The 121,896-nt window shown below is 44.0% G+C and overlaps 10 protein-coding genes and 3 non-coding genes across 13 annotated transcripts; 2 read left to right on the forward strand and 11 right to left on the reverse strand.

Moving 5' to 3' along the window:
* Nucleotides 1-3,000: 3,000 nt before the first annotated feature.
* On the reverse strand, nt 3,001-4,351 carry LOC133928284 (esterase PIR7B-like). The gene is made up of 3 exons (XM_062374546.1): nt 3,838-4,351; nt 3,498-3,644; nt 3,001-3,384 (listed from the first exon to the last, which is right to left on the reverse strand). Exons 1-3 carry the CDS (start codon nt 4,201-4,203, stop codon nt 3,118-3,120), a joined length of 780 nt encoding a protein of 259 aa, XP_062230530.1. The 5' UTR covers nt 4,204-4,351; the 3' UTR covers nt 3,001-3,117.
* A 136-nt stretch (nt 4,352-4,487) lies between these two features.
* On the reverse strand, nt 4,488-6,165 carry LOC133928274 (probable esterase PIR7A). Its single transcript, XM_062374534.1, has 4 exons — nt 6,033-6,165; nt 5,584-5,957; nt 5,282-5,419; nt 4,488-4,988 (listed from the first exon to the last, which is right to left on the reverse strand). Exons 2-4 carry the CDS (start codon nt 5,953-5,955, stop codon nt 4,701-4,703), a joined length of 798 nt encoding a protein of 265 aa, XP_062230518.1. The 5' UTR covers nt 5,956-5,957; nt 6,033-6,165; the 3' UTR covers nt 4,488-4,700.
* Nucleotides 6,166-15,277: 9,112 nt separating this feature from the next.
* On the reverse strand, nt 15,278-16,693 carry LOC133928302 (esterase PIR7B-like). The gene is made up of 3 exons (XM_062374570.1): nt 16,138-16,693; nt 15,798-15,944; nt 15,278-15,684 (listed from the first exon to the last, which is right to left on the reverse strand). Exons 1-3 carry the CDS (start codon nt 16,501-16,503, stop codon nt 15,397-15,399), a joined length of 801 nt encoding a protein of 266 aa, XP_062230554.1. The 5' UTR covers nt 16,504-16,693; the 3' UTR covers nt 15,278-15,396.
* Nucleotides 16,694-16,844: 151 nt separating this feature from the next.
* LOC133928312 (probable esterase PIR7A) lies at nt 16,845-18,513 on the reverse strand. The gene is made up of 3 exons (XM_062374582.1): nt 17,863-18,513; nt 17,561-17,698; nt 16,845-17,291 (listed from the first exon to the last, which is right to left on the reverse strand). Exons 1-3 carry the CDS (start codon nt 18,232-18,234, stop codon nt 17,004-17,006), a joined length of 798 nt encoding a protein of 265 aa, XP_062230566.1. The 5' UTR covers nt 18,235-18,513; the 3' UTR covers nt 16,845-17,003.
* A 459-nt stretch (nt 18,514-18,972) lies between these two features.
* Nucleotides 18,973-19,080, reverse strand: LOC133891515 (small nucleolar RNA snoR100). Its single transcript, XR_009904236.1, has one exon. It is a non-coding gene; the product is annotated as a small nucleolar RNA snoR100 (small nucleolar RNA).
* A 212-nt stretch (nt 19,081-19,292) lies between these two features.
* On the reverse strand, nt 19,293-19,380 carry LOC133891294 (small nucleolar RNA R41). The gene has a single exon (XR_009904173.1). It is a non-coding gene; the product is annotated as a small nucleolar RNA R41 (small nucleolar RNA).
* Nucleotides 19,339-23,315, reverse strand: LOC133928293 (protein indeterminate-domain 12-like). Its single transcript, XM_062374558.1, has 3 exons — nt 22,795-23,315; nt 21,519-21,927; nt 19,339-20,468 (listed from the first exon to the last, which is right to left on the reverse strand). Exons 1-3 carry the CDS (start codon nt 23,072-23,074, stop codon nt 19,700-19,702), a joined length of 1,458 nt encoding a protein of 485 aa, XP_062230542.1. The 5' UTR covers nt 23,075-23,315; the 3' UTR covers nt 19,339-19,699.
* Nucleotides 23,316-66,077: 42,762 nt separating this feature from the next.
* LOC133928324 (nuclear transcription factor Y subunit B-4-like) lies at nt 66,078-66,584 on the reverse strand. The gene has a single exon (XM_062374603.1). It carries the CDS (start codon nt 66,582-66,584, stop codon nt 66,078-66,080), a length of 507 nt encoding a protein of 168 aa, XP_062230587.1.
* Nucleotides 66,585-75,184: 8,600 nt separating this feature from the next.
* LOC133891323 (small nucleolar RNA Z247) lies at nt 75,185-75,323 on the reverse strand. Its single transcript, XR_009904179.1, has one exon. It is a non-coding gene; the product is annotated as a small nucleolar RNA Z247 (small nucleolar RNA).
* A 1,392-nt stretch (nt 75,324-76,715) lies between these two features.
* LOC133928319 (nuclear transcription factor Y subunit B-1-like) lies at nt 76,716-78,100 on the reverse strand. Its single transcript, XM_062374595.1, has 2 exons — nt 77,373-78,100; nt 76,716-77,284 (listed from the first exon to the last, which is right to left on the reverse strand). Exon 1 carries the CDS (start codon nt 77,921-77,923, stop codon nt 77,414-77,416), a length of 510 nt encoding a protein of 169 aa, XP_062230579.1. The 5' UTR covers nt 77,924-78,100; the 3' UTR covers nt 76,716-77,284; nt 77,373-77,413.
* Nucleotides 78,101-92,459: 14,359 nt separating this feature from the next.
* On the forward strand, nt 92,460-98,232 carry LOC133928336 (cullin-1-like). Its single transcript, XM_062374628.1, has 9 exons — nt 92,460-92,660; nt 94,013-94,158; nt 94,256-94,349; nt 95,689-95,874; nt 95,981-96,025; nt 96,101-96,286; nt 96,369-96,452; nt 97,455-97,541; nt 97,625-98,232. Exons 2-9 carry the CDS (start codon nt 94,031-94,033, stop codon nt 97,700-97,702), a joined length of 888 nt encoding a protein of 295 aa, XP_062230612.1. The 5' UTR covers nt 92,460-92,660; nt 94,013-94,030; the 3' UTR covers nt 97,703-98,232.
* Nucleotides 98,233-100,455: 2,223 nt separating this feature from the next.
* Nucleotides 100,456-106,355, forward strand: LOC133928332 (probable potassium transporter 2). Its single transcript, XM_062374615.1, has 10 exons — nt 100,456-100,614; nt 101,906-102,143; nt 102,400-102,648; nt 102,743-102,793; nt 103,130-103,390; nt 103,643-103,695; nt 104,216-104,330; nt 104,401-104,655; nt 104,780-105,919; nt 106,108-106,355. Exons 1-9 carry the CDS (start codon nt 100,573-100,575, stop codon nt 105,865-105,867), a joined length of 2,352 nt encoding a protein of 783 aa, XP_062230599.1. The 5' UTR covers nt 100,456-100,572; the 3' UTR covers nt 105,868-105,919; nt 106,108-106,355.
* Nucleotides 106,356-111,134: 4,779 nt separating this feature from the next.
* On the reverse strand, nt 111,135-121,337 carry LOC133928343 (villin-2-like). The gene is made up of 24 exons (XM_062374640.1): nt 121,074-121,337; nt 118,716-118,868; nt 118,484-118,583; nt 118,320-118,388; nt 118,001-118,237; nt 117,745-117,922; nt 117,525-117,657; nt 116,634-116,793; nt 116,383-116,539; nt 116,205-116,308; nt 115,939-116,097; nt 115,513-115,581; nt 115,365-115,433; nt 115,130-115,267; nt 114,737-114,865; nt 114,425-114,575; nt 114,245-114,255; nt 114,019-114,159; nt 113,797-113,922; nt 113,469-113,525; nt 113,105-113,203; nt 112,745-112,985; nt 112,004-112,251; nt 111,135-111,614 (listed from the first exon to the last, which is right to left on the reverse strand). The coding sequence occupies exons 2-24, from the start codon at nt 118,766-118,768 to the stop codon at nt 111,501-111,503; spliced, it is 2,943 nt and encodes a 980-aa protein (XP_062230624.1). The 5' UTR covers nt 118,769-118,868; nt 121,074-121,337; the 3' UTR covers nt 111,135-111,500.
* Between the last annotated feature and the right edge of the window lie 559 nt (nt 121,338-121,896).

Raw genomic sequence — 121,896 nt, forward strand, 5'->3', positions numbered from 1 at the left:
CTCTCCTTACCCCGCGGGAAAGACCTCGCGGGATGGCGATACGTGGCGGATGGCTGGCCTAGCCTTGGGACTCAGGGACCCCCGGTTCCTGATACACCGACAGTTGCCTCTACATAGATGTATAAAATCTTATAAAAGCATTATTTATGAAAGCTGTTGATTTTCAATACGTGTAGAAGTAACATCTATCCCTTTGATCTTAATCCAAAGTCAAAACTTACTTTAAACATTCATCCTAAACAAGCAATCTTTGTATGTAAACGGTTCATACAATCACTTGGTTGATGCTACAGCTGCAATTAATGTCCCAAATAGTTCACAAATTATTCGTAACATAGTACGTTAATATAAGACACTAACTATATACCTATCGAACTAAACTAATAAAATAGAAAGATAAATAAAATAAATAGTCATGTCTGGCATTTGCATAGTTCATGGTGCACAGATATTGAATACCTAGATCATCTCAAGATAGCGGAGGAAATGACGACACAAATTAGCGAAAGAATGACAGATGTGCCAGTCAATGCTATCTGGGTAGGATGGTTGTCGTCTCTGAGGTCGTAACGAAAAGTTGTAAGGATGGATACTAGCAAATCCGCCATCATTTTTTAGGTCATCAATGTCCTCCGGAGATGGAGGCCTTGGAGTAAGGGTCGTTATGGCATGAAATCGTCATCGTCGTCATCTTGAGCTATCACGGTAGTAGCACGTCCTATTTCTTTGTCGGTTGTATGCCAACTCGGTATGGTGTGTGAACGTCCTCTTGTAGTGTTGCTTGAACCTACTTCTATTTTGCTGCTGGAATATTGAGGTATTGGGGACATGAAATCATCATTCTCATCGTTCTCATCATTTTCTAGATGAGTAGTAGAAGACGTCCCTATACCCTTTAAGTTCATTGATCGTCGTCGTTTTCTATGCGAACCTGGCATGATACCCTCGTCGAAGAGTATATACATTACCAAGAAGTTTATGATATCTTTGTTGATCAAATGTGCGTCTTCCGAGAACACCTAACGCAAAAGAGTAGTATTGGAATCAATAGAAAAAAGATCAGTAGGGTGACCACATAGAAAATTATAAACCTCAATATGATATGCATACTGGTCGGGTAACATCATTATTGTTCTTTGCCTCCTAGATAAACCTAGAACAGAAGGATAGTCGATCAGTTCGCACATCCTAAGATATGTTTGACGCTACTCGTGCAAGAGGGCCCTAAGGTCCTCAGTGGTTACATACTGGAGCGGAGCGTTTAACGTAGAACAAAAATGTCTTGCATGTAATTCGGCCACGACTTAGATTAGGTTATTCCTTCTCATCTTGAATAATGTATGAATAATGACCAATCTGTTTGGAACAAGCCGTTGCCACACACCCTCCAAGACAACAGTATGTGATTTTTGGTTTACACGTAAAAAACCCATAACATGTGATTTCAGACCATCTAAGTCATTAGGTACCTCAATCAAACTATCTACGTATTGACAGTTCTGAATTGTTACGAGGCTCCCGTGCAAAACTACGGAAGGTTCTTCATAATAAATATGAAAAATCATACCGAATGTACTAAATAAAGTTACATATAATAAAATAACTACTTAGATATAGTATATATGATACACAACTAATTAGGCCCCTTAATAAATAATAAATAAATTAACAATATAAATTAAATGATACAATACTTAACAATGCTAAATATTTAAGTAATTAACCATGCTAATTAAATCATCAATATTGAATTCAAATAAAATAATTAATATTTAAGATTGAATTAAAATATTAATTAAACAGGCTTACACCTCTATCCATCTATTATTCACATTACATCTCATCCCTGACCACCTTTTTGGCCATACAGCTGTTCGGTACATACCACTATTTTAATGAATTAAATTAAAATACTAATTAAATATGCGCACACCACTATTAATTAAAAAATCAATTTAACAATTTTTCGATGCATTATGATTTTTAATCAAATCTTTCTGTTCAACTCAAATTTTTTAGATCTTCTTAAAAATTATTTCTTTCTTTTTTCTTACTGTTTCTCTCTTTTCTCTCGTTACACCTACCCGCTACTTACACCTCGGTGCCGGGGCTCCTCGAGGCCATCGGCCGCTGGAACTCGGCCGACTACGCCGCGTCGTCCTAGGCGAGGACGCACACGCGCCTCACCGCGCCGTACCTCTCCGCTGTCAGGACTCTACCCTTCATCGCCGCATCATTCAGGAACCGTCGTGACAGCATCACCAGCGTCAGATCCTGCATTGCACCATCAGAGGAAGCAGGAAGAGTGTGACTAGACCATTTGTGTTTCAGGAACTGATGGGCATTGTTACCTACCTCAGGAGGGCTGAGCTGATCAATCTCTGTGCCAAGTACTCTGGCCATTGTTACAAGCAGACCTGCTAGCTCTGCTTGTTCTGCACATATCTGCATGCACAAGTTCTTCTCGAGCTCAATTTCTCCCTCTACAGACCGTATTACACTCTGAATTCTTGAAGGATGTCTCTTCGATCTCCGTTTCTTCTCCATGAATTTTAGCTCGTCCGTGCTACCAGCAAAACTGCAGTTGCTGATTTTCCAGGGTGGTCTTCATTTCATTTACCGACCACCCGGCAGCGATTTCCCCTTTTAATTTCTCTCTCTAGAGATCGAATCAAAGTCCGAAACTTTGCATGATGATTCTTAGATCCATCCCCCTTCTCTGTGAATTTCCGCTCGAATTTAGCTCCTCCGTGCCGCCGTCAATTGGGGATTATCAGGTATTATTGGGGTGGTCGTTATTTCGTTTACCGATCACCCCAGGTAGAAATTGGGTACAGAGTGTCGCTCTCCAGCGCTCCCCCCCCCCCCCCCCGCCTTGACTTGGCGTGGAAGAACGCCGGCGAGGTATGGAAGCTTCGCAGATTGATCGTCAACCTCCAGCTTCTGCTGAGCCACTAAACTACGATAAAAGCCGAGCAAGAACTGAGAAACAAGCTGCAATTCGAACGAAACTTGAGTATTTTATTTCCACACCAATGCTCAGCGTGCGAGCTTGTATAGTTCACGACATACATATCTATATATATACTACAAGCACCAGTATTTATTTCTCCGATTCTAGTCGTATTTGTCGGCTATCTTGACCAGGACATCGCAGAGTTCCCTGGGCTTGGAGCTCATGACGGCGTGGTCGGCTCCGGCGATCTCCTCGACTTCAGTGCCGGGGCTCATCGCGACCATCCAGCGCTGCATCTCCTCGGTGCTGGAGCCGTCGGCCTTGGCGATCACGTACACCTTCTTCACCGACCCGTAGTTGCCATCCGTGAGCAGCGTCTCGTCCTTCATCAGTGGATCGCCCATGAACTGGTTGCCAGGCTTCAAATCCTGCAATGCATCGCAGAAGTATTATTGATCATGCCGATGTGACGCGCGTACGTGTCAATCTTGTCCAGTAGCGACTAGGACAAGTATCAGGGAATCGAGAGGATGTTGCGTGCCTCAGCTGGACTTTGCTGGTAATACTTTTCTGCCATGAACCTTGGACCCATCCGGATTGCTACTCCTAGTCCTACACCTTGGCTGTTGTTGTTAATGGCGACCATTTCGCAGTCCATGAGTCCTTCTGAAGCAGTTCTTCTCATGAACTGCGTCATAAGAAAATAGCCAGAGAGAGAAAACATTTGTTGAGGTTGTAATACTCCAAGCATAGCATCTACAGTTAACCTTTTTACTCGAGGATAAAACTGAGCTGTAAGCGAATTTTAAAAACGATACGTTAACATGTATGTAGGGGTTACTTGTGACGTGTCAGTTTGGAATGATAGAGCACGTCCGTACCTCCTCGGTCGTGACGCCCATGTGCTTGCCAACGCACGGCAACGCCGCGGCCACGAACACGGCCGCGGCGATCTTGCGCGGGAACCTTTCCATGGCGAGCGCGAGGCTGAGCCCGCCGTGGCTGTGGCCCACGAGGACCAGCCTCTCGCCGTCCGGCGCGGCGGCGACAGCGTCGAGCAGCGGGCGCGAGTACTCCTCGAAGGAGCACACCTCGTCGAGGCGCGCCGGGTGGGCGCCCGACGCGGCGAGGTCGAGCGCGGTGACGCGGTGCCCCGCGGCCTGGAGCGAGGCGACCACCTTGTACCAGCACCACGCGCCGTGGCAGAGGCCGTGCACCAGGAGGAAATGCTTGCCGCCGCCTTCCATTGCTGTGTGTTTGGATCCGAGTTTTGCGATCGATTGCTGCCTCTGCTTCGAATTCACGGTGTTGTAGCGCAGCAGGTCTTGAGATTTATAGAGAGCTGAGATGTAAGAAATTGTCAGTGTGTTTCTTTTCCTTCAAGTTGATCATCATCTTATGGCCATGTTTCCCGCCGTCCCGTCCGCCAAATGACAATGAATATTTTTTTTTTTAAAAGGTAGATTTTTTTTAAGGAACATCGGGAACTTATGGCGCAAGAAGAAACGAACAGTCAAATGCAACTAAGAAAACGTGCCTTTGTTTGGGCCTGACTTGGATACAAGATACATCGCACCAGTGAAAATAACATCAAATGGATCAAGAACTTATTTTAGAACTCGGGTTACAAACTTGCATCGTACTTGGACAGTGCAAATAGAAGCCTGAAACGGACTATTGATAATTTCAGATTTCCCAAACGAAAAAAAAGGAATACGAGCCTTGTAGCTCAACCATCTCCAACTCAGTCGTACTTGTTGGCAATCTTGACCAGAACATGATACAGTTCCCCCGGTTTGGAAAGCATGGCCATATGATCGGCTCCAGCGATCTCCTCGACTTCCGCGCCGGGGCTTAAATCGACCGTCCGGCGCTGCATCTCCTCGGTGTTGCTAGTATCAGCCTTGGCGATCACAAACACCCTCTTCACCGATCCGTAGTTGCCATCCGTGAGCAGCGTCTCATCCTTCATCAGTGGGTCGTCCATGAACTGGCAACCAGGTCTCACCAACAACTTCGCCAGTTCCAGATCCTGCCAGGAACAATTCTCATGAGCACCACGTTTCATGCCTGCCAGTTTTGGAGCTTTATTCATTGGTACATTTTTCCCCACATATATTGGAAATCACATTAGTAGATTTGCCATAAAAAAAGTATTTTTCACAACTTTCATCATCACATGGAGTAATTAGTAAAGATAATAATCAGTACATGAGAATATTGGAGACCGCCGATGTCCTTAACGACATCTATTTGTGATCGGAACAAGTGCGGTAGAATTTCATAGCCTGGGCCCTGAATTTGGAGCAAAAGTAGTTTTGTTACCTCGGCTGGGCTTTGATCATACAATTTCGTCGCCAATAAGTTGGGGCCAAGTAGAACTGCAGTTCTTGCTCCTTGTTCGGTGTTGAGAACCATCGTTTTGCTATCCATGAAGAAATCTGGTGTGATCGTCCTCATGAACTAGCATGAACAAAAGAAAATTAGATGAATGATTAAGGTGATGCACATTAATCTAGCATTCAGAAATCAAAGAAGGCGAAGATGAAATCGACTGAGTAATTGAATCAAGGCAGCGGTGATGTTAGCAATCTCGAATTGACCGAGAACCGTTTCAGGCAGCTAACCTCCTCGATGGTGATGCCCATGTGCCTGCCGACGCGCGGCATGCACGCGGCGAGGAGCACGGCCGCCGCGACCTTCCGCGGGAACCTCTCCATGGCGAGGGCGACGTTGAGCCCGCCGAGGCTGTGCCCCACCAGGACCAGCCTCTCGCCGTCCGGGGCCGCGGCCACCGCGTCCAGCAGCGGCCGCGAGTAGTCCTCGAACGACGCCACCTCGTCGATGCGGGCCGGGTGGACGCCCGACGCGGCCATGTCGAGCGCGGTCACCCGGTGCCCCGCGGCGCGCAGCCTCGCCACCACCCTGTACCAGCACCACGCGCCGTGCGACAGGCCGTGCACGAGGATGAAGTGCTTGTCGCTGCTGCTCCTTTCCATTGCTGCCACTTCAGCAGGTAAACACTGTGAGTCACCGTGCAAGTTGATGGCTTCGCCGGAGCTGAGAGCTGCCACACCTCCGACGGCCGCCCAGGCGAGGCCAACAAACACCCTCTGCCAGCTGATCAGCGATGCCGCTTGCCGGCCTTTGCCGAGATGGAGGGGCGCTACTGCAGTTTTCGGAGTTTCCTTGTGACGACAGTCCCACTGTGGTTTTGAAGGTGAAGCCCATCCACGTCTAAGCTTTTCTTGCTTGCAAGCTTTTCGCTTTATCTGGTCCAACAGAAAATCCTTGCCAGTTGATTGCTACTATTTCCCAGAATTGCAATCATTGTGCCTCGTACCGCAAAGCAAGACCCTTACCACGGCTCCAGAGACATGCATCATGTTTTAGGGTGTTCATTTCAGAACTGCGTGCTTTACATACCATTAGCAAACAACTAGTTCTCCCTTTGCTAGTTTAGCATATGACTCACGTTGCGGTGATTGAGTTAGATGCTATCGTTTCTTTTATGTCAAGGGCTGCTGAGGGGAATTGAGAACTATTTCTGGTTTGTGTTACTGTGATGGATCCAAACTCCAAATTTAACATTTATATTTATATTAATGGAAGTGTACTCGAGACCGCGAGCGGTGCCTCCCTGAACACCCAAGTATCCCAAGAACCCACTAAAAGAAATTCCAGGAGAGAGTGCTCGGGACTGCGTGCAGCAGCACTCGATCCCCTGAGGATCCGTACAAGCGTGCACGGGAAAGAGTGCTCGAGCACTCGTTCACCTCCCGAGCACTCAGTTCCCCGAGGACCAAGAAAGGGTATTCCCGGGAGGGAGTGCTCGGAGAGTTGAACAGTACTCCCGAGCACTCGGTTCCCTGACGACTCAAAAAGCCCCCTGACAGTGGTCTCGACAGGGGTCCGCTGATGAGGTGTTGGCCAGTCAGAGGGCTGAGGCCGTATTTAAAAGCGCGTATGACATGTCACCTCCAACTACTCCCGCCACGTCCGGCGTCAGTTCCTGCCATATTTTTTGCAGGGGGCGTGGGGTCATTAAATGCATGGGTCCCATCCCGTGCCATCCGGTCCGTCTCGGGATAACATCGTGAGCGCCGAGGCGTTTCGTCTGCCGCGCTACTGTAACAGGAGAACAAGACAGGGCGAGCACGCCGGGTCGCTCTGTGGCTGCCCGGTGGGCCCTCTCCACAACGCTCGTTGCTAAGGCATTTATGGTGACGGACGACGAGGCGTGGGTCGCGTTTTTTCATCCCCGGTCACTTCGCACAAAGGCTATGATGATGCTCTTTCCATTTATGGTGTTGCGGAACTCATGCCCCACCCCTCCCGTTCGGGGCACGCTACTGCCGGCGGGTATTTAAGGCCGCCAGCAGGAGAAAGAAGGAAGAAGAGAAGAAGAGAAGAAGGAAGAAGAGAGAAGAGAGTGAGCTCTAGGGCAAAGTTACTCCTGGTGAAGCATTGAAGCCTCTGAGCAAGCTTGACAAGTTAGATGATCCTTGAGAAGTTTCGGAGGTAGCAAAGAGAAGAGCAGACCGAGGAACAAGGAGCCCCAGACTCTAAGATAAGACAGACATTCTTGTAGCCATCCGCATCCTTAAGGGGCATCCTCAAGGCATCTATAGTATCCATACAGGAGTAGTGTGTTACGCCTCTGCGCGGCCCAGACCTGTCTAAACGCCGGCACATTTACTCCGTTCTGCATTAGATCATTCTGCCTCACCGGCCAACGCACTCATACCTGTTTATTTCTCCGGCGAACATATTCAGGATCATCGCCCCAGCTGAATCTCTAAAAAGGTCCTGCGACAGGAGTTAACCCTCCGACAGCTGGCGCGCCAGGTAGTGGAAAAGCATCCCTGAATTTGTTTGTTTGTTTTCTTCTGCAGAAATGGAGCCCCTCGCACAAGAGGTCCCAGTTGCTGCTACGTTCCAACAGCAGCCGCGATCTGCACGCACGGCGTGTCCCTCCCAAGGGGACCAGGGCGCTGGGCCCAGCAGGGCCGCCGCCGCCGCCGTTGCCGGTGCACCATCCAACCCCTAGCGGGTGGACGAAACTCTTGCCGCCAGGTCCGCGTCTGGACAGCGTCAGACGCCTCTCCGGCGTAGGCTCGCCTTCAGCGAGGCCAGCCCCGGGAGCGCGCTGCTTCCGGCATCCGCCTGTCCAGGCGGCGAGGGAAACCTCGGAGGGCCGCTGGCTCCAGGAAGTCGCCGCCCTGGTCGGCACGGCCCGCCGCCAGGTGCTAGCCAAAAGTTCCCGCGGCACCATCCAGCGCGGCGCCGCCAGAACCGGCCCATCGTCGGGTAACGTTCGCTCTGGCCGGGGGCCCCCAGGCGGAGCACCACCCCCCTGGTCACTTCCGGAACCCAGGATCTCCGCTTACACCTCAACGAGCAGAGGGGCATCGAAGACGCCCGCGTCACTCTCGAGCGCCAGCGGGAGACCCGGCAGGAGGCTGAAGTCGAGGACCAGGCCTCCTCCTTGCCGGCCCTTGTTCGCCGGGGCTCCCCAGCTTGCTGGCGTTCACCGCCCAAGGGCGCCGCCCGCGCCGTAGGGTACGGCACCGGTTGCCGTACTTTCACCAGTGACCTCCGCCGGGTCAAATGGCCCACCAAGTTCCGCCCTGAGCTGCCGGAGAAGTACGACGGGTCCATCGATCCCATCGAGTTCCTCCAGATATACACCACCGCTGTCCAGGCGGTTGGTGGCAGCGAAAAGGTAATGGCTAACTACTTTCATGTTGCCTCGAGGGGCTCCGCCCGCTCTTGGCTTATGAACTTACCCCCATGGTCTATCAACTCCTAGGATGATCTTTGCCACCAGTTCGTGGCTAATTTTCAGGGCACATTTACACGCCTCGGCCTGGAGTGCAACCTCCACGCTGTCAAGCAGCAGGAGGGGGGGACGTTGTGGCGCTTTATACAACGCTTCAGCCAGATCCGCAACACCATCCCGCGGATAACCTCCCATACTGTCATTATCGCTTTCCGGTAGGGCGTCCGCGACGAGCGGATGCTCGAGAAGCTAGGCACGCACGAGGTTGAAACCACCGTGGAACTTTTCGTGCTGGACGACAAGTGCGCTAAGGCGGCGGAAGCTCGGGCTTGGCACGTTCCGCGCCCTGAGCACCACGTCGCCAATCAACCAGGTCCTTCCCGCTCCGACAGGCAGGGAAAGAAAAAGAGAAGGAGGCGCGAGGCTGCAAAAGATGGGCAGTCGCTCCCCAACCCGTGGAACATCGATCACCTGCGCAAGTTCTTCCCGTAGATGGCCATGTTTGCAGGCTCAGGTTAACCAGGCTGGGGGCTTCCCCTCCCCCCCCCCCCCCCCGGCCCAAATTGACCGGGGGCTACCACTAACCGGGTAAGTCACCCAGTCTTATAAAAATTGTCAATACAACATGTATATCGATGTGGTTTCCTTATGTCAAATTTCTCTTTCTGGATCTCGTATGTTTAATCTGTCTGGTGAGATGCTCGATTGTGTAAGAAAAGTTTGCTCTCTCATTTTCCCTGTTGATAAAAGAATCCCGATCGGTATGCATGCGGGCAGTTGCCGCTGACTTACGTCTGTTATGGTAGGCTGTGGTATTCGGTATCGTGGCAGGCTCCCGGGCACTACCGAGTTCCTGGGGTTCTTGGATAATCCTATCGCTCGAGCCGCTCGAGTAGTCCGGAGCTCAGGCTCCAGGGGCGGGCTGTCAGTGCTCAGTCTGGTCTGTCATACCCGGACGCCACCGAACCATAGGACCTCTGGGTTATGCCTCTGTCTACTTTCGTTCGTCGGTGTGGGTATTCGAGAGTTCTCGGGTCGAAAACGAGAGGATTCTATAATGAGTACCGCACTAACAGAGCGCACCAAGCAAAAAATCTTTCTATCTTTCTTAAGCCACAGATCGACAATCGAAAGTAAGAGCAGCTCGACCGCGAGGGCCTCAGTGCCCAGGTCGCTGCTCGGCCTTGGGAGTCCTCGGGTGGCCCTACTGCTCGGGCATGAGTGGTCGGGATCGCCTGATCTTGGGCTCCCCATGCGCCCCCTGCTGCTCGGGCGCCCCAGTCGTGGGAATCAAGTTCCCAGGCACCCCGAGCTCAGAGCGCATGCCTCTCATGCATCGGTTGGCCGAAAGGCTGACAGCTGTCCGGTGAGTAGTTAAATTCATACAATTTTAAATTCAGCAATATATTGTTCCCGAGTGGTCCTCGGGGGCCCTCGTACTCTAATCTGTTCGGCGAGATGGTCTCCTCGCACGCAAAACCCTGCCACGTGTCCCCTTTTTCCCGGAACGACAGAACGGTCAGTAGAATGGTGTACCATATGTACGGCAGTGCCTGACCGAAGTCTTTCGTGGTGGCCGTGGTGTTCGGCCCGCTTAAAAGGCCCCGGGCACTACCGAGCCTCTAGGATTCTCGAGTTATCTCACGGCTCGAGCTGCTCGAGCGGTCGAGAGCCTAGACACTGGGGGTGGGCTGTAGGTGCTTGGTCCGGTCCGTCCTAACCTGGGCACCACCAAACCGTGAGGACTCTTGGTCGCATTCCCGCCTGCACGTGTCTCCAGTCTACTTGCTGAGTGGTCGCGTAGTGGGGAAGTGTTCACTGGTCTTGGCGTGCTCCGTGCTGGATCGATCCATCTACCGAGCAAGGAAGTTCATGCCTTTGTCTTTTGACTTAGCCGCTGTGGACTCGCAAGGGCCCGGGGGTTGAACGCGCTGAGAAGGCCTCACTGCTCGGGCAACAAGTGGTCGGGATGACTTCATTCTCGGGGAAAGAAAGGTCAGGTTCGGTCCGACTGAGTACTCCTCGGAGCATCAAGTAAAAACAGCAGAAACTTCATCAAGCACTCAGAAGAACACTCAGAGGCCCGGACCGGAGGGGCCACCATCTAAAAGCTTGCCGCGTTGCGTCAGTACTGGCTTCGGCCTCGATTGACGACGAATGGCCCATCCACAGTCTCTGGGCCATCGCCTGCCAATGGGCCTGGGAGCTGCTGTCGGTGAATCAGGAACCGGGGGTCCCCGAATCCCGAGGCCGGGTTAGCAATCCGCCACGTGGCGCCATCCCGCGGAGTTTCCCCCGTAAGGTAAAAAAGATTAAGTCCTGGGAGAGGGCGCTCGGGACCACAGTCAGTGGCCCTCGAGCACCAAAGTTCCCCGATGATCTGCGAAGTCCAAGTGCCGGGAAGAAAGTGCTCGGGAAGGTGTACGATGGCCCCCTAACACCCGAGTCCCCCGACGATCAGGAAAGCCAAGTACCGGGAGAAGCGTGCCCGGGGCCGCGAGCGGTGGCTCCCTAGGCACCATAATATCCCGAGGACCCACTGAAGGAAGTTCGGGGAGAGAGTACTCGGGGCTGCGTGCAGCAGCTCCCGAGCACTCGGTCCCCCGAGGATCCATACAAGCGTGCACGGGAGGGAGTGCTCGGGGAGGTAAATAGTACTCCCGAGCACTCGGTTCCCCAAGGACCAAGAAAGGGCATTCTCGGGAGGGAGTGCTTGGGGAGTTGAACAGTACCCCCGGTCACTTCATACGGAGGCTATGATGACGCCCTTTCTATTTATGGTATTTCGAAACTCATGCCCCACCCCTCCCGTTCGGGGCATGCTACTGCCGGCGGGTATTTAAGGCCGCCGGCAAGAAAAATAAGGAAGAAGAGAAGAAGGAAGAAGAGAGAAGAGAGTGAGCTCTAGGGCAAAGTTACTCCTGGTGAAGCATTGAAGCCTCTGAGCAAGCTCGATAAGTTAGACGATCCCTGAAAAGTTTCGGAGGTAGCAAAGAGAAGAGCAGACCGAAAAACAGGGAGCCCCAGGCTCTAAGATAAGACAGACATTCTTGTAGCTAGCCACATTCTTGAGAGACACCTGTCGGTGTATCAGGAACCGGGGGTCCCTGAGTCCTGAGGCCAGGCCAGCTATCCGCCACGTGTCACCATCCCGCGGGGTTCCCCCCACGAGGTGAGGAAAGTCTAAGTTCCGGGAGAAGGTGCCCGGGGCCACAGTCCTTGGTCCCCGAGCACCCCAGTCCCCCGATGACCCGCAAAGTCTAAGTACCGGGAAGAAAGTGCTCGGGGAGGCGCCCGGTCGCCCCCGAGCACCCTAGTCCCCCGACGATTAGAAGAGCTAGGTCCCGGGAGAGAGTGCTCGGGGGCTGCGCGCAGCAGTCCCTGGGCGCACGGTTTCCCGAGGGTCAGTATAAAAGTGCTCAGGAGAGAGTGCTTGGGGTTGCGCGTGGCAGCCCCCGGGCCCTCGGTTCCCCGAAAGATCTATAAAAAAGTGCTCGGGAGAGAGTGCTCGGGGTTGCGTGTGGCAGCCCCCGGGCTCTCGGTTCCCCGAAGGTTCGTACAAGAGTGCTCGGAAGAAAGTGCTCGGGGAGGTAAACGGTACCCCCGAGTACCCGGTGCCCCGAGGACGAGGATAAGTATTCTCGGGAGAGAGTGCTCAGGGAGGTCAACGGTACCCCCGAGCACTCGGTTCCCCGACGACCCAGAGAGGCTCCCAAGGGGCCCACCGATAAGGTGTTTGCCCGTCAGATGTCCAAGGCCGCATTGAATGAGCACGCGTGGCCTAACATATCCAACTGCTCCCGCCGCAGCGTCAGTTCCTACCATGCTTTGGCAAAGGAGCGTGGGGCTATTAATTGCATGGGTCGCGTCCCGTATCACCCGGTGTGTCTCGAGATAACATTGCCAGGATCAAGGCGTTCCGCCTGCCGCCCTGCCGTGGCAGAGGAACAAGACAGGGTGGGCACACCGGGTGCCTCTGTGGCTGCCCGGTGGGCCCTCTCAGCGGCGCCCGTTGCTAGGGCGTCCACAGTGACGAGTGACTGGACGCGCGCCGCGTTTTTCCACCGCCCCAGTCATTTCGTCCAGAGGAAATAATGACGCCTTTTTCAGTCGTGACGTCATGGAACTTGTACCCCTTCCTTCCCGTTTGGGGTATGTCGCAGCCGGCGAGTGCATAAAAGAGTCAGCACACTGGAGGACGGGTGGACTGAAAAAGAAGACGAACCCCACAACGAACCGAGCCAACAAACGAAGACATTGTGAGCAAGCCTGAGCAGAGCTCCTGCCGAGAAACAAGGAGCCTCAAGCTCTTAGTTAGACACAATATTCTTGTAACCAGATACATCCTCGGGGGACCTCCCTCAAGACAGTTATTTCATCCATACAGGAGTAGGGTATTACGTCCTCGTGCGGCCCGAACCTATCTAAACTCCGGTGCATTTATTTCTCTTTGCACTAGGTCGATCATCCCCCACCACCGGCCGTTGCATTTACATTCACTTCCATTTATTTCTCCGATGAACTTATTCAGGATCATCCCCCGGCCGAATCTCTAAAAAGGGGTCTCTCGGGATCCCTGCGATAGGAGTTAATCCTCCGAAAGTATCCTTTAGGTATTTATAGTATCCATACAGGAGTAGGGTATTACGCATCCGTGTAGTCTGAATTTGTCTAAACACCGGCGTATTTACTCCGTTCCGCATTAGATCATTCCACCCCATCGGCCAACGCACTCATACACGTTTATTTCTCCGACGAACCTAATCAAGATCACCCCCGGTCGAATCTCTAAAAAAAATATCCCGTAGAATCTCTGCGACAGGAGTTAACTCTCCAACAGCTATCACACATCCAACGGCCGCCCAGGCCAGGCCAACAAACACCCTCTGCCAGCTGATCAGCGATGCCACTTGCCGGCCTTTGCCGAGATGGAGGGGTGCTACTGCAGTTTCGAAGTTTCCTTGTGACGACAATCTCACTGTGGTTTCGAAGGTGAAGCCCATCCACGTCTAAGCTTTTCTTCCTTGCAAGCTTTTCGCTTTATCTGGTCCAACAGAAAATCCTTGCCAGTTGATTGCTACTATTTTACAGAATTGAAATATTGGCCAGTTGATTGCTACTATTTCCCAGAATTGCAATCATTGTGCCTCGTACCGCAAAGCAAGACCCTTACCACGGCTCCAGAGACATGCACTAAACAAAATTACATGCAATAAAATACCTACTTAGACCATAACTAATAAATAAATTAAATAATACAATACTTAACGATGCTGAATATTTAAATAATTAATAATGCTGATTAAATCATCAATATTGAATTCAAATAAAATAATTAATATTTAAAATTGAATTAAAATATTAATTAAAAAGGCTTACACCAATCCATCCATTATTCACGTTACATCTCATTCATAACCACCTCTTTGGTCATACAGCTGTTTGATACATACCGCTATTTTAATTAATTAAATTAAAATACTAATTAAATAGGCACACACCACTATTAATTAAAAAATAAATTTAACAAATTTTCGATGTATTATAATTTTAACCGAATCTTTCTGTTGAACTCAATGTTTGTAAATCTTCTTGATTGTTTTTTTCTTTTTCCTTACTGTTTCTCTCTTTTCTCTCGTTACACCTACCCGCTACTTACACCTCGGTGCCGGGGCTTCTCGAGGCCATCGGCCGCTGGAACTCGGCCGACTACGCCGCGTCGTCCTCGGCGAGGACGCACACACGCCTCACCGCGCCGTACCCTTCATCGCCGCATCATTCAGGAACCGTCGTGACAGCATCACCAGCGTCAGATCCTGCATTGCACCATCAGAGGAAGCAGGAAGAGTGTGACTAGACCATTTGTGTTTCAGGAACTGATGGGCATTGTTACCTACCTCAGGAGGGCTGAGCTGATCAATCTCTGTGCCAAGTACTCTGGCCATTGTTACAAGCAGACCTGCTAGCTCTGCTTGTTCTGCACATATCTGCATGAACAAGTTCTTCTCGAGCTCAATTTCTCCCTCTACAGACCGTATTACACTCTGAATTCTTGCAGGATGTCTCTTCGATCTCCATTTCTTCTCCATGAGTTTTAGCTCGTCCGTGCTACCAGCAAAACTGCAGTTGCTGATTTTCCAGGGTGGTCTTCATTTCATTTACCGACCACCCGGCAGCGATTTCCCCTTTTAATTTCTCTCTCTAGAGATCGAATCAAAGTCCGAAACTTTGCATGATGATTCTTAGATCCATCCCCCTTCTCTGTGAATTTCCGCTCGAATTTAGCTCCTCCGTGCCGCCGTCAATTGGGGATTATCAGGTATTATTGGGGTGGTCGTTATTTCGTTTACCGATCACCCCAGGTAGAAATTGGGTACAGAGTGTCGCTCTCCAGCGCTCCCCCCCCCCCCCCCGCCTAGACTTGGCGTGGAAGAACGCCGGCGAGGTATGGAAGCTTCGCAGATTGATCGTCAACCTCCAGCTTCTGCTGAGCCACTAAACTACGATAAAAGCCGAGCAAGAACTGAGAAACAAGCTGCAATTCGAACGAAACTTGAGTATTTTATTTCCACACCAATGCTCAGCGTGCGAGCTTGTATAGTTCACGACATACATATCTATATATATACTACAAGCACCAGTATTTATTTCTCCGATTCTAGTCGTATTTGTCGGCTATCTTGACCAGGACATCGCAGAGTTCCCTGGGCTTGGAGCTCATGACGGCGTGGTCGGCTTCGGCGATCTCCTCGACTTCAGTGCCGGGGCTCATCGCGACCATCCAGCGCTGCATCTCCTCGGTGCTGGAGCCGTCGGCCTTGGCGATCACGTACACCTTCTTCACCGACCCGTAGTTGCCATCCGTGAGCAGCGTCTCGTCCTTCATCAGTGGATCGCCCATGAACTGGTTGCCAGGCTTCACCAGCATTCCCGCCAGGGTCAAATCCTGCAATGCATCGCAGCAGTATTATTGATCATGTCGATGTGACGCGCGTACGTGTCAATCTTGTCCAGTAGCGACTAGGACAAGTATCAGGGAATCGAGAGGATGTTGCGTGCCTCAGCTGGACTTTGCTGGTAATACTTTTCTGCCATGAACCTTGGACCCATCCGGATTGCTACTCCTTGTCCTACACCTTGGCTGTTGTTGTTAATGGCGACCATTTCGCAGTCCATGAGTCCTTCTGAAGCAGTTCTTCTCATGAACTGCGTCATAAGAAAATAGCCAGAGAGAGAAAACATTTGTTGAGGTTGTAATACTCCAAGCATAGCATCTACAGTTAACCTTTTTACTCGAGGATAAAACTGAGCTGTAAGCGAATTTTAAAAACGATACGTTAACATGTATGTAGGGGTTACTTGTGACGTGTCAGTTTGGAATGATAGAGCACGTCCGTACCTCCTCGGTCGTGACGCCCATGTGCTTGCCAACGCACGGCAACGCCGCGGCCACGAACACGGCCGCGGCGATCTTGCGCGGGAACCTTTCCATGGCGAGCGCGAGGCTGAGCCCGCCGTGGCTGTGGCCCACGAGGACCAGCCTCTCGCCGTCCGGTGCGGCGGCGACAGCGTCGAGCAGCGGGCGCGAGTACTCCTCGAAGGAGCACACCTCGTCGAGGCGCGCCGGGTGGGCGCCCGACGCGGCGAGGTCGAGCGCGGTGACGCGGTGCCCCGCGGCCTGGAGCGAGGCGACCACCTTGTACCAGCACCACGCGCCGTGGCAGAGGCCGTGCACCAGGAGGAAATGCTTGCCGCCGCCTTCCATTGCTGTGTGTTTGGATCCGAGTTTTGCGATCGATTGCTGCGTCTGCTTCGAATTCACGGTGTTGTAGCGCAGCAGGTCTTGAGATTTATAGAGAGCTGAGATGTAAGAAATTGTCAGTGTGTTTCTTTTCCTTCAAGTTGATCATCATCTTATGGCCATGTTTCCCGCCGTCCCGTCCGCCAAATGACAGTGAATATTTTTTTTTTAAAAAAAAGGTAGATTTTTTTAAAGGAACATCGGGAACTTATGGCGCAAGAAGAAACGAACAGTCAAATGCAACTAAGAAAACGTGCCTTTGTTTGGGCCTGACTTGGATACAAGATACATCGCACCAGTGAAAATAACATCAAATGGATCAAGAACTTATTTTAGAACTCGGGTTACAAACTTGCATCGTACTTAGACAGTGCAAATAGAAGCCTGAAACGGACTATTGATAATTTCAGATTTCCCAAACGAAAAAAAAGGAATACGAGCCTTGTAGCTCAACCATCTCCAACTCAGTCGTACTTGTTGGCAATCTTGACCAGAACATGATACAGTTCCCCCGGTTTGGAAAGCATGGCCATATGATCGGCTCCAGCGATCTCCTCGACTTCCGCGCCGGGGCTTAAATCGACCATCCGGCGCTGCATCTCCTCGGTGTTGCTAGTATCAGCCTTGGCGATCACAAACACCCTCTTCACCGATCCGTAGTTGCCATACGTGAGCAGCGTCTCATCCTTCATCAGTGGGTCCTCCATGAACTGGCAGCCAGGTCTCACCAACAACTTCGCCAGTTCCAGATCCTGCCAGGAACAATTCTCATGAGCACCACGTTTCATGCCAGTTTTGGAGCTTTATTCATTGGTACATTTCCCCACACATATATTGGAAATCACATTAGTAGATTTGCCATAAAAAGGTATTTTTCACAACTTTCATCATCACATTTGTCCAGTACATGAGAATATTGGAGACCGCCGATGTCCTTAACGACACCTATTTGTGATCGGAACAAGTGCGGTAGAATTTCATAGCCTGGCCCCTGAATTTGGAGCAAAAGTAGTTTTGTTACCTCGGCTGGGCTTTGATCATACAATTTCGTCGCCAAAAAGTTGGGGCCAAGTAGAATTGCAGTTCTTGCTCCTTGTTCGGTGTTGAGAACCATCGTTTTGCTATCCATGAAGAAATCTGGTGTGATCGTCCTCATGAACTAGCATGAACAAAAGAAAATTAGATGAATGATTAAGGTGATGCACATTAATCTAGCATTCAGAAATCAAAGAAGGCGAAGATGAAATCGACTGAGTAATTGAATCAAGGCAGCGGTGATGTTAGCAATCTCGAATTGACCGAGAACCGTTTCAGGCAGCTAACCTCCTCGATGGTGATGCCCATGTGCCTGCCGACGCGCGGCATGCACGCGGCGAGGAGCACGGCCGCCGCGACCTTCCGCGGGAACCTCTCCATGGCGAGGGCGACGTTGTGCCCGCCGAGACTGTGCCCCACCAGGACCAGCCTCTCGCCGTCCGGGGCCGCGGCCACCGCGTCCAGCAGCGGCCGCGAGTAGTCCTCGAACGACGCCACCTCGTCGATGCGGGCCGGGTGGACGCCCGACGCTGCCATGTCGAGCGCGGTCACCCGGTGCCCCGCGGCGCGCAGCCTCGCCACCACCCTGTACCAGCACCACGCGCCGTGCGACAGGCCGTGCACGAGGATGAAGTGCTTGTCGCTGCTGCTCCTCTCCATTGCTGCCACTTCAGCAGGTAAACACTGTGAGTCACCGTGCAAGTTGATGGCTTCGCCGGAGCTGAGAGCTGCCACACCTCCGACGGCCGCCCAGGCGAGGCCAACAAACACCCTCTGCCAGCTGATCAGCGATGCCGCTTGCCGGCCTTTGCCGAGATGGAGGGGCGCTACTGCAGTTTTCGGAGTTTCCTTGTGACGACAGTCCCACTGTGGTTTTGAAGGTGAAGCCCATCCACGTCTAAGCTTTTCTTGCTTGCAAGCTTTTCGCTTTATCTGGTCCAACAGAAAATCCTTGCCAGTTGATTGCTACTATTTTACAGAATTGAAATATTGGCCAGTTGATTGCTGCTATTTTCCAGAATTGCAATCATTGTGCCTCGTACCGCAAAGCAAGACCCTTACCACGGCTCCAGAGACATGCATCATGTTTTAGGGTGTTCATTTCAGAACTGCGTGCTTTACATACCATTAGCAAACAACTAGTTCTCCCTTCGCTAGTTTAGCATATGACTCACGTTGCGGTGATTGAGTTAGATGCTATCGTTTCTTTTATATCAAGGGTTGCTGAGGGGAATTGAGAACTATTTCTGGCTTGTGTTACTGTGATGGATCCAAACTCCAAATTTAACATTTATATTTATATTAATGGAAGTGACCGGATAATTGTAGCCTTAACTTGTTGGTGAAAACAGAAAAAAAAAATCAATTTTTTAAATCGTAGTATTTGAGATCTGTTAGGAGTTTCGGTCAAATCCAGGCCCGCGAGATCAAAGCCCGCAGGCATCACAGCGAGCAGACATGCAGACCGTGTTCATCTCCGTACACACTACCATGCTTCCTTCCTACATTATCATCCAGAGCATCGGCTTATTGTGCACAGACCGCAGCATCTGTTCAGGGTGAAAAGAAATCAAGATGGAGAACAAGAAATTTTGGAGTTGATCAAATAATTGTAGTCAGAATTTTTGGTCAACAATTAGAAACGTAATTTCTATGGCAAAAGATCCAAAGCAAATCGTTTCTAAACCAACACAATAGACAAGAAATAGCGTACATCTTGGCAGGCTCAGAAGGATTCATTCATTGGTTTCACTCAATCAGGAGTCAGAAAATAGGTAGGTATTTTTTGGTCATCACCGCCGCCAATCGGGATCCAAAAATCAAACAGAAAATACAAAAGAGGAACCCAACCAAGATCCAAAAAACAAATAGAAAACACAAAGAGGAAACACAGAAGAACCTAGGATTTTCGGATCATGAAGCACCAATGCCACCGATTTATGATGAGACCTGAGTATTACAAGGCGAGAGGGAGGCAAGGCGGCGTCTCGTATATAAAGGGGTGACTGGTGGGTTAGGGTTTCCGGGGAACCGAGTGGTCTACATTTACTAGAATGCCCTCATCTCCTACTGGGCCGGCCCAGTTATTCTGGATTGCAATCTCCCACTGGGCTGGTACAGCCATCTAGGTCCATGGACCCATGTGAGGCCCAAATGGGCCTACGCCATTGAAGCCTCTTTGGTCGCTGACGCCCATGTAATCCACCACGCGCACGTCGTCCGGCCGCCGGTGCTCCATCTGTTGCCCGCCGTGCATCAGCGACCCGACGCCGTGCTCGCCGCCACTGTAGAGCTGGCCCGGCAAGAGCCCGCCTGCGTCGAACCCAAACAGCTGCGTCTGGCCCAAAGGCAGCCCATCACACGGCCCGAAAGGGCTCAAGGTGGAAAGATGATCGGATCCGCCCAGCATGGGTCCGAAGCCGACAGTGGAGAAGCTCGTGCCATAGCCGCTCGTGGTTGCCCCCATTTCCGCCGCCTTCTGCAGCAGCGCCGTGGCGGACATGCTCGCCGAGCCGACCGGCGGGAAGCCCGTGTTAGGATGACTAGGCCCGTCAAGGCCCATCGGACCTAGCTTGCTGCCGCTGAAGAACGAAGGCGAGGGCGCTCTTGTCGCGCCGAGGCTAGAAAGGAGCATGCAGCCGGCCATGCTGAGCGGCAGGAGCGGGTTCGCGTCGGCGGTGTCGTCGTCAGAGGTGGCGGGGAGCATCCTGAGCTGCGGGCTTTTGGTGTCCAGGCCGAAGTCGTCGTCGTCGGCCTGGGATGGCAGCGCGAGGTGGTGTGCCTGACCCTGGAGGGCCGAGGCCACCGTGGCCATGTTCATGGGCTGCGCCAGCTTGTTGTTCTCCTGGGCCAGGGCGTCGCAGAAAGCCCTGTGCGTCACGAAGCTGTCTCGCCTGCGAACCAAGGGCATTAGAAACCAAGCGAGCTAAGTGAGAATAGATGCATCAGTAACTTCTATGCACGGCGACACTGGAACGTGGCCATGCACGAGTGGTCAAATCAGTTCTCACGCCCAGTACACACCGTGTACGATGCCTACTACCGACCTAGTGTTGCCTTTTTTTTTTTGTATATAAAGACAGGAGCAGTACTGGCTGGTCATGTAACCAAGAGCAGTAGAAACCAAGCGAGCTGAGTGGGAGAATAGATGCATCAGTCTATGCACGGCGACACACTACTAGGAGCCATGAACGGATGCCTACATGAAAACATAACGCTTCCATGTACTATGTACGTCGAACCCCACGCACGTAAAATGCACATCACATGATGCTGTGGAAATTTCCCCCCTATTTACTAGTAGAAGACAAGTATTCAGATCCCAATACATTCTTGTCTCAAAGGTTAGTTTCCTCATCGAGTGTGTGTCACCGCATGTCAAGCTCTTTCACCGGTGTACGACGTGCATTGTTCTGTACGCATTGTGAGTGGTAGTTTCCCCAAGCGTGTGATGGCGATGGAGTACAGTTTGGTCGTAAAAGAGTGCGTCCGGGCACGCACGGACTTTGAGGTGAGCGCGTGGCCAAAAAATAAATCGAGCTCGGTCTTATTCCCCAGGAATTAATTTAGTAGATAGTCATTCAGTGGAATATAAGTGTTGTTTTTGTTTTAAACTTTAACTATAAATTATTTTTTATATATTTACTTTGTATGCTTGAAAATATCATAGATAAATTTGTCTCGAAAAACACTTTTATAATACTATCTTTTGCTATATTTTATCAATATATACAGCAAAAAGTAGCCGTTAAAGTTTTATTTTGGAGACCACGATGATATTCAAAATGATACTTATTTTAGACTGGAATGAGTATGATTCAACCATTCACGATCGATTTCCACTAATTTCAGCTCAATAATGAAGCTAAGCTCAAGGCCTCAAGCATGTATCAAGCATGCATCCATGGAAATGCAGGATTTGCAGATGCAGGGTATTGGTGTACCTGGAGAAGACAGTGCCGCAGTCGCACTTGTACTCGCGGGTGCCGCAGACCTTGGCGTGCGCCTTCCAGTCGGAGTGCACGGCGTAGCGCTTGGCGCAGCGTTCGCAGTTCCACTTCTTCTCGCCGTGCTTGCGGCAGTAGTGCTTCTTGATCCCCGTCAGGTCCCCCAGCGCGCGCGACGGGTTGTGGTGCACGCACGACGCCTCTGGGCACACGTACACGCGCTTCCGCGGTGGGCCGTCCGCGCCCTCGCCGCCGCGCTGCCGTAGCTTCCACGGCAGGTTGTGCCCGCGCCGGTGCAGCTGCAGGTTCTGGTCGCGCTGGAAACCCTTGTGGCAGATCTCGCACACGAACCGGTTCGTCGCCATCAGCGTCCGCGGCGACAATGCGATCACCTCAGCGCTCGGGTCTTCGTCGTCATCATCACGTACGTAGCATATCGATCGTCGCGGTACATGTGCATGCAAGCGATGCGTCAATTAGTTCACGGTATGGACTCGAACGAGATCAATGCTCAGCATCCTATACATGCAATCATGTAGTAACTTAAAAGTTATATCGATCAACTGTGTTAACTTAATCGTGGTTGAATTGAGGTAATGGCACCATTTGATAAATTCTTTTGTTTGGAATAAAAAAATATCATTTCATTTATCGACAAACCAATTACCTAGAAAAAAGTGTCAACTAAAGCTCTCTGGTTCCATTATATGTAGTATATCGATTAAAATCAAAACATGTTGAGGCTGGAGAATCATACGAGAACTTTAACTTGTCAAGAAAACCAGTTTCTTATTCTATTATATGAACGCAGGGGATCGTTTTCAACTAAAGAAGCTTGCCACTTTGCATTAAAGAATTCTCTGATAGTGTTACATGCATCTATCTATTGAACTCTAAATTCTACAAAGAAATCTCTGTCGCTCATAATGTTCAGATATTCCCTTATACAGTATGTATGTCGTCATCTTGTCATGCTAGTCTTCGGTGAAAGGGAGATTTTGACTGCTAAACAGTTACTCACTGTTGATTTCCCTATCAATAATAGCAGGCAAAGGATTGCCAAAGAACACAAAACCAAGAGAAAGAATTCAGAATTCCACCAAGCTAGCATATAAAAGTCTTCAAGAGCATACGTACGTACTAATCATTATTCGGTTCAAATGGTATACATCGTATCGTTGATTAATGCAAGTACCGAAATCAAGGATACGAATCTCTCCATTCAGCTGCAGATCTCTTTGGAGAAATCAACTAAGAAATACTGTACGCGCACCTGGTGTTCCCGGAAGGCTCCTCTTCTTCTTCGCAGCCGGCGGGGCAGGCGGCGACTCCGAGGTGCCGATGACATGCTGGAGATCACCGTCATCGTTGCCCATCTCCGGCGGGCTGCTACCCAGGAACGGCTTGATGTTGTACTGCCGCTGTTGGTGATGCAACAACTCTTCCTCCACCTCCCTGGCTGTATTGCTCACAGAAGAGAAGCTGCCAGTACACTCCCTTATTACAGCAGCTCGCGACATGGATAATAGGCAACTAACCTTGCATGCACACATGCACTAAAACACAGAATTGCAGGGCTCAACAGTTTAGCAGTAGTTTTGTTTCTTGCCTACTAGCCAAGGGAGAGACAGTGTTCTATTCTCCGGCTCAACTGCTGAAACTAGCTAGAGGAGAGGAAGAGGGTTGGTCTCATATTTTTATGTCAGTGCTGAGTGCTGACTTGAGTGCACATGATACAGTACGTATGAAGATTAATCTAGAGGGAGAGGAGCTCCACGTACGGCTAGCCGCGAGGAGTCGAGTAGAGAGAGTGTTCTGCTTCTTCTAGTTTCAATTTTATATGTGCATAGTTTGGATCTACTGGCCTTCGTTGTTTCCTCCATCGGGATCGATCAGCTGGCTACAGACAATGCTCAAAGTTTTCCTGGTATTATTATATGTAGCTTGCCATGGCAGCAACCTCTAGTCAAGTTGATCAGCTTCTTGTTGCCTTGTTTTCTTGCCTAGGGCAGCATGCCATCGTTGTCAATTGATCGGCAATAAAATTGCAATTTAAAATGCGGTTACCGATCCCCAAAACCACTCTTTCTTGAATCCACTACAGCCTTCTCTTAATTTGGTCCGAACCAATACTCAACTATTTTTTTTTTCATTAACCATGTAAAGTTCATGCTACGTATGTGCTTTGTGAAAATGGTAACTGTGGCCCTTTTTTTCCTCTCCCCAGAGCAGTTATAATATTTTTTGTGGCCACACAACTATAAATTTGAACATGACCTAGACCTATACTACCTTTTCTACATCAGCTAGTTATATCGCATTAATATTTGACAAACTAGCATGGTGTTTCGGGTTAATAGTGTGGTTAGTCTCGCTGTAATATTTTATCATAATAACTTTTGATTAAAAAATAGTCCTTTTAGCTTCTGTTATAAGATTATAGTCATTTAGTTACAAAACACATTAAATTAGAAGAAGAGATGAAAAATATGTTAGTAGCAGATAAAATTATTTAAGCTCTAAGCTTGTACTCGAATCGTATATAAATATGTTAGTGGTGATTTTATTTCAATCCAAGAATTTTGTCCTCATTAGAATGTCCGATTCTTGGAATTTTGAAGCCACCAGATGGTCTGATGTTGTGTTGAACTGAGTGCTAGAGTATTTTTTCTTTTATGGTAAAATTTGAATGTTGCACTGGATGGTTCGGCGGTGGGTGAAATGAGCGTCGGACTATTTTTAGTAGAGAAGGAATCTCTAGAAGAAAGTAGAGATCAACTCACCGAATGATCCGGTGAGGGGCTCAGAGAGCGCCGGAGCATTTGTCCAGTTGGTGCCAAATTTGAAATGAGTGTCGAAGGTTCCGGTGATTAAAACATGTTCACATCGGACTATTTCTTGTAAAGAGATTGCAGATGGCCAGTCTTGTGAAGATGAATGCATCGGATGGTCTGGTGCTGATGTTTGTGAACACCGGAGCATTGCACCGGACTATTTCTTATAGAGAGCAAATTTTTCAGAGCACAGAAGGTGTTATTCTCACCGGATGTTCCAGTGTGTTCATGCGGGATGTGCTTTTCATTGAGCATTTTGGTTTTGGACTAACCCATAATGGAGAAGAAGAAAGCGACCAACATGTCCAATAAGACCTCCAACCTCTACACCAAGCCCAACTATTACAAGCTCAAGAAAAAGGACAATGACAATGTGGTTGCATATATGGTTGCGAGAAAGGATCGAATGTAGAACTAATTTATTTGGGTGCCCAAGAAAGTTATCACCAATATGAAGGGGCTCCAATCGATTTGGGTATCAAAGAAAACTTGAAACCCGAGGTGGGTCTGAAGATTTGGAGACTTAGCTCATAAAATAAAGTAAAAGTTCAAACAAAGAAGTCAAGTATACAATATTAGGCTCTTCAATGAAGATCATGATCATCATATACTCACATCTCCATCCAAAGGTAAAAAGATAAATGATAGCTAAATCTTTGTTCATGCATTTTGTTTTACATCTATATTATTTGATTTGACTAGGATTATATGTGCATATTTTAATTTATTGAAATGTCTTGTGTAGGTTTTACATATGGTATGCTGCTTATGCTTCTCTTTTTCTTATGAGCAACCTGCATTATTTATTAGTTGTAGGTTTCTTTTATTGCACTAGTTTCATAATTGGTATCTTTTATGTGCCATAAACCAATCTATAGGGTACTCTTTCCATTATTATTAATAATAAGTGTATATGTCTCGCTAGTATTTAACACTTATGTACATATTTATGGGGAGTATATCCTATATATTATGATTTTAAAACTAATATGTGTTGCTAGATATATCTTTTGTAGTCTTATGAAGAAATTAACATATCCCTGAAGGTATGCAATGCTTAAAGGCTTCAATTGATATCAATGTCAATTCATTTCTACATTTAAGCTACCTACATGCATGATATAACTTAAACTTCGTACATCTACTTTATTGTCTAGATGTGCATATATTGCCACATCCCTACAAGTGGTATTCACAAGTGGATCTTATTATATGTATGAACACATAAAGGGGAATTTAGATTACATCATTTGAGTTTCATAAATTATGATAATTGTTTGTCTTCTTTCAATTGATATCAATGCATCATATCCTTACAATTGATATATCTTTTCAATTGGTATCATTTATTTGGATATTGATTTATGAATCTCTCTCCCATGTGCTCTAACATTTTTCCTCAAGTTCAATATATGTTTGTAGCCCTTTTTAAGATTGTTGATAAATAGGGATAAGTTTGATGACAAAAGCAAGAAACAATATACAAGAATATATAGGAATCCCAAAATTGATAAAGGAGGAGAAGAAAAAGATACAGGAAGCAACATGAGATACCTAGGTTGACAAAGGGGGAGAATCTCTTGCATGTGTTGATCAAGGGAGATAATAGCAATGGAGAAAGGGAGAGCCACAACAAAGGGAACTAAATAGTTATAACATGCATCCAAGTAATGTGATAATGCTTTTTGTTCTTTACGATTGATATAATTTATTATTTATCACATGTTTTGATTGTGTTATCATCAATCACCAAAAGGGGGCATATTATAGCAAAAATGATCATATTATTGTGATTTTGGTGATTAATGATAACACATTCATTGTGACTAATATCTTTGTCAAGAATATATGTTAGTAAGTCTCATAGATGCAATAAATCAAAAAGTCACAGCAGCTGAGATAAAGTTTAATTGAATTGAAAAAGTTTCAGGAAGATTGCCTCATCAGATGGTCTAGTGTAGAGGAGTTTGCACTTACCGAAGCATTATGTCCAGACACTAATAGCCTCACCGGATAGTCCGGTGAATAGGACATGAGACTATTGGAGTGTTTTTGACAAAAGGGGAGAAGGTTGAGGCCCTCACCGGATAGTCCGATGATTTGCACTGGGTAATGCTGGAGTATTTCGTGCAGAGAAGAATGCAAGTGCAAAAGACTGAAAATCAACCCACCAGATGGTTCAGTGCTTAGTTTGTGCACATCGGATTATAGCACCGTAGCATTTCTTGTAGAGGCAATGGCAAGTACTAAAGAATGAAGATCAACTCATCGGATAGTTCGATTATCACAAAGATAGTTGCACCGGAGTATTTTCAGGGAAAAATGAGAATGTTTAACTCACCGGATGGTTTGGTGTGGCTGGAATGAACACCGGATGAGTGCACCGGAGCATTTTATATAAAAAGGTTGCAAATGCTCAGATGGCTTAAGATAACTCACCAGAAGGCCCGTTGATAGATTTGAAGGTACACTGGAGTGTCCGGTGTTCACAGAGGCATTGAGTTTAGTTCTAACGACTATTTTCTAAGGTTGTACTCACCGGATGATCCGGTGTTAGTACTTCTATTCTCACCGGATTATCAGCTGTTAACAGCTTTTCTATGCCATTAGAAAAATGCCTAGTTGACGGATTTGAGGCTATAAATACTCATCCACTCAGTGATTTGAAGGTGTGGCATGCTGCTGGAGTACAGAGAAAGTCATATATAGTTAAGAAGACATCCAAGCCACCAAAATGCTTAAAGTGATCATTTAATATGATTAAGCATAAGATTAGAGAGTGTTTAATGCTTATAGGCCTAGAGTGAGTTGTATCTAGATGCTGCAGCTTGAAGAAATGATCAATGAGTGATCATAGCTTGTACCAAGTGGTACGTCAACGTCTTAGAGTCTTGACGTCTTGCCGGCATCTTGAGCTTTAGTGGCTCAAGCTTGTTGACCCTCCGACTAGGTGTGGAGCGGTGGTAAGACACGTGTACAGGGACGCGGAGACTCTTGTCTTGGTAGCTCAAACTCCGAAGTGAACATGACGGCAAGTAACCTGAAGAGAGGCTAGTGGTCAGAACTTGCCTTGGTAGCTCATCCAATTTAAAGCATTGCCTTGGTGGCTTGTTGGTTCAAGAGTCATGAGTAGGTGCCGACTGGGAGCATATTTTATATGGAGCTTCAACGTGGATTAAGGGTGATATTAATACTATCGATATCACGGGATAAAAATCCCTTTGCTGAATTTATCTCTCTATATTATTTACGTTTACATATTTACTTTCTTGCAATTTACCTACTCTACTAGAGTAGATTATAAATTTTTTGGTAATGTAGACATATTAGATAAATTTAAAGTACATTTAGATAGAAATTAAAATAAATTTATCTTATAATTTTTTTAAACCAATTAAATTTTAAATATCTTAATTCATTCATGTCTTACAACATCACCGTTCCTCACACGTATATATCTCTGGTGCAAGACATATAAGCCGTCCTCCATCTAATTTTAATTTTGGCCCAACTTGAACCGCGAGAGATCGATTTTTGGCTTGCACTACTTCCAAGCTTCTTAATTTCGAAACACTGTGATTAGCATTCGTCACCATATCTGTACTTTCACTACTGAACTTTTTTTGACGAAAGAATGTTGGGGCTTCTATGTATGCTTTGTAATTCACTACTGAATGTCCATTTGTAGGGCCCCATTTGTAAAACAAGGAGGTCCAGTCCTATTGCATAAGTGCCCAATTTTTCTTTAGCATGCTGAGTACATACAGGATGACAAGAAATAGATGCGTCAACGATTACGGCTGCAGATTATACACCAATGATAACATTGACAAGAAAGAATTCTGAAACAGTCCGAAACCAACAGGAAGCTAGGACTGTTCCCTTTCTTCTTTCTGGAAGAGAAAATAAATTGTGAAGTCGTTGGAGCTGATGGTACAGAAGCTAGCAACCATTGCATCACCAGATGTTGGATGGATAAACTGATAGACAGGGAAGGAGAAATTCAGGTGCAGTGCACTGCATCGCTTTGCTTATGATTTCAAGACATGAAGTCTCCAAGGCCTGTAGATCGACAGCAACACGGTTGATTAAGTACACCAACAATGACGCCGTGCCGTGCTTTGCTTGTATGTTCGACAACGCCGAGCCCGAAGGAGAGTGATTGAGAGGGAAAGAAACCATAAGCTTATTAGTGAGCTAGCTGAAACAATTGAATTGATTATTCAGTAGAAGGCCCATCGCATTCACTGTTGTCCCTTGATTAGGCTAACGAATATAGTGATGACTAATCGCCTTGTTAGCTGCTTAGTTTAGTTTAGTTTGTACGAGCTTGTGGAATATAATTAGTATATTACCATTGTTATTGTTGTGCATAGTCTGTAGTGCTATTGGTTTGTCACTTGATTTGTCTTCTCTAATTTTGTTTTCATCGCAGCATGGAGTGCATATTCTTTTGGAGTCCATGCTGCAGTAAGCACCACTAAAAAGGAAACATATATATGTGCTTACCTGTTCTCACAATCTATGGCAGCTTTTGGTCAGCACTGAATATTAGTAACTTACTGGAAATCTGTACTCGTTCTTGCCCAGGAGACTCAAGGCTGCCATCTTGTAGTTTTCCTGGTAATGGTTAGGTAACTTACAAGTAGTTTGCTCATAAGCAGATGAGCAGTAGTTCCAATGAACAGTAAGACAGGCATCTCTTTCCGCTGGCAGCATCGATGTGAGGCCTCACTGTTGCTCGATACGTTCAGATCTTTGATTTTGTCCTGTTGGTGACTAGCCATCACTTTGCATCGTACAAACTTTCAGTAGAAGCACCGTCTGACACACCCTCTTCTTTTTGTTTGGCATCGTAGTTCCACTCCGGAATTGAGCATTTGGAGGCAAACGAAACCACAATTGTACAATAGCGTATACGCATCAATCTACGACCAGGTCTCATGGATAGCTAGAGAATATTATTGGTGAGGCAAACAAGAGAATATTAACAAAGGGTAGAAGCTAAGAGCCTAAAATGGTGACATTTAAAGATAACAGAGAGCTAGAGGCTACATGTAATTTACACCACTAAACATCCTGCTATAGGTGGCTGGCTCGATTGATTAATGCGTCCTGAATCTTCGCCGCTTAATCGATCGTACGTCAACACCTAATCTCGGTGCTCATTTTTGTCTCGCAGTAGCAAGGAAAGTTTAAACGGGCCTAATGAGAGATGCATTGCGTTGCGATATTGTCCAAAGCTCGGTGAGAATGACAAACAATGGCCTCAAAATTGTTTCTTGGTAACCTGAACATCAAAGAGAGTTTCAGTTGATGCGATTGCCAGTGAGCATGGTAAATCAAGCAGTAACATACATACATGACCTTCACCTCAAACAGTAGCAGTACCGGTTCAGCTCGATCGCTTTTGCAAACAAAAAGTTTTGGCAAGAAAAATGCAGGAGCGAATTCTTGAGTTGTCGTAAACTCATAATGTCGAGGAAGTAGACTTGACGAGACGATCTTTCTCTTCAGATGTGGGCACGTAATGAAACCGCTAGATGGCTATAAAGTCAAACAAATCCTACCACAAGGGACAGGCCTTGCCGTTGAGGCCACTTTTTTGCAGAAAGCCGCATTCAGCGCGGGCACACTCCCTGCCTGTTTCAGAAGAGCTTTTCTGTCCTGACTGGATCGGAGAAGAAGGCCGGCCCTCGCCCTTCCTCTCCCACCGCGTGTCGCCAGACGTGACGCGGCGATGCCTTTGGAGCGACAGATGTGACGCGGACGGACCCTGGTGGCAGCCCCAAGACGTTGACCTCTCCACGGGCATAGCTATCCACGGCAAGCAGCAACTAGTGACCGTCGTCTACCTAGCACTCGCGATTCTTTCTTCGAGTCTGTCTCTGTGAAGCGACTTGAAAATCGTTAACGAACTAAGAGTTGAAACCACATCTCAGAGCTTTGCAATGCCTTGTTAGAACTGCATGCTGTATTGTGTTAGGATGCAGTTAATTTGACATGAAATGGCACGAGCCGGTGATATAAGCACAGTGAAGATCGATGCACACACCTAGCAAGAGCATTTAACTCTACTGTCGCTGGTGGTGAGTGGTGACTACTAGAGATTAAAGAAAGCAGGTTCTGCAGGTAACTCCACTGTCGCCTTTGTACAAAGCTAAGAACTGTACGCCTTTGATGTCCGACACATCTGAAGCTGCTTCGTGTCATTCACAATACTTCTCGATCACAAGATGACATTAAGTCAATAATCGGAGTACCAGTATACGACAAAAGTAATGGCATGGAGAGATGTGAACTAGCCTGCTCAGTGCCCAGTGTCTGACACCCGGCGCTGCGCCTCTCGGTTTGGGCGGGGGTGTAATCGAATTTGGTACGTACATATATAACTCATTAATATATATTCTATATTCTTTTAGCTGAGTTAGAGTCGGATAAAATAGTATCAGATAAGTATTTTTTTATTATATATCATATTTTATATATATTTTAAGTTAAAGTTGAAACAAACAGTGACAAGTTTTCGATTAGTCGTATAGATGTAAATTTTTCACTTCATTTATATCCTCATATATCACATTAAACAATATATGTGTAATTAAAATGAGCATAGTAAGAGTAATAACTGGGATATGAAAACAAGAATCTTTAATATTAACTATTTACATATATATGTCAATCTAACTATAAATCATAATAGATTTTGTTATAACACTTAACATTTGAATATTACAGACGAATAACCGTCATCTTGTATCTATCTTAATTTTTTCCCGAATCCAAAATTAGACACGAATAGTATCACATATACACTGTTGCATCACTGTATTTACTTCGCAGAACTTCAATCGATCTAGCGGGTAGAAAATATCCGTTCGGATTTTATCCTAGTTCGGGGGCGGGGGGTAGGGCGATCCGTGGCTGCTCCTCTATACGACGATACAAATACCAACCAGACTACTACCGCAGGCAAAGGCAGCCGCAAGAGAGAGTTCGGCCACGCCCACGCGCTTGCCTCTCGGCAACGACGGCAAGGCGCACGATCACGTCCCCCTGCAAAGCGCGCGGCCGTCGTTTTGCTCTCGTGGTCGCCGCGGGCCGCTTGGCCACTTCGGCATCCCATCCCTGCCGCGCGGCCACTGCCCGGCCGCATGCTGCTCGCCGGTGAACGCGCGCGCGCCGCACTAGATAGCTAGCTCGAGTCGGCGGACGCACAAGCTGAAGCCGCCTTGTACGCACGTACGATTCGACACCGCGCGCGGGGGGGCCCTAGGCGCCACAAAAGAACACGATCAATTCGACCGGGTCCGAGCCGCGTACAGCACGTACCTTGCGTAAAGAAGCCGCGTCTGACCATGGCGAACACATTCACGACACAAACTCCAAGTATCAACGGAATAGAACAATACACTACACTAATAATTAATCTCGTAGTAGTCTGTTGCAAGTCGACATAGTATCTTGGGCACGTCACTAATAGTTTGTTCCAGGTCAGCGAGCGCCGTCACGATCGAGGTCCTTGGGCACTATGGCTTCCCCCGCCACTCGTGATCGGTGAAGCCAAGCGCCTGCAGCGGCCGGATCGATCGCCCTCAGCATGTGCATGTCGGCGATGACGCCGCGGATCTTGTCCTCGATCGTCGGCCGGGATGTTCTTGGGGTGGTCGGCGGCGACGAACCTCGCCACGGCGGCGTCCCCTCGGTAAGTCCTCACGGCCTCCTCGGTGTAGCACGTCACGTGACACCTCAGCTCCACCGCGAACTCGATGAGCACGCCGCTTCCGCTCGGCTTGGTCCGCGAAGCGAGGCATTTCGTGGTCGCCTCGACGCGGCGTATGATGGGGATTCCTCGCTGCGGCTTGCCAATTCGTTTCGGGGACAGCTTCCAGTGCCCCCATTGCAGACACGCAACATTCTTACATCTTATTTGAAAGAGCTCTTCTAACTCTACGTGAGATTTTAAGATTATAAATTATAATAAAATAATTTAAATCATTATTTTTAGTTTAAAATTAGAAATAATAAGACTCATTCAAATATTCTCAATATATATCTAGCTCCACAAATTTCAAAATACCCACTCTGCAAACTAGTCCCTTAATCAGATAGCTTGGGCCCGTAGAAAGCTGCATCTAGACAAAGAAAAAGCTAGACCATGAGTAGGAGTGACAACAACAAGCTCGCGATCTGAAAGAGGCGCACTCCGCTTGCGGTCATCAATGGTCAAATCACAGGGTTGGGCACCTAGAGGGGACACGGCCCATGTGTTGATGTGAACATACTAAGGCCGTGTTTGTTTGCTGCTTCTAAAACTGCTTCTGCTACTGGCAGAAGCCAGAAGCCAGAAGCCAGAACAAACGAGGTTCTGGAGAAGTGGCTTCTGGAGAAGCCAGAAGCCTGTTTCTGAGGAAAATGAACTAAAGCTGAGAAGCTCGCTGAGATGTGCTTCTCTGAGAAGCTATGTGCTGAGAAGCCAAAAATTTATTGTAGAAGCCAACAACCTATTTCCAAAAGCAGCTTTTTAGAAAAGCCAAAAGCACTGCTTTTCAGAGAAGCTCAAAAGCAGAAACTCAAACAAACACGGCCTAAGTCGGAAAAAAAGACCATATTATCTCCTTCATTTTTTGCCCGAATCTATTTTTCCCTGAATCATAACATTAGTTATTCCACTTCTTTCAACTATTTAAACCGGTATAATTTACCTTCTTAACTAGTTTTGACGATAATTTCGTCCTACGTGACGCTGACGTGGGGTGGGACCCACATGTTAGATGACACCACTACGTGAAAAACAGATAAACAAGACACTACATAAGTAACGGTTCACCAGAATCTATCACTTAAGAGTCCTGTTATGACACGCTACTTAAGAGTCATAAGTGACGAGTCCTGTTATGACCCATCACTTATGTAGCCTCGGATCAGGACCGGACCATGACCCATTACTTATGACATGTCATTAATGATGCGTCATAAAGTTACACATCAGTGATAACATTAGTGATAGGTGAAGTTGTGATCCATTACTAATGATCAACTCATCAATGACAGGTCGTCTTATGACTTGTCATCAATGATGAGTCTTCCTAGGTCAGTCATAAGTGATGGGTGATGTTACAACCCATCGCTGATGATAAGTCAAAAGTGATGGATCATGTACTGTCTTTTCTTACAACCCGTTAATGATGACTCAGCTATGTTATAGAGCTGGCCATATACTGTCTTTTCTTACTTATTTTGCCCAACTAAAAACTAAATGTATTGCGCAGATCTGAAAAGATATTGTGCAGAAAGTTTACAACCATGCTACAGTTGAACATTTACGCATAAAAGCACAAATGTAAACACAAAACTTATATCTATGCTATAGCTAACATTCAAACCAAAGAGGTACGAGACTAGAAACATCTATAGAAAAATGGATCAACAAGTAACAAGAAGACCTGATCATGGGTAGCCTAGCCCGGCATACCCGACCCAACCCGGCCCGACCCAGCACAAACAATGTATGGGCCAGGCTCGAGCTTAAAAAAATAGGCCTGCAGTTCCTTTTGGGTCGGGCTCGAGCTTTAAAAACAGGCTCAAAACTTGAGAAAACCTGAAAAAACCCAAGCCTGGCCCGAAAAAACCCTTTTGGCGTGGGCTCGAGCTTAGAAACCTAGCCTGGTGTCGGGATCGGGCTGAGGTCAGGCTTGCGGTTTTCCAGTCGGGGTTTTCAAAGCTCGGCCCAAAACCCGGCCTGGCCCGCCATTTGAACAGGTCTAGTTATAACTTATGTTTAACCTATTTCATGAATTTTCATTCACACGTTGAATAAAACTGGTGTAGGGTACGACGACATAATAGGAACAAATATTTTTTATTTTTCTTTTATTTTTTCTCATCTCAACATCACTAGAATAGGATCCATTGTACATTTTTGCTCAAGTTTGAAGTAAAGGATGTCGGCTATAGGCATAAATACACGTTCTGAAATAGTGCAGAAACTTCAAGGGGCGAGAACTCAATCTTCCAAGCCAAATTTAGCCTCAAATTTTTTTCCAAACCTAACAAAATGGGGAAGAAACAAATGTAACTTTTTATATACATGTTTATAGAATAAAAAAAAAATTAACGTCAGAGTCCGTATGCAAAAGTTATGCTTATTTTACTGAAAGCATTCTAGATCACCTATTGGCAAAAACAGCCAATGGTGATGGGTCAAGATTATGACACATACTGTTGTACAGTCATTAGTGATAGGTCACGGTTACCATCTATCATTAATGACCTTTGGTAAAAAGGTTAAAAGGATAAATTATCCAGCTTCATCAGAACGCATGCAAATGTGTGGTGGTAAGGGGGATACACACGCACGATGGGAGGTCGCGGGTCGATTCTCATGGAACGCGGAGTATAAAAACATTGTGAAAAATAGCAAGTGACCCATGACGAGTGGTAATGGCCCCCGCGTTGGAATGGCTTGGGTGAAATTTTTATTACTTTTTTCATATCCAAAAGCGTGAAAAGGTTCATCAATCATTAGTGATGGGTCATGATTACAACCCATCATTTTGGTCACTATTTTGACCCATCGCTAATGTTATCATCGGTGACAGGTCACAACCTATCACGGATGATTAGTCATCAGTGACGTATTCGAGGTGATAGGTGCAGGACTCGTCAACTATGACGGTTATCACCCATCACATAAGACACTTTTTCACATAGTACACATAGACGTTCTAGTTAGATGGCACATTCCCAAAGACCCTCCTAACCATGCATCCTCGCAACCGAACACACACCCGCCCTTGCTCCCTTCGCTGCCACTCCCACTTTCTTCTCGAGCTCCGGCAACAGCCACCAACACTCCTCGAAGCTCCATTGCTCGATTCGAGCACACCACCATGACTACCGCACTCCATTGGTTCCATTTTGCCTCTCCCCCAACCTTGATTTGCGTCGAGCCCAAAATGCCCAATCTAGGTCGCCTTTACCGTCTTCTCCAATTTCTTCCCGATGGTAAGACCTTGCTCTAGTCCCCTCCATTTACACCACATAGGGCATCACTGCTAGCTAGCCGAGACCCCTATTCTAGCCCTTGTGCACAAAGTTGCCCTGGCACCGTGCCGCCTCTATTCTAGCCACAAAGCTGCATCATCAGACCAATGGGTAGCCACTAGACCTAATCCAAGCACGAGACCAGTGTCGCCCTAGCCTCTAGCTGCTTCGGCCAAGCTCAATTGACTCGAGATGCCCTGGTCTTCTCTCCCCTCTCTGATGGCTGAACACGCACGGAGCCACCGCTTGCCATGTACCCGAGCCCTAGAGCCCGATCAAAGTCGCTCATCTCCTTCCTCTCTCCTCCCTCCCTCCCTCTCTCTCTGCAAAATATTAGAGCCTGAGTCACTGTGGTTTGCCCAGCTGAGCCCGAGCATCGCTGGTGTCAAGACCCCAACTTCGGGTTCCCCCGTGCCTCCTGTATCAGTCTTTGAATCAAGTAGCTGATACACATAGAATTCTCCAGAATGATATCAAATACATACTTTGAATAATATAATTATCTGAAAGGAGTGAAAGATGGTCTTGTGGATAAGGATCCACGACAGATTAGTTAGGCAGAAGAGCCGACAACAGAGTGGAGCAAAACAAGTGGAACAACCTAATGCCACAAGCAACTTAGATGCGGACATCACCTTAGACTTCTTTTCTTTAGCTTCGACTAGGTTGAGGTTGATGTTGATCTCTATCTCAATAATCTGAAAGCAGCTAGACTGAGTACGAATGGTACTCAACAAGTCCTATGCTACTTCAAATGATTGATAGATACATAAAGGGTATTTCAGGGATAAGGCTTTACGGTTTAATTTTAAGCGTAAAGTAGTTTTATGCACTCTGTCGGAGGGTGAACTCCTGTCGCAGGGATCCTGTCAGGACCCCGAACCCGGGTTCCCCTGTGCCTCCTGTATCAGTCCCTGGATCAAGTAGCTGATACGCACAGAATTCAACAGAATGATATCAAATACATACTTCGAATACAAATAAGTAAAATAAATACCTGAAAAGATAAAAGATGGTCTGATGGACAAAAATCCACAGCAGACCAGCCAGGCAGAAGAGCCTACAGCGCAGCGGAGCGAAACGACGATGCAACCCAATGCCACAGGCAACTCGGGTGCGGACGCGACCTTAGACTTCTTCTCTTCGAATTCATCTGGGTTGAGGTTGATCTCCAACTCAACAATCTGAAAGCAACAAGACTGAGTACGGAAGGTACTCAACAAGTCCTATACTACTTCAAAGGGGTTGATAGATGCATAATGAATATTTCAAGGATAAGGCTTTACGGCATGGTTTTAAGCGTAAAGCAGGTTTTATGCAGATATCCAGTTATATTCTCCACCGTTAACCTTTTTGAAATAAATGTAACAAAGCTTTTGAAAACAAAGGCAGGCATCTTCTGTTGGTACTGAGTATCACCTCAAGTCCCCAACGCATTAGAAGGTAACCTGATAACAAAGCTTTCAAAATGGTTTAGAAGTAAAACGGATCAGGCAACTTCTGTTGGTACTGAGTATCACCTCAAGTCCCCAACGCATTAGAAGGTGACCTGATAGCAAAGCTTTCGAAATAGTTTTAAAAACCAAAACCAAGGTAACAAGTTGTATCTGGGGGTTTTCAGTCCTGGGAGGGGCTATACCTCACTCCGCAGTCCCTTTTTATCACATCTGGTGTACCTCTAGTACCACACAGCTTCTGGCGGATCGAGCCAGGAACCACATCACACGGACATCTAGTCCACACACTCACTCATCAAAACTCACACACCCAGAGTCTATTCAAGTGAGGTCAATGCTTTGCATGTCCATGACCGTGGACACGGCTATTCGAATAGGTTTACACTCTGCAGAGGTTGTACAGCTTTACCCATACGATATGCTCAGCCTCCAACCGTTGCAAGCGGAGGAGCGAATCATACCGAGACTCACCAAACACCTTTCCTGCCGGGCTTTTCTACGAGACACGCCAAGTTCCAGAGCTGCATGTTCCGAAGGCCAGCCTCCATTTTTAAGCCTAAGCCGGTCCCTGAACCTCCAAACAGCGGGACAGATAGACCCCTGGCTGCTCGTTGCTCTCAGCCTCCTGGTATGATGCCCAACTCAGTCCAGTGAAGAAAAATCAAGTCCTGCCCATACAGGACGCATGGTTGCACGGGGTGTCTAAGCATGACGGCGCAAGACTCGGTCCTTAAGCGGCCGGGCTAGGCATCTTCACGGGCAATGAATACCATCATGTAACTCAAGCCCCCAAGAGCATCCTCCCCGGAGGACTACTCTACCTGCCCGCGCCAAAACAGTTTTCACCCATTTTTTTACACATCACCTTCCATGTCCCACACGACATCAAGGATTTCACCACAATCACGGAATTCACAACCATCAAGGAATCATGGTATATGAGTTATCATTGATAACAGCAAATTGATCTCCGAAGAGAAGTGTTTTAAAAGCGACATCTCCGAGGAGATGTATTCAATCCTAAGCATGCTAGATATCAAGGTGTCGTCTATTGTTAATATATGTAACAACAGGTATTCCTAGGGTGATATGTATTCTGGATGATAACATGTATGGCATGGCAGTGTTGATAGGATTAACTACTACAAGTAGTTTGAAAAAAATACAATATATAGCACATGCGATAATAAGTCTGATTTTAGTTGATCATATATATTATTCGAAAACATAGGTTCAATATGATCAAGGAAATAGGACTTGCCTTCTCGAAGGGTCAATTCAAGATTGGTCTTGTCTCTTGAGTTTCCCAGGGTTCTTCTTCATCGTTGGACCTTGCCTTCAGTTCCTTCCTCGCGTTCTTGCTTAGAACCTCGACTTCGAGCCTACGCAGATTAACGATAAAAAGCGCACAACGACTAAGCAATTGAACACCAGAACAAAACCAATAGAATACCAAAGCGGAAGAAGAACAACGGAGAAAACGACGAAAGCTAAATCTAGCGGAAGACGATCGGCAACTCTAATCAACACGAAGCTAGTACACAAAGAATAACGGAATAATCTAGCAAAGCTAGGCTAAGCTATTAACCTAGTTGTTTTATCAACTTAAGAGAAAACCTGAACAAATCACGATTAACTAGGTGAACTCTTATTAGATTAACTATCGAATGACGACAACTAGAGATTCTACGTGTAGGTGAGTGCACGTGTACATGCATAAATATATGTGTAATACTTATGTCTATATGTATGTGAGCATGTATACATATATGCATAAGTATAACTCTAGACAATTATAAGTGCTTAAGTGTGAAGATTAAACACTCTAATTTATAGCACTAAAACATGGTCGTTTAGCAACTAACCTTAATTACCTAGTGTTGTTTAATTGCCACACTAATTAAGTTATACTCTAATGCTATCATAAAAGCATACAAGCAATTAATTAATTAGGTTAATCTATCCTTTGAATCTAATTAATTAATTATCAAAAGGTTATTCAATTAATTAATTACCAATGTTAAATTATTCTATCACATTCTAATGACTAATATCTATTTATCTATCATTTACATGGGTTAATTGATTACCTTAATTGAGCTAAGATTAATTGTAAGCCATCACATGAAATATCACATGAAATAACAATACATTGCAACATTGATTAAAAGATTAATCTAAAACCTACCCTTTAATTCATATGATGATTAACCTACACTTAAGCGAGATTAATATAAGCAACTTAAATATGATTATATCTCAAACACATTTATAGAATTATCTAAACTCGACTTTATTTATTAAAAGGCGATATCTAAATCTAGATTAAACGCCGCAATACAAATAATTACCTAACGAGAAAATTAAACGAACTCCAAAATTTACAATATTTGGCATGGAGGTAGATTATGATTTTAGAGGAACATTGGCGAAAGAATCGCCGAAATCGGAGTTGAATTGGAGGAGATATGGCTATAGGAAGATTTACCGAAAAGATAAATCTGGAAATTAAAAAGGACTACTGTTTCGCGAACTCGGTCTACGGAATTTGTGGACCAGAGTGGGTGTGAGGGTGGTGCACCGTGGACCGGGCGCTGTGGGCTGTCGGTGGGCTCGGTGTGTAGGCCGGTAGACCGAAGGGGAGTTCGGTGTATGGTCTACCGTGGACCCGGCCGGTGAACACGCCGGCCTGTGGGGCCCACACGGAAGGGGGGAAGGAGAGAGGATAAGGCCGGGTGGCCTGTTTGCCCGAGCGGCTAACAGAGAGAGGCGGAGGGAGGCGAGCGCGGAGGGCCGGAGGGAGCGGCGGCGCCGGCGAGAGAGGAGGAGGCGCCGGTGGAAGGGAGGTGGTCGGCCGGGCGGGGCGGCTGGCGAGCGGCCGGGGAGAGAGGAGAAGCCGGCCAGAGAGGAGACCGGGGCTTGAAGGCGGCACAGTGCGGGATGGTGGCCGGCCGAGATGGGGAGCTCGGCGGCGAGACGGCAAGAGGGGCGACCGGGAGGCGCGGCATGGGCTAGCACCGTGGACCAGCGAAGGCGGCTTGGCGCGCACGCGGAAGGTGCGGGCCGGCGCGGTAGGAGGCGGCACGGCGCACCGGGACGACACGTCAGCGCGGGACATGCCGCGCGCTGGACGGCGTGACGCGGCGGCCAGCAGCGCGGTGCAGCAGAGAGATGGCGCGGCGTGCACGGCTCGGAGGACGCACACGGGCCGGCGCGGCGACGCAGAGGGGCTGCGGAGGAAAGGGAGGCAGGCTCACCAAAGATGGCCGGAGCTCACGGCGACGGGAAGCAGTGCGGTGGAGGCTCGGCAACGGTGGAGCTGCTGCGGCGACTTCGCTGCGGGACAGCGCGTGGGTGGTGCGGCGCGACGCGCTGGAGCGCGGCCGAGTGGCTGGCGGCGCGGCTTCGGTGTTGAGGAAGGGCGGGGACGACAGAGGTGCGAAGGGGCGGTGCAGGCCAACGGCGACGTGACGGCGCAATCGCGTGGGTCGACGGCGCAACGGCACGGTGCTGCTGCTGCGGCTGCTGTGCGCTTGTGTGTATATGTATGCTTGGGTGCGATGGCTTGCAGGCGAAGGCACGAGGGAGGAGAGCAAATGGCTGTTGCCATCCAGATGAAAAGATCAGCGAGGGCATGGGGCATGGTGGTGAAAAGATCAGAGGAAGAGAGAGAGAGGAGCATGGGCCTGCCCTGGGTGGCCGGCGCAGTGGAAAGATCAGAGGGAGAGAGAGCACAGAGGGAGGGGATGGGCATGAGAGAGAAGGAGAGATGAGAGAGAGACAACAGTGAGATGAGAGAAAAAGAGATATTTGTGTATGAATATTGATTCAAATAAATATATTGAATTGCAAAAGATGTATTTGAATTTGTAAATGAAATGTGTGATAATTCAAATAGATGTATTTGAATTGTATTTGTATTTGCAAGGAATCAAATTGAATAGTTTGAATTGGTAATAGGATTTGGAAATATTCAAATTGAGATTGAGTGATTCAATTTGAATGCAATTGAATCGAATGGATTTGCGATAATTCAAAACGAGTTCGAATTGAAAATGGATTTGAAATATATAGGATTAAACTCAAATAGGAGTATTCGAATATGAGTTTGGCATTAATTCAAATAAGGGTATTTGAATTAGGAGAAAGAATTGAACTGGAAACCTCGGTATTTGAGAGGCTTGAATTCAAAGGAATTGAATTCAATTTGTATTTGAGCTGATAAGAATAAATATTGAGATTCGAATTTGAGAGACATTCAGTTCGAGTCGAACAAAATTAAATGGGGATAACTCAATTGAATAATTGAATTATAGATTTGAGTTGGATTGGAAGATCGATCTTTACGAATTGATCTGGATTAGGAAATTATCGAGAAGAACTAGAATAGATTCGAACTGAGAAGCATACAACACTCGAATCGTCACACAAAGAACCATAAGAACAATAAACCAAAATGCATATGCTCAATTTATGCAACGATTAATTTAGAAATTAACTTAGTGATCTTTGGAATACTTAGCCAAATAATATATTTGAATATATACATACAAGTATATATACATCAAATATATATATCCTTGGTTTTATACTAGTTTAATAATTAGAAAAAGTTTTAATTTGGAGCGAATTTTGCTATATTTTTATGTGCTAAAATTCAGGATGTTACAGATCCCGAGAGACCCCTTTTTAGAGATTCGGCCGGGGGGATGATCCTGGATAAGCTTGTCTGGGAAATAAGCGAGAACGGAAATAAATGCAATGGCTGGTGGGAGATGATCGCCCTAGTGCGAGAAAGATGGGTGCCCCGGGGTTTAGACAGGTTCGGGCTGCGCGGAGGCGTAACACCCTACTCCTGTGTGAGTGCTATATCTATCCTTGAAGGGAATTCTTCAAGGATGTATCTGGTTACAAGAGAGAGCCACTTACAGAGAGCTTGAAGCTCTCGTGTTCTAGCTTGGCTTGAGCTGGTTCGAGCGTCTGCGTCCTCTTTCTTTTTTTTCCTCCATTTTACGCGTTCTCCATCCTTTTCTTTTATAGGCGCGCCGACCTCGACATATCCTGAATGGGAAAGAGGGGATGCGAGTGCCAAGGTGCCACGGAGAAAAGGCGTCATCATGCCGTTTTGGCGAAGTGACAGGGGCGGTGGAAAAATGCGGCGCGCATCCGACCACCCGCCACTGTGGATGCCCTGCGGCGCCATTAAGGGGCCCCACCGGGCAGCCTCAGAGGTGCCCGGTGCGCCCACCCTGTCTTGTTCTTCTGCCAGGGCAGGGTGGCAGGCGGAGCGCTTCGATCTTGGCAACGTTATCCCGAGGCATCCAGATGAAACGGGACGGGACCCGTGCATTTAATGGACCCACGTCCCCCTGCCAGTGCATGGCAGGGTCTAACACTGGGGCGTGGGCAGCTGAGAATGTCAGGATGTCAGGATGTCAGGCCGCGCGTGCCTATTAAATGCGGCATTGGGCCCTTGACTGGCTGACACCCCGACGATGGGACCCTTCGAGTCGTCGGACGATCTTGCGCGAACCTTCGGGGAACCGAGTCCTCGGGGGCTGTCACGTGCAGCCCCGAGCACTCTCTCCCGAGCACTTGGATGAGACCTTCGGGGAACCGAGTCCTCGGGGGCTGCCACGTGCAGCCCCGAGCACTCTCTCCCGAGCACTTGGGTGAGACCTTCGGGGAACCGAGTCCTCGGGGGCTGCCACGTGCAGCCCCGAGCACTCTCTCCCGAGCACTTGGATGAGACCTTCGGGGAACCGAGTCCTCGGGGGCTGCCACGTGCAGCCTCGAGCACTCTCTCCCGAGTACTTGGGTGAGATCTTCGGGGAACTGAGTCCTCGGGGGCTGCCACGTGCAGCCCCGAGCACTCTCTCCCGAGCACTTGGATGTGACCTTCGGGGAACCGAGTCCTCGGGGGCTGCCACGTGCAGCCCCGAGCACTCTCTCCCGGTATTTGGACTCTGCGGATCATCGGGGAACCGGGGTGCTCGGGAACCTAGAGGCTACGGCCCCGAGCACCTTCCCCCGGGACTTAGTTTCTTTTTCTCCTGCAGGGTGGACCCCGCGGGATGGTGACATGTGGCGGACGGCCGGTCCGGTCTCGGGACTCAGGGACCCCTGGTTCCGAATACACCGACACACTCATTCAGTTGTATTCTCTACTGATAGCTCTAAAACAGTTTGAAGTAGTTCAAAACCAGGTAACAACTCATATCTGTGGGTTTTTCAGTCCTAGGAGGTGGTACACCTTTTCCGCAGTCCCTATCATCACATATGGTGTATCTCTAGTACCACACAGATCCTAGCGGATTTAGTCAACAACCTCATCACACAAACATCTAGGCCACACACTCACTCATCAAGACACACGCACCCAGAGTCAAATCAAGCGTTAAAACAAAGGAATATGAGCGAAAGAATCACTGAAATCAGAGTTAAAACAGAGGAGTTTTGGCCAATGGAAAATTTTACGAAAATGATAATCACTGGAAAAAAGAAAATGTGTACTATGCTGTGAAATCTATCTATAGAACTTGTGAGCCGAGGGAGTTTGTGAGTGGGTGCATGATGGAACGGACTGGTGGATTTGCTTTGTACTGTCTGGTGGACTCGATGGACTGAGGGTGTGCTCGGTGTGTGGTCCGCCATGGACCACGGCCAGTGGAGCAAAGGGTGGTGGGCCCCATGGTTTGGGATAAGACCGACGGGTTTTCTCTCATGCGTGCACATGAGGGGCAGGGAGAGAGAGAGAGAGAGAGAGAGAGAGAGAGAGAGAGAGAGAGAGGAGGAGGAGGAGGGAGGTGTCGGAGTGAGAGGGAGGCGGCACTCGAGGAGAGAGGGAGGTGGCCTGAGGGTGCCGTTCAGGAGGAGCATAGGGAGATGGTTGTAGGGGGACTAGGTCACCAGCGGGATTTCTAGGCTGAGCAGCTGACGAATAGGGGCTCACCTGTGACGCGTGAGGGTGGGGAAAGGAGGACTTGACCGGGCAGAGTGTTCAGTGACGGCGGCTGTAAGATCCTAACCTGAGATCTCCTGTGCCTCCCGTATCAAACCTTGGAGTAAGTAGTTGACACACACAGTAATACATTTATAGTATCACAGTCAATTTTCGTACATAAATACTAAGTATTAGAGTACAAAATGTTACAACCCATATTGTATATTACAAACCTGGCCGAGCTGCCAACAAAACACAACAGAAAACGAAAGCCTAAGCCACAAGTAGCTAGGGTGTGAATGCGAATTCTAAGACTATTCTTCATCGTTGCCTTCACCTCCTGCGAAGTCAGCATCGGCTTCCTCATCTAAATGACAACAAGAGTGAGTACGGAAGGTACTTAGCAAGTCTTATACTACTACTTCAAGGTGTTGATAGATGTATAAAGGGGGTAATTCAAGAATAAGACTTTACAATTTAGTTTTAAGCGTAGAGTAGCTTATGCAGGTATCTAATTGTTTCATCTAAAATTGACTTCAAACAATTTAAATAGTTCAAAACCAGGTAACAAGCTATATTGGGGGGTTTTCGGTCCTGGGAGGGATACACCTTACTCCGCAATCCCTATCATCACCTTTGGTGTACCTCTAGCACCATACAACTTCTGACGGATTAAGTCAGAAACCTTATCACACGAACATCTAGTCCACACACTCACTCATCAAGACACACGCACCTAGAGTCTAGTCATCAGGGTTACTGCTTTTGCATGTCTATGACCGTGGACACGACCTTTCAAATAGATTTACACTTTACAGAGGTTGTACACTATACCCATGCGATATGCTCAGCCTTCAACTGTTGCAAGAGGAGGAGCGAATCATTGCAAGACACTCTCCAATCACCTTTCATGCCGTGTTTTTCTACGAGATTGACCCCCAAATGCTAGTGGTCTTGTACTGAACTCTAGGTTCCCTTTTTAAGCATTTATCGGTCTCTACATGCTCAAATAGAGAGCCACATAGTCACTTAACTACTCGATGCTCTTAGCCTCCTAGTATGATGCCCAACTCGATCCGGTGAAAGAGAAGTCAAGTCCTGCCCATTCTGGACATATGATTTCACAGGGGTGGCTAAGCATGATGGTCTAATGACTCGGTCCTTTAAACGGCCAGGGCAAACATCTTCTGGTAATGAATACCACAAAGGTAACTCAAGCCCCCAGGAGCATCTTTATCCAGAGTACTACTCCATCTGCCCCCGCCAAAATAGTTTTTACCCGTTACACATCACCCTCTATATCCCACACGACATCAAGGATTTCACATCCATCACAAAGTTTACAACCATCAAGGATTCATGGCATATGAATTAATTTGATAAACGGTGAATGTTATCCCCGAAGGGATGCGTTTCAAGGTGACATCTCCGAGAAGACGTATTCAATTCTAAGCATGCTAGATATCAAGGTATCAACTGTCATTAATACATATAATAACATGTAATCCTAGGGTGATATGTATTTTAAATTAACATTTATATCATGGCAAGTGTTAATAGGATTAACTATTATAGACAGTTTTAAAGAAAACACAGTACATAGCACATGTGATAATAAGTCCAATTTTAGCTGTGTACATTATTTGGAACCTTAGGTTCAATATGATCAAGGAGATAGGACTTGCCTTCTCCAAGGTTTTCTTCAAGATCTTGGTTGTATTCAAGATCTTCCTCGCTCTTGACGCTTCCCACGAAGCACTCGTAGAATTTTGTCAGTTCTGCAATTGTGACTACGACAATTAATGGGCTATACTAAATAGAAAGCCAAATGATCCCTAATGTATATCACTCTATGATACATAGATAGACCTCAAATTTAGATAAATTTCAGCAAAAGAATCCCCAGAATCGGAGCCAGATTGGAGAAGTTATGACTCCCGGAAGATTTAATTTAATATAAACCGAGAAAATACAAAATGACACTATTTATGGGTGAGACCCACATGAACAGTACCCAATTGGGCCGAATTGGGCTCGTATTATGTCGGGTCTGGCCCTAGATAGGCCGGGCCAGGGTGCACCGTACTGGGCTATACAATTCTGGCCCGCTTGGGTCCAGGCTAGCTAGCTAGAATTCTGCGGAGCTAGGCTGGACCATCAGGGCAAGGCTAGTGGCAGTTTGGGCTGGCTTGGCAGGGCAGTGGCGGGTGAGCCAAGCGCTGGCCCACTCGGCCAGGTCGAGCTACGGTCGGTCCACGCCCACGCGCAGGCGGAGCAGAGCGGTGACCAGGGGGGTGAATTCACCGAGAATGCACTCCTGTCGAAGCTCCATAACAAAAGCTAATGTTGAGCATCTACGCATGATAGGGAATTCGACTAGGGGCACATCGATGGCAGGCCGAGACTGGAGCGGTACCAGATGACGTCTGGAGTGGACGACGATGGTGCTAAAAAATTGGGCAACACCCCTTAGAATATGTTCGCTCTTCCTGCAAGGAAAAGAGCCAAGGGCTCCACGGCTACTCGGCACGATGGCCAGACCACATACAGAGGAACAAGCACTCCGGCGGTGAGGAACAGCCCGGCGACAGAGCAAATAGTATAGGTGCCTGTAGCTACGCGCTAGAAGAAAGTATGGGGACAATGATACGCTACCTAGGAGGGTTCGTGAGGGGCTAGAACGCTCACCGAGAGCAAGAACAGTGAGAATTTGGACGACGATGGTGAAGCGTTGAAGAGGCGGCATTGAAGTGGCTCGGCATCTGACATGGGTGGCCTCTTGTCTAGCTTGTCGTCGATGGACGGCGGCACATGGATGATAGCTACCTCCTAGTGCTCCTTGGCAACATGTGGATGGTGGATCGACGACAGCGAGCTGCGGCAGCGTGCAATCATGATGGTGGCGATATTGAATAGGGGAAAAGGGGAAGGAGAGGGCTCGATTATGCTATTTATATAGGTGAAGGGGTGCAGTGAGGTGGTGGGCGTGTGACATCAGGCGAACGTCACCAGGAAACGCTTTAGCGAGGTGGCAGGGTGGCGTCCAACATTTTTTCCATGGCATGGGCTCTCTGCGCCATCCACGAGCAGGCGGGGGCTGCACAGTGCATGGGGGGCGCGAGCATCCATAGGGGGAGAGAGAGAGAGGAGAGAGGGAGAGAGCACGGACGGTGTCATGGCGATATGTCCTAGGGGAAAGCAGTAGGCGCAGTGGCAAGGGACAGTGCGGCGCTATGTCTCACTGGAGGAGGGAGGAAGACAATGGAGGAGCGGGCGCGGATGACAGACATGTGGGTGACTGAGCTCGTGCACAGGCACACACGTGAGTGGGCAAGCCGGCATGTGGGCGAGCGGGCAAAGGATGCGGGAGTTGGACCGTGTGGGGTTGCGAAGGCCTGCGCGTGCGGGAGAAAGGGAAAAGAGGCTGGACAGGCAGCTGTGGGTCGGAACAGAGAGAGGGGAGGGAGATTCAGTCCGGGGAGAAAGAAAAAGGAAAAAGAAAAAATAAATTAAGTTTAAATTCAAATTGAGGCATTTGAATTTGTATTTGACTTTGGATTAGGATCAATTTCAGGTAGCATATTGAAACTGTGATTTGGACATGGATCTTGAGATTTCAAAGATGATTTGAATAAAAAATATTTGAATTCAATTTTGATTTGGCCTAAACAGAATCTAAGAATAGGTTTGAAATTGAGAGACTTTCAATTTCAAATCTCCACACAAAGAAACACAAAAACCATAAATCATTGCGTATGAACCAATTTAATGTACGGATCATTTTGAAAAATGTCCTACACCGGGGTAGAGTTGAGGGGACCTTCAATGACAAAGTCAACATGGGATTTCCAGAGATAATGCATTTTGGAATACGTAGTCAAGTTAATATATTCGAGTATGTATTTTTCCTTGATTTTAGTTGACTTAATTAATCACAAAAGTTTTAATTTGTAGTGAATTTTGTAATTAATTAACGTGTTAAAAACTCCGCATGTTACAAAACCTACCACACTTAAACGGAATCTCAACCTCGAGATTCAGAAAGCTCGACGAAGAGATTTGGGACCTCCTTCATTAGATCCTCTTCGTGTTCCCATGTAGCTTCTGCTTCTGTGTGATTACTGCACTGTACTCGGTAGAACTTGACTGCTGTCCTTCGGGTTTGATGAAATTCGATGTCCAAAATCCGGATGGGTCTCTCCTCGTGCTAATAGTCCTGATGTAGATCCATGACTTCCAAGGAAACTTGTTCCTCTAGAACCCTCAAACACTTCTTTAGTTGCGAAACATGAAACACGTTGTGTACATCGGACATTTCCGTCGGAAGAGCTAGCTTATAAGCCATTGCTCCAACCCTTCTCAATACTTCATATGGTCCCACATATCTAGGAACCAATTTTCTACAAACCTAAAACCTTTGGGTGCCTCTCATTGGGGATATCTTGAGATAGACGTAGTCTCCAACTTTGAAGGTCAAACTCCACCTTCAGTTATCGGCATAACCCTTCTATCTTCTCTCAGCAGCTTTTAGATTCTCCCTAATCTTGGTAACTTGTTCTTATGCATCCTTGATCAATGCATGTCCGAAGAGCATATGCTCTTCTACTTCTGACCACAGTAGAGGTGTTATACATTTCCTTCCATACAATACCTCAAAAGGTGACATCTTCAGACTAGCTTGGAAGCTGTTGTTGTAAGAAAACTATGCAAATGATAGATTTTTCTCCTAGTCTTTTTCGTAAGTTATCACACAAGCTCTCAGAATATCTTTTAAGATTTGGTTTACTCTTTAGTTTGACCATCAGTCTATAGGTGATAAGCAGAACTAAAGTCCAATTTAGTTCCTATGGCATTATTTAAACTCTTCCAGAACCTTGATATGAACTAGGGTCCTCGATCAGAGATGATCCTTCTTGGGACCCAGTGTAGCCTCACAATATTATCAATATATAAGTATGACAACTTATCTCCACTATAGGTCATCTTGACAGGTTGGATGTGAGCCACTTTAGTCAGATGATCTACTATAACCCATATGGAGTCGTTACCCTTATGAGTTTTGGGTAACTCGACTATGAAATCCATACCAATTTCATCCCGTTTCGATGTTGGGACCTGTAATGGTTGCAACAATTATGCTGATCTTTGGTGCTCTACTTTGACCCTTTGACATGGGGTCAGATTGAGCGATAAACCGTGTTATGTCGAACTTCATTCCTATCCACCAATATTTGATCCTCAGATCTATGAACATCTTGCTACATCCAGGATGAATGGAGTTGGAAGACTTGTGGGCTTCATCCATGATTAACTCCCTAAGATTTTCCCGATTTGGCACACAAAACCGATCCTTGTACCATACAATTCCTGACTGATCCACTGTGAACCCTGGTGCTTTATCTAAACCGAGATTCTTTTTTATTTCCAGAATCTCTTCATCTTCTGACTAGGCTTCACGAATTTTATCCTCCAGCCTTGGATGTAACACTAGGGGTGTGAACTTGCCCTTATGTTATGTGTAGATTCAAATGTTGCATTTCTGAGAGGAGTTCTGGTCTTCACTCTGGTACTTGAAGACTATGGCAGTAAACTTTCATGCTCAGGGCATGATCCCAGACAATGAAACTATATGGTTATCTACACAAAAGCTATTAACGAACCTACTCCTACTACTAACTCAACACGACAAAAAGCATGCTCCTAGAGAATCAAACTATATGGTTATCTACACAAAAGCTATTAAAGAACCTACTCCTACTACTAACCCAACACGACACGTCGTACTTAAGCGTCGTCTGTGGACCTATCAGTAGCATTGTCAGCAGCTGACTCAACCAATGAGAGGGTCCCGGCTGGTGTCGAGATAGAAGTGGGGTCAAAGATCCTATTGGCGTTGTTGTCGCCGTCGTGGTCACTAACGAGCTCATGCTCGCTGGGGTCCTCCTCCTCCGAGTCGTCGGTGGGTATCACCATATCTCCCTCCTCGATCGGCTCAGTGGGCACTAAACCTCCTTTGGATGTTGGAATATGCGCCATGTACTATGATTTCTGCAATATGCGCCGGTAGGGGAGGAACGCCTGCTAGGACGACATGACGGTTCTAACTCATGGGTAGTTTGAAGGTACTTTTCCTTGCAATCTGCCTAACTTGAGAGAAATCCATGACATTCTATCTATCAAGATCCCTGAGATGCACCTGTACTGCTCTCTACCATCCTTATGGGTTTCTTACTGTGATGTCTTCAGCAGCAGTGGCCTGGACTCTGGTTTGATCCAGCATCACACGGAGGGCTCTCTCCCATGTCCTGACTCCTCTTCCCTCTGGCGACGCTCCAGAAGAGGCTAGTAGCTCTCATTATGCATGTGCTTTAAGGCGTGGAGGTACTACGTTGTGACTGCTATGGTGGTGTAGCCCACCTGTTCTACATCCTCCATGGCAGTTATGTTTCCGCACCAAGCGGCTCGCTGGCCCACGATAGCTGGAAAATGCCTCATGGAGTGTGTGCCACCTCTCTGACATGCCTCTCGCACAGGTGCTGAAGTGCCTCGTAGGTCGCAATCTAGTACGTGTTAGGGTATCAAACTCTAGTGGTGTTGACGTGCCATGGCCACCAGCTGGGGTGCCTCGGGTAGTTGAAGATTTGCAAAAGAAACTGACACTTTTGGGATCCATTCACGTCGTACTCATGCCCGGTGTACAAGTAACAAGTTGTGAAATCCCTTCACTCGCAGACAATGTACTGTGTTCCAGTCCTCGTCTTCCATCTGGCGGGGAAAAGGGGTCAACTTAGAACCAACATAAAAGAGGTTTCAAAAGCAAAAGGAGAAAAGGTAAGTACGAAAGCAGCTTTGATAACATACTTTTTGGAAAATAAACAGATCACGACCTACAACCAAGCATGGCTCTAATACCACTCCTATAAAACACCAACCGGGGATCTCATGTGCCTCCTGTATCGGTTCCAGGATTAAGTAGTTGATACACACAATAACACATCTATACTATCATAGTCAAACTTTATACATAAATAATAAGGTTCAGAGTATAAAAGGTTACAACCCATACTGTATATTACAAACCTGGCCAAGTGGCCAACAAAACACAGCGGAAAATGGAAGCCCAAGCCACAAGCAGCTAGGGTGCGAACGTGACTTCTAAGACTACTCTTCATCCTCGTCTTCACCTCCTGTGAAGTCAGCATCGGCTTTCTCATCTGAATGACAACAAGAATGAGTACGGAAGGTACTCAGCAAGCCCTATACTACTTTAAGGTGTTGATAGATGTATAAGGGGGGTAATTCAAGGATAAGGCTTTATAGTTTAGTTTTAAACGTAAAGCAATTTATACAGAACAAGTAGAGAAAGATAGAGTTGTTTACGAGGTTGCAAAGTGCCACAAATACTCCTAGGCAGTATTGTACAAGTAAGAACAATGCTGGGATTGAATAATGCCACAAGCCTATTCTATCCCATATCACCATATCCTACACAGATCACTCCCAATTAATCGTCACTATCTCACAGCAGAGGTGACTTTAAACAATTTAAATAGTTCAAAACTAGGTAACAAGCTATATCTATGGATTTTTCGATTTTGTGAGACCGAGACCTCACTCCACAGTCCCAATCATCACCTCTAGTGTACTTTTAGTACCACACAACTTCTGGCGGATTGAGCTAGGAACCTCATCACATGGACATCTAGTCCACACACTCACTCATCAAGACACACGCACCCAGAGTCTATCAAGACACACGCATCAAATTTAGATGAATTTATATGAAAGAATCGCCGAAGTTTGAACTCCAGAAAATTTAATCTAATATAAACCAAGAAAATACGAAATGCCACTATTCATAGGCGAGACCCATATGAACAGTAACTCGGCCCCACTAAATAGTAACCTACTGGGCCCACATGAATAATCCAAGTTGGGCCAAATGGTGCTTGAATTAGGCTGGGTCTGGGCCTGGATATGCCTAGCCAGACTGTACCGTATTGGGCTGTATATTACTGGCCCACTCGGGTATGGGCTGGCAAGCTCGTAGGTTACGGAGCTAGGACGGCACATTGGGGCAAGGCCCGTGGCAGTCTGGGCTAGTCAGGTAGGCCAGTGGCACGCAGGCTGAGTCGTGCCCCACTTGGCCAGGACGAGTCACAGCCCGCGGCAGGTCCACGTGCCTGCGTAGGTGTGCTAGAAGAGCATAGTGGTGACGGGGGAAAATCAGGCCGACGATGAGCAATTCGGCGGAGTCTCACTGAAGAACATGCCGAGAACATGCGCGCGCCGGAGCTCCACGATGGGAAGCCAACGCAGGGCATCTACGAGCGATAGGGAATTCTGCTAGGGGCACATTAACGGCGAGCCGGGATTGGAGCGCTACCAGACGGTAGCCAAAGTGGACGGTGGTGGTGCGAGAAAATTGGGCAGCACCCCTAGTCTACGCGTGTTCTTCCTACAAGAAAAAGGAGCCAAGGGCTCCACGACTACTCGGCACGATGGCTGGACCACATACAAAGGCACAAGCTCACTGGTAGCAAGGAACAACATGGCGGCGGAGCTAACAATACGGGTGAATGCCGCTACGCATGAGAAGAAAGCACGAGGACGATGATACGCTACCTAGGAGGGTTCGTGAGGGGCTGAAATGCTCACCAACAGCAAGAACGGCGAGAATTTGGATGGCGACCGACGGAGCGTCGAAGAGGCGATGACGAAGTGCTCAGCGTCCAGCTCGGGCGACCTCTTGTCAGGCTTCTGGTCGACGGACGGTGGCACAGGGATAGTGGTGTCCTCCTTGTGCTCCTTGGCAGCATGTGGACGACGGATCGACAACGACAAGCTGCAGTGGTGTGCAATGGCGGCAGCGAATTGGGAAAAAGAGGAAGGAGAGGGCCTGACTGCACTATTTATAGAGGGGAAGGGGTGCAGTGAGGTGGTGGGCGCGTGACATCAGGCGGACGTCGGCTAGTAGTGCTGCGGCGAGGTGGCAAGGGACAACACGATGCTGTGTCACGCTAGAGGAGGGAGGAATACGACGTAGGCACGGGCGTGCCCACGAGTGGTCATGTAAGTGTGTGGGCGAGCAAGCAGGGGACGAGGGAGTTGGGCTGTGTGGGGTTGCGACGGCTTGTGCGCGTGGAAGAAAGGGAAAAGAGGCTGGTCGGTTGCAGTGGGCTGGAACAGAGACAAGGGAGGGAGATTCAGCCTAGGGAGAAAGAAAAAAGAAAAAGGATAAGGAATTAAGTTTAAATTCAAATTAAGGCATTTTTATTTGGATTTGACTTTGGATTAGGTTCAATTTCAAGTAAGCATATTGAAACTTTGATTTGGACTTGGATCTTTAGATTTTGAAGATGATTTGAATAAAAAAGATTCGAATTCAATTTGGATTTGGGCTGAACATAATCTAATAATAGATTTGAAATTGAGAGACATTAATTTCAAATCTCCACACAAAGAACCATAAAAATCATAAAACATTGCATATGAACCAATTTAATGCATGAATCATTTTGAAAATAACTCTAGTGTATTTTGGAATACCTAGTCAAGTTAATATATTTGAGTATGTATTTTTCCTTGATTTTAGTTGCAAAATTAATCACAAAAAGTTTTAATTAGGAGTGAAATTTGTACTTAATTAACACGTTAAAAACTCAGGATATCATAGAAACCTAGGTCGAGTGCTGCTGCTGTGCGCACTTGCGACAGTGCGTGGAGAGTTAGTGCAGCATGAAAGGTGGCTCGGCTTGAGGCTGGGTGATAGGAGGAAGAAGTCATGGCACGATGGCCTTACGCTATGGCGGGATGAATGCGGTAGCACGAAGGTGGCGCTAGACAACAACACGACGCAATGTAGATCGGTAGCGGGAGGGCGTGGAGGAAAGGGAGCTCGGACCTGGGCGGCTAGGGCGACACGACACAGGAGGGGAAGAGGAGGGTGCCAAGGCTGTGGCAAGAGGGGAAGCTCACCGTGGTGTTGGGCGAGATGGTGGCAGCCGGAGGTGGTTGAGCAAGACGATGATGAGCATGGCAGCGGCGTGGAGGAAACGATTGAGCTGTTGAAGTTTATCGCGGTAGCGCGGACAATGACACGTGTACAATGGCAGCATGGCACGGCGATGTGAGAATGCGGCTAGGCTACTGGTGTGCTTGCAAGGACACGATGAGGAGCCGAGGGCGATGCCGACACCGCTACTTCTGTGATGTGCTTATGCCTACGTGTGTATACTCATGTGTATGCTTATGGTTCCTCGGTGGTGTGTATGGCGTGTGTGTGTATGCTTGTGCCTGAGGGAGAGAGGAGAAGATATGGTTTGCTTTTGCTTCCTAGTGAGAGATCAAAGAAGAGAGAGGCAGAGGAGGAGTTGGTTTTGGCTGCAATGGTGAAAATATCCGAGAGAGAGGAGTGATGGCAGGTGGACTTTTGCTGCCATGGTGTGAAAACGGCGAGCAGCGTGCGGCGGTGTGGGCGAGAGAGAGCACAGAGATGAGAGAATAGAGAGTGAGGCAGATGTGTGAGAGAGATGTTAATTCGATGGAATGTAATCAAATTGAAATGGATTTGTACTAATTCAAATTGAATTTTAATTAGAAAATTGTAATAACTTTGGAACAAGGATTCAAATGTGAAATCAAACTTGAACTTTACTTGAGTTGGATTAGAACTGGAGTTTGGCATTAATTTAAATAGGGGTATTCGAATTAGACCTCTTCAACTATCGGGCCAGGCCGGGCTTTAGGCCGGGCTTTAAAATATCCGACAGGAAACCCGTCAGCACGAGCCTGACACCGAGCTAGGATTCTAAGCCCGAGCCTAGCCCAAAACCCACTGTGGGCTGGGTTAGGATTGGGTTTCTTTGGGTTTTCCTGGTTTGGGTCAGCTTTTCTTGGGTTTTTTCTTGAACTTTGGGTTCGTTTCTAAAGCCCGAAACCCACTACGGGCTGGAATAGTCAAGCCCAAGCCCGACTCATGGGCTGGTTGGGTCAAGTTGTGTAACATCTTGAGTTTAGCATGTTAGTTAATTACATTTTTTTGCTTCAAATTAAAACTTTTTTGATTAATTAGGCTAACTAAAATCAAAGGAATATGTGTGTATATATATATATGTATACATTCATATATATTAAATGTATTACATTGACCAGGTATTCCAAAATGCACTAAAATTATTTCCAAAATAATCCATGCATTAAATTGGTTCATATGTGTTGGTTTATTGTTTTTTATGATTCTTTGTGTGGAGATTTAAAATCGAATGTCTCTCAATTTTAAATCTATTCTTAGTTTCCGTTCAGCCCAAATCCAAATTGAAATTAAATCCTCCCTCAAGAATCAATATCCAAGACCAAATCACAATTCAAATATTTTATTTGAATTGATATTAATCCAAAGTCAAATCAAAATTCAAATACCTCAATTTAAACCTAATTCTTTATTCCATTTTCCATTTTCTCTCTCCTCGGGCCAAACCTCTTTCCCCTCTCTCTCGTGTAGCCCATGGCAACCGGCCTGGCCTTCCTTCCTTTTCCCCCTTCTTCCTCCCCCATGGTGGATCGCGACCGCGTCGCTCATCCCATTGTGCCTTCTCTCCCTCGCGCTAGACACCCCACTCATGCACACGCCCGCACGAGCGTTGCCGTCCACGCGTTGCACATCGGTCGGTCGCCCGCTCGGCCTCCTTCTCCTCCTTCCTCCAGCGCGACACCACACCGACCGCCGTTTTCCCCTCTAGGAAAATATCCCCACCCAGCATTCGTGCTCTCTCTCTCTCTCTCTCTCTCTCTCTCTCTCTCTCCCTCTCTCTTCTCTCTTCTCCATTCTCTCTCTCCGTCCATGCTCGTGTGCCCATGCCTCTGCGCTGCGCAACTTTCATGCATGTTCACACACATGGACGGCACAGAGCGCCCCTACCACGGGAAAAGCAGTGAGTGCCGCCCCGCCACCTCGCCATTGCGCTACCCACCGACATCCACCCGACGTCACGCGCGCACCACCTCTCTGTGCGCCCCCACCCCTCTACAAATAGGGCCTCCGATCTCCCTCTCTCTCTTTCTCTATTTCGCCACGCCACCTCACCGCCGTCACCATTCACTCCACTTCACCTCCGACGTCCACAATGCACCAAGGAGCTCTAGGGAGCCGTTGTTGTCCCTGTGCCATTGTTCGTTAACCGGAAGCCCGATGGCAGGCCATCTGAGTTGAAGCCGAGCCATCCGCTGCTTCGACGTCGTCATTCTGTCGTCCCGCTTCTCCCTATCTTCGAGCTCGGTGTGCATTCTAGGCCCCCATTGTGTCTACATAGATTGCATGTCACCGCCCTGAGCTTTTTGTTAGTGTGTAGCCACACGCCGCCATGCTTATTGCCTTCCGCCACAACGTGGTGGTCGCCGCCGTCGTGCTGATGCTTCGTGTGTGTGACCGGCCATCGTGCCATGATCCCTAGGGCCCCTTTTCCTTGCAGGTTGGCACCTCCATGTAGTACCTGGAATAATTGTTGTCTTTGTTTTTTGCCCTTCAAGTCGCAACGAAAGGAGGAAAGAAAGGAAGAAATCACAAAAGAAAAGAAAAGAAGAAAAAACCCAATTTGGGGGCCGTCTGGGCCACCCATGGGCTGGCCCTAAAGTCCAGCCGCCCCTCCAATGTACCCCATGAAACTCTAGGCAGCCCCTCCTCCCCAAACAACCCCCTTCCCACCCCCCTTTCCCTTGGCCGCCCCCCTTGCTGTAGGATGCCTTTTGGGCGTCCCCCTCTCTCCACCTTGCTGCTGCAAAGAAACGAAAAAGAAGAAAGAAGAAAGAAGGGGAAGGCAAGAAGAAAGAAGAAGAAAGGGAAACGAAAGAGAGGGATTTGATGCCGTGGTGCCCTAAGTTTTGGAGGAGATCAAGGTGAGATGGAATCCATATTTTCCCCTGCAAATGATGATTTTTATGGTTTTTAGACTTGAGGAATAGAGGATTTGTGGGGAGAAATCTTGTTGGATTATGATCGTCCGGTTTTAGAATTCCAGTTTTCTGCAGCTCTGTTCGGGTCTCGATTAGGGCATGTTTGAGGCCAAAATAAATTATCCAACTCTAAGATTTTTAGTAGGGTTCTTGCTGATCTATCCATTGGAAAACATTTAGAATTTTTGGCCTAGTTGTTTAGTACATATGGATTTTTGAATTCGACTATCAGATTCTGGCGAGATTCTGGACAGCAATAGATCTATTCAGTTTTTGGGCATCTTAGATGCCGAACCAGTTTTTCACAATAATTAGGAAGTTGTAGAGGATTTATTAAGATTTCCAATTGTGTATAGTATGATTTTCTTCATTGGATATAGTTCTGGTTATGCTGTTCTGAATTTTCTGCAATCGATCGTTGACAGATTTCAGTGTCGAATGTTCATAGCTAGATTAGGCCATGATAATGATGTTTTCTGTAGATCAAAGTTATACCAATGTTGAAGCTTGTGTTGTGATACATATGTCCACAAAGTTTATATTTTTTGGATCTTTTATGTGGCAGATATACAAATGGGAAGCTTGCTGCGTGAAATTTTAGACAGATTTTGAAGTCTGTTTTTGGTTGCAGTTTAGGCCACTTAGTGTGAAATAAAAATTATGTTTTCTATACGAAAGTTATAGACCTCATTCTGTAGTTTTTAAATATGTATTTATTTGTTTTCATATATGTGGTAGAAAAATAGATACAAAAAAGTGAAGCAATATTGCTGCAGTTAAACGAATGTGATGAGTGTCGGTTTGTTTGTTGGTTGGGTTGTGGGGTTTATGACCATGTTTCTTGCTATTTCTATTTCATGAGGTATGTTGTGGTTCTGATATATGGGCGTTTGAGCAGGTGGTGTTGCGTCGATGCGTGTATGTCTTGTCTTCATTGTCGGTAAAAGGGAAGTGAGCGTGGCGGTTGTTGCCACAACTTTAACTTGTTATTTTTGCTACAATCCACTCCTAATAATATAGCACACATGATTATACTTATTAATTTGGAAGATTATACTTACTTGCTCTCGACCTGTGAATTTGGCTTAATCTTTTGGCTATAGTTGATGGAATCATATGCAATAGTGATAATGCCTCGTCGGTTTAATCATTTCTAGTATAACCTCACCTTATGTCTAATGGTTGTTTACTTGAGGATAATGATGTCGGTTTTGTAGAAGCTTATACTAGAGGATATGCTTTGACTTGTAGGTGGATATTTAATTCTTTTGGAGGGTTGTTTCATATGTCTATAACTAGTTGAAATATAACCCTTTCAAAACTATCTGCATGTTAAATTATAAGCTAGTAGAAGCATAGTTGTTATCTTTTTTTTGCTCTAAATATAATTAAACTTGTAATATGTGGATATGAAATAGGGTAGGACCTGCTCTTTCAAAGTAATTTTATTGTTGCTGTATGTTTATGTTCATGTCATGTGCACTTTTATATGAAGAAAGAATGATGGATATATGTGGATGAAAGTGGCTTATATGAATTATCTAGAAAATGCTTTTATGTTGATGTATGTTCACGGTTGTGAATTATGCTGTTTATATTATGGCATTTGAAGTATATCATGTGCATTGCATTTCATATGCGTTGGAATTTATGTCATAAAGATCACGATTGTACCGGTACGTATCGTACGTTGCCCAAGGAGGGGTGCGACGTAAAAGAAGGCATGTCATTGCATTCATATGCATTGTTTTATAAAATTGATTGTTGGATATGTTGAAGTTGCATTGGAGGTCACTATGAGAAGCAAAGCTTCTCCATCGATATATTCATTGTGAAATGACATATATATTTATGAAGGTATTGAAGTTCTATGTGAATTTTCATTGCATAGCATCCATATGCATCATATTTCGTTACAATAATCTTCCATATACAATTTGGTTGCGAAAATGTTATGCAGATATTTGAGTAATTTTACTAATTATAGAAGGTATGTGGTTAAGAGTGGGTTATTCTTAAAGCTGTCATTTTTTATTAATATGACTTGAACTCTATTTATAATGTCTTAGATGATAATTTTTCCTTTCATGTTCTATTTAACTCTTATAAGTTGCAGTCAATTATTGATGTTGAGATCATGTCATGTGTGATAGATAGTTTTTTTATATCTTGCTTATGTTATAGTTATGTTTGCTATGAACATGTATTTATCGATCATCTTTTAGAAGTAACTATTTAACTTGCTTAAAAATGAACATGATGAATAATATAATACCTTCTTATACCTGTTTAAGTTTTAAATTGATGCTTTAAATATTGTGGTTTAAATACTTGTTAAAGTAGTTCGCTTGTTGAGATTACCCAATCCCACCCATGCATTTCCCCTCCTCAGGTTGTCTTCTTAGTAGCACGTCTTACACGTTCATGACATCACATACACCATTCAAAGTAATTTTGCAATAATAATATAATAGATGCTGGTGTCATTGCATGACTATCTTAAAGATACCCTACAGTTGTCAAACTCTTATTCTTCTCTTTTACTAGAATATTGTTAGAAAGGTGTTGCCGAAATTTTTTTATATAGTTCGACATGCTTGAAGCGTAGTTGAGTAGCATTCCAGGCTTATGTGGGACCCTGGGGTGTTACACTCCCAGTGCAGGGGAGGTGTTGCCCAATTTTGCTTGCACCGTTGCCCCCACTCCTATTGTTGTCTGGTAACGCTCTCGCCGCCGACCGCCGTCGATGAGCCCCCCAGTGGCAGAGCTTCCTTGAGACCAAAGGGGGCCATGGCCCCTCCTTGTTTTACAAAATTCTAATGAAAACACTTATTTTATCACTTGCATACTAAATCAATCAATAAACTTATCAAGTTTCTTGTAGCCTGGCCCCCTCTACATTCCTATTCAAGCTCTGCCACTGGAGCCCCCGGCTGAATTCTCTATCGCGTATAGATCCCCGACGTAGACTTCCCGTCGTGAAACCCTGGACAAAGCGTGTCGTCGTTGAGGATTCTGGTGTGGCTCCGCCGAAATTCCTCGATGTGGACCGCTTCTCCCTCCCCTCCGTCACTCGCACGTGTCCGCACGCCCGTGTGGACTGGCCACATGCCATGGCTCGACTTGTTCGGGTGGGCCACAGCTCGGCCCAGTCGCAGCTGGCCACAAGACCGGCCCAGCCGCCCATTGGCCATGCCCCAATGGGCTAACCCAGCTCTGCAGCCCACTAGCCACCAGCCCAAACACGAGCGGACCTGCATTGTACGGACTAGTGCTATGCAGCTCAAGCCTGTCCCAGCCCATCTAGGGCCAGACTCAGCCCATCCAAGCCCGCTTCGACCCAACTAGTATTGTTCATGTGGGTCCAGGCTACTGTTCAATAGGTCTCACCTGTGGGCCCCACCTATGAATAGTACAATTTCATAATTTCATAATTTAATTTTAGATTAAATCTTCCAGGAGTCATAACTTCTCCGTTCTGGCTCCAATTCCGGCTATTCTTTCACCGAAATTCATCTAAATTCGATATTTACCTATCCATCATAATGTGATATACATTATGGCTCATTTGGTTTTTTATTTGGTCTTATTTTATTCTTCTCTAGTGTCATCATTATTTATCATAGTCGCAATTGTATAACCACCAAAATTCTATGAGTGCTGCGCTAGGAGCATCAGGAGTGTGAGAGATCCTAACTACAACCAAGACTTTGAAGAAAACCTCAGATAAGGCAAGTCTTATTTTCTTGATCATATTGAACCTATGTTTTCAACTAATCTATATGATCAACTAAAACTGGACTTATTACGCTTTTACAAACTACTTGTAGTAGTTAATCCTATTAAACACAAGTTGTTGGAGGATTAACTCCTGTCGCAGGGATCCCGAGAGACCCCTTTTTAGAGATTCGGCCGGGGGAATGATCCTGAATAAGTTCGTCGGAGAAATGAATGAGAGTAAATGCAACGGCCGGTGGTGGGGGTGATGACCTAGTGCAAAAAGAAGTAAATGCACCGGAATTTAGACAGGTTCGGGTCGCACGGGGGTGTAATACCCTACTCCTGTATGGATGCAATAACTGTCCTGAGGAAGTCCCTCAAGGATGTTGCTGGTTACAAGAATATTGGCCTAACTAAGAGCTTAAGGCTCCTTGTTCTTCGGCTGGGGTTGTGCTTGGTCTTCTCCGAGAGAACTCGAGTTCGTATGTGTGTGTTTGTTGCCTATTGCCTGTGTTGGTCGTTGTGTTCGTTGGCTCTGGATCTATATCTTCGATTCTTGGATGCTTCGATGCTTGTGGTCTATATCCTTTGCTTCTGTGTTGCCGGCTCTTTTAAGTACCTGCCGGCCGAGATATGTCCCAAACGGGAAGGAGGGGGCACAAGTTCCAAGACGCCATGACTGGAAAAGGCGTCATCATTTCTTCTGGGTGAAGTGACCGAGGGTGGAAAAAACGCCGCACGCCCGATCACCTGTCACCATAAACGCCCTGGCAACGGGCGCCGTGGAGAGGGCCCACCGGGCAGCCGCAGAGCAACCCGGCGTGCCCGCCCTGTCTTGTTCCTCTGCCACAGCAGGGCGGCAGACGGAACGCCTTGATCCTCGCGATGTTATCCCAAGACAAGCCGGATGATACGGGACGGGACCCGTGCAATTAATAGCCCCACGCCTCTCTGCCAAAACATGGCAGGAACTGACGCCGCTGCGGGAGCAGTTGGAGATGTCAGGCCACGCACGCTCATTAAATGCGGCCTCAGACCTCTAACTGGTGGACACCTCATCGGCGGGCCCCTCGGGGGCCTTTCTGGGTCGTCGGGGCACCGAGTGCTCGGGGGTACTGTTCACCTCCCCGAGCACTCTCTCCCGAGAATGCCTATCCTTGTCCTCGGGGTACCGGGTGCTCGGGGGTACTGTTCACCACCCCGAGCACTCTTGCACGATCCTTCGGGGAACCGAGTGCTCGGGGGCTGCCACGTGTAGCCCCGAGCACTCTCTCCCGAGCACTCTTACACGGATCCTCGGGGAACCGAGCGCTCGGGAGCTGCCACACGCACTCCCGAGCACTCTCTCCCGGAACTTAGCTCTTCTGATCGTCGGGGGACTAGGGTGCTCGGGGGTGACCATTATCTTCTTCTACATCTTGCCACCCTCGCCCAACGCCCTCTCGGCCACAGTAGCTGGCAGTTGTGGTCGGGCCCGTGGTCAAGGGCGAGGACATCGAGGGAGGGGATGACATGCGATGGCAGTACTTGGGCTAGTCGCAGCGGCGCTGGACATGTCGTTGTGGGTGGAGGCGGCGCTAGAGCTTCTGGTGTGCGTGCTCCTCGCACTTCGGTGCTATCGTGACATCATGGACATGCTTAGTGACTACATCCCCGGTTGTGGCAAGTCCAACACCGACGATGCAGTGAACTCCGCCTCCTCTTCATCCTCCTACTCATCCGGCTCTGACGACTTCGACGCCGCCTCCCAGATCCAGCTCCTGTCCCTGGGGTGGGACCGCTCCAAGATAGCCGACGTGCACCGCACGCTTACAGGGCAACGTGCCAGTGCTATACCTGCCCGGGAGCTCTGGGAACCTGCACCTAAGCCGGTTTAGGTGGTCGAGGAGGGTGGGGTCAACACCGGTGGTGAGGTGGCGAGAGACGGTGGGGGGGATGAGGTGTCTTCTCCTCTCTATCTAAGCCACACGCACGGGCAGAAGACGGGGAGAGAGAAGAGGGAGGAACAAGATGATGAAATGTCACTTGACATGTGGGTCCCACCATCACGTCAACGTCACGTAGGACGAATCCACCATCAGAACAAGTTAAGAAAGTAAATTACACCGGTTTGAATAGTTGGAGGAGGTGGAATATCTGGGCTGACGGTTTGGGAGGGAAAACACATATTCGAGCAATAGTTAAAAGAGGTAATATAAACTTTTTCCACTCAATCTAGGCTCATTTTCCTCTGTTTATATGACTTCAATTTTTTTTAAATTTTTTTACACTCATATGTCCTCAACAGTTTTGAAGAGGTGTTGAATCAATTTGCAAAACCTAATTCAACAACTCGAGTGAACATAATCAAGTTCTATTAATTTTTAACGCATGCATCATTTTGTAAAGACCTGGTGCAATAGTTTGTGAAACCTAATCCAATAATTTGCAAAACACACACACACACACACACACACACACACACACACACACACACACACACACACACACACACACACACACACACACACACACACACACACACACACACACACACACACACACACACACACACACTCACACACATTCAACACTTTTTGTTAAGGAAAAACACATTCAACATTTATATGTGTTTTTTGGGAGAATATATTTTTTTGTTGTTGAAATATTTGTATGAACTGCTGCATTCTCGGGAAAGGCATAAAATTCCAAAATATATGCGATATGGATCATATTATATAAAGGTTAATTGTGAAGTACCAACTACGCATTGCTTAGAACAAGAATAGTTTGAGGATAAGGGTTTTTTTTTTTTTGCACTAGCTTTATAGTAAAAGCGGTGTGTATAGAATGAACAGCTTTATAGTTCAATTTTTTTGTTGGTAGGGGCCGTGGTTGAAGAATAAAATTAAGATGTATTATTTGTTTTACCAACAAATCGCTGGGTTCGATATCCCCCGGTCTGAAGCAAGATTAGAATGTCCATTGTTCAGCCAACGACGTTCCTGCCTCTTATGTATAGGAATCTGTGCATAGTGCTAATTTTAAAGGGTCTATGTTCGTTTTGTTATATTATTTCTTTACCTAGAGCATCACGGTAAATAAATTCTCTTATCCGTCAACTCTCCTAGGTAGCTAGGCTAAACATGCGGTTTTCTTTAATTTTACGAAGTTGTAAATATAATCCAATCAAATAAAAAAAAACAATGTCAAAGTTATTCGATTGATTTCTTGCTCCAATATTCAAGTCAAAATTGGCAATCGGACCAATAACTTTAATAATGATAATGGTATGCTTTGCGCAACAAGCACTAAAATGTGAATGACATTCATAAAAAGGGTCATCTCGCATGCGAATCTAATTATTTCTTACACCTCTCGAGATAATTTTTTCAGTAGTGCGTTTCCACACCAATCCTCACTTCACAACTTTGACACTTATTGTCGGAAGAAATTATACTTTAAAAACATACAAAATATATTGACCACGCAAGATGTACATCACAAACAGCTTTAGGAGGACAGAATATTGACAGTCTCAAACCCTCTCTAGAACATATCTTAAGAAATGGTCCCTACAAACTTTTTTGTGAATTGCAAATTAAATGTAGCTTGAGTGCTTTTTGCTCTCTTCGATCCAACTTTCTTGTTGTGCCGTTGGGGCACTTGAATTTAATACGATCCATCATAGAACAGTGCACAAACGTACCTTCTGTACACCTGAGAGCAATCAAAAGACCCAATTGCCCTGGATGCGTTGAATTTCTTTACCCAAAATGATGCAGCAAGTATGAGCGTATGGGTCATCCTTGCTTGTTTCGGTGTTGTCTTCTTCACCCAAAACATTCAGCAGATGGCTGCCTCTGGGCACGGAAAGCTAGAGAGCGAATTTGACGTGTCTCCTGTGCAAAATCATTCGGAAATTGCAGCATATACCATGTTAAAATAGTCAGCCGAAACATATATACCTTGCCTACCTTCAAAATTTATGCGATCTTTATATATGTAGATATAAGCATTAATTTTTTTAAAAACAAACCATGTAGCGACCATCCGTCGTATTTAAAGAGCCCAACTGGTCATAACTCATAACCTGTATGATCTTATGAAATGTTGAGCTGCACATCGCTGCTAAAATTAGGTGTCGCAGTTGATCCCAGAGGCGATTTCAATAATATGTTTCCTAGAGCGCAAACGACTGAAAATCTTGAGAAATTCAATCGACGGAGTTGGCGAGGGTGGAGGGGTACGGCGTCACCGATTTCCCAGGCTTAGAGGATGCCTCTGTTGGCTGTAGCGACTCTCGATCACGATAACATATGTGACCAGTTCATATCCGACCATACAAACAACTAGCTTGTCCTCGATCAGAGATAAGCTAGTAGTACGTGCTCAACCACACTGCTCGACTAGTCTGAGCAAGCAGCAAGTCCGATCACGTGAACATTCGATGACACGAACACTGCAATCACGTGAGTCTCCCAGCGAGAAAGCAAGCAGACAATACGTCAAACAAGAGCAAAGAAACTCGACAAGAGCAAAGAATGAACATAAGCTTTCAAAGGCCACGACAACTTAGTCTTTACTTTGTTTATTTCTCTCATCTCTAACTTCCGTCGAATAGATCCAAAATCGCTATGTACTTAACCGAGTACTTTCGGGCTTCTCGACTCAATATATCAACCCTTATTATGTGCCCTTGCTTATATAAGTCTGAGTACCTGACCGGCCAGACGAGTTATCTCCGACTTATATTTGGACTTTGTGCATCTGCATACATATTTTGTCAAACATAGGCTCCGATTTAAACTCTACATACCTTTATCGTACTCGACTTGAACATATGCACATCCATAAAACTACTTAGACTTGATCGGTTATCGTGTATTTCACGAACTTGTATACCTTCTATATAAGTACGTATACGTATACGATAATTAGCTAATCAAAACTTTTCTAACTTTTTACGTATATACATCTACTTATCTATACTATTAATCTTAACTTAACTAGACATATCAAAACATGATTAATTTCCAACCGCCTCTGCCTGGGGCGACAAAACACCCCGGCAGTTGCAGCGGACATTGGGTAGAGTGGTGACGAGGCGACGGGGGCCGCCACCGGCTACGGGTGCCAGAGGACGGATGGTAAGCGGTGCCAGCTACGGGGAAGGCAAGGAGATGATGGGCGGGAGCCGGCGCCGGAGGCGGACGCAAAGGAAGGGCTAGGGGCGAGCTTGGGAGAGAAAAGGAAAGATAAAATGGATGCTCATACCCTTCGACTGTAAACAGTGAAAGAAAAAAACAGCCGATTTGGATTGACCATTAGCTATCTAGCATCTCCCTTTCGTTAACTGGGCTCCAAAGAAGTTGAGATGGTTTGAAGTACACGAGGACGAGGGAGTTCTACAACTTAGCACCATCCAGTATATACGACGTAGAACTCACGAACGAACTGTGCACATGCATATGGTACATTGGTACAGCACGATCAAGAGGTCAGAACAGATGAGAAAACGAAACACGACTCCATGGCATGCTTAGAGAGAGAGAGAGAGAGAGAGAGAGAGAGCGTCGATTGATTCTGCAAGAACAGAACACTCCATACAAGCAAGCATGGTTTGTTAATTTCTGTCTTGCTGCTCGTTGCCCCTGAAGATGGACAGCTCCGCCCTCACATCGATCTGGATCGATCTGCCGCCGCCGGTGCTGCCTCTGTTGAGCGCCGCCGCGAGCTCCTCGCTCTCGCGGTACCTCTGCAGGTACCTGCGCATGGCGTCGGCGTAGTGGTCGAGGCCGAGGCTCCTCATGGCGTGGCAGATATCGTCGCCGTTGATCGTCTTGCGCCGCTCCCGGCGGCACCGCTCCGAGGCCTCGACGGTGACGAAGCCGACGAACTCCGTAGCGCACTCCTGGATGGTCTCCTTGGCGCGCTTTGATATCTTGGCCTGCGGCGGGAGCACGTCCTTCATGATCCGCCCCACGTTGGCGATCGGCAGGAGGTTGTCTTGAGCGCCGTTCACGCCGCCGCCATCAGCATCCGTTGATGCTGAGCTCGATGCCCTAGCAAGGTTTTGAAGTTGGGGGTTTCCAAATTGGCCTAAACCAGTGAAATTGAAATTCTCACTCATCTCTAGGAAGAATAAGTTGTGTCTATGATCTTCCTTACGGGGGCTATATATATAGTCTCGCTCACGTCCTGAATAGAACTACCCTTCTTAGTATTGATAGAGGGCTATATAACCATATGCACGCTTATAACTGTCATATTTATGCATTAAGATGAGAGGTTTTCTGTCTTGTTTACTGCATTTTCACGATCGGCTCAAAAAAGTAAACTCCATCAAGCGGTTAGCCGTCCACATAATTCTTACTTTCTTTTATTGCTAGTAATTGCTCATAACTAGGTAAATTTGTACGAGCAAAACTGAGACAAAGATAAACTTACCATAAATGGGCTTACTATGTATGTAAGCACAACAAACTACCTTTTTAACGAAGCAAAGCAAAATATATTTATGCAGGCTATCTTTATAGAAATACACTGGCTGCATTTCTAGGCATTGTTGCAGCATGAAGAGGTCAAGACGAAGATCTATGCGGTGCGCCACTGTATGGAGGTTATTGCCATGGAGATATTTGTGATGCATGTATTATTAGGACATAATAATAGGCTAAGCAATTATTGATAATGTCATTATGGATTATCATGTTTTGTTGATTTCAGCTACAAGCTGGCGTTTTTAACAAGAACCAGGCTATTGTAAGGACCGATGATGCCCTGAGAAAGGGTTGGGTGAATTAGATATTCTAAAAATTATTTGACTCAATTCCACAAGATAAATATAAATAATTTTCTATCTAAATGTGTTAAAAGTTTATCAATTGTGGATACTATGTCATAATAAAGCCTTTACACCTAGCTAGATTCAAATCCTAGCAATGACACATGCAATTCTAGGAAAGGTAAATGCGTAAGATAAAATAGTGCATTAAGTAAATGTGAAATATAAATGAAATAGAGAGTGCGAACTTGGCACGATGACTATTTCTTGTGGTATCAGTGAGTTGCCTCTCACCACTAGTCTATGTTGGAGTCTCTGATCAAGCTTTCTGGTCGGATAACTCTGTGTCTCTTACCATTAGAGCTCTTCACACACCGGTGGGTCTCCTATTAGGTGCACCCAAAAGCTTGCTGCCGTCTTCACTAAAGTAGTGCTTCGCTGCTCTAGCATGGGCCATTCATCCCGCTTGCAATACTTGTGGCTGCTCTATAATCTCAGTTGAAAGGTCTCGCATGACATAGTTGCCAACCCATATAGGTGTAGGCAAAAATCAAGAGTAACAAGTGCGAGTCACCCACTTGATCAAACTCTTGACTAATCACCTAGCTACTAAACTAGCACTAAGCAAGTTCTTAATCTTGTGCTAAGTGTCTTGATCTTTAACTTCAACTTCAAAGTGACTCGAACCCTCTCTAATATGTGTGTATGCCTTATGGTGGGAGTAAGCAATCTCAACTAGCTGGTAGATGTTACACTTATGGAGCCAAATCTAAAAACTAGCAGTTGAAAAGGAACCCGCGAAATTCCTAGTCACCATATTCAAACGTTGGAATGCGATGACTCACACATCATGAGGTGGCCTTCTCTTCCGAAGAATGAAACCTTATGGAATTGAAATACGCTGCACTATCCCATGGTCATCGTATCATACGGTGACTTAAATTCGATTCTCTCATCTTATAGCCCACCGTATCATATGGTGCCACCACATTATGCGGACACTTCATCTCCGAAACCCATAAATCTTTTCTGCTCCATCTGCCCATAGTCACTGTATCATGCAGTGACCCCACCGTATCATGCGGTTTCAGGTGAATTTGTCCAATTCGATCTTTCTCATGTCTCAGTCTTTTTGACTTCTCTTTCTTGATGTTTTCAGTTTTCATTATAGTTTACTAGAGCTAGTCAAACCTAATATACATCACCTACTAGCAAGGTAATTAAACTAAAGACATCAGATCAAGCTACAAAACACAAATCCCTTCTAAACAAACCTGTCTATATAAGTGATGCTTTTAATACCATAATTTCTTGTCTACATAATATGTCTTTATATCTTCATGAAGCTCTTTTTTTCCCTTCATACTTATTCCTTTGAAGTGTTTGGAACTCCAAATTTATCACATAGCATTCATAAAACTAAATCTTATATACTAGCAAATAATATTAATTTCATTAACCATATTAATATTAATCATCAAAATCATATTGATCTAGTAGTAGGGTCATTGATCTTTCAGTTGCCTGCATAAGCGATCTAGAGGCCGGAATTAACTTTCCATTATTAAAAAACATATGTAAGCATTCTGGCCACTAACAGGAAATACTGACGCCAAACCGGTACCAATCTACTGTACACCACTATGGCTAGTTGATATGCATTCAGAAAGTACTGAGATGAAAGTTCTGTATATATATAGCTGTACGTGAAACTTGATGCTAGTTAGATAGTTTATGCGAGAGTGTAGAAGAATATTAACCTTTTGGCCGCTGCTAGTTGCTGTAACCCATGACGGACCATGCAGCCATTCAGGCACGGCCAATGAGACGCGTTCTTTTGCACGGGCACGGTGACGGCCTGATGGATGTCTAGGCGCGCGACATCTGCCGACAAGCCGTGCGCGTCCTCGCATGGCGACGATGATGGCGTCCAGCGCCGCGGCACGTGGCCGTGGATCCAGCCGGATCAACGTTGAGAGGAGAGCACACACCGCAACACACAACCACACTACTGTTCTCTTGCCAAGGCACGGTACGAGGGATAAAGATTAACAACTCCTAACATAATAGGCCACTTGATCGTATAAAAGGCTACTAATTTGCAGCTTTCTCAAGCAAAACCACACACCAAAAGGGGACACTCCTACATAATTAAGCAGCGCTCTGAAGGAGTACAGGAGCTAGCTAGATCGAGGTAGCTAGCCAATTAGCTAGGAGTAAGTAGCTCATCTTTTGATGCCGCCTTAGATGCTGCTGCTGCAACCTGCTGTGCTAGCTGTTCCCTAGGAAGCTCTCCATTGGATGGAACCATCCATATCCTTCAGTTGTTTAATTTGCTTGCATTTTGTATGCATGCTTCTAGCTATAGATAAAGAGGCCCTCAACAAAGTGTCTTGCTGGCTCACAGCCTCACACTGCACTTTTTTTGGTCTCGGTGATGATCTGCCTCTTTGTTTTGGTGCTGAAAGACGAGAATTCCTAGAGAAAATAGTCTTAAGTCCTCTTTGTTTGTATTCCTGTTTTTGTTCTCTGAAAAACTATACTTTTGGTTTTTCTTAAAAACTATTTTTGGATTTTAGCTGTTGATTTTACAATAACTTTTTGACTTCTCAGCACACTACTTCTCAGAAAAATTACTCTCAGCTAGCTTCTCAGCTTCTAGTTTATTTTCTCAGAAACAATCTTCTAACTTATCCAAAAACCACTTTTCAACAAACATATTTCTTTAGGTTTATAGCTTCTAGGCTTCTAATAAAAACAGAAGCCAAAAATAGTCTAAAACAAGCAGACCCTTACTCAGCTGGTTGGTATGACAAGTCTACAACAATTATATGCGACAAGCCAACGTTTACGAAGTGATTAAATTATGCAATTACTGGTACTAGAGTACTATTTCCTGAACCCTGATCATTTCAGCAATTACTATTGTTCCTCAAAGGTCCACCTAGCATGCAGCAAATAGCAAGGAGCATATTTATTTCAAAATTGTTTTGCTCTCAGTGATGATTTGCACCACATACGAACTTGCGATTTTTTTCTTCCAATTTATCATTATTATTCTCAAAGCAGTTTGATGCGTGGCTAATTATAAAATGCGCAAGGTTAGCAAAAACCTAAAATAAAATGCAGAAGGCTTGAGACTATATATATAGAGAGAGAGGGAGAGCTAGAGAGAGATCGAACCAATGCAGTTCCTATAGTGATACAGAAGTTGCAATCATATAAGGAGTAGCTAGCTCGACTTAGACAGAACCAATGTAACAATACATATAGAAAGGATCGAAAACAATAGATTAGTGATCAGACTTGCAGTTATAATAAGGGGTATAGCTTAACTTAGACCAAACAAATCCATAATCAGATCACCACATAGCACCATAGTGAATTTCGCAGAAAAACACACAGTTAACTTTTATTTGAAAATGGAAACACTGGACAGTTGGCAAAACAGTTGAATTTCTCTACGCCTGATTTTGTTTACATAATTGGTAAAAAAGTTTTTATCCAAATAAATTCAAGAAACTCACTAGGACCACTACCATTCTTACGTAACAGTTGCATGGATAACTTCAATACAATTAGAGATCGATCAAGGTCATTGCCAACGATGTATATACACTGCCAATTACCTATGGTAGTTGAATTTAACATCTGTATTATATGTACATATGGTATTAGATTACAAGTTTCATGACAAGTTATGACTTCTTATCTTGTTTCTTCTCTGTGTGATGCTGACTATATATGTCGGAATATTATAATAATTAATTGTGTGTTGATTGTATGCATCTCACCATGCAAAAAACCGGATGATTTTATCTATTTTTTAAAAAATGTACATATGGTACAATTGGTACAATGGTGGTTGAATTATTGTGTACCAGAAATGACCACCCATCATTATTACTGTACCATATGCAAAGTGTGAAAACATATGAGGCCTTTGAAAGGTCAACTCCCTCTCGATAGTTGTTTTGCAACAACTGGACTAATCAACATGATTAATCTGATCAAGATGACAAAATCAACTGAAACAAGCAAATCATATTGATCATAATTTAATCGCAGAAAGAATTAGTTGGCCTTTTCGTTCACAGTGGAGGGGGAAAAACTCATGCATGCATGGCTAGAACTGATTCAGTACTTTGTGAAAGAGTAAAGCCTGGTATGTATTTTGTCAAGCACACTTCTCCAGAGGTGGCTTCCTTGTATTATATAGCATATACAGATTACAATATGTGATTTGCACGGCAGGATCTGAGATCTGAAATACAAGTGAAAGAGATAGAGGAGAATCAGGAATACAATTTGTTTCCTAAGTTGTTATGATTTCCAAATGTCCCCCTCAATCTGAACCGACTTCAGGTCAAAGTTTGTGTTGAAATTATTCAAGCTTCTTGATTGGCAAAAGGTTTTGTAAACCCATCAACAATCTAATCTTGTGATGCTATGAATCGAATGTCCAAAGCCTTCTGAGCTACTCTTTCTTTGACAAAATGAAAATCAACTACTGGATTGGCAGATAGATAGGTTGCTCTCAAATTATCACACCACAAACAAGGCGACCTTGAATGAAATATGCCCGACTCGCCTAGCAATGACTGTACCCAAACAATTTCTACAGTTGCATTAGCAAGCGCCTTGTACTCTGCTTCGGTGTTAGACCTCGAAACTGTGGGCTATTTTTTTGCACTCCATGTGATGAGATTAGAGTGAAAGAACATAGCAAAACCTCCTATAGATCTTCTATCATCAGAACACCCTGCCCAATCCACATCAAACAAAGAACTCACAAGGCTCGAGTTCGACTTTCTTATTGTTAGGTCAATTGCGGATGTATATCTCAAGTACCTCACTATTCTCTTTATTGTTGTCAAATGATGTGTAATTGGTGCATGTAAATATTGACATACCTTTTTCACTAAATATGCAATATCAGGACGTGTCAATGTCACATATTGTAAAGTACCAACCAAGCTACGATATTGTGTAGCCTCCTATTTATCAAGTGGTTGTTCCTTTAGAGCAGTAAGGTTCTGTGCAGTAGCCTCTGGTGTAGTCACTGACTTGCACTTGTGCATGTTCGCCTTATGGAGAATATCCAAAATATACTTGGACTGAGATAGAAGAATGCCATCATCCACTTTCTTGACTTCAATACCAAGGAAGAAATTAAGATCACCAAGATCCTTGGGAGCAAACTCTTTTTGTAGATTGATCAATAGATCACGAATTGCCTCCTTGGAAGAACCAATGATTATAATATCATCCACATATATAAGCATATGCATAACCACTCCGTCTTTGTTGTATATGAATAGCGAAGCATCAGCACGTGATGAGACAAACCCAAACTCTTGCAAGTTTACACTTAATCAAGAATACCACGCCCTTGGAGCTTGTTTCAATCCATATAGGGCCTTCTTAAGTTTGCAGAGAAGTCCTCTATTAGATTTTTCCTCAAACCTAGGTGGTTGTTCCATGAACACATCCTCTTCTAGAATGCCATATAAGAACGCATTCTGTACGTCTAACTGTCTTATACTCCAATCTGTTGAAATTGCAACTAACAAGATCAGATGAATTGTAGCATGTTTCACCACTGGACTGAATGTCTCCTCATAATCAATCCCATATCAATGCTTAAAACCTTTTGCTACGAATCTAGCCTTTTACCTGTCAATACTGCCATCTGTTTTTCTCTTGACTTTAAAACCCATTTACAGTCAATAAGATTTTGCCATGTCGTGGAGATACTAGAAACCAAGTCTAATTCTTAAGCAATGCATTGTACTCAACCTCCATAGCTTCTCTCCACTTTGGATCCTTCAGAGCTTCCTCATGTGACGGAGGTTGGTCATGGCACTGTTAGCATAATGCACAATGCTATCTGTATAGACCTTGGGCACACAAATATTGTTTTGTGCCCTTGTTCTTGGTCGTGAGAGCACTAGTGCAGTCGTCGGCATAGCTGGAGGATCAGCAGCTGCAGGAAGGCCCCTTGCCACACTCAATCCATTAGAGGCAATTACCGTGGTCAAGCGATGTGATCGAGTGTTGTGGTCAAGCGAAGCAACTGCAAAATTGTCATGGTTGACCATCGAGATGGGGTTGTTGTGGTCGAGCGCAGCAGCAGCAGAAGCACCATTTGTTGTGGTCAAGTGTCTTGGTTGAGCGCAACAGCTGCAGAAGCGTCATCTGTTGTGGTCAAGCACTATTATCGAGTGCTGTCATGGTCAAGCACCGTGGTCGGGATGTCGTGGTCGTATGTGTCCAACATCTGATCCTGATTACAAACAACAACATGATCATCTGACATAGGAAGAAAATTAGTATGCTCATTAATCATAGAATCGCCGCCATCATCCAAGTGTACATGCCTAGGAATTATAGGTGAAGACGAAGGAAGAAGTTCCTCTGAAAAAATACGTGGTGAACTTGTATATGTGGAGAATGGGAAGACTTGCTTATCGAAGACCACATCACACGAAATATAAACACGACCAGCCTAAATATCAAGACACTTATAGCCCTTGTGCATTGGACTATAGCCTAGAAAGACGCACTATTTAGAACGAAACTTTTTCGTTGGTTGTAGGGCTGAAGATTTGGCCAACAAGCACAACCAAACACCTTGAAAAAAGAATAATCTGGTTTCATTCTATGCAGGCGCTCAAAAGGAGTAGAAACATTTATGACTTTACTAGGCAGATGATTTATAAGAAAACTAGCCGTTTGGAAAGTTTCATCCCAAATTTTTAGTGGCATTGATGAATGATCAAGTAAGGATAATCCTACTTCAACAATGTGATGATGCTTGCATTCAGCTGCACCATTTTGTTGCTGAGCATAGGGACAAGAGACATGATGAGAGATGCCTACTTGTCTAAAAAAAGGAGTTGAATTTCTTAAACTCACAACCCCAGTTAGATTGCATACACATGATTTTTTGACTAAACTGATACTCAACATGAATTTGGAATTGGACAAACATCTTAAAGACATCATATTTGTTATTTAGAAGATATAACCACATATATTTGCTATAATCATCAATGAAACTAACATAGTACTTATAACCACAGGCAGAAGGAATTGCAAGACCCTATACATCAGAATGAACAAGTTCCAAAGGAGTAGTAGAAACTTTATTCGAAATAGTATAGGGTAACTGGTGGCTTTTGGCCTGTTGACATGCATCACAGACCGATGTTTTATTATGAGTTATGACATGGAATATTATTGGAACTAAGAATCCGAGGAAACTCTTTTGACTGACATGGACTCTCGATCACCACGAAAGAGCTTGGCGCCAAGAGGGTACAACCCATGTTCACATCTACCTTGAAGAGGGACTTTCTTCGTTGCCTGATCCTTAACCAGAAAATGAGTGGGGTGAAATTCAATGAAGACATTGTTATCGGTGGTAAGACGATGGACATATAAAAGATTTCTGGCGAAGTCAGGAACATGAAGAATGCCTTTTAGATGTAAATTACATGTACGAGACAGAACTTGAGATTGACTACTATGACTAATGATCATACCTACTCTGTTTGCCACTTGAATGTTGTCACGATCGTGGTACTTCTCCTTCATAGTCAGTCAATCCAAATCAGCTGTGATGTGATCAATAGCACCTGAGTCTGTATACCAGTTCGTGTCAACCCCATACAAGTGGGATGCAAAGCCAGCAACACAGTTTGGATCATGACCTTGATAGGCATGACTGAACCGACGATAGCATTGGACAACAATATGTCCAGGTTTATCACACAATTGGCACCTTGGACGATCATCGGACACTTCATCTCACCCCTTGGAGCCTCCTTGGCAACTGCAGTTGCCACCGTGACCACAACCACGACGTTCCTCCTGGCCTCGCAATACTGAGTTGACTGACGTGCCATTGAGTTGAATGTGCCCATTTTGCTGTTCCAAGCCCGTCTCAAAGGTGAGAAGGTGCGCATAAAAGTCAGCAAGCAAGATTGGTTCCACTCTAGTTGTGATCGACGTCGAGAGTGGATTGTATTCTTGATCAAGACCAGAGAGGATGTAGGAGATCAACTCATCTTCTTTGAGCAGATGTTCGGCTGATGCCATCTGATTGACAAGACTCTTCATCTTATTGAAGTACTCGCTCGTCGTCATGCCTTTCTTGTGCGTCGATGCAAGCTGCATGCACACCTGAAGAACTCAAGCTCGTGATTGAGATGCAAAGGAGCTCTCAAGGACCGCCGCATCTCTGTCGATGTGGTCATGAAGAGAACTTGCCCTAAGATCTCCGACGAGAGCGACGATAGAAGGAAGGTCAGAATAAGTTGATCCTGCTGGACCCAGAGATCGTGCTCCAGGTTTGGGATCGACGACGATGCTCCTTTAGGAGTGGCTAGAGTGACCATTTCTGACGGCGCTAGTTTGGTTCCGTCGACAAAGCCGACGAGCTTTTGCCCTTGAAGGTAGGTCATGACTTGGGCCTTCACAACAGGTAGTTATCCCTACCAAGATTGATGTGGATCATGTGGCCGAACGGCGAAGAGGACATTATGAGACCAACTGAGGTGGAAAGGCTACCGGAAGTGGTGCTTAGTGCATTGGATTGGGTGGCGGCGGAGGAAGCCATGACTAGGTAGAAGAGGGGCTCTGATTACAATGAAAGAGTAAACCCTGGTATGTATCTTACCCAGCACACCTATCTAGGTGGGGTTTCCTTGTATTATAGAGTATATACAGATTACAATATGTGATATGTACAGCAGGATCAGTGATCCAAAATATAAGGGAAATAGATAGAGGAGAATTAGGAATACAATTTGTTTCCTCAGTTGTTATGATTTCCAACACTTTGAGTTTCTCCTTACTACGTACATTGTTAAAACACAAAGTATTAATCTTTCAATCGTTTCTTGTAGCTAGCCATGCATGCATAGATACTCCAAGCTCAGTCACTTATTTAGGTTTAGCACGCAGGAGCGTGCATCATGTATTTCTGATGTGTGTCGCATATACATATATAGGACATACTATATACTGTTTGTCATGCATGCTGTTCTATGTATAGTGCATGTGCGTGATAACCAAATTATTGGAATCCCACAGTCGTTACTCTTTGGACTCTGGAACCAATTCACAGAGCGGGCATGTCATTTATGATGTCAGATGGTTAAAGAAACATCAATTTCCGTGTCCTATGAACATTTAAGACTGCACCACCGACAGATGAAATTCCCATATAATTTTCCAACGATACAATCAAATGAAAAAACACAAAATCACTGTGTTTACTAGCTAGGTCTCTCTAATGAACAGATACCATCGTGCAAATCCCTCCGTTTCTCGGTTAGTTACTTTTCAAAAAATAATAATCTATGTATGCAATTAATTTCATCTTCAGTGGAGCAGAGAAGCATGCAGTGTCCCATTACACGGTTACAGTTACAAAGCAAACAATCTAAATGAGTAAGAAACAATCATTAGTTTCCAGAAAATTTAAGTTTGGTATTGAACAAGATAATACTACAAGGGTACCTATACCTTAGCACAAATGCCTCAGCTAGTAATTGATGTTACTGTCTAGTTGCTCATCAAGACTCAGAAAATTTACTCAGCATATATGCCCCAGCTAGAAACAAGCTAGCTACAAGAAATTTTAATCTTCTTATAAATTTAACCAACCAATGAACTCTGTAATAAGTAGGAAATACTAGCTAGGAACCGAGAGCATCAATAATTTTCGAATCTAGAATATTCTTAATTACCGGGTTACAAAAATACCGAAATTGAACTGCATGCTTCACAAAACATTTTGACACCAAATCAGACCGAATCAAATCGATCATTCCGGTCTTCACTTCGCCATCTTCGTCTTCATCGATGGTAGCATCTTTCCGGTGCTTCAAATCTATGCTACCTCATCATCGCATCAATAGTGATCCATTCATCCCTCCTCCTCCTCCTCCTCACATCACAACACACCCCAGATCAGAAGCAAAATTAACCACTACTAGCTCTAGCTAATGAATACTCTCATAGCTAGCTAGTTACTCCTGTTTTTTTAAATAAAAAACGAAAGTTACTCCTGTTGCCATCACTACCACTAATAAGGAATCGATACATATATAGCTCACGGCTCACCTCTCAAAAAATGAGTAGAAATTAACTCTTGAATAACAAGATTAAAACCGCCTGGAGCTGCTGTTATCGCTCCTGTCCATGGCACCGAACATGAAATGACCGCTGCCGCTGGCTCCGGCGGCGCCGGTGCCGGCGCCAGAGATGGAGGCGGGGTGGTCCGGGGGGGCAGCGCCGCCTCGTGAGGACGCGGCAGCGGCGGCGCGGTCGCCCTCGAGCTCGCGGTACTTGTGGAGGTACCTGCGCATGGGGTCGATGTAGTCGTCGAAGCCGAGGGCGCCGAAGGCCCAGCAGACGTCGTCGCCGTTCACAGTCTTGCGCTTCTCCTTGTGGCACTTGTCGGAGGCCTCGCCGGTGACGAAGCTGATGAACTCGGAAACGCACTCCTGCATGGTCTCCTTGGCCTCCTTGGAGATCTTGGCGTTGGGCGGCAGGATCTGCTTCATGATGCGGCCGACGTTGGCGATGGGCAGCAGCCGGTCCTGCTCCTTGACCTCCTCCCCCGCAGCCGCCCCCTGCCGCCTCTCCCGGTCCGGCTGGCCGTGGTCAGCCATAGTTTTTCTTGCTCTCTGGCTGTCTGTCTCACGCTCTCTTTCTGTACCTCGCGCGTGTCCTTGTTAGCTGTCTCTAGAGCTCGCTCGCACAGCGACGATCGATCTGTTTGATGTTTTATTGGCGTTGGACACTTGGACTAGTTGCTCTCGCCCGCTGGTGGCTGTCGGCTCCATCTATAAATTTTCTTTAGCCCACGCCCTAGCTTGTACGCACATGACATGGTATGACATGGCATGACATGTACGCACATCAAGCGCGCCTATCGTATGCTCGTACTCGTAGCGTATCGTATGCGCGCGCGGTGGTGGTGGGAGGAGGAGTAAATAATGGCATATGCTTGTGTCTGCAGTCTGCACTCTGCAGTGGCCGTTGCGTGCGTCGTTGAAATGTCTCCGCGGCTGCGGCTGCTGAGCGAGCTGAGCTTGACTGCTTGATCCGTAGTGCCCGCACGGCACCGCCCGCCTGGATCGAGGGGAGAGAGACCCGAGATTTGGGTGGGGCGGGGAGGGGGGGGGGGCGAGGTCTGCAGCAAGATCTGATGGATCGAGCAATGAGCCAATGGCTAGCTAGGTGCTCCACGCTAAGTCACAGACTCTGGGCATTCGCGCAGCTGAGCTCTAGCGCCTTCCTTAATGGCCGGTTGGCTCTATTACTCTCTAATCAGCCACAGCCATGTGGCCGGCTGGCCGGCCTCTCCCTTGAGTAGTCTTGGTCCCCAGGGTCTGTTTGGTTCTTAAATGAGCCTTAACGTGTAGGAGCAGATACATATAATCGTAAGAAAAAAACATATTTAGTTATTCGTATTTATTATTTATGTTTTTATTTGCTCATGTAAATGTATGATCTCAGTTTAACTGAGGATTGAGTTTCACTTTTTATCATACGTTTATATAGGTAGATTCACTTATCAGTATTATAAAAATATTTTTACATGAGTAATCAATTATAATTTTAACTCTTATACGTACTCATACAATCTCAGATTCAATTAACCAAACAGAAAATCAACTCATTATATCTACTCATATGATCTCAGACATAAACAACCAAATATACTATTAACACATGTAACTCTACTCGAACTAATTCTCTTTTGTCTAAAATATACTATACAGCTCTCAAAACGTTATCCGATCAATCAAACACACCCCTACTCCCTTTCTCCTCTACCTCTTCGTCCTCTACCTCGGCATGTAGCTCGTTCTTTTTTTTTAAAAAGCATGTAGCTCGTGGTTCTGGTTGGGTTGGATAGGTTGTTGGGTATCGATTTGCGTGACTGTTCGTGGACTGTAAACCTTTTCGTAATATTAATGAATTGATCGCCGTACAGCCTCGGGGAGAGCGTCCACATGCGCACGTGATCGATGCGCGCGGGGGAGCCGGCCGTGCTACTGTTTCTTGCGGGAGAGGCAGGCAGGGCAGCGTCGTACCCCTCCTCCACTTGAGTCCTGACCAGCCAAGTACGTGCTCCATATGCTTATGCACAGGTAGAATATATATATACTAATTTTTCTATATATAGAGAGAGACTTGTATATATAAAATAATAATACTCTTTCGTTAAAAAATTAGTACTCCCTGCAAAAAAAATTGAGTAGTAGTACTGACCTAGCTCGGATCTACATATAGAAGGCTAGGTCATTAAACAACTAACCAATAGTGTCCATCGTGCAAGCTAGTTACAAAAAACCAGTGGATGCAGAAATATCTGGTGAGAGTCTTAATATTCAGTACGGTATAGTATATAGTATATGTTATTATATGCGTGTGGTTGTCCAGTTGATATATTCTCTGAGTTCCAAGGGCCGAGGAACTGAGCACTTGGTTCCTTCAGCTCAAGCCATCAGGGGACAAAAAATTTGTCTCAACAACTGATCGTTTCTTTCCCCAATGGATGCATTTATAATATATATATCAACGCCGCCTTAAGTAATTAAGTGTAGAAAAATATCATGTGTTGAGACTTGAGAGTCTCTTCCACTGAGCGTTGTTGGTTTAAGATCATGACATTAACCATGACCCCGGGAGCAAGAATTAAGCACAATTAAACATTGCTAGCGTGATGTACAATTAATGTTGTGGAGTAAAAGATCAATAACCGTCACATCCGACTTACATATGCTGTATCAATTTTATAGTAAGGATGCTGTTTAGGTGCATGAAATGACTCCTAACTGGTGCATAAACCAATGGAAGAATAGAATTAATTATACACACTACATATGCAATGCAAGAACTGACTGATTAAATAGCTAATTACACGCATAGCATGTCTTCCTCAAGCTTGACTTATTGAGTTACTATGGCCACTCCTAATGCTAGTTTCTTAGTAATTAGGTGTCCACATAAACAAAAAGATGCTGCTGCAATTAATTTAAAGATGAGAGAATGAGCTTGTTTCTTATAAGAGAAACTAGCTCTTTGAGCAATTATAGATGATTGTGAGATAATAAATTGTTTTAGAAAACCTTAAGAAACTAGAAAAACACATACATATATTGTGAGCTTATTTCTTAACATCAATTTTTTACTATCTCTTCTTAGACATCATCTAAAAACAAAACATTAAGAGTGACCTAACAAGCTAGCAATAAACATGCACTGCCAAGTATGCAGAATTCAACAGCTCAAACTAAAGGACGCAGGTCTCCATCAACATAGGATATGCAACTCCAACTCTATCGATTGGATATATGGCTAGCTAGCTGTGTGGTGGTTCTAGTTTTTATTTTTAACTGATTGTATACGCCCTGTTATTTAGCATGCAATGTGCTAAATAGTTATTTAACGCCACAGCCAATCCAATCCCGTCAAACCAGCTCTGTGACCATAAAATCCATCCCACAACCATAAAAATCTCAACTCTGAGACCGTAAAAATCGACGACCGTAAAACCTATTCTGGGACAGTAAAAAACCGACTGATTTGACCGTGAAAACTACTCTTGACTATAAAAACAGTGTAGTTTTTTACAGTTGGAATGTCCGTGGCCGTAAAAGATGATAGGATTTTACGGTTGCGGGTGTGGGTTTACTTAGTTTGGTAGCCAACAAGCTAAATAGTTTATTTAACACACTAGAAGTTAAATAGTGACTTGCCATACAATTAAGAACCATATTTGGAAGGCAACCAAAGAAATTTATTCGAACCAAGGTCTTCTAGCTTTTTAGTCCATATGACTCCATCTAGTAGCTAGGTGCAAGAAGGAAAAGCAGGGCGTTCTCTCAGTTTTTTGTCTGTCCATGTCATGTATGTCCACTTGCAACAAGCTAAATAAGAGTTAGAGCGCAACTTCTTCTCTTGTTGGCATCCATGACTCATGACAAACTAGGTCGCTAGCTAGTCACCTTTTCCAAAGGAAGAATCCATTTTCCATTGATAGCAAGTACTCACAGAGTAATAATAATCTAGCTTGTTGTATTTTTTAGACAACAAAGGATTTCTTCAGATAGTGTTTGCTGATTCCCCTTCTGCTTTCTGCCTAAGATGTGCCTGCCATATCACAATCAAGAAGACCAAATATACTAGTTCTCCTACCTGGACTCCATGACCTTGCTTACCACAAATAAAACAGTGTTTGAAAAATCCAAAATAATATTAAGAGATCGGATCAGCGAACGAGGAGCGCGTCGACCTCTGTGTGCTTGGCCACTTTGAGGATGAGGAGATCGACCAAAACGTGTGCCTGATTTGCCAAGATGGGCAGTCAGCACTCAGCAGTGCGTGCGTGTCCTATCCTGCGGTACGCACATGCCACTGCTGTCTGCATCTAGCTACCACTACCAGTAAAAGATAGCCGCATGCACAGGAGTTACCAGTTGTACATGCATGCAACAGTTCTTCCTCTCGCCACGGGGACTTGCACAATCGCTAAGCAATTCACCTTCAGATTAATTTGACATCGCTAAGTGAAAGTATCCTGTCACTATAATTAGGAGAACTAGTTGATCCTCCATTCTCTACTCTCGAGGTGGCAAGAGGGCCATGAAACCCGGGCGGGAACCCAGCATTACCGATAAATTGCGCAGCAGTAAAACATTAACTGTACAGATCGACAGACAAACAGTACACTGTCTCCGATGCATGCAGAAGTAACCAATCGGAGAAGTAAGCGCAGGGCAAGTGGACATGTGTCGGTGCTCTAAGTGGTCCACCTGGACCAGGTTCCAGCTTTACACTTACCTTAGGCTCCTCGATATGTCCTCTCTTTTTGTATGCGTCAAGCCAATTTCAACAGCTCTTGGAAATGGTGCACCTAGGGCTACCGAATCTCTGTGTACAGAAGAACATGCCCATGCATGCATGAGCTTTTTGAGCTTTGGCAGCGCAGGTCATGCTTCTGCTGTTCTGCATGTATGCACTAAGCTTTTGTGATGTGCAAGCTGGGCATTCTATTGGTAGGACTTCTCCTTTCCGTAGCCTTTTGCTGTGATAGACCATAGGAATGGCAACAAGTGGCAAGAGCACTATGCTCCATGAGACTATGAGAATGATAAGAGAGCCAAAGGGAAAGAAGAGGAAAGCCTAGGCTACAATTTGAGGTGGAGGCCTCAAAGATCTCTCTGGGTTTTAGCCAAAGCTGCGTGTGTACTTCCTGTGGATTCCTCTGCACATCAGAGGTCTACTATTTGGCAATGGAAGGGAACCATTTTCCCTTTTTTAGGGATAATTGTTAAAATATTTTTTGCTGGCATAACCATATGTAGCCAATATACCATCGGGCTATGTCAATACAAGTGGGCATGGAGCAATGCTGTATTCTTTCGAAATTGAGCACAAATTAAAGCGCTACCTCTTTAGACAATTCAATCTAAGAAAGAATTTGCACGCCGAAAGTGCATATGTTTCGATATAAACATAAATGTACCTAAGTATATTATTCACTGTTGTTCCACACTTCCAAAGTTTTAATTAGGACATATATTCTTCTTTTAAAAATGATAGGCAGATCAATTTTATGGATTTGCCGTCTAAATAATTGTTTTTGAAAAAGCATGATCAGTCCAGCTACGTGGTAAATGTTATTATTTTTTTATAAAATTATAGAAGAACCTAATCAAAACACGTAAAGTCAAAGCTACAAAGAGATTTCGGTTATTCTTCTTCCGTAAGGTTTAGGAACTGGTTTGATTGAACATGTTTGGAAAAAGAGCATATTTTGAAGAGAAAATGCACGAGTGGGAAGTTGTTTGCCCAAGTTGTCACATATCCTATGAATTAAGGCAGGAGAAGAAAAAAGAGATCCAATCCATGGGAAGATTCCTAAGACATGTAATTTGGTCAAAACTTAATGTTCCAAGATCAAAACACAAATATATGCGGCAATAACATGGAAGCAGATGCCTTCATCATTTAATAATGTCTACATTTTTGTCCATGCTCGTTTCAATGGTCTAAATTCTTCAACAACTGGGATCATTCATGTCCTGCAGTTGCTTGTCAAGTTGTCATGTTGCTCGTTCAACTCTTCGATCGGATTCCAGGGACGAATGTGACAAACTTGAACTATAAAGGAATCTTCATCCCCTGGAGGGGATCCATTGAGCTAGAATAGGATACTGGACATTGGAGATCCCTTAATTTCTCTACGAAAGTCTAGTTCAATTCTCACTCACTTATATAACCCATGTTGCCGGCACACCTAATTAAGACAAAACCATTGCGTTCTTACTTCACGATATATAGAAATGCCACTGCACATGCTTTGCTAGATGCCACAACGGCACTATGCATGCATGTATGTTATTTTGCAAACTAACGAGCAGAAAGAAGAATATACATATACATGCATGCATGTATGTTACTAGTGCAGCAACACCAAATGGCAAACTAATTTTGCAAACTAACGAGACAAAACAGTGCACAGATCTCAGTGCACAATTAGTGGTGGCATAAGCCACCTCACCCACGCATACTATTTGGGTAAAACTTTCTTAAATAACAACAACAAGAATAACACTACATCAGCTAGCATGGATGCATGCAGGCAGCTTGTGGCAGTTGGGTGAACTGAATTGGACAATAATGGAGGCTTAAAGAAGTGGAGAGGCATGCTATGCGTTAGGAGAGATTCCAGGTATGATCCCTGCAAGTTGCACGCTGAATCTAAATGCTGGACCGGCAAAAGAAGAGAAAAGAAAGAAGAAGCCGGCAGCTATATAAATGCGCAAAGAGACAGCGTTTGTTGGTGTCAGGTGTGTGATTTGTTTGCGTCCGTGTTGAACCATATAGACAATTTGTTTGTCAAGCAACAAGATGATCTGCTCTTTTCATTTTTACTGTACCACTTGATTCATTTATATATATATATATATACAATATATATATAGGGCGCTGCTATTCTTAGCGCTGCGCTAAGAATAGTTATTTAACGCCCCGGCCTTCCCGCGCCCCGATCGTAGCAAGGCTCCAGCGATCACCCGCAACCGTAAAATTATCATTCGCAACCGTAAAATTGATATTCGTAACTGTAAAAACACAGTGTTGGTCCCTGATTTTTAACGTATTGAGTTCTGGCGAGCACCTTGCAACCGTAAAACACAGTATGATGAGCTCGCAACCGTGAAAACCCAGTATTCGTAACCGTAAACTCTATTGACTTTAACCGTAGAATTCCGTATTGCAAGCCGTATAATGACAAGCCTTTTATGGTTACATCAGAGAACATACTACTTGAAACAAAGAATGTTATCCATGTCGCATAACAGTGAAATATTGCATAGTTCCTGCACTTGATTATGTTCCTTTAAATACATGATTTCAGGAATTGTACTACTAAATTTTGTATTGTAATAATAATGAATATTACACAATACCTACTAATAGATGATATTAGTACATGTATTGGATTCTACAGTCAGCAGTACTAAATTCTACACTAATATCTTTATGGATGACTGTAGTACGTTGTTGCCGCCGTCATCACCCTTGCCGTGGGTGTCCCTGTCACCATGTCTGCTTGAGGAGGAGAGGAGGATAGATGTGTAACAAAGCCTGCAGTGCTGGGGATTGTGCCGAGAAGATCCGACCTACTGGATTATACATTTGCAGTTACTGCATAGATCAAAACAGAGATAAAATACAACATTAGAATCTGCTCCATTGAAGGAGCCCAAAATTGACTAATCTAGCCAACAACTACATGTAATGGATCGATCAAGAAACCATGCCCGATTTACAGAAAACCAACAAAAACAATAGACCTAATTAGTCACATCTGCTCAGATCCATTACATGGGCGAGCCAATTCAACTCATATCCACGCCCTTCACTCAGAAGTCAGATCCGCACTGATGGCTACCGGATCAAGGACGTTTGCCGGTGCTTCGCATCATGAGGGTGGCCAGCAGGGCCTGCGCGGTGCTTGTCCTACTAGTTGGAGGAAGAGGAAGACGCCTCATGCCCAATTTTATTGTGCCCGCCACTCCCCTACGCGCGGGCAACACTCGACGAGGGAGGGAGGCTAGATGCGACCTCCCATGGGGGCTGCCACCGGTGCATCCAACATCCACATCTACGTGCATCATGGCCTTCTTGGCATCCATCGTCACTGCCGCCGCCGCCGATCTAGATCAAGATTTGAGCATTGGATATGAGAGAGAGTTGGATAGGAGAGAGACATGGGATGGAAACTGGAATGAAATAGGAGGAAAGAGGGGGTGGTTTCGTTTTTTTATTCACGGTGGTCGAGATTTTACGGTTGCGGGGAACGTCTTTGTGTTTTTTACAGTTGCGGGTAGTGGTAACATCTAGCGGTAAAAAAATGAACCTATATAAGGTTACAATAACTAATGCATTACGGTTGCAGGCTAGGCTGGGGAGCAATGTGTTGATTAGTGGGGAGGTTACATATGTACGGTCGTAATGAATAAGAATTTACTTATATGAAACAATGTATTTAATGGTAACGTTCAATCGTAAAATAATGAACAGATATACGGTTACAATAACAAATGAACTACGGTTGCGGGCTGGGTGTCTGGTTGGCGGGGTGGTTCAGGAGATCAGGGTTGGAGGGCGCGTGCGGCCAGGGTGTTAAATAGCTATTTTTAGCGCAGAGAGTAGAATAGACAATATATATATATATATATATATATATATATATATATATATATATATATATATATATATATATTATATGAAATGAGCTAGCGAAGGAAATAAAACTTACTCCATTGTTGGCAAGCAAAGGCTGTCCGGTGATAGAGCTACACGAGCCTGCATGTACAGCCCCAAAGTTTGATCGAACGATGCTGCAACTGGGGAACTCTTGCAGCCTTGCAATGGCAAGTGGAGGTCTGGGCTTCGCTATTCCTGCACAGTGACTGTGTAACAGCCGGGCCCGGCGTACGGCGGTGCGTCTAGGCGAGGGAGATGGAGGGTGCGTGTCGCCTCGCAAATTAGGAGGCATTATTAGTACTACGCTCTTTAATTATTACATGCATGCATCATCACGACGCCCGATTACCTCTGATCTATGTATACATCATCCCTTAGTTAATTGGTCTTCCTTAATTAGAAGAAGCATGCAACAGAATCGATCGAGTAGCACACTAGCACACTAATTCACGCGGCGGATCCGCTGCACGTTGGTTAAGGGATCAGAATCCCTCTTTCCGTTAGTATCCAGAATCTATTTACAAAATGATTTTAGTTCTTTTTAACGTTCGTATAACAATTTTTTTTTATGGTTTTCATCACGAAGAAATTTTTAAAATTATTCCTTTCAAAATGAGATTTTCTCTTCTTTTACTTCACAAATTCTTTTAAAGTAAAGCAGATTAAAATAAGAAAAAAATAAAAGAATAGAAACGGGATAAGAAATTCGGAAAAAAACCAAATAAAAAAAAATACGATTGGGATGGTCTTAAAATGCCTGACATGTTGTCTGCAGCTAGCAGCTTGCGTTGGAATTACAGTCTATTGATGTGCGCATAATTAATATTCATCACGTATGTAGGATCGATTCATCAGGAAAAAAATTATATATATAGCGGTGATGTAAACGTTTCCTCCTGTAGTACTACTTGCACGATCGACACACGTTCCTAATTTAGATATTAAAGTAGTCCAAATGAAAATTTATTGCTCATTACATGGCATATATGATTAATATTTAATAGATCTTTGTGAGCAATCATTCAGATAATATTTTAATTAATCATTAAGTCGATCATTTGTGTAATTATAACTATGATGATTAACTAGAATATCATCCTATTAGTCAAATGATGTATTTTGTACCTAAGATCGGAACACACATTTACAACCAGCACATCATCACAAGATATAATAAAGAGCGAGTAATTAAATTAAGTTACAAGTATTTATGTTGATTAACTTTACAATAAACATATAAACCGAATATTATTAGAGTAACTACGCAGTAGAAATAGTTACATAATGACAAAAGATAAATAGCGCCATTGCCATGAGGCGTCACCCTAAAATAACAACACACGAGTAGAATGACACTACTCCTGCTCGCCTCCAACATCGACAGGCGTAAAATAATCAAAAACTAAATCTTTCTCACCTGAAAAACAAACAAAGCACGTGAATACGAATGTACTTGTAAGACTTAATCCATAATGGGCACTTATAAATAGCCCAACTTCAAAGATAATGTAATTTGGATAATTAGCAAGGACTCAGCCATAAGATTAAGTGAATTTCATATGCAAGAGAAAATTCAACTCAAGTGTAAGCATCTACATCTAACCATAAATAATCTTCTATCTTGAGATCATTATCATACTATAATTATAACTTGAACTGTATAAAAACTTCAACAACATCACCATACATTTCTCAACATACCATCACAATTACAACCAAAACTCTACGATTAATGTAAATGGACAGAAGTGTACTCATAACCGAGAGCACGATAATTCGAATTGTTCTACACCCTGCAGGTGGATACTTTATTACCTACACGACTTGATGACCATATGACTTGCGTGACCATACAGATCCACACAAGGGGTACTCATATCAACCTTTCCCGTCTGAACATGCGTCTCAACATGCAGGGATCATCTAGAACTAATCCCAGAGCAAACTAGATACCACTTCTAAGCCTATTATGCCGACAATATCCAAGACTAGCACACCAAAAGATCATAGCTACATAAGGTATTCGGCTCATCCATCCCATATACGAATACACGGTAAGTGCTAAAGCCAACTATAACAACGGACGATACTTAATCGATTCAAGCGAGCCTATAGCATCTGAGACTCCCTTCTCAATCCATCCCTATTGCCTGTCTAAATCTTGATCCATCCTCACTAACTTACACCATCCTTCATCATCATTATCTTTGTGATATAAGAAAAGCTCTAAACTCTCGAACGATGGCTAAATCAGCGTTCGACTTCTACTGAGGACCTAAGCCATGATAAGCATGACACATTCTTTTTAAGTTAGACCATTTTGTGACATGAACAACCCAGGTTACAAAAAGATCAAACGATAAACAATATCAAGTGAGGGTAATACAATAAATAGAATATAACCCAAAACCCGACATAAGACTTATTGACATGCAAACATACATAAAACATAACTTATTAATTGACATAATATATGATCCGAAGTAATGGGATAAAAATCATTAGATGCTTGCCTTGTTGGTTAGCTTCAAAAGCAACGGAAACAACTTTCGGATCGCCCTCAATCACGCCCATATTACCCTCCGGTCCTTTATTCACTAACGAAGATCGCATGCAATGGTGAGCATGAAAGAGATGTAATGGAAATGCTACATGATGCATATCGGTAGTGAATGCATCCTAACATCTAGCTAAAAGTACAAAACATACAAAGAAACAATGAAAGTTTGCGATCTAAACATCGTCGAAAAGTAACAGGGGTCCGGAGTCTCTGGACAAATCTCCTAACTCTCCGAATTTTTTCGAAGTCTCCACATTATTCTTCGGACTCTCCGGATTTTTCTGGAGTCTCCACATAATTCTTTGGACTCTCCGGGTTTCTGGATTTTCTCTAGGATATCCGGACTCTCCAGATTTTTATCTGGACTCTCTGAAGTTCTGCAAAACCATTGTTCGCGATGATTCATCAATCAAATCGACTTACAAGTTAAAATCTAAACCACATAAACATGAAATGATACTAATACATTGGTTCTAAACCTAATACACTCACTCTACACCCTCGATTCACTAGCTATCTCATCCAAAACTTCTTTCCATCTCTAATGCCTTAAGAACATGATATGCTTTGCTAATCTTCAATTGTTGTCCAGAAATTCAACCAAAACCGTGCTAAAATTTGTGATGTTCTCATGGAAACCCTAGGGTACTTACCCAAGGTACTTGTGACCAAGAAGTGGCTTATTTATACCAAGCATTCCTCTTATGGCTAGATCCAATCTCCTGGTCACTGCAAAAAGGAAAAAGAATTTCACGTTCTTCCTTTCAGGAAGGGAGGGAGGTTGGGGACAATCGGTTGGAGGAGAAATCAGAGGAAAAAGCTCGACGGAGAGGGGCCAAACTGCTGCTGAAAATTCAGAGAAGATGAGTGATGAAATTGATTTGGAACTCATCCAATTCTCCATGCATGCGATTAAAACTTGGATGGATAGAGAGTTAGGGATGAGGGGAAAATGATGGCAACACATGCATATCTCCATTCTTTTTCTTGAGGGTGAGATTTGAGGAAGGAATGAAGAGAGTGCTTGAGAGGAGAGAAGAGAGCAGCAGCTCCTGCTACTGTCTTGGGCGTGGGGCAGGGAGAGGAGAGAGAGGGAGGTGAGGCCGCTGGTGAGAGAAAAAGGAGGGGGTGGGCCAGCCTAAGGTGGGTCCCACTTGCAAGTGAAGTAAGTCTATTTTAGCTGAAAATTATTTCTATTCCTTCTCTCCCCTTAAATCCATAAAAGATATTCTGGTGCTCCGAAAAATCTAAAAATGTTTGTGCAGGGATCTCGAAATGAGATTAACCCATTTTAAATGGTTTCAACTGTAATGCCTATGCGAGACTTAACTAAAAGCAAACTCTAAAATTGATATTTTCATAACACTTCACAAAAGTTAAGCCACCAATTTTTTTTAACAAACACTCAACAATTAAACATATGCTTATGATACATATTTATGCTTAATAATATTTAACAAGCACTCAACAGCAACACATGCCCAATCTGTCGCTGCGTCCATGACGTAAGCAGATGACGAATTATTGACAATGCAGAGTTGTTGTTGTTGTGTTTGGCAGGGATACAGATCTTGGATTTCTTGGAGCTGGTCATATCCAGCTCCAAGAAATTCAGGATCTGAAACTGTGGATGGATTGAGGGTATTTGGTTAAGTGATTTAATTAAGAAATTTAAGAAAAAATAAATGTTTAAACCACTTTATTTTATTATACAAACTCTAGATGCAACATGAATCTCGAATTTAGAGCTGTACCAAACAGACCCGTACTCTCTCCTTGATTTCTTGCTGATTTCTGAAACTAATTATGACGTCGCTCTTTTTCCTCCTGTCCTCCTTCAATAAAATAACAGCAGAGCATTACGTACGTACTGTTTCGTTAAAAAGAAATAAAGTTGATGGTCAGTCAAAATTTCGAACGATCGAATCTTAAATCTGTAGAGTGTTTCGGCGTTCAGGAATCGGAGAGCAATACAAGTTTGCTCGACGAACTAAGAGCTAGCTAGCTGATCGATCAGGCAGAGCTCATCAGGCTGAAGCTCCAAGCTTGGCAGCTGGAAGCATGCATGCAGCCGGCAGAGCGCAGGCTGATGCAAAATACTCCAGGGTCTGTTACAGACGTACGTACGGGTTCAGAGAAACTATTGATGAAAAGTGAGATTTGCATTCAGGCCAGCATGCATGCAGTACGGCTCACGGAGGCCTGAGTTTGTCAAAGATCTAACAGTTGCATGCACGGTCATGCAATAATGCAGATTAATTAATATCTGCGCGCGTTAACTCCCGTCAGATATCATGACGAGGACCATGTTTGTGAGTGAATTACATAGTACTAACTAGCTTCACACACACACAAAGGAGGAGGATAAACAATTTTTTTACGAACGATAAACTGATTCCACGTGAACAAGTTTTACATTCTCGAAAGAAAAACATGAACAAGTTTTTTCTTTTTTGAGAAAGACGCCACATGACCAAGTGAACAGCCCGTCGCAAATATATGCACCTGTTTTGAAAAATATAAAAATAAATTTTAGGCCTAGTAGTCTGGGCAGCTATAGGCCCAGCCAAAGCGCATGGGCCCAATAGACTTCATGAGTTTTGGGCCATGAAAAAGACTAATCTGCTGTACTCCGTTCGTTCTTTATTTTCTTTTTTTTTTGGAGCGTCCACTCTTTATTTTTCAGAGAACAAAAGGTGAACGCACTTGTTCGAACATTTTCTTTTCTTTACAACATTTTTTTCAGCAAATCTACTGTTATACACAAGCAGTTCTGTATTTGAGTTTATTCAAACAAAAATACTACAAAATTGATTCATCCATCCGGAGTCCCCATCCGTTACATCTCAATGCGGTCGCATTCCTCTCCTCCGGGGTAGTCTATGTCATAATCAAAACGGCAACTGTCCGATTCACCAAACTCGTTATATGTCCGTCCGATAAGTAATCTACGTATCAGGTCAGGTCTTCCTCCCTGTTCACCAGTGATTTTTATATTTTTATATTTCAAAAATAAAAATTTGCAAAAATAAGCATCCATTTTAAAAAATTGCATAACTAAGCACTTTTTAGCAGACGATAGATTTAAAAAAATAAACATGTTATCCGTTGGATAGACTATGTCCAATAAAATTTATCTTTTTATTTTTTATTGTACGTATCATATTTTTATCTGATTTTTTAAGCGCTAGATCATATTATTCTCTACACCATAAAATGTTTTTAAAATTTTTTATGACCGTTTTGATAGTGTTTTAAATTTTAAGAGCAATGATGAAGTATTTTTTTTCTTTCCGGACAATAGTCTAGTTCCGCTAATTTTCGAAAGGAACACCTATTTTTTTTTCAAAATATAAAAAATAAAAAGTTGAAACAAATAGGTACTTCGCAAGTAATCGGGTGCTTCGTGAACGAGATTTTTTTTATTTTTATATTTTAAAAGTAAAAAAATAAAAAAAAATACTCCTAAGCTAAAAACTGAAACACCCAATTACTGAGAAAGGCTCTGTTTATTTTAGCTTTTTTATTTTTATATTCCAAAAGTAAAAAATACAAAAATACTCAGAAACCAAAAACTGAAGCAAATTAATTAGCTTTTGAAAAATTAAAAAGTTAGTTTCTGAAGAAATAAACTAAAAGCGGATAAACTGATTGAGAATGACTTTTCAAATTTTTAATGTATTAAGAACATAAAAAATTCTCGTAAAACATAATGGCCAAAAGCTAAAAACCCTAAACAGTTTTTAGAGAAAAAAACACCGGTTTTCAACCAAACTTTATAAATTTGAGCTGCGGCAAACAGCACGAAGTCCGGATAAACATAAACTACGCCACTGCGTCCCGGAGTCCCGGGCCGCATCGAGCCTTTTCTACCTTTTCGGCACGAGCGAAACGACAGCAAGCGGAGAGGGGAGCGAGCGAGCGAGGGAAATCCCTTTAAAACCCCACCCCATCCGCCGCCGTTTTCCGCACAGCACGCAGCCGAGGGGCGACAGAGCAGGCGAGACGCGGGGAGCAGTTTGCGAGCGATCCTCGCCAGCGCCTCTCCATCTCCGTGGGTAGTATGCTCCTCCTCCTCTTCCCCTCCCTCGCGCTACTGATCGATTGGGCGCTTGATTTCGCTTTCCCCAACCTTTTTCGTTGCTGCGGCTGTGAGCGATCACTTCCAAATCCCTCGTTCTCTTCGTTCAGTTTGCTGCGTGGTGTGGTACCCATTCATCCATGCTTAGATAAGGTTGTTCTTCAGCGCGCATAATTAGTCCGCCGATGGTGCGGGTGCGGTTTATCTTCCAAATATTTCGGGGGTTCCACTGAACGAACCCCGATGCCCTGCGGCCTCTGCTTCGATTGTTTACATGTGACCAATCCCGTGCATGATGTGGGTCAGAAATCGTGCTCACTGGCGCGGTGTGGTGGTGATTATTTGTCCATTAATTAGCGTAACCTCAATGTGTCAAACTCGAGACCTTCTGTTATGATAGTGAATGCTAATTTTTGTTTCGAGAATTTGAGTTACTCTCCTGCTCACCTGCACTACTGATAGGGTTGGTTGGTTGTTTTTGGCTTTCCCCTATGTATAACTCATTTGTTTTCTGAGAATTTGAATCGAGTGAAACCAAATCAATATGTCCCATGAGATGAGGTCAGAATCCATCTACTTGGTTTGCTCATGATTGCACGTATGCTTGTTGGGTATGATTGGTTGCGATTTGCTTGCTTGCTCTTTCTCTCTTACCGATAATGTGTGATGCATATGTAGCTGTACTGTTTTTTAGTGAGATCTTTTGCCACTGCGTGTGAATTTAGCACCCTCAGTTCCATGCGATGCTTTGCCTTTGGTTGGATTGTTTACGTGTGATGAATGATGTGGCCAGATATTGTGTTCTCCAGCACATTATTCAGCTGCGCCCTGATTAGCACCTTGTGATGGGTATTACATCAATGTGTCAATCTCGATACCTTCTCTTGTACTATTCTGTTATGATAAATTGACAATGTATGCTAAATCATGTTTAAGTCTGGGAACTAGTCTTCCTTAATCCTTAGTTCCTTGATGAGGATGGAATTTTCAATTAGGCTCAAATGAAGTTTAGGTTATATGTAAATGCATAGTTGATAGATCCTTGCAGCTGCAGCATAAGTGCCCTTTTTTCTGATGGCCACAGGAGACTTTCTGCCTACTGGCCGTTGTATTAAGAGTATTAGAAAAACAGGAACATTATCTGCTGAGGGTTTTGCGGCATAATGGGATTTTGAATAACGAACCACTTTGGATGATATTACCAGTGCAAAGTCTATGTGTTACAGATGCCCCTTTCACAATAATCAATTCCTAGTTTTGCTACATTTCTTCTGCTACTTTTGGATCTCCAGAAATTAACTCCTCTTATGCATTTATTTGTCAATGCAGTTCAGTGCAAGAGCAAAAATGAACGGGCACTTAAACTTTGAGGATGGCTGGAGGGTCCTGGAACAGGGAATTGTGAAATGCTCAAAGATTTTGGAGGGTTTCACGAGCACAAGGCCAACTGTGGATGAGTACATGAATTGCTATGAGTACGCTCCTATGGCAGGCTAATCCTATATGCATCTTAACTATTATCCATGAAACATTTAAAGTTGCAGCTGGCCATTCATTCCTCTACTTTTCCAGTTGTGTTTATAGGATGGCTGTGCAGAAAAACCAGTACTGTCAAGAGATGTACAATGGTTACAAGATGACGCTTGAAAAATGTGTCCGTGCAATGGTACTATAATTTTTTGTTTTAGTTTCTATCCCGAAATTCTTCTATACTCTATAGTTGAGGGCTTGAGGCATTATTTATAGGTCTGACCATGAAAACTTTTAATAGGGAAAAAGGATGACTGAAATCATATATTTGAAAATTAAATGAATGTTCTAACTCCGCTAACAGATCGTATATAAATGAAATACTATTCTGTAATCTCGCTGTATATTAAGATTTGGACCTGTTAATGCAGTGTATTATGGCATTGTGCAAGCTGGATCTATTCTGTAACTGTAATCCAGGTGACATGAAAGCATGCGATATTTGTGACATTTCTTTTCATCAGTGAATTCTCATATTAAATGAAAACTTGATTCTTCTCTATGTTGTCAACTTGTCATATATATGTTTGTAGTTTTTCATGCACTGTAGGTGGAGTTTGTGTCTTACCATTTCCCAGTCCCGCTGTATAAAATCTTATGACGCGTGCTGTTGGAGCTATTCCAGGGCATCTTTGTGTTATTGTTATATTTGTTCTTAGGTAAAACCCTGACTAATAAATCTTTGAAAGTAGTACTTAGTACTTTTAGTTCCACAGCAACTAGACCAGATTGTCTTGCTGCCCATGGGTGAATCTCAGATCGACCATTTGCGGGATATTTAGGCCCTATTTGGCAGGGCTCTAGCTCCAAGCTCCACATCAGATCTGGTATTTATGAGCTAAAATAAAGTGGTTTAAACTTCTATTTTTAGCCTAAAATGGAAATAAATAGTTTATCTAAACACCCATGGTGTCGCCAGCTCTAGCTCCATGAATTCGTCTAGCAGATATCTAGCTCCAAGAATTCTTGGGATTAGAGCTCTGCCAAATAGGCCCTTAGTACTTCTAGCAGTTGGCTTCTTTTGATGATTCCATTGCCTTGATCTGAGGCAAATTGTGAGCTGACACCAGAAGGAATTGCTGCAAAGACCAGCATATATCTTCTTGCCTTAGCGCAAAAGCACATATGCTTTTACACCAGACTTCATGGCTACATTTTGCTGATGTTGTGAATTTAGACGTGTAATTTCTGTTGTTTCGACTATTTTAGTAAGGTGAGTGGAGTAGTGGACTTCTATTTCTGCAAGGATCACCTTATTATTGTGTATCTTCAGCCCTCATGCACAAAAAATAACGAGACATTACTGCCGTCTCCCTGCTTTACTGCAGAACCATCGTGATAAGTTGATAACACATTCATATCAAAATAACCCAAATGCATAAAGTGGTCATGTAATTGTGTGCATCACATACTTAAAAAGTTCATGTTCCTTCTTTCCCTTGCTTGACATGTTTTTCTCCTCATTTGTTTATTAGGTTTTGCCCCATCTAATGCATAAGCGAGATGACTACCTGTTTAGAGAGCTTGTGAACATATGGTCAAACTATTGCATCATGGTTAGTTGTGTAAGTGGCTTCTTCAGCTATTTGGACCGCTGCTTTCTGGCGCATAGCAAACTACCTTCGCTCAGTGATGCTGCTGCTACTTCTTTTTTCAGTCCAGTAAGTATTGTGCAAGTAAAACTTATGCTTCCACAGGTGCTTTTAGGATGAGCTGCTTACCCACTTGTGTATCTGCAACTTGTTATGACCATTGCCCTTTTGCTAGGTCTTTTCCTTCAAGGATGAAGTAACAGATGCTCTACTTACTCTGGTATTTCTTAGATAGCTGTATTTATTTCGTTTTTAAATGTGTTCCTTCTGTACATAACAATCCAATTGATCCCAGATTCGCCGGGAGCGTGATGGAAGTAAGGTCGATATGGGCCTTTTGATGAATGTTATGCGTGGCATATGTCGTTCTGAAGTCCACACCTTCATGAAAAATGCTGTGCTTCAAGATACATATGCTTACTACTCTGAGAAAAGTTCCGAATGGATTATGCACTATGCTCTGCCAGATTACCTTGCCAAGGTCAATACTTTTATAGTAATTAATGAGCCAACGGTGCCTCGTTTCGTGGTTTCTCAACACTGTTGATATATGTTGTCTATAGGTTCAGGAAAGTATGGAGAAGGAAACCATGAGACTGACACAACTGTGTATTACAGAGGGAGATATCTCAGAGCTCTGTTTGCAGGTTCTTGTTTTACCTTGTCTTTGTCAGGAAATGTTATTTTTGCAGTATTTGTACTGCATTTTGCTTTAGTACTTAGTAGTAGCATAGGGTTGGTAATGTTTATCCCATATTATCTATGGGCATGTTTGGTTCCCTTGCCCAACCTTGCCTACCATTGCTTTTGAGCAAGAAAAATTGAATTTGAATTTGAGCAAGGGTAGGCAATGGAATCAAATATGCCTTATGTTCCTTGTTCATTTCCCAATTATGTGCTCTGCATTGTGTTACTTCCAGAATTTCGAAATGAAAATCTGCACTTGTTTGCGTTGTAATGGAAGCAAAATCTTCTTCTACACCCATGGGTAGCTACACCCCCAATGTACACTGCACATCTTTGCATAGACATTTGCACCTGTAATGGAGTCCGAACAGAGCTTTCAGCAATTTGATGGACTAAAAAAAGCTACTTGAACAATGATCAGCCATATTAACAGTAATCATCTTAGACCTTTTGTTTTATCAATGATACTGTTTTTCTACGAAAGTGTAAGAAAGAATCTCACCTCCAACTGTTGTATGATGCGAGGGACACAAGCACACAGTGCTTTCATTTGTCCCTATATGGTTTTTTAAGATGGCATCACACATTTTGCTATGGGCTGATGACTGATCCTCGGTTTAGTATTATGTTTTCATCTCTTTAGTTAGTTCATAATTCCCGAGAATCATAATTTTGCTAATATAATCCCTAGTACAATAATATTATCATTCATGCATGTGATTCCTCTGAGATAAACTTTTCACAGCGTCTATACGTTTTTAGTTTCCAAACCAAATAATGGTAAAAAACTTTCAAAATTAAGGTGTGTGAGTGTACACAAACTATAATGACGAAATCTGGATATACACATCTTCCATAAAAATAAAAACAATGTTATAAAATTTGTGAAGAAAAGATCTATTTGACATTTCACGGCAAAAAAAAGAATAATTTATTGATTCTACTGCCTCCGTTCACTGCAGGTTGTTAGTGCTCCATTGATGCGAACTTATGACAGATATGCGAGAGAGAAACATATTGGTGGTCAGCTTTTGCTTCAAACATACAAGGTGAACTCAACTGCACTCCCCAGTATAATTTGATACTTGCATTTTCAATAGCTTGCACCTAACCATTCCTTTACTCGTAACAGACTGTAGAGGAGGAACTCCTGGCCAGATGCAGTAGCTTGACAATTGACGGCTGCTCAGCTAACAGCTCTTTCAGTTGAATGGAGTCGAAAGGCAACTTTAGCTAACATCCATCTATAAGACTATAACCCAGCTTACATACAGGAGTGCTTTAGAACATGGCCTATATGAAGTGGAAGTTTTTGTGCAGCTCGTTTTCGCTACAGCTCAAAGCTGCCTGGTTCCGGTTATCTCTAGCAGATTTAGCAGCTGATCTGAATGGTGAGATCCAGTTGAGATTTATATGCATGCTATTTGTGGTTACCAGGATCTAGGGCTGTGAGCTCAACCGAGGGTTGCGGCTCTTTTACCTTATCGTGCATGTTATTTTGCAGAATCAACACCATTGGAAATGACATGATGGTAGAATCTTGTGGCAAAACATGTTCTTTTTCTGTCTGTCATCTAGCAGATGCCTGCACATAACGTGTTTGAGATGTCAGCACCATGAATGGCGTGTGCTTTTTCGTGCTTCTTATCATATGATGGCTGTGGTTGACAAAGCTTATCTAGCTTGCCTTCACTGTGACTTGAGTTGATGCTGCTCTATTATTGCCTTTGATTGTTGTGATCGCCAGTGTGGTTTATTTAGGGCGCTGCTATTCCACACGCGGGCGCCAGAGAACCAGCAACTTTTTAGACAGCTCTCTCCATATTTTCTGTTTTTGAAACTTGTTCCCTCCCGCGTCTTTCTATTTTTGGAAAAGTTTTTTTAATAAGTTAATGAGAAAAGTTTTGAAGAGAAGTTTTCAATTTTTTTTCAAACATGGAAAGTGGGGGCTGTCGGGGCGGGGGGGGGGGGGGGGTGAGCAGCAAATCGCGTGCGCGTGTGCGTGCTGATCCAGCATTTTTGAAAAAAAAATCGAAAACTTTTCTGAGCAAATTTTTCTTGTTCACTTTTTCTCAAAACTTTACTCATTAACTTTTCCAGAATTTTTTTTTTGAAAAACTTATTTGGAAAACTTTTTCAAAATAGACATGAGAGGAAAAAAAATTAAAAACGGAAAGTGGAGGGGGCTATCTGAAAAGATACGGGATGAACGGCGTCCGCCCTAACGTGCTTTTCCTTAAAATCACACGATGACAAAAAAAAGGTCAGAACGTCACTGAAACAAGCGAGAAAAGTTTGTTCTACTCTACTTCAAATGATCAATTTTTTTTAATCAGATATCCGTTTATAATTCTATCTACACGAGACCCATGTTACATATCCTGTGGAGATATTTTATGTTTATTGACAGGTTACATATAATAGTGCTAACAAATTATATGTAACATTGTCAATGAAATCTTACTTAAGTTGCTACCAAAATATTCATCAAAGTTTGCTACATGTAAGGACCAGTGACACTAAGAGAGGATTTGAATTAGATATTCTAAAATTAATCAGTTCAAATTAATAAGGTAAATCTAAATCATTTTTTTCTAAATATGGTGTAAGTTTATCAAGTATCGCTACTTATCATAACAAAGTTTTGCTACTTATGTACAATTCTAATAGCTACACATGTAATTCTAGGAAAGATAAATGCAAAAGATAAACAGTGTAATACTATAAAAGTGTAGAATGTGAATAAGATAGAGAACGCAAACTCAGCATGGCGATTTTTTTTTCTGTAGTATCGATGAGTTATCTCTCACCAATAGTTCATGTTAGAGCCCCTCGCAAAGATCAAACTCCTTGGTCGGATAACTCCATGACTCTTGTTGTTATAGCTCTTCACACATTGGTGGGTCTCCTACTAGGTTTACCCGAATGTTCATCATCATCTTTGCTAAGATAGTACTTTACCACTCCAGTACGAACCACTACTCCCGCTCATAACACTTATAGCCGCTCCACAAACTCGATTATAAGGTTTCACAAAGCTCACCGTCACCAAACCATCTAGATGTAGACATACACTAAGAGTACCAAGCGTAAACTAGCGATGGGAGTAAACAAACTTAAATGGCTGGTGCAAATTTGTAGAGCTAACCTAAAAACTAGGTATTGAAGGAATTTGTCTAGAATTCCTCACCGTATCAGGTGATGATCCCTTTTCAATGATCGTCGTATCATGCGATGACTTCACTCTAGATATCGTCGATTTGCAGCCTCTTTACAACTACTATATGGTGCACCGTCCAATGTCCTATTGTATCATGCAATACCATTGTATTATGCAGTGACTTTATCTTCGAAACCTGGAAATCTTTCTGCTTGTTCTATTATATTCATAGTCACCATATTATGCGGTGGCTAATTTAACTTTACTTAAATCTCGATTTTTGTGGCTTCTTTTTTTTATATATATCTTAGGTTTTCATTTTAGTCTATTAGACATTATGTAGCTACCTAAAGACACTAGATGCACATTGAATTTAGCTAGCTTTAATAGGTCAGAATGAACACCTAAATATCAAGGAAAAGAACCACCAAGTAACTCGATGGTAAATTGATGGGAAAAGAAGAAACCACATCATCTTACAATGTTGCGATAGATGAGTAACAACTATGGATTATACACACGGCTAGAGATTTTCAAGATAAAATACATCTAACTAAATTGAACTATTATGCAATGTATTTGGACAGACTTCTTCGTGACTTTTAAATAAGCTCTGATCAAACTATAAAACCTTTAACTACTAATATTTTTTAACATATTTAATTTAGGAATATAAAAATTATACATATGTATAGATTTATTAAAAAATATTTTATAATCTTATAAGTTCATTAAATTTTATAAATATATTTTAATAGAGAATAATAACAAAAATACTCTATTATATCTAAAAGTATTTTTGATCGGAGCGAGTAGTTGTTGCGATGTGGTTCAAGGAGCCGAGAAAGCAGACGATCCTGCTATCAGTAATCTCTCTCTGCTTCTATGATTTCCTCAGATTATAAGCGGAAACACCCCGGATGGACGCCGAGGCCGGCATTGTCGGCGCCGAACAGCTGCCGGTACGCGCCCAGATACCTCTCATTGCCGTGATTTTGCTTTTCTTCTTCACGTCACCTGTTGCCTGTTGCTTTTGGTTGGACTGCTCCTGAATCGGAGCCCTCTTGTTTGGCGCCTGGGTTGCGGTGTAGGCTCTGCGAGTTTACGCTGGGATGATTTTGGGGTGAGATTTAGGGGATTTGGTGCGGGGTTCTCACGGGGATCAGGGATTACGCAGCGTCTGTGGCATATCTTTTTTTTCCCCAGTGATTTTCTTCACTTGGATTTGAATCTGAAGGGTATTTCCACACAAATTGGTTTGGGCATTTCGGTTAATTTCTGTTTCCGCGCAAATTGGTTTGGTGACGGAGCAGCAAAGTAACCAACTTTAACGATTTCAATCAGGGATCAATATTGCTATGTAGATGGGTTGGTTATTCCTGAAGGAAAGATCGTACTCTTTTGTAGTGTCTTACTGTTTTTAAAATTAAAAATAGGATTTAAGTGTCGTAAAGAAAGAAGAACTTCATAGGAAAATGCCTGCCTTTTCTTAAGAACAATGGCCTATCCATCTTTGAGGGAGTGGAATTGCCTCGAAAAGAAAAAAAAAATGTTTCTAAATACTTAAGAATGTTCCAACTTTAGGACCTTTTCCATTCATGTTCCAGATAAATGAGAAAATAGCCATAATTTTGCAGTTTGGAGTACTAATGATTCATCTATGAAGTAGGGATTTGCCCCCTCAGAGAAGGATAATTGTTCAGGTTCTATATGATGCTTATGGAGTTACCGGGCATATTTGATGTGTCGCCTGTTTCCTCATTTTCGCTTCTTTTAATTCGCTTTCTATCCAATTCTTGTGCTTTGGTAGTTTACTGGTTGCGATTTTTATTACAGTTGTATCATATGGGCCTGCAATTATCTTAAAATGAAAAGGCAATAGCTTGTCCACATATGCTACTACAGATGAAGAAGTGTAAATAAAAAAATGATTTTCTTTTTCTTGGGTGATATTTACTAAATAGTAATCCTACACAAATCCGTAAAAAACCAAGATACTTATATAAGTCCACAGTTTTAAAGTAAGTTATGCAGGTTTGCCTGGATAATTTTTAATTTAGACATATCACCATGTTATATAAAAAAATCTTTTAGTTGCATACATATAGTATTTAATCATTTTCTTTGTTGACTTTTTGGTTACATTTTAATGAATATTGTGATACCTTATAGCACTTCTTTCAAATCTATGGAGCATTATTCTGCTCCACTGCAAAAATATTTTCTGACGGTAGTTCTGTCATGCATTTTCAGCGGAGGCAATACTACATGAATTTGTTACTTTTAGCATACCAGAGCTTTGGTGCTGTTTATGGGGACCTAAGCACATCACCTCTTTACGTTTATAAAAGTACATTCTCAGGACGGCTCCATCGATACCAAGATGAAGATATAGTATTCGGTGTACTTTCCCTGATATTTTGGACCTTCACTCTTATTCCCTTGCTGAAATATGTCACTATTGTCTTGAGTGCTGATGATGATGGCGAAGGTGCATGGCAATCCCTTTCTAAACAACCTATCTATCTTTATATGCCTGCAATTAATTTGTTCTAGTTCAACAAGTATATGGTTCTAATTGACTAGCTCCATTATGTAAACAGCGCTAAGGTTTTATTATTTATCATCCTGATGAATCTTATAACAAATATATCGTTTGGTCTATCTTCTGAAACAATGAGGCCTATTTTTTCAGTTTTATCTTTGGTCACTTGAGAACAAATAAGTAGCTGCCTACACTTTTGTAGGTGGACCATTTGCGCTGTATTCGCTCCTTTGCAGGCATGCAAAATTTAGTTTGCTTCCGAATCAACAAGCAGCCGATGAGGAACTATCTTCATACTACAGAAATGGGTTTGTAGCTCGCAATGGATCTTCACCTTGGCTAAGAAGGTTTCTGGAGAAGCACAAGAAAGTAAGAACTGTGATTCTTCTTATAGTTCTGTGTGGCGCTAGCATGATGATTGGTGATGGTGTCCTTACCCCGGCAATCTCAGGTGGATACTACCACAGTAATCTATTTGTTTACCACTCATGTAGTGGAAAACTGTATGTTTATTATGCCTTTTTCTGCTTGTTTTTTCCTTGCAGTCCTGTCATCTATGTCTGGATTACAAGTTCGAGCTACTGGTTTACAGGATCGTAAGTACATCTCAGTGAACTCATAACTCCTTGATGCAACAATATTAAAACACACATCTGATCTTTGTGGGAGTACTAGCCATAGCAAATTTATACGATATGTAATTACCTTCATAAATATGCTGAACAACCCCACCCATCCTTTTTTTTGTAACTATTTTTTTTTTATTGGATGAACTGAAAGGCATGCATTTTTTGTCTTTATCTGTGTATTTTTTGAAGATTATTATTTTATCATTTCATATATTGGGATTCTCTGTCAATTTTTTTCTAAACACCAATTTACTTCAGAAGTTGGTCCTATTATATTTCTCACACAAATTGTTTCCCATCCAGGTTCTGTAGTACTCCTTTCATGCATTGTATTGGTTGGTCTGTTTGCCTTGCAACACCGGGGTACTCAGAAGGTAGCATTCATGTTTACACCAATTGTCATCATCTGGCTATTTTCAATTGGTGGAGTTGGTTTATACAACATACTTCAGTGGAACCCAAAGATATATCAAGCTCTCTCTCCATATTATGTGGTTAAGTTCTTCAGGACGACAGGTAAAGATGGTTGGATTGCTTTGGGAGGGATACTTCTTTCTTTGACAGGTTAGTTACTATCAACCCCTACAAGGGGGTGATGTTTCATGTTTGTCTTTTGGGAAATGCTTCATGTACAACTATTTGAGTACAACTCAAGTAACCATGCATTTATGAGCTTCTATCCAAATGATTTCAGCCATTGGATCCTGAGTTGTACTCAAATGGTTTTATATGTAGCAGTGCTCTTGCCTTTTTCCACTTTTAGGAACTCGGATACTAGTTAGGATTTAATCTCCAGCTCTACTTTCCACTTTTCAGGCAGTGAAGCAATGTTTGCTGACCTTGGTCACTTTAGGAGTGCATCTGTCAGGGTAAGTTGAACTAGTGATGATCTTTTGTCCGTTAGTCTCCACACTGGTACATTCACACTTTTTGGATATATCCTTTTATGTTCTGTAATTCTATTTGGTGGTGCAGTGTTATGTTGTGTAATAAAGCAAACATGAAAATAACGTAGATATAACATGTATATTTCATTGTAAAAGAAGCAGCAAAGTTAATGTACAAAATAAAGTATATGTAAAAAGAAATATATCCAACATGCTTATTTGAAATGGATATAACCTGCATATTTGAGACATATCAGAAACTGAAAGGAGCCAGCCTAGTTATCTTGCTGTGGACCAGAATGTTGCTTGCATCTGATGTTCCATTGTGTCCCTTGCGATGGCCTATTTGGTCCTTACCTTACAGTATTGAGAATGCCTTCTGGATTTTAGTTATGTCTGTCTTGTTAGTACCAACAATCTATGTTTGATTGATTGAACTATGCCCCCCTCTTCTGAAAATGTTTCATGTTGAATGTATATAGTTGTTTTCTCCTTGCCGCAGGTGGCTTTTGTGACCATCATATATCCATGTCTTATATTACAATATATGGGTCACGCTGCATTTCTATCGAAGAACATCTTTGACATGCGAACAAGTTTTTATGATTCTATCCCAGGTTTGCACCCTCCCCCTTCCCTTTTCTTGCATGCAGTGTCATTTAAGGTTAAGTTTGTATTGTCATGCAGAACCTGTATTTTGGCCCGTATTCGTGGTGGCCACACTCGCTGCAGTTGTTGGTAGCCAAGCTGTCATTTCAGCAACGTTCTCCATTGTGAAACAGTGCCATGCTCTGGGATGTTTCCCACGAGTGAAGGTTGTCCACACGTCGAGGTGGATCCGTGGGCAGATATATATTCCAGAAATAAACTGGATCCTTATGGTGCTTTGCCTAGCTATCACTATTGCATTCCGTGATACTACTCCTATTGGCAATGCCTATGGTAAGCTTTTAGCATTGATCACGAGCTTCAAGATCTTTCTTATACATAGCCTTTTAAAAAAGATTCAACATTCTCATGCACTGGGAGTCTAAGCAGTGTAGTTTTCTGTGTTTTCACTTTTCAGGTATTGCTTGCATGACTGTTATGCTTGTTACTACATTGCTGATGGCATTGATCGTCATCTTTGTTTGGCAAAAGAACATAATATTTGCCATAGTTTTCCTGGTATTCTTTGGATCCATTGAAGCTATATATCTTTTGTCATCTCTCATGAAGGTTCCTCAAGGGGGATGGGTGCCTCTTGTGCTTTCTTTCATATTCATGTCTGTCATGTACATTTGGCACTATGGGATAAGGAGGAAGTACCAGTTTGATCTTCAGAACAAAGTATCAATGAGATCGATCCTGTCTCTGGGTCCAAGCCTTGGCATAGTTCGGGTTCCTGGTATTGGACTGATTTACACAGAGCTGGTGACTGGTGTACCCTCCATCTTCTCACATTTTGTCACTAATCTCCCTGCCTTCCATGAAGTCCTGGTCTTTCTTTGTGTGAAGTCAGTGACGGTGCCATATGTGTCACCAGATGAGCGATACATTGTGGGTAGGATTGGACCTAAAGAATATCAGATGTACCGTTGCACAGTTAGATATGGCTACAAAGATGTGCAGAGAGATGATGACAATTTTGAGAACCTGATAGTTATGAGCATTGCGAAGTTCATTATGATGGAAGCGGAGGATGCTTCTTCTTCAGCAAGTTATGATATCGCTAATGAAGGAAGGATGGCGGTCATAACAACCACTGATGATTGTGGCACTCCATTGGCCATGAGAGATTTTGATGGCCTAGCTGACTCCATGACTACGAGGACCAGCAAATCAGAGAGCCTTCGAAGTCTGCAGTCCTCTTATGAGCAAGAATCGCCAAGTGTAACCCGGCGACGCCGTGTTCGTTTTGAGCTGCCAGAGGATGACGACATGGGTCAACAAGTGAAAGATGAGCTTATGGCACTTGTGGAAGCGAAACATGCAGGGGTTTCATACATCATGGGGCATTCTTACATCAAAGCTCGGAGGAGCTCAAGTTTTCTGAAGAAGTTTGCTATTGATGTTGGCTACTCTTTCCTCCGGAAGAACTGCAGAGGTCCATCTGTCACACTGCACATTCCACACATTAGTCTGATAGAAGTTGGCATGATCTACTATGTTTAGCCCAATGCCCAAGCCAAGTTCACATGTGGATACCTGGTTGCGACAAAGCATGGTGAGTTTGTGCTATTTGTTGAACCATATGAGCTATCCTTTTTTTTTTCTAGTTTTCTAGTTAGATGGTTATCATTTAAATACGCACTAGTAAATTTACCGTATCCTGTGGGAATTAACTTGCAGGGAGAAACTGATTTAAACTTGTAATCTTCCCTCTAAATCTTGTTCCTTTTTTCTCCTTTTCAGTGCTACCGGCGGCTTTTTATCTGGAGTTCACAGGCTCGTGCTTCCTGGGAGAAGATACTGCATCCTCATGTGCTTTTGGTTTCAGTTTGTAGAGACGAAGGAAGACTTTCCTTATTAATATGATTTTTAGCCTAAATAAACCATCAAACTGGTACCAGTGATCCTAGTTTTCTTCTCTTTTGGTATATTTACATGCATGCTCTGTAATTTTTCCGGGGAGTTATGTAATGGAAATATGCATTCTCTTATGGTCAGCGTTCTATCGTAGCAGCATATAAATTTTCCCCTCCCGCTCGACGATTTATGCAAGTTTGCTGTGATGGAAATTTTTCTTGATACAACAGCTCCCTTTTTGGACCGACCAAACAACCGTCTTAGCGGTCGTACATGCTGCTCTTGCGTCGGCGAACTAGTCTCGCCACCAGACTCCCTCGTCGACGGTGATCCCCTCGGCGGTGATGGTGAGGGAGACGGCAGTCTGTCTCCCAGACATCCCTTTAGAGGTGTGGTCTTTCCCCCGTTCGCGTGGCTGTTCTTGCGTGGGAGACGCGCATGGGAGATCGTGTGGGCGAATGCTCACGTATGTCATGAGACGTGGCGCAGGCTGAGAAGGCGCGGGGATTGGGTGGGGGACTAACATGGCAGCGTGGCTCGGTGGTGGTTTCTGGAGAGGCAGTTCAGAGATTTTGCCATGGCATCCGCTTGCCGCATCCCACACCCAACCCTAGCATCTATGCCCTGTGAAGACAACCCAATCATTGGGATGGGTAGATGCTCTTATTTGGAAATTCATAAGCAATCAGACATGGCTATTCCTCCTCAGCTGCCAGTTTATGAGATTGAAAAAGATGATGGCTCTATCATGAATCAAATGCCTGCAGTGAAGAGCTTGGAGCATGATGATCTTCCTCTGCTTCAGGATCCTCAGAAGAAAAATGAAGAAAAAGTGATTCCAGCGATGCCTTCTATCCTTGCTCCTACCAGGATGAGTGCAACATGTGCTCACCTAGTCGACTCCGCTGTTGAAGAAGTTGCCATTCAAGGGGCCAAGCAGAAGAATCTGGAAGTTAACGTTGCTATTTCCTCAAAGTTTCATAGCAAAAATTCTTTTGCTGCTTTATTAAGTGATGATATTTATAGGATCATGGTGTCGCATAAACATTTTTGCATCCAAAGCAAAGGGGGCAAAAATTTGCTAACTAATTTCCTGGACACGTCATTCACTCCAATGATCGTACGCTGATAGGCTAATTGACGAGATTAGACACTTAACAACACCTATTACTCAAGACGTACAATATCGAAATCCATGTTCTTATGTTACAATTTTTCAAAGCAAAATAGAACAGAAATGTATGTGACATTACATACTGACATTAAGATTTCGGAGAAATTATATCAAATTTAGTAGGTCCTAGGCTCACCTATCATTGATGCATCAATTGATCAGTGATTTATGATTTTTTCCTCATATATTTTTCCAATGTATTCATTCACTTCAATATCTTTTCTCTTATTTTATTTTGTCCCAGACTGATTAATCTTGGGGTTGCAGGGAACCAAGTATTGGTTTCAATGGTCAGTGAAGGTGGTTGTATAGCTTATCCATCAAGGATTAAACCCTTGTGTGTCTTATGGAGTATAATTTTCTTTCAATGATAAGTAACGTACCCATCGACACTAGGCATATATGGTGATTTTGTCAATTTTTAAACTCTGTATCTCTAATCTTCAGTAGACGTTGTTTAAGTGTGCGTGATGGTGGTATGAGTGTATACATATATGTGTCTACAAATTGTATTGGTGTTTTTTTTAAAAAAAGTTTAGGTTCCAGTTGGGACCAGCCAAGGATCTAGATCCTCTGTTCCCAGCCCGGCTGTGGGCCCAGTCTAGATTAGTTTGTTAGGCTTGTCTTTGACATTAAAGTCAGGGTCAGGCCCAACTACAGCAGCCCATTACTCGATCAGGTCCCTCGCAGTGTTTTTTTTATATTCTGAACTCGGAACCGTTCCGTTCCGTTCCGTTCCATTGGCTTCTCCCTCCTCCGCCACGTTCCGCAAATTGTTTTTTTTAAGGACTACAGTGGGCAGACTGATTAAGCCCAAGGCTCTTGCTTTGTTTACTATGCACTGTAGCAGATCAGCAATAATAACAAAGAGAAGGGGGAGAGAGGACCGCAAATTGTTAAAATATCTTCATGTAAGTTCGGCGGACTGACAGCATTCATTCATGCATGCAGATGGTGCCATTGGCATTGGAATAGCCACAACCGCTCTTGGTCTGCTGGTTGGGATTGCAGCTGCTGTTGCTCGGAAAAACTGATGAGATATCATTTTCCTGATTTATTTCTGGATACCATGTTCTTACTTGTCCCAGTTGCTCTGGTGAACTACTCCTAATATTTTGGTTCAACTCCTAAGCTGCTGTAATTCCCATTGTTAATTGGGTGGATTAATCCTTCTTGTTTTCGGGTCCAGCCGAGAGCCCGAGAAGATATCCTTTATGCTTATGAGTTTGAATCGATGTTAGTTTGAGTGTGTTTGGCTGCGAGAAACGTTTCGGATTCTAGCCATAATCAGTAGAATTCTTGCCAAACATTGCTTTTGGTGAGTGATTTGAATTCAAAATGAGAGAAATATTTATCTTTTTTATACTATGATGGAGAAACGGTCAAAATGTGGTTTCCCCTATTTCTGAATCACTTACTTCTCGTTTATAATTGTCATCTTCTACCGAGAATCAAGATCTATCCAACTACCCAAACAATTTCATAATGCTGTTATTTTCTTATTGCCAACCTCGCATGATATCCGAGCACAATTGGCTATTCTTCAGTTCTATGGGGCTGCTTCTGGGCTTAGAACAAACTTGTACAAGTGTGTGGTAGTTCCAATATGTTGTGATGAAGACGACATCAGGATTATCAGTGACAATCTCCCCTGTAGATTGCCCTCCTTCCCCATCCAATACCTGAGAGTTCCCCTCACAATTGGTCGACTCCGTAGATGCCATTTGCAACCGATGGTGGACAGAGTCGCAGCCAAGCTTCCATTCTTGCAGTCCAAGCTAATCTCCAAACTAGGGCGTGACACATTGGTCAAATTGGTGTTGTCCTCGACTCCCTTACACACTCTCATTTCCATCACTATCCCACCATGGGTGATCAAGGAAATTGACAAAATTCAGAAGGCATTCCTATGGACCGACGAAAGAGCAATGCCCAGGGGTCGCAGCGATCTCGTTTGGCCCAAGGTTTGCCGACCTGTGGCTTGGGGATTCAAGACCTCCGGCTGCCCGGCCTGGCTTTGCGCCTACGGCGGCTTTGGTGGTAATGGTGCGACCACTCCAAGCCATGGGCCATCCTGCCTATACAACATGAGAGGGTTGTTACTACTCTATTTAATGCTTCCACTAGATTTGAGGTTGGTAACTGGGAATCCATGTTCTTCTGAATCGACGCTTGGCTCGGGGCCGTTCTATTCGTTTGTTGGCGCCGGAACTTTACGACTGCGTCGCTCCATCTTCAAGAAACAAAACGGTAAGGGAGGCTCTGCTCAACTGAAGATGGGTCCGGGACATTACCGGCCTCTTTTCGTTTCAACGGTATGCCAGTATTTGCAGCTATGGTCGCAACTCGAAACAATCAGCTTGGGCACCGAGGAAGACTGAGTGATTTGGAAATGGTCTCCTTCAGGTGAATACTTGGCTCGTTCGGCATATCGCCTCATGTTCCAGGGTTCTGTCCGTTTGGAAGGTGCTCGGCTGGTCTAGAAGGCATGGGTGCCATCAAAGGTGAAATTCTTCGGTTGGCTTGTGATCCACGGACGCCTATGGACTGCAGCTAGAAGGAGGATGCATGGATTGCAAACTGACGATTCATGCTCACACTGCTCGTAGCATTCTGAAACCACTGATCACTTATTCTTGCGCTGCCCTTTGGCGCGAGAAAATTGGTGGTGTGTCCAGGGTGCTCCTGCTCCTGCTAAGGACATCTCTCTCCTAGTTTGGTGGGGCGACCGTGCGGCTACGGAACACCGAAAGGACTGACGTATTTAGCTGATGCGTAATGATATCACCTTGAACAATCTCTAGTCCTCCTCACATGCCGGCGTATTTGGCTGTCGCGTAATGATATCACCTTTAACAAGCACCACATTTTGTCCGATTCCTTGGTGGCCCTTGCCTGGGAGGAGGTCGAACGATGGTGTGCCGCCGAAGCGAAGAACCTATCCACACTCCTGGAGCGACTGAGTAGCTTTGGCTTGGTTTTGTAGCTGATGCCATTGTTACAAGTCCTCAGTGGATGTTTCTGTATTAGCTTTTAATAGGATGCCTTCAATCTTGACATGACAAAGGTCGTTATGTAAGACTTGCTTATATTTTTATTTTTTTTAATACGAAGACATGTAGCTCTTCTATGTATTTGAGAGAAAAAAATTCTAATTCACCATAGAAATATTTCTAAAAGAAAACTGAACCCGACCGAACGGTCTCTATGTATGAAGAAAAAAAGTCAATGCAGACGCTGCACAACCCTCCACCTAGGGCATCATGTGGATGGAAGCCATGTCCCATGGCGACGATGTTAAAGCGTGGCGAGGGATCGAGCCAGCGAGCGTAGCCAGGCGCAGCTATCCTGAGCCAGCCGACAACGGCGTGGCAGCGTTTCATCCTGACTGCAACGTGGTCAACTTCTTTGGTCCCACGCTTCAGCATGGATCCGCTTCTCAGAGAAGCGTCACCCTGCTACCTGTTTTTTGCCCATACGACGCTTTTAGAAGGATCCGGTGAACTAAATTGGATGTCAATATTCCTTTGTGCCAAGCCAGTGAACCAAATTTCCTTTCTCTCAAAGTTGTTTGGACGTCCTACAGCTAGTTTTCAATGGGAAGCGGTCCAAACTAACATACAGGACGCCAAATAGGCGAATGAACATTCGTTCTGCATCCAGGTCAAGAAAAATTGCAGGTCACATGACAACTTTTTTGTACGAATAGACAAATTCAACCAGGGATTCCAAGTCACAACAACCATCAACAGCAAACAGATAGCACAAATATTTTCGTGTGAGACACATCTGAATGACAATACAATGATGACCTACCAGGAAATGCCCATACGTAACAAACGTGTGAAAAAATGTACACGTATGGACAGTAGCAAAGCAAGCTAGAGGATAGTAGGACCTCGCAAGCAGCACAACTCAAGCCATGTACAAAAAAAAAAAGAATTGACCTATAAACTTTGCAAAACCAACTGAGCAAGCCACCAGTAACCGTCTACAGAGAATGACCAACAATAGAATAGACTTACTCTCACGGGACCAATCATGAGAAGGGGATCTCATTTTGTAGTAGACACTAGAAACAAGGCTTGTTCAGGAGCATGTGTCTTTAGAAGAGATCTGCTTTTCGTTTCTGTAGTTCTTGCTTCCAATTTGGCTGTTGGTAGAACGCATCCTTAGTCATGCCAAAAACAGTTTGGAATTCACTCTCTGATAAGTATGCCTGCAGAGTCAATAGAGCAGTTCAATTAAAATTGATCTGGCACACCTTCCAGTGTAAACCTCTCTTCAAGAGATCTTGAACATGAATAGAATTGGTTCAAATGAGCAACAAAAGAATATATGTAAAATTATAGAAAGGTGAAAAAGAATTGTCCTAAGAGAACCAATGAACCAAATGCATCAATCTAACAGACAAATGCATTGGCAATTTAGCTGCGGCCAAAAGGCCAACGTAATCACTACTAATGCACAAAACCAGCAAACAACTCCACATCCATTCACATTTCAGTCATCAAAAGGAAATTCACAAGTTATCCCAAAGAAAATCCTTCAGAAGAATGAATAAACAATGACATTTAGACTAAAGAGATAAAGTGTTTCAGAACAAACCTCTCTGCGTTTGTAATCTATCCCACGAACTGGATCGGTAGATTTGGATATCAAGCGGTCGTAGCTAAATGTTGCTTCACCCACATTCTCTGTTGTTTCTTCCTCTGGGGCCTCAGACTCTGCTCCATCAGCCTCAGATGGTGCCCCATCTACTGCAGCATCTTTCTCTTGGTGAAATACAGAGGACTCCCCAGCTTCAGATTGAGGAGAAGATGCACCAGATGTAGTTATTACGACCCTGTCGATATCTGCATTGATTAAAGGAGTCAAACTGAGAAGACATTGTATTTGCGTTATTTTGGTAATGGAAATGGGTAAGAGCCTCGATTCGGATAAAAAGGAGCCAAACTGAGAAGGCATTGTATTTCCGTTATTTTGGTAATGAAAATGGGGAAGAGCCCCGATTCGGAAAAAAAAAGGAGTCGAACTGAGAAGGGGGAGGGGAGGGGAAGGGGAATGCCAGCAAGTCGGTAGTGACCTTCATCTATGATCCATTCCATTAGTCAGGTGTACATAGAGACGCTACTCCATAGTATAGCAACAAAATCAAACCCAAAAAAGGAAAAAAAGAATAAAGCAAGCCTATAAATGGAAACATTTTGAAGAAATGAGAAATGCAAACTAGAGAACCCAAAATCCCTATTTGCCTAATAGTATATGATAAAGAAACTTCAAGTGTCCATACTTTTGCCAAGTTATTCCTTAAAAGATGAGAAATAAAAAAAGAAGGTGCAGGTCTACCAGTCTTATCTGCTGTGCTGCTAGTCTTGCTAGCTCGTAGATTTTCTGAGGATCCAGATTGCTCAGCAGTCAGCACAGAGGACAGTGCTGCTACTGCAGCTGCTCTTTGAGAACCTTGACCTGAACGAGACAGAGGTGGGGTTTTGGGTTTTGAGGATGGATTAAATGCATTAGATAAGGCAGCAAGCGCTGAGGCGCGCTGAGTGGGTCCATCGCCTGTGCTTTTAGGCCTCTCATTAGACTGAAAAAGGATCAAGAAGCTAGTTAAAACATGGACATTATCCTCAAAGAGTATTAATTTTTTTAGTCGAAATGTATCAATATTTTCATGAGGAATCAAATCAACTATTTAAAACTTACCTGCTTTTGCTGGGAAGATGGATTGAATGCAGATGATAGAGCTGCTAATGCAGATGCCCTTTGAGTGGGTCCACCATTACCATAGCTCCTAGGTGCACTCTATAGAAGGACTATGATGTAAAGATTGTACTAGTCGAATATATATTTGCATTTTCCAAAACATTGATTTGATGGAATTTTACTTCAGTTCAACAAATGATTAGTGATGTAAATACCAAGTCCATCACGTAAACGCAATTCAACCGACTTGATAATGTCCAAAAAGCTCATTCAAGAAAAGCAAGCATATCTACATATCTTTTTCTAAAACCAAGGCATATATACATATCTAACTTTGAATCTTCAACTTAAATCTCAGGCTTACTTCAGAACGCAATCCGAAAAGTAGTGAGAGTTTCTTCTGGAACGAATTTCCATGAACCTGTATAAAGCATGAAACTTATTTGTTATTATCATGCAGTCTGTAAAAAGTGCCAGCACACTAGCACAGGCAAAAGCATGAATAGCTAAGCATGTATAAGAGAACATGGAGAAATAATGAAGACTGCCTCTGGAAAGTAACTTAAACCATAACCTCGTAGCCGAAATCAACTTATATTAACTTAAGTACATCACCCTATCCCTCGTATGATTAATATTAGATAGAACAGCAGAAGCAAGATACAATAGTAACAAGATATCCAAGAGCATACCACAGATTTTGTGTTATCCCAAGAGAAGTATGTCTTGAAGAAGCATGGCTCATTCCCTTCTATGACTTTATATAGTGGTACATATGGAGAAAGATCTTCAATAGAATTTGCATGCTCTATGTATTTCTGGACAAGAAAACAATCATCACATACTGCATAGTGGTGGCACAACAGCAAACAAAAACCATTGTGTCAATATCTGGCCAAGGATTCAGGTTATACCTGGCCAATATCAAATGCCTTCTGTTTCTCTTTTGATTCCACACATTGACCAATCCAAATGAAGACCTCACCATGTGTGTCAAGTATCATCATGTCTTCAGTTAACAAATCATCTTGGGAAAAGTTGAAGATCTCAGTAACCTGCAGAAGCTCATATAAATCACATATCCTGAACTGTGCAATACGAAGGAATAGATCTAACGAGAGCAAGTGTAAGAGGACCAACCTCCAGTCTCCCTGATCAATGATGATCATGTTATCATAAACAAACCAAAGCAACAAAAAAACATGATTAGGCCAAAAACTTGTATAATATAGTCATATGGATATTCAAATGCATGAAAGGAAAGAGAAATTTCATACAGATATGACACTGGATGAAAGGAAGACATTTACAACAACTAACCATTCTTAAATGAGAAGGCATACAAGTGAGCCTCTCTAGCTATAATATCCTGAGCAGCATTTCTGTTTGTGTAGCTCTGTTTGCCACCAAGAGCAAACCAGAAAGCAGAACTCTCTGTCCCCTCCTTGCAATGCTTCACCGCCACACCAGGCTGTAAGATTGGAAATATCAAATCTTAGTAAGGGATACTACACTAGGGAAAAGACAGGGGTTCAGAAAGCTTTGGAAATTCTCAATTGATTTATAGGACTTAAAAAAGTGATAGAAATTATTATTGATATTCTTAAAAACTTTTTAAAGGTGCCCTTAAACCTTCAAAAACTCAGCAACTTGTGCTGCCCACTGCTGTTGCTCATAAGTGCTAGAATTGCCAAGCCACGTAAACATAGCATTTCCAGATTGCAATACGAAACACTCCGTGGAGCTTAGAGATGTTGCCACCTATAAAATAAAAACAGGTCAGCTCAAGGGAGAAGCAACTGAATTTCATTAAAGCTCTTTGTGGATGCTGTTCCACTCCATAACTGTTGAGTCAAACTATTCTATACCACACTACAATAATGCATGCACTGCAGATTTAACAAGGATTTTTTGTATAATTTGCACATTATACTTTGTTCTTAGAAGTTATAAAAAAGCCTTCAATAAAAAGATCCATCCTAATCCTAAATATCAACAAGAATAGCAGATAGAGCTAGGTAATACCGCATCAACTTGAAACGTCTTATTGTTGTGGATTGATGTCCCAGATACTCGAATTAGAGCTATGCCCTCAGCAGAATAAGTCTCACCATTCACACCCTTTTCTTCTATGAGCTTCTTGTATCCAGATCCGATTCCACCCTACATGATTTATTGATTTGCCAGAAACATATTATCCAATCTTTACCTAGTGGAAGGCTATAACATAAAAGAGGACACAACCATTCATGTTTGGTACCTTCAAGATAACCATGGGCTGGAAAAGAGCAACAAATTGTGGTGGCTCCTTCCCTTGATAAATACGGCCCTACAAAACAACTGCTAATAACTCAAAGTCCTCTCTTGTGAACAAATATTGTAGGCACCTATGAAATAAAATGCAGCACCAGAACAGGCCGTCCTTTCAATGAATTCCACATTGTATTAGCTAAATGAGATGCCATCACTTGATCATCCTGCAAAGCATAAACCAAAAAAGTAAATATAGATCCAGCTCGCTTGTACAAAGTGCACAAGTTCTATTGCTGCAAAAAGAAAAGAACATGTCTAACTTCAAAAGAACTTATGACACGAGTAACGAGTTTAGCCAATGGATATATATCATTCGGTTGAAAGTCTAAGAAATATGTTTTGACTAAAAATATAAAATGGTATCAGCAAATACTCTACCAAGAAAACAATAAATGCCACATCACCAAGGTAAAGTGGTGATCACACTAAAAAAAATTAAGCACAGCAATAGAAAGGTGGACAGGGTGCAAAAACAGTTTAAGACCACAGAACAAGTGTGGCAGCATGCAAAGTATTATTACCGCCAAGCTATCCTTCCCAATCCAGTAATTGACATAGTATTCTTCTTTCTTGTCGCCCGAATGATATGTATAGAGAATGATATAACAGTCTCCACTGTAAAATTTTCCAATGTCCTCTTTTGGCAAGGCAGTCTTAGCATTGCCATCAACGCACCATACCTGAATTACAAAGTTATTTTTGGGTAAGGACATGCCCATAAATGTCTTTTCTGTTCACTTGTTTTAAACACACACAGCTCATAAAGTAGAACGTTAATCAACACAACCTCGAGTTTCCCACCGCCTTCGAGCAAAGGAGGAACTTCCTCGTTTACTGGAGTGCTGCCTTTTGCAGTTCCCTTGACATCAACACCTTGTTGCTTCAATAAAGCTGAAAAAAATACCAAAAAATTACCAGCAGTAATCAAAGGGAAACTTCATTATCCTTGCAACTGAATGAAATACCTGCAACTTTTCCCCGCCCTTCATCTGCACCAGGGCTCCCTGCGACATTACCCACTGGCCATGATTCAAACTTGGACTTGAAAGCATGACTCTCATAACCTTGAATCACTTGAGTCACTCTTGTTGTCTTTGGCCGTTTTTGATTAATAATGAATTCCTGCAAGAAGCAAAACCATGAAGGTATCACATATAAGAAATGGAAGCAAAAAAAAAAAAACATAGAAGAAAGAAAGACAGTTCGAGGAGTTTACCTCAACCGCTTTAGTGGCAGATTTTCTATCCTCCATCTGGGTTACCCGGCCAACCCATACATATATATCAGACCCACAGTCAAGTAAGAAACATTTGGTATTCTCAAGCACAGCTTTTGTAAGAGCAGTGTCTTCCAACTTCAATTGACCATCATTGATGCTGCAAGGAGAACATTTGATAATGCAACAGTAAAAATACAGAAGGCGCTAGGGGACAGAAAGAACTTAAAGCATGACAGAATCTGTTGGGGCATATTAAACTCTAAGACACAGAAATATACTTCCGGCACCAACTGAGCCATAGTATGGACTCACTCAACAATTTCTTATATGTGGACATTTGCTTCCAACATCAATTGCTCAGCATCAATACTGCAACGATTACCATTTGATGGCCTAGCAGTGCTGAATAAACAATGGGGCACCAATGAATACAGGGTACAGCCGGTTTGCGGTTGCTATGCTGCGTTGTGTTGTGAAATTTTGCTATTAAAGGAAGCTCTATCGATTCTACTAAGATTTTGTTCTGATGGCTCCAAAAGGTTATGCTCTCAAGTACATATGATATCAAAAGTAGTAAGACAGAAGTGCAAATTAAACCAAATCAATGTCAATTGCCAGCTAAGCAGCAGTACAACTATAGGCAATGGATCTTAAAAACCAAATAGAAGCCTATTTAAACGAAGGAGGTGCGATTGAAGGGGAAAAGAACAGAAACTAAACATCCATCTGATTTACAGCAGTTGATGAAGATTTATAAAAATGTCATTATTAGTTGCTGTAACTTTCATCTGTACATTACTAAAAGAGAATTATTAATTTAAACATTTTCATGGATCAGCTACCAACCACATGATTTTCATGACAATGGGAGACTATGACAGGAAATACCTGTAGAGCTTTGGTGCTGTAGTTTCAAGTACAACATCATCATCACTCACATTTTTTTTTCCAATTGGTGCAAAACCTCCAAAAAGGACCCAAAATTCACCAGAGTCGCCCTCTGCTTGTAATTTCCCATCATCTGACATAAAAAATTGAACCATAAGAGTAGATAAAAGAGCGCATCGTTTGACAAAAGTGCCAATACAAAGTTCAGATGCCCCCTCACCGACGATTGCAACATTGCATACACCCCCATGGTACTTCTCCTTTAAATGTTGGATCACTTCCAATGCTTTGGCCCTTTCTTGGATATTGGAGTTAGCACCATTAAACTGATATATCTTATTTTCAGAATCTAAGATAAACACATCATCGTGGTTCAATGATGAACGAGCAAAGGGAACCTGAACAAAGGAGGCAAACGGAATCATTGAGATGAAACTTGAAAAGGATGTGCAGCAAGGGGGTGAAATCTTCCATACCTCTTTAACCCGAATAGCTCTCTTCCCTCTACAAATATACAGACGTGTTTCAATCTTTTCCTCTTCAGGCTTTTTGAACCCAGAGGCAAAACCACCCTCCAAAGGTATAATGCAAGGCTTGAAGTATGACAGGAATTTGTCAGATTCATAACCTTGGAGTTCCCTATGCTGGATTGCACGACCCCCGAGGATGGCATCAAGTTCAACTGTCTTGATGGCTGCAGTCCCAGCTTCATCCTGCAATATAGACACATAGTAACAAGGAAGGCTGAAAATGGTACTTCTAAGTAATGCAGAAATTGAGTTCACAAGTGTGTACTTGACTCGAATCTTTCCCAATCCAGAAGTGGATGTCGTACAGATAAGCACCGCCTTTAGTACAGGTCGTCTACAAAAGATAGAGAAGTAATTTACAACTTTTTGCCATGTGGACAAATAGAAAGATGTGTCAAAAGGATATGAGAATAAAAGGCAAGTAGGCACCTGCAGAACTATGTATGAATCTCCACAGTAGAATTTACCATAATCAGATATTGGCAACTGAACTGGCTTAAAATCTTCAATTCGCCATATTTCTGTCCCACTAAATGATGCTAAGGGATACATAAATATAAATAGACAACAAAGTCTTGCAAGCTTAAATAACAGCAAAACAAATATCAGATAACTTCTAAAAAAATCAATGGAATAGACTGACAACCATGTGAAAGGATACACTTTTTGGCCAGCTCCTTGAAAAGCAGGATCCAGCACTTTTGCGGATGACATCAGGAAGCAACTTTACCAGGATTACTTTGAAGAAAATAAAATGATAGCGGATGGCTCCACTGTACAACAAGTGCGCTGAATATTAGAAACGCACCAAATGCTGAAAATGGAAAAATAATAAGGCAAATCAATTAACAATCAAACTATGAAAGTGTGTTCAATTAACCCAACAAGAAAAAAAAATTAATGCACAAAATACGGATAATTCTCATGATTCAGCATTATACCTTTATCTAGATAGAGCTCTAACACTTACAGTGTGAAATTTCTCTTTGTTTTAGATATGTTCTCTAATGAAAAAAATTCCATAAGAACCTCACTCTTCTCCAAACCCCATTCAACAGAGGTCTCATCCCTCCTAACTCCTCTAAGCAAAGCTCATCTCCCTCCAGACACGTAGGAGTTCATCGCACTGTTGTAAAAGTCAGCCACTTAGGCCTGATAATCGACCAAGAAAGAATGGGCAACCACCCAGTTTACGTATTGCTCAAAAGATGGGGTGAGTGATCGAGTAGCTTTTCAAAACACTGGTTTATCATCACATGACCACGAGATGGCTGAGGTTTGTCTAAAAGGTGCACATCTTACAACCTTGCACCTTGAGTAGAAAAGCGCATACCTTGAGCTGTTTAGCACGATGCTGCTTGAGGTGTTTTGCCTTTCTGTGCCTCACCCAAGCGCCTTTTGTGAATCGACTGCACTTATGGGCATTCATTCCAGACCACATGTGCCACCATAAGCCCATAACAGTATAAATAAGCCATTTCTAAAACATGAAAACTATCTATATAAGGAGGTGGTGCGTCGCTTCCTGTTAAGCCTTGGCTCTGCTTGTCACCTCAGTTATGTAATTATGCTATCCACTTCCATTCTTTCACTTAATTATTCATTAGTTTACTTTCCACATCAATCAGCTCGTTTTCATCTATCTCACTCGGATTCTGATTCTTCACAAGTGTTTATCACTCGCCTCTCCTATCGATCAAACATTTATCTGTTTGGTTGGTTTTGGTCTTCAGGCTCAGGTTACCAGTCTCGGTTTTATCTCCATTGTTAACCAATAACCATAATTTTGGTATTTCTTAGCTCAAATTCTGTGTATTGAGCTGAGAAATATTCATACCGTGTGTGTGATTGGAGTACGAATGTGAGATATCACATTGATTAAGTTGTAACTGATTTTTGCATTTGGGCCTGTACTTTTGAGTGACTTCTCGATCATTTGAAAAATATGGATTCCAGTTAGTGCTAATAGAAAAAAATAAACTAAACTTCACATAAATGGTGATCAGTGCTGGATTTTTTTAACTGTATCGCCATAAAACAATCAGTAGCAACTGAATAGTGAGTAGTTGTAGCTGATCCAAATACATGCTATTGGAAGGTAGGCGATGCTTTGTACCCCTTTCCCTTAACAGTAAATGCATAGTTGCTCATTGTACAAGTTAGTTCATAGAGTTGCTTAAGCACCAGTTAATAGTTTCAGCAGATATTCTGTACAACCCTAAATCTCTGCTGTGACCGACTATGTGTTAGAAAATTCCAACTTGATCCTCTAAGAAGCACTATATTCTACCTTGTAATGTTGCCCTTTCCCTTTGGCTCCTGAAAAAAGAGGCATTCGTCATGCTTGAAATATATGTACTGTTCTTGTCCCCTTGTTCAGAACTGGTGCTATATGCTTGATCGGACTCCAACGTAGGGACATGTGTCACTCTTGGCTTTGATGGCCTTCCACTCTTCAAATACCAAATATCCCGCTAGAGCAGCAGCAAGCCCAGCAGCGTTATTTGTGTACACGCTTCAGGGTTTCCACTGTCTATGATGAAGATAGCAACTGCGCGTAGTAATAGGTTGAGTCAAATATCGATGCTGATCACGCAATTCGCTTTGCTTTTGTGTGAAAAGGATGTCGCGGCTGCCGGATCACTGAGTATGGCTTCCAGCGAGACAACACGATGGACTGCTTGCGGCAGGTGGGAATGCGCAGTTGAATTTCCCAAAAAAAAAAAGGAAAATAGTAGACCGGTATTAGTACTCCACTACGCAGCAAACAAATCCGCAACAAAATCAATGATCCCAGGAGGAAATATTGGGATTTCTGGGGTCGCAACAGAGAAGAGATTGTGCGGAACAAAACGAGCAATCCGTTATCCGTCCAAGCGAGCCGGGGCTTCCCAACCGGCAAAAGACGGAATCAACTCGAGTCCGGATGGATCTCCTCTACACGCCCGTGCAGGGGGGACGAGGACGCCTGCGGGAGGAGGAAGAGAGGTGCATGCAATTGCGGAGGGAGGAAGGATACCTGGATCTGGATCGATCAGTGCCTCGGCCGGCGCGGAGGCGGGCGCGGAGAGCCTGCGGAGTCGCCGGATCTGCACGTCAGAAGAGAGGGGTTCCGCCGATCACCGGATCGGAGAGAGCGGAGCGCGGCGGGGGGAAGTCACTGATCACTGGATCACGCCACGCGGAGAGGGGGAGGGGGAAGAGGAGGAGCCACCTGGAACAGAGTGGCGAGCGTAAATAGGGAGGAGCGGAGCGATGAGAAACTGCTGCTGCTGTCGCCCCTCTTCTTCTACGTACGTACGGAGTAATACTATACATCTGGATACGAAAATATAAATACTAGCACCGAGACGAGGCTTTTCTTTGCCTTTTCTCTTAGGCCCGAAAATTAATGGAAACAAATAAAGAAATTAGGATAAAAATTAGCGTATAATTTTCTCTCATATTTTGGATATATTCATTCGACAAGGTTCATCTAAATATTTATATTTAATATAACTATATCTAGTATTTATATTTTATTACAACGTACAGATACTTACTTATCTAGTAATAGTAAACCAAGAAAAAGGAGTATCCTTTGTAGCCAGTAAAGAAACAAGCCTATCAAAAGGAGGAGGAATAAGCGAGTAAAGAAACAGGCATCAAAGTAAGAGACCAGTACCTCCCCTTCGGCCTTTACGGCACGAGACTAATCTAGCCATGGCACCACACGGAGCAATAATGGCCAGGGCTCGTGCACGCAGCTGCAGATCGATCCTGATCCGCCGAGCCGAGCCCAGCCCAGCTCATTTCATTTCATTTCGGCCGGACCCACGCCCCATCAGCATCACACTTTTTTT

Source organism: Phragmites australis, chromosome 1 (assembly GCF_958298935.1).
Source record: "Phragmites australis chromosome 1, lpPhrAust1.1, whole genome shotgun sequence".
NCBI lineage: Eukaryota > Viridiplantae > Streptophyta > Magnoliopsida > Poales > Poaceae > Phragmites > Phragmites australis.

What these genes read in the sequence shown, in the direction of transcription:
- LOC133928343 (XM_062374640.1), bottom strand. Translation starts at nt 118,768, where the DNA reads ATGTCATCCGCAAAAGTGCTGGATCCTGCTTTTCAAGGAGCTGGCCAA. An exon ending in AAGGCGGTGGGAAACTCGAG is followed by an intron (nt 116,098 to 116,204) that starts GTTGTGTTGATT and finishes TTTGTAATTCAG; the next exon opens with GTATGGTGCGTTGATGGCAA. An exon ending in GGGATAACACAAAATCTGTG is followed by an intron (nt 113,526 to 113,796) that starts GTATGCTCTTGG and finishes TGCTTTATACAG; the next exon opens with GTTCATGGAAATTCGTTCCA.
- LOC133928312 (XM_062374582.1), bottom strand. Translation starts at nt 18,234, where the DNA reads ATGGAGAGGAGCAGCAGCGACAAGCACTTCATCCTCGTGCACGGCCTG. An exon ending in TGGGCATCACCATCGAGGAG is followed by an intron (nt 17,699 to 17,862) that starts GTTAGCTGCCTG and finishes TGTTCATGCTAG; the next exon opens with TTCATGAGGACGATCACACC. An exon ending in ATGATCAAAGCCCAGCCGAG is followed by an intron (nt 17,292 to 17,560) that starts GTAACAAAACTA and finishes TGTTCCTGGCAG; the next exon opens with GATCTGGAACTGGCGAAGTT.
- LOC133928284 (XM_062374546.1), bottom strand. Translation starts at nt 4,203, where the DNA reads ATGGAAGGCGGCGGCAAGCATTTCCTCCTGGTGCACGGCCTCTGCCAC. An exon ending in TGGGCGTCACGACCGAGGAG is followed by an intron (nt 3,645 to 3,837) that starts GTACGGACGTGC and finishes CTTATGACGCAG; the next exon opens with TTCATGAGAAGAACTGCTTC. An exon ending in ACCAGCAAAGTCCAGCTGAG is followed by an intron (nt 3,385 to 3,497) that starts GCACGCAACATC and finishes GATGCATTGCAG; the next exon opens with GATTTGAAGCCTGGCAACCA.
- LOC133928332 (XM_062374615.1), top strand. Translation starts at nt 100,573, where the DNA reads ATGGACGCCGAGGCCGGCATTGTCGGCGCCGAACAGCTGCCG. An exon ending in TCGGCGCCGAACAGCTGCCG is followed by an intron (nt 100,615 to 101,905) that starts GTACGCGCCCAG and finishes ATGCATTTTCAG; the next exon opens with CGGAGGCAATACTACATGAA. An exon ending in CCTTACCCCGGCAATCTCAG is followed by an intron (nt 102,649 to 102,742) that starts GTGGATACTACC and finishes TTTTCCTTGCAG; the next exon opens with TCCTGTCATCTATGTCTGGA.
- LOC133928336 (XM_062374628.1), top strand. Translation starts at nt 94,031, where the DNA reads ATGAACGGGCACTTAAACTTTGAGGATGGCTGGAGGGTCCTGGAACAG. An exon ending in GAGTACATGAATTGCTATGA is followed by an intron (nt 94,159 to 94,255) that starts GTACGCTCCTAT and finishes CTACTTTTCCAG; the next exon opens with TTGTGTTTATAGGATGGCTG. An exon ending in TCTCAGAGCTCTGTTTGCAG is followed by an intron (nt 96,453 to 97,454) that starts GTTCTTGTTTTA and finishes CGTTCACTGCAG; the next exon opens with GTTGTTAGTGCTCCATTGAT.
- LOC133928319 (XM_062374595.1), bottom strand. Translation starts at nt 77,923, where the DNA reads ATGGCTGACCACGGCCAGCCGGACCGGGAGAGGCGGCAGGGGGCGGCT.
- LOC133928293 (XM_062374558.1), bottom strand. Translation starts at nt 23,074, where the DNA reads ATGTGTGCATGCAAGGTTAGTTGCCTATTATCCATGTCGCGAGCTGCT. An exon ending in GAGCCTTCCGGGAACACCAG is followed by an intron (nt 21,928 to 22,794) that starts GTGCGCGTACAG and finishes ATGACGACGAAG; the next exon opens with ACCCGAGCGCTGAGGTGATC. An exon ending in TGCGGCACTGTCTTCTCCAG is followed by an intron (nt 20,469 to 21,518) that starts GTACACCAATAC and finishes CTTGGTTCGCAG; the next exon opens with GCGAGACAGCTTCGTGACGC.
- LOC133928274 (XM_062374534.1), bottom strand. Translation starts at nt 5,955, where the DNA reads ATGGAAAGGAGCAGCAGCGACAAGCACTTCATCCTCGTGCACGGCCTG. An exon ending in TGGGCATCACCATCGAGGAG is followed by an intron (nt 5,420 to 5,583) that starts GTTAGCTGCCTG and finishes TGTTCATGCTAG; the next exon opens with TTCATGAGGACGATCACACC. An exon ending in ATGATCAAAGCCCAGCCGAG is followed by an intron (nt 4,989 to 5,281) that starts GTAACAAAACTA and finishes TGTTCCTGGCAG; the next exon opens with GATCTGGAACTGGCGAAGTT.
- LOC133928302 (XM_062374570.1), bottom strand. Translation starts at nt 16,503, where the DNA reads ATGGAAGGCGGCGGCAAGCATTTCCTCCTGGTGCACGGCCTCTGCCAC. An exon ending in TGGGCGTCACGACCGAGGAG is followed by an intron (nt 15,945 to 16,137) that starts GTACGGACGTGC and finishes CTTATGACGCAG; the next exon opens with TTCATGAGAAGAACTGCTTC. An exon ending in ACCAGCAAAGTCCAGCTGAG is followed by an intron (nt 15,685 to 15,797) that starts GCACGCAACATC and finishes GATGCATTGCAG; the next exon opens with GATTTGACCCTGGCGGGAAT.
- LOC133928324 (XM_062374603.1), bottom strand. Translation starts at nt 66,584, where the DNA reads ATGAGTGAGAATTTCAATTTCACTGGTTTAGGCCAATTTGGAAACCCC.